This window comes from Xenopus laevis, chromosome 2S (assembly GCF_017654675.1).
Source record: "Xenopus laevis strain J_2021 chromosome 2S, Xenopus_laevis_v10.1, whole genome shotgun sequence".
Lineage (NCBI taxonomy): Eukaryota > Metazoa > Chordata > Amphibia > Anura > Pipidae > Xenopus > Xenopus laevis.
The window spans coordinates 165,284,488-165,428,666 of NC_054374.1; the positions used below are offsets into that span (position 1 = coordinate 165,284,488).

At 41.5% G+C, this 144,179-nt stretch overlaps 1 protein-coding gene and 2 long non-coding RNA genes across 7 annotated transcripts; all 3 read right to left on the bottom strand.

Moving 5' to 3' along the window:
• Positions 1 to 5,102: 5,102 nt before the first annotated feature.
• pak1.S (p21 protein (Cdc42/Rac)-activated kinase 1 S homeolog) lies at positions 5,103 to 82,169 on the bottom strand. Of its 5 annotated transcripts, XM_041583014.1 has the most exons (16): positions 81,447 to 81,619; positions 53,352 to 53,434; positions 50,109 to 50,280; positions 48,716 to 48,816; positions 47,012 to 47,159; positions 43,555 to 43,592; positions 41,249 to 41,359; positions 37,759 to 37,915; positions 30,346 to 30,409; positions 22,045 to 22,093; positions 18,222 to 18,334; positions 17,834 to 17,951; positions 16,532 to 16,631; positions 9,402 to 9,598; positions 8,042 to 8,179; positions 5,103 to 5,469 (listed from the first exon to the last, which is right to left on the bottom strand). In XM_041583014.1, the coding sequence occupies exons 3-16, from the start codon at positions 50,269 to 50,271 to the stop codon at positions 5,383 to 5,385; spliced, it is 1,584 nt and encodes a 527-aa protein (XP_041438948.1). In that variant the 5' UTR covers positions 50,272 to 50,280; positions 53,352 to 53,434; positions 81,447 to 81,619; the 3' UTR covers positions 5,103 to 5,382.
• Positions 82,170 to 103,850: 21,681 nt separating this feature from the next.
• Positions 103,851 to 105,613, bottom strand: LOC121400371. Its single transcript, XR_005965702.1, has 4 exons — positions 105,556 to 105,613; positions 104,844 to 105,277; positions 104,661 to 104,751; positions 103,851 to 104,558 (listed from the first exon to the last, which is right to left on the bottom strand). It is a non-coding gene; the product is annotated as an uncharacterized LOC121400371 (long non-coding RNA).
• A 28,913-nt stretch (positions 105,614 to 134,526) lies between these two features.
• LOC121400372 lies at positions 134,527 to 135,605 on the bottom strand. Its single transcript, XR_005965703.1, has 3 exons — positions 135,450 to 135,605; positions 135,268 to 135,358; positions 134,527 to 135,166 (listed from the first exon to the last, which is right to left on the bottom strand). It is a non-coding gene; the product is annotated as an uncharacterized LOC121400372 (long non-coding RNA).
• Positions 135,606 to 144,179: the final 8,574 nt, after the last annotated feature.

Here is a 144,179-nt window from a genome sequence, read left to right on the forward strand (position 1 = left end):
AATTTGGACCATAGCAACCAGATCGTTGAAATTGCAAACTGCTGCTTAATAAAAAGCTAAATAACTCAAAAAAAACGATTAATAAAACATGAAAACTAATTGCAAATTGCTCTCTACGCCATACTAACACTTAATTTAAAGGTAAACAACTCCTTTAAGCCAATTTTTATTTTGGGGGTTAACTTGCCCTTTAATGGAGCTGAGCCCTTACATCCCCAGGGACACGTGTGCTTTGAGCCCAGTGATTCCCATAATAAGAAGCAGTCAGAGACAAGTTAATGTTTTGTCAGTGTTTCTGTTACCTGAGATAAAACATGTAAATCCTCCTTGTGAGATAACAATATAATGAGTGTAACTACGGGTGCTTCAATAACAAGGGTGCACTCTGTACTGGGAGAATGTGCTGAACAGGCAATATATATATATATATATATATATATATACACATATACATATATATATACAGAGATACTGATCCCATCCGTGACACAGAGTAAATTTCGGTGTGATCTGACGCGCTGCATAAAAACGCAGGCATCACGTTGAATGCGACAGAAATAAGGTAATTAAGGGAAATGTCAGATGAAGTCGCATTGTTGATCCGGCGCGACATGACTGAAGGGTGCAGAAACAGCGTGCAGCGTTTGCATCCAACAGTCGTGTCGCGCCGGATCAACGCTGCAACACCATCCGACAATGCTATTACTTACCTTATTTCTGTCGCATCAGAAGTGACACTTGTTTTTGCGCAGCGCGTCAGATCACACCGAAAACGCCCATGTAGTTCTGCCCTGACTCCAGTTCCTTCCATTATGATACCCAGATACAGCCTTGTGTAATTAGGTTAATGAAGTTTATCTGTTAGGACTCTTAGGGCTCTTACTGATGAACGTTTTTACCTGCGCTCCCCTGCGTTCCGTTTTTCTGTGTTCAGCCGTAGGGGAGCGCAGGAATAGACGCATTACATTTTTTCCAATGGGGCTGTACTCACACAGGCGCGTGTAGGCGCCGAACGCAGGAAAAATGCAGCATGTTGCGTCTCAACCTGCGTTCGGTGCCTACACGCGCCTGTGTGAGTTCAGCCCCATTGGAAAAAATGTAATGCGTCTATTCCTGCGCTCCCCTGTGGCTGAACGCAGAAAAACGGAACGCAGGGGAGCGCAGGTAAAAATGCTCTTCAGTAAGAGCCCTTACACACGCCTGTTTTTGAATGCGCTCACCTGCATTGCACTTTCTTCCGTTCAGCCGCAGGGGAGCGCAGGAATAGACGCAGTCAATTATTTTGAAGGTTGCTGTACTCACAGAGATGCAGCATGTTGCATTTCACCTGCGTTCGGTGCCTACACGCGCCTGTGTGAGTTCAGCCCCATTGGAAAAAATGTAATGCGTCTATTCCTGCGCTCCCCTGTGGCTGAACGCAGAAAAACGGAACGCAGGGGAGCGCAGGTAAAAATGCTCTTCAGTAAGAGCCCTTACACACGCCTGTTTTTGAATGCGCTCACCTGCATTGCACTTTCTTCCGTTCAGCCGCAGGGGAGCGCAGGAATAGACGCAGTCAATTATTTTGAAGGTTGCTGTACTCACAGAGATGCAGCATGTTGCATTTCACCTGCGTTTGGTGCATACATGCGTCTGTGTGAGTACAGCCCCCTTCAAAATAATTGAGTGCGTCTATTCCTGCGCTCCCCTGCGGCTGAACAGAATAAAGTGCAACGCAGGGGAGCGCAGGCAAAAACAGCATGTGTAAGAGCCCTTAAGAGGCCTAATTTCATTTGAGACTTTATTGCAATTGTAAGTAAAAGTGCTGAATGCCTCTCTGTCATATATATATATATAAAAATAGTGGAAGGCACAACCAAAAGTCCAAAAAAGCCTGGGTGCCAGTCCGTATTTAAACAGCATGTATATCCACAAGTGACAGCACTCCAAGGAATGGAATAACAAAAATAACAAATAGGATAAACTAAATCAGGTTTATTAAATCCAGCGTTGCAGTTCTAAATTACAACCTTCGTTCTTTCCCTGATGAAGGTTCTAATATACTGTAGAACCGAAACGTTGGATTTAATAAACCTGATTCCGTTTATCCTATTTGTTGCTTTTGTTATTCCATTCATTGGAGTGCTGTCACTTGTGGATATATATATATATATATACATATAAATATATATATATATATACCAAGTCCAAAGGTGCACACCGTTGACTCCGTAACAGCCTGGGTGCCAGCAAAAAGATAATAGATATTCGCAAGAACAGCGACACTCACAGGATTTTCTTTGCGGAAGAAAGTATGTTTATTCCACTCAACGTTTCGATCCCTCATAGGGATCTTCGTCAGGAGATTACAAACAAAAATCTCCTGTAATCTCCTGACGAAGATATTTATAAATATATATTATAGTGGTGCTCAATGGAACGCATAACCAAAAGTCCAGTAAATGCCTGGGTGCCAGTCTGATTTAAAGCAATATAAAGATCCAATAGTGACAGCACTCCAAGAATAGTCAAAAATGATAAAAAAGAGTGAATTAAAGCAGGTTTATTATATCCAACATTTCGGTTCTACACTTGAACCTTCAGCAGGGGGGGGGGAAAAAAGTGTTATAGAACCGAAACGTTGGATATAATAAACCTGCTTTAATTCACTCTTTTTATCATTTTTGATTACTATCCTTGGAGTGCTGTCACTATTGGATCTTTATCCAAATATATATTATGATACGCATGCAGATGAGGTATATGCATGCAGAGTAAGTATGAAAGAATTCATATAATTCACAGACTTCCCGAGATCTGCTCCCCAGTTAATTATTTACAGGGTATTTATGTTGAGGGGCATTGGTTAAGTATTCTGTATCTATTGGATTTAAGCTGCCGGGAGTTAGTGGTTCTGAACCAATTATGGGTTGATAGTTGGAGTTGCTACTCTCTCCGTCACATCACTGCTGATTGGTTAGTTGTAAATGATTCATGTAATTCAGAATGACCAATTCTTAAGCCCCCCCCTCCATCAGCCATGCACGGGCCGATATAAGCTGCCAGTTGACCCATTCAGATGAGTGACGTAACAATGGTGCACTGACCCCCCCCATCAAATATAATATTCAGAGGGGCCAAGCGTGAACCTACCCGGCCCTCTGTCCACCCCCTCACCTGCTCGTGTCCCCACTCCCCGGCCGGTTATACCACGACACACCAGTGTCCAGACACTTTGTCAGTAGAAATGGAATGTGTTGGAAGTAGAGCAGAAACCTATACGAGGTGGTGACTGGAACAATTTATTGCTACAAAGGGAAGCCAGGTGGATTAGTACCGTTAGTTTCAGATTGTTCACCAGAAATAACGACTTTTTCCAATTACTTTCTATTTTCTATATGTGACCGTTTTTCTAATATTGAAATGTAACGTTTCAGGTTTTATCTTCTAAAGCAGCTCTGAGAAGGGGGGGCACCAACTCTAAATTGATACATAGCACTCGAATTGTTTCTTTTACCGAAGTCGCCCGAAGTTTCCTCGTGAGTCAACTTCAGGTGATTTTTGAAAACAAATCGTACCGAGTGCCATCCCACTGGCGATTTACATTCTAGCCAGCGGTAAGGCAATTTGGGGAGATTAGTCGCCCTGAAGAAGAGGAGATTTGTCGCCCCGAATCTGAGTGTGTCTTTGGCCTAATGCGTTCGGACAAAAAAAGTCATAAGAAAAAGCGCCCATTGACTTTACATTTTTAAAGGGGCGGTTCACCTTTAAATAAACTTTTACTATGATGTAGATGTTGATCTTTATGTTTTATGCGTTCAGTTATGTAGCTTTTTGTTCAGCAACTCTCCAGTTTGGTGTTGCAGCGAGTCCCTGGTTTCTAGGGTCTTATTTTTTCTAGCAACTAGGCAGTGTTAAAAACACCCATTGACTTTAATGCATTGTGAGATAAAAGTCACCATAAGGAAAAACGCCCATTGAGCAAGAAAAATTGATTTGCGCGTAAAAATTGTTGATTGTAAAAACGCCCATTGACTTCAATGCTTTTCACAAAATTTTGCCGTTTTTCGAAATTTTCGCAAATTTTTCAGCAAAGTGAAAGGGGCAGATTCGCTCATCACTATCTATGGCCAGTGTTTGGGCTGCCTAGCAATATTGCCTTTATTTTGTGTTTAAGGGCTGCTTTGCTTCTTTATGCCCATAGGGGGCGCTAACACACCACAAACATTTCATGCAGAAATGAGTCTGTGGATTTCAGACAGTAATAAGCCAATCAGACACTAGGAGGCGATGAACACAAGCAAGACATTCATACAGTCAGTAACAAGTAACAATTGCATTTCGCTTTTACATGATATTTTGATGACGGAGTAAAGATGCGTCCATCCCTCCTGTGTCCCTCCCTCCCTTGTCTGTCCCTCCCTTGTCTGTCCCTCTCTCCCCTGTCTATCCCTCTCTCCCGAGTCAGTCCCTCCCCTGTCCATCCCTCCCGTCTCCCTCACCTGTCCTTCCCTCCTGTGTCCCTCCCTCCCTTCCTTCCCCCAAGGGGAAGCAGAGGGGGGTCGGGGTTAGCTGACTAGGTTGCCTATGGCGCCCGGCTGTCCTGGCCCGGCCCCGACATAAATGCCCAGTGATCTGACCAGCAGGATGTGGCCCTTACAAATATAACTTTGCACAGTGGGGTGCTCATTTATAAACAGCAGGGTAAGGTGCAAAGTGGAAATAACAGGTGCAAGCAGCCATGTTTTCCACAATTTGCACCCTGCACAGCTATGAGCACCCACAGATGGATGTTTCTGTGTCCCTTATATCTAATAAATACAGAGGTGCAGCTCTATATTCATAAGGATCGAGCTGTGAGAGGCGCTTAGGTTTCCCCCCATCACGGGACTAAGGATTCCTATGGTTACCGCCCATGGGATCTATTTTTTGTACCAGGAATTTAATGTCATAGGATCCACTTTAGATCTTTTCTGTCGGCTCTAGTGCCCATAATGTCACATCAAGGTGATACTTTATATCTGGCCATAACTGCCATTTAAAGGCTTCTGTCTCTGGCCTATCCAACCAAATATTGTTTTTCTGCCCAACTGGAGATCCCTGACATAGAGACTGACAGAAGATACATGGACAAAAAGAAGCTTTAATTTATTCTGATCAACATCGCCAAGGCTCCGAGCTGTAAAAATACATCATTAAAGAAACAATTTTGTTGCTACAAATAAACAATTTAGAGTCCTTTTTCTAAAAGTCCAGAACCAGACCCAGCAGAATTCATGAATTGAAACCAGCATTTATATTATAAGTTTTATTTGTTCAGGTGCCCAGCAGCCTGGAGATATTGGGGGGAATAAAAAGAGAGGAGGTGTAAGTGTAGTACCAGAAGTGCTCCTGTGACTTCACTCAGTGACCGCCTTTTGCTATTTGCTTTCCTGTAATTATATACGGTGTGAGGCTTGACAGAGGTTTGGCGATCTTCAGGAACGGGTGCTGTGGGGAAAATAAAAATAATTTCATTATTATCCTTTATTTATTTAGCACCAACATATTCCTCATTACTTTATAGAGATTTTATGGCATTTCCATCAGTCCCTGCCCCAGTGAGCTTACAATCGAATGTTCCTATCACATTCCCATTAGTCCCTGCCCCAGTGAGCTTACAATCGAATGTTCCTATCACATTCCCATCAGTCCCTGCCCCAGTGAGCTTACAAACTAAGGTCACAATCACATTCCCATCAGTCCCTGCCCCAGTGAGCTTACAATCGAATGTTCCTATCACATTCCCATCAGTCCCTGCCCCAGTGAGCTTACAATCTAAGGTCCCTATCACATTCCCATTAGTCCCTGCCCTAGTGAGCTTACAAACTAAGGTCACAATCACATTCCTATCAGTCCCTGCCCCAGTGAGCTTACAATCGAATGTTCCTATCACATTCCCATTAGTCCCTGCCCCAGTGAGCTTACAATCGAATGTTCCTATCACATTCCCATCAGTCCCTGCCCCAGTGAGCTTACAAACTAAGGTCACAATCACATTCCCATCAGTCCCTGCCCTAGTGAGCTTACAATCAAAGGTTCCTATCACATTCCCATCAGTCCCTGCCCCAGTGAGCTTACAATCTAAGGTCCCAATCACATTCCCATCAGTCCCTGTCCCAGTGAGCTTACAATCTAAGGTCCCTATCACATTCCCATCATCCCTGCCCCAGTGGAGTTTACAATATAAGGTCCTTGTCAAATTCCCAACAGTCCCTGTCAAAGTGGAGCTTACAATCTAATTTCCCCATCACATTCCCGTCAGTCCCTGCCCCAGTGAGCTTACAATCTAAGGTTTCTCACAGTCACACACTAGGAGCAGTTTTATCAGGAGCCAATTAACCTGTCTGTATGTATTTGGGGTGTGGGAGGAAACTGGGGTACACAGAGTAAACTCATACACACGCAGGGAGAACATATACACACACTCCTTGTATATAGTGCCCGGCTGGAAATGAACAGCGGACCCCAGGGCTGAAATGCATTGCACTTTCTAACCAGTATTTTAGAAGTAATGGCACAGCAAACATCCCTTATGAAGTTATCAATATAAAGGCACAGATCTAATGTACCACTGCCTGGGGCTGACTGAACAAAACATTAAAAAGTACTTGTACATTAATAAAGACATTCTTTGGATAGTCGGAATATTGGAAAGCTTGTTTAAAGGATAACTGCTATTAAAACAATGTTGTGCTGAGAGAGAAATCAGCGAGCAAAGGTAATATTTTCCCATGTGACTGACGACATTACAAAACAAGATTATTTTTGGGCAATAAAAGCAGAATTTGAGATCACAATGAATTATATGCCAGTCACAGTGGGCTCACTGCCATCTGCTCGGGAAAGAAAACAGTTGGTGTCAGAGAAAGCGCCTGTGATTCGTGACTTGCCCATATGGGCAGAAAGTGGGCGAGTTAGAGAAGACAAGAACTGGATGACAGCCATGTATAAAATGACAGAGGAAAGAGTCTTTCCTGCAGTGCATCGCCTGGCATTGTAACGTAGCTCCTCTGAGAGAAGCACTGGCCTTATTATAAATCCCAGTACAACAGGGTAAGTGATGGTTTCAGACTGTATCACCTCTTGCTTCTGAGAACTACATTTTATATTATACATATTCAAGGGATGATTTACTGAAATGACTTTTTATTTGCTTCTTTTTCATTTAAAGTCTGGTTTCAGTTTTTTTTTAAATTGGCCCCATTTACAGGGACAACTATTGGTCAGAGCCCCTGTTAATAAAGGATAAGTAAACCTTTAAAATAAGTGAATATAAAACTGACGAGGAAGCTATTTTAAGAACTTTTGTAATGTACCTTCATTATCTATTTATTTATTATCCCAAGATATTTTGGGATACATGTGCTGTTAATATGAATGAATTTTGTTACAACAGCGCCACCTGCTGGTCAGTTTCCCACCAGTCTGACCAGCAAGTAGTCAAGGAAGTTGTCAGGAGAAAGAAAGAGGCTGATGTTCTTCTGCTTAGGAATAAAATTAGAAACCTTTCTCACATCTTTCCTAAGCAGAAGAACATCAGCCTCTTTCTTTCTCCTGACAACTTCCTTGACTACTTGGTGGTCAGACTGGTGGGAAACTGACCAGCAGGTGGCGCTGTTGTAACAAAATTCATTCATATTAACAGCACGTGTATCTCTTAATATCTTGGAATTAAAGAAAATTGCTTAGAATATCCCCCTCATTATTTTTGCATTCACTTATTTTGTAGCCTTACTTATCCTTTAACTCATAACAAGGCTAGAGATATAAGAAAATATTGGTGTAACAGTCGTTTAGCCATGACATTTAGATTTTTCACGCCAAATCTTCCTGCAATTGACCTCCATGCTGGGCTATCAAGTGTATCCAAGACAGCGAACAGACATTTTCCCAAGATCAGACACTAACTAGTCTTGGGATGAGCGCCGTTCGTTACTGCTCCAGACCCCCACAATGGGGACCATCAACAAGATTTGGATTCACTGCCAAATAAACTGCCAGTCCCCACCAGCGCTATTACCTGTAGGAGATCCCTGGCTGAAACTCTCTTTTCAACATCCATCTCAAGGCACCGGCTCAGGAAGTCTCTAAATGCAGACGACTGCTTCTCTGGTTGCTGCAACTCTGGAGTTCCATTGGTAGCAATAAGGTACAGTGCCTGTGAATACAGTAGGACAGTTATATATCTGTTACATATCAGCAAAAATGTATATATATATATATATATATATATATATATATATATTTGTAATAAAGGAATGAATCATCCCAGGGCCAGCGTGAAAACAGTGTCTTTTGTTCAAATACACATTTTACTGCTCTTTTATATATATATATATATATATATATATATATATATATATATATATATATATATATATATATATATATATATATATATATATATGGTACCTGTTTATAAGTATGGGACCTGTTATCTAGAATGCTCGAGGGGCCTGGGGTTACTCCAGATAAGAGGTCTTTCCGTAAGTTAGATCTCCATATCTTAAGTCTACTAAAAAATAATTTCAATATTAATTAAACCCAATAAGACTGTTTTGCTTCCAATAAGGATTAATTATATCTTAGCTGGGATCAAGTAAAAGGTACTTTATCAAAGGAACAGTAACAACGAAAACTGAAAGTGTCTTAAAGGAATGACAATATAATGTACTGTTGCCCTGCACTGGTAAATATCCAACATATTAAGGGATACGTGTACTGTTAATATGAATGAATTTTGTTACAACAGCGCCACCTGCTGGTCAGTTTCCCACCAGTCTGACCAGCAAGTAGTCAGGGAAGTTGTCAGGAGAAAGAAAGAGGCTGATGTTCTTCTGCTTAGGAATAAAATTAGAAACCTTTTTCACATCTTTCCTAAGCAGAAGAACATCAGCCTCTTTCTTTCTCCTGACAACTTCCTTGACTACTTGCTGGTCAGACTGGTGGGAAACTGACCAGCAGGTGGCGCTGTTGTAACAAAATTCATTCATATTAAAAGTACATGTATCCCTTAATATCTTGGAATAAAAACAAAATAAATAATGAATGTACATGGCAAAGGTTCTTAGAATAGCCCCCTCATCAATTTTACATTCACTTATTTTAAAAGTTTACTTATCCTTTAAGTGTGAATTAACACCATGCATTGCATTGGGAATAACTGATTAAAAGAGCTTGTCAGATGTCTTTCCTACTATTTCCTCTTGGGGCAGAGAATTATATCTGAGTAAGAGCCCTGTCCATAAAATGTATCATTCCAGCATGTTGTTCAGCTGATCGATCAAATCTTAAGCCTGTGCTCTTTAGCTCTAGCAACACAAATCTGCTCTTCTTTTGAAGTGGGTTATACAAGTGGTTTTTATCAAAGCAAAACTTACCCTGAGAGGATTTTCATTCAAGTAAGGGGGTTCCCCCTCCACCATTTCAATAGCCATGATGCCCAGAGACCAAACGTCCACTTTTGGCCCATAGGCTTTACGGGTCACCACTTCAGGAGCCATCCAATATGGAGTGCCCACCATAGTACTGCGTTTACTCTGTTCTGGTGTAATCTGTGCGCAGAACCCAAAATCAGCTAGAAAGGAAAACAAAGACAGGCTTCTGAGATTATTATTTAAATAGCAGTTTAAAAAAAGCATGAAAAGTAAAAGCAATTAATTGGTGATGGAATATTTCTGACCAACATCACTCTTGTGTAGAATATATTTATTTAGAATAAAAATAACTAGTAAGCTGTAAATATATCCTTATACAGGATGCTTATTCATACCGTCATGCTTTAACACTCGGTAGTAATATCGCTTGTGTCACATGATTGTGTTAAATCATGGGTATTATAAGAAATAACCACTATCTTATAATATAAATGTATTAAAATACCCCTCATTAGCTTCTAATATCCTTATCATTTACAGTAGGGGGTACATTATCCCTTATAATACATGAGTGATACTCAGAGTTCCCTGTATAACTCAGCCTGCAGCCTTGTGCCTTTATATGGTCACAGAACAACCCCTCAGTGACTTCTAATATCCTTATCATTTACAGTAGGGGGTACATTATCCCTTATAATACATGAGTGATACTCAGAGTTCCCTGTATAACTCAGCCTGCAGCCTTGTGCCTTTATATGGTCACAGAACAACCCCTCAGTGACTTCTAATATCCTTATCATTTACAGTAGGGGGTACATTATCCCTTATAATACATGAGTGATACTCAGAGTTCCCTGTATAACTCAGCCTGCAGCCTTGTGCCTTTATATGGTCACAGAACAACCCCTCAGTGACTTCTAATATCCTTATCATTTACAGTAGGGGGTACATTATCCCTTATAATACATGAGTGATACTCAGAGTTCCCTGTATAACTCAGCCTGCAGCCTTGTGCCTTTATATGGTCACAGAACAACCCCTCAGTGACTTCTAATATCCTTATCATTTACAGTAGGGGGTACATTATCCCTTATAATACATGAGTGATACTCAGAGTTCCCTGTATAACTCAGCCTGCAGCCTTGTGTCTTTATTTGGTCACAGAACAACCCCTCAGTGACTTCTAATATCCTTATCATTTACAGTAGGGGGTACATTATCGCTTATAATACATGAGTGATACTCAGAGTTCCCTGTATAACTCAGCCTGCAGCCTTGTGCCTTTATATGGTCACAGAACAACCCCTCAGTGACTTAATATCCTTATCATTATCCATTATACACTATCATATTTATATTTTGCCTTCATAGCTCCCCCAAGTATCTAGCCAATAACATCTCACGTGCCCCAAAGGAAATGTTATTCAATATACATTGTATTTAGTCACAACTGACTGTACTGACGTTTTTAAGTTTATGGTCCAAATAAAAAGACTTTTGTTACATTTATGGGTCTACTCAGCGAATGTTATCATATGCAGCAGAAACATAAGATACAGCTGAATCAGTCAGTGTTGCTAATAACTACGTATCCAGGAAGAGAAATAAGAACATGTTGAGGTTGCAAAGGAGCCATAAAGGAAATGAGTTATTGGTGAGCCAGGGCACACTGGGCAAACGTGCAAACAAATCTGGAACAGAGGCAGCTGTTCTGTTTAAAGGAGAACTAAAGCTTAATGAAAGAAGTAGGTAGAAATGTTGTACATGATGTTTTGTGCTTCTGTACCAGCCCAAGGCAACCACAGCCCTTTAGCAGTAAAGATCTGTGTCTCCAAAGATGCCCCAGTAGCTCCCCATCTTCTTTTCTGCTGATTCACTGCACATGCTCTGTGCTGCTGTCACTTACTGAGCTTAGGGAGCCACTCACAATATACAGTACACATAGAATAGAAATGTCACAATATAAGGCTGATTAGTAATTAATACACATAATTACTACATGGCAGCACAGAAACCAGTGCAATTAGCATCAGAATTGAATAATCAGCAAACCTGTAGCATCAGCTTATATTACAACCAGGGAAGCTCATTTTCTGCTGGATAATTAGTGACAAGCCCTAAGCTTAGCTTCTCAACAGCCAATCAGAGCCCACTGAGCATGTGAGTGTCACAGACATTTCCAAGATGGTGACCCCCTGTGACAAGTTTGAAGTCCTGGATCATTGCTGCTATTGACAAGCTCAAACTTTAGTCTCCTGCAATAAGTTCACTATATAAAATAGGGCATTTTTAGCCACATTCATTTTTAAGGTTTAGTTCTCCATTAAAGGGTCTGCTACTGAAAGCTGCAGCTGCCTGGCTGTTTATATTTTCTGCACTACTGGTTGTGACTCCTGAGAATGTATCAGATGCCCGCTAATTAACAAGTCTAATGGAGAACTGACTTCTGCAACACTGTTTCAAGAGTAGGAACAAGAGAACAGAAAGAGATAAACAAATATTGCTTTCAATCGCAATTACATTTACAAAAGTTTAAACCACTGAACAGAGAGATCCCATAAAACTATGGCAGCATAGGTATTCCCTGTACTAAGCACAATTCAGCAGGAACAGTCCCCTAAGTTTGCTCATAGTCTGTACAGAGAGATCCCATAAAACTATGGCAGCATAGGTATTCCCTGTACTAAGCACAATTCAGCAGGAACAGTCCCTAAGTTTGCTCATAGTCTGTACAGAGAGATCCCATAAAACTATGGCAGCATAGGTATTCCCTGTACTAAGCACAATTCAGCAGGAACAGTCCCCTAAGTTTGCTCATAGTCTGTAGAGAGAGATCCCATAAAACTATAGCAGCATAGGTATTCCTCTGTACTAAGCACAATTCAGCAGGAACAGCCCCCTAAGTTTGCTCATAGTCTGTACAGAGAGATCCCATAAAACTATGGCAGCATAGGTATTCCCCTGTACTAAGCACAATTCAGCAGGAACAGCCCCCTAAGTTTGCTCATAGTCTGTACAGAGAGATCCCATAAAACTATGGCAGCATAGGTATTCCCTGTACTAAGCACAATTCAGCAGGATCAGTCCCTAAGTTTGCTCATAGTCTGTACAGAGAGATCCCATAAAACTATGGCAGCATAGGTATTCCCTGTACTAAGCACAATTCAGCAGGAACAGTCCCCTAAGTTTGCTCATAGTCTGTACAGAGAGATCCCATAAAACTATGGCAGCATAGGTATTCCCTGTACTAAGCACAATTCAGCAGGATCAGTCCCTAAGTTTGCTCATAGTCTGTACAGAGAGTTCCCATAAAACTATGACAGCATAAGTATTCCCTGTACTAAGCACAATTCAGCAGGAACAGTCCCCTAAGTTTGCTCATAGTCTGTACAGAGAGATCCCATAAAACTATGGCAGCATAGGTATTCCCTGTACTAAGCACAATTCAGCAGGAACAGCCCCTAAATTTGCTCATAGTCTGTAGAGAGAGATCCCATAAAACTATAGCAGCATAGGTATTCCTCTGTACTAAGCACAATTCAGCAGGAACAGTCCCCTAAGTTTGCTCATAGTCTGTACAGAGAGATCCCATAAAACTATGGCAGCATAGGTATTCCCCTGTACTAAGCACAATTCAGCAGGAACAGTCCCCTAAGTTTGCTCATAGTCTGTACAGAGAGATCCCATAAAACTATGGCAGCATAGGTATTCCCTGTACTAAGCACAATTCAGCAGGAACAGCCCCTAAATTTGCTCATAGTCTGTAGAGAGAGATCCCATAAAACTATAGCAGCATAGGTATTCCTCTGTACTAAGCACAATTCAGCAGGAACAGTCCCCTAAGTTTGCTCATAGTCTGTACAGAGAGATCCCATAAAACTATGGCAGCATAGGTATTCCCCTGTACTAAGCACAATTCAGCAGGAACAGCCCCCTAAGTTTGCTCATAGTCTGTACAGAGAGATCCCATAAAACTATGGCAGCATAGGTATTCCCTGTACTAAGCACAATTCAGCAGGAACATTCCCCTAAATTTGCTCATAGTCTGTATAGAGAGATATACCAAAAATCTATGCCACTATAGGGATTAACCTGTGCTAAGCACAATTCAGACACAACATTAAAATCACCCATCTGACAGTATTGCTGAAAGTGTTTCTCTAAGGCTGCAGAGCAGTGCATTATATAATGGAGTTACGCCTCTCTACTTACACAAAACAGCAATTAATGAGTCACTTTTACATAGGGTTTAACCACCCACTTACTGATCTCCCCTATCATATGACTGCACAATGGTGCCAGGGATATTATGGGCTCTGCACACATCTGATTATGGGGCAAATTTATTAAAGGGCAAAGTGACTAATGCTGGCGAAAATTCGCCAGTGTGACGTCATTTTGGTACTTTGCTGATTTACTAACGGGCGCAGGCGTAACTTCGCTAGCGAAAGAGACTGACGCTGGTACTCATTCGCACTCAATCGCCAGGTGAAGTTGTGCTCTGGTGAAGGGACCTAACTGCGCAAATTCACTAAGATGCGGATTTTACTGAACGTTAGCTCTTGCGCCAGACTTGCCTTCGCCACCTCAGACCAGGCGAAGTGCAATAGAGTAAATAGGGGTTCCTAAAAAAATAGTTGAACATTTTTCTAAGTCCCAAAAAATGCTGGTGTCTTTTCCTTTTTTCAGGGTGATAGGCTAAAAAAGAGCGTAAGATTTTTTTGGGGTAACCGGCTTCCCCCCCCCACATTTCCTAACATATGGCACATAAACTATACACTGGGCTCATGTGTAGAGTAATAAAATAATGATAATAAAATTATATTTTATTAAGGTTTCCCTGGGCTTGTGTAGTGTAAAGTATTTGCAGCAACATATACGTCCATTCAACTTTAACTTCCCGCCGTATGCCAATTAGTCAACGCTAGCGCAACTTCACTCTGTTTGCCGAATTAACGATAGTGCAACTTTGCTCTGCTTGAAGAATTAATGCTAACGCAACTTCGCCAGCGTTTGGTGCCCTGGACGCAACTTCCCATGTTAGTAAATTAGTGTTGTCTGAGCGAATTTTCGCCACTTAGTAAATTTGCCCCTATGTCTAGGTGTGCTTTTGTTGAATAAGGAACATCACAAGTGAGATCTCAATGTAATCAATCAGTTTCTGACAAATTAAGAGACTTTATCAGCTCAAAGTTGAAAATAAATTTAGTTTTATCTCCAGTTTATGCTCTTTTAAACATTGCCCCCCCCTTCTTTTACATTGATTAAACATCGTAAATCTAACCCCAATATGATTTCGAATTTAATTTCCACTTTATGACGGCTACTAAAAAGGCCCTATTTCTGTTTTGGATTTTAGAGTTTCCAGGGAAATTGTGTGACATTTTGTCACGAAATAAGGCTGAACCGAATCCTAATTTGCATATGTAAATTATGCTTGGGTAGGGAAATTACATGACTTTTCGTCACAAAGGAAGATTTTTTTCCACTTTTTACATTCTTGCCCCTAATTTGCATATACAAATCAGGATTCGGTTCGGTATTCGGACAAATCTTTTACCAAGGATTCGGCCTAATCCCAAATAGTGGATTCGGTGCATCCCTACTGATAATTGGTCTCTTTATTTCGATCAAGTAGACTCTGGGCACAAATCTAAAATTTTGGAGCTTTTACAGATATTTTAATTTTTGGACAACATTAGTGACTCAGTGTCACCATAAAACTTTTTGATGTTGTTAATCCACCATGCGAGGTTTGTTTTTAATATTGGTCTGGTTATTTAATATTACTTAATGGGTTTATTGGCTCATTATCCTTATATAATGTAGTTATCGTGCTTATATTTATAATTATTATATACTCTTGTGTTGTAAACTGCACGCCATATGCACTTATGTAATTTTATCATACTTAAAGTAATACTGACACTAAAAAACAATTTTTTAAAATATGAAATTATATTAAAAGTGACCTCATGTTGATTGTTTTTTGCAGAGAGGTTTGTTTTTGTAAGTAATTGTTAGTTGAAGTTCCTAAACCACCCTGTCAGTTACAGTTTCTAACGGACTCCTGCTGCACAAATATGGCAGCCCCCTCATACAGGAACATGGGGCATCAGACAGGTAATGTCAAAGAATTGTGCAAATACTTTATGGCAAATTTATAAGTATCTTTCAAAGGCTATATTATGATAGATATAAAAAAAGTTTAAAATGATGAAATAGTCACATAGTCATGTAGCAGGATGTCTGACTTTCTACTTAGTAGTGGTATGTGGCCTGGCCAAAAACACCAGGCAAGTTTATGCCGACATCTTTACTATGGGAGGAGGTTGAAAACGGGCTACGGACCAAACAAGAAACTTCCCTCCTCTGCTTCCTCAACCCTTTCCGGTAACTTTAACTATCCATACACACAGAGATCTACTTATTTGGTGAGGTTGCCAAACGAGTGGATCCCTCCCCGATATTCCCACCTTGAGGTGGGAGATATCTGGCTAATCCAATAAGGGTGTTCGGTTCCAGGACCACATCAACGAACCGTTGCAGTCCTCAATTCACATGAATTCGAAATTCGACCTTAGATAAATGGGCCTCTAAGGGGCAGATTTATTAAGGTTCGAATGGTAAATTAGAATTTTCAAAAAAATTTTTTAGTCAAAACTCACAAATTCAAATTTTAAATCCCCAACTCCAATTTGAATTTGAATGGGAGATATATCCCACCTTGACCCTGGAAACAATTCTAATTTGAATATTCGCCACCTAAAACCTGCCGAGTTCATGTACAAGTCAATGGCTGAGGTCCGTTGAAACATCTGAAGATGTTAATAGCCTTCCTGACATTCGAGTTTTTTTTTCAGAGGATAAAATCGATTTCGAACTCAATTCGAATTTTCAGGGCATTCGTTTTCAATCGAATATAAGCCGTTCGAGTTTTTTCATAAATGACCTACCATTCGAGTTTTGAGAAAATTTGAATTTAAAAAAAAAAATCACATAACTTGGATATTTGACCTTTGATAAATCTGCCCCTAAAATGTGGGTTGCAGTTTATATAGGCCGTGTATGAGATGCTTAAGCCAACATAAATGGTGTCCTGTTTATCTTATTCAAATGAGGCATCAGCTTACTCAGTTTCACAGCGCCGTCCATCCCCAGGAGAATATTGTCGCTCTTAATATCCCGATGTATCACTTGGTTTGAATGTAGAAATTCCAGAGCCTGAAGACACTGGGGGTGGGAGAAGAAAAAGCGCTGGTTACATTCAGGCACGTGACTGAAGGGAAAGATCATCAAAAAGCCTAAACTTTCCAACTACTGAAAACTCCACAACCTCTCAAACAAGATTCATTTGTTCATCAGGCACAGGGAATGGATCAGAGCTGAAAAGCTACAAAAGTACCTAAAAGATAGACTATTTCTTATTGACTCTCATTGTGTGTGCCATACTCTGCCTTCCCTATGCTCCCTGTGTGTGTGTGCCATACTCTGTCTGTCCTATGCTCCCTGTGTGTGTCATACTCTGCCTTCCCTATGCTGCCTGTGTGTGCCATACTCTGTCTGTCCTGTTTGTGCCATACTCTGCCTTCCCTATGCTCCCTGCGTGTGTGTTGTACTCTGCCTGCCCTATTCTCTCTGTGTGTGCCATACTCTGCCTTCCCTATGCTCCCTATGTGTGTGCCAATCTCTGCCTGCCCTATGCTCCCTGTGTGTGCCAATCTCTGCCTGCCCTATGCTCCCTGTGTGTGTGCCATACTCTGCCTGCCCTATGCTCCCTGTGTGTGCCATTCTCTGCCTGCACTATGCTCCCTGTGTGTGCCATACTCTGCCTTCCCTATACTCCCTGTGTGTGTGTCGTACTCTGCCTTCCCTATGCTCCCTGTGTGTGTGTGTGTGTCGTACTCTGCCTGCCCTATGCTCCCTGTGTGCCATACTCTGCCTGCCCTATGCTCCCTGTGTGTGCCACACTCTGCCTGTGTGTGCCCTGCTCTGCCTGTGGAACATAAGCCTGGTATTTGTTCTGAGGGTTTGTTAGCATTTGAAAATAAATTATTGTTAGGGGCCCCTAAGGTGTTCAATCATGTGCTGGAGGTGCTGTGTTATCCACAGGGGAGGAGGAGGAGGCATATGACTTAATATGACTTAACTTTTTTTCACATATGAGTGACATCCCTGCAGTGAGCACCAACCACTTGTTTTTTTTAGTGTGCTATTAATGTGGACATGATTTGGTGGTAACATGGGTGTGGTTTAAAGTGGGTGTGGTCTAAAAACAGGGAGTGGCTAACACTGGCTTCCATTATCAGCCCTCCACCATGTAGACCAGAAAAATTCCGGCCCTCGGTAACATAGAAGTTGGACAGCACTGGTCTAGATGATAATTGTGTATCATGTGCTACACATACATAAGACTTAGAAGGTTTGGACGTTACCTCTCTGCACACTGCTGCAATCTCGCCCTCTTGCAAACAGGTCTCTGTGACAACATCAGTGAGAGATCCACCTGCTAGATATTCCATCACCACCCACAGCTCTTCCCCAACCAAGTAACTGAAAGGGAAAAATTACTTTCAGGTAAACAAAAACAAGTCAGGGAGCGCTGCACCCGGCATTAGATCTAAATTCAGTACAGCGTGTGCAGCGCTAGCAGGTAGTAAGTACACAGGTGTCCCTTAGTACTATAGCACTTGTATGTGGGGGGCACAGCAAATTACACCTCTAGTATCTTTGTGCAGTGTGTGTCTGACAAAAAGCAGAAATGAAATTCCCATTATAAAATCCATTTGCCCCCTGCAAAAACACACTCCCCCTTTAACTTACCTATCCAGGTAATTCACAATGTTCGGGTGTTTGTTTTCCCTCATTACAAGGATCTCGTTGATAATTAACTCTTTCTTCGGCTGCTGCTGCAAATTCATCTGCTTGATCGCCACCTGCAAGCCATAAAAAGGGTTAAAGGATGAGTAAACCTTAAAAATAAGTGAATGTAAAATTGATGATGGGGCTATTGTAAGCACTTTTGTAATTTACATTCATTATGTATTTATTTTTAATTCCAAGATATTAAGAAATGCGTGTACTTTTAGGAGCAGATTTATCAAGGGTCGAATTTCGAATTTAAAAACTTTTAAATGAAATCAAAGATTTTTTTTGGCCGATTAGGTCTGTTTTCGATCGAATTAGAATCGTATGAAACAAAGTAATAGCGCATTCGAATCGCACGATTCGAAATTTCCACCAATTGACTCCAAATAGGTTCTAGGAGGTCCCCCATAGCCTAAAACAGCAATTCAGCAGGTTTTAGGTGGCGAGTCAAATTTTTAAAGAGACAGTACATGATAAATTTCAAAATTCTAATTTGGACTATTCCCTAGACGAAATACACAAAAATTAGCTCGAAATTCATATTTTTTTAATTTGAATTTTCACTTCGACCTTTGATAAATCTTAATAAAATATGAATGAATTTTGTTACAATTTTTCCACCAGTCTGACCACCAAGTAGTCAAGGAAGTTGTCAGGAGAAAGAAAGAGGCTGATGTTCTTCTGCTTAGGAAAGATGTGAGAAAGGTTTCTAATTTTATTCCTAATCAGAAGAACATCAGCCTCTTTCTTTCTCCTGACAACTTCCTTGACTACTTGCTGGTCAGACTGGTGGGAAACTGACCAGCAGGTGGCGCTGTTGTAACACAATTCATTCATATTAACAGTACATGTATCCCTTAATATTTTGGAATTAAAGAGAAATAAATAAATAATGAATGTACATTACAAAAGTGCTTTACATTCACTTATTTTAAAGGTTTACAGATGCAACTGAAAATCAGTTACAAAAAATGGCAAAAATGATTCCGATTCAGTTGCTGTCAGTCACAATAATAATATACAATATAATATGACAGAAGAAGAGGTAATCTTAAGCATGACAACTCCAAGCATCTTGAGATAGTTGCCTTATGTACAGTAAATAGTTTTAAAACCCAGATTCTCAGTGTAAAAGCCTAAATATGGTTATGAACATTATGCAAAATCTCACAGTAGCTCTCCAGGATCATTCCTGGGAAAACTTTCAGGGAATCACCACTATTATTAACCTTATAACTTGGTCCTGTACTGTGCCAGTGGCTTAGCTACACTAAGGGGCAGGTTTATCAAGGGACGAATAGGAAATTCGAATTTCAAATTCATATTTTTGAGTGTCAAAATTTACACATTCAAATTGTAATCCCCCTATTCGAATGTAAATTCAAATGTGAGATTTATCTCACAGCTCAACCCTGGAAACAGTCCTAATTCTAAAATTCACGCCTAACAGGGCTGGTCCTATCAAATGTGGGGCCCAATTGGGACCATGTTGGCGGGGCCCCTAGACAAAGTGTTGCTGGCTACTGACACACCAAGTATTTAGGAAAATAAGGGCATACAGGCACAAAATAGAAAGGAAAGGGGCAGACAAGGTAACATAATAGGGGCACACAGGGTAAGAGAGAGAGGGAGGAAATAGGAGAGTGGACTGGGCCAATTAGTTTGGGGCTGGGCCGATTCAGCTTGGGAGCAGGCTTGGTTGGATTGGGGGCAGGCAGGGCCTATCAAGGTTGGAGGAAAGCTGGGCCTATGAGAGTTGGGGGCAGGCTAGACCTAGGGATTTGGGGATGGGCTGGACTCTCAAAGTTGGGGGCAGGCCAGGCAGCATCATGTGCTGAGGGAAATATTATCTGTGCTGCCCTGTGGTGCGGGGCCCCCCAGAGGTGCGGGGCCCAATTGGGCCCAATTGGTCCAATTGGCCTAAGGCCGGCCCTGACGCCTAAAACCTGCCGAGTTCATGTGCAAGTCAATGGCAGAGGTCATTTGAGCCATTTGGAGAATATCCTTCCTAAAATTCAATTTATTTTCGGGAGAAAAACACGATTTGAATTTTTGGGTTGGAACCATTTGATTGTATATTCCCAGTCGAGTAGACCATTCGACTGGGAGGTTATTTAAGAAAACATTTGAATAGCTAATCCATTAAATTCTTTTCTTAAATAACGTCCCAGTCGAATTGTGAGTCTCTTCGAAATATAAAAAATTCACATGAATTCGAAATTCGACCTTAGATAAATGGGCCTTTAAGGGGCAGATTTATTAAGGTTCAAATGGTCAAAACAAACAGATTCGAATTTTAAACCACCAACTCGAATTCGAATGTGAGATATATCACACTTTGACCCTGGAAACATTTCTAATTTGAATATTTGCCACCTAAAACTTGCCGAGTTCATGTACATACGAGTCGAATTATCGGGTTGGAACCATTCGATCGAATTTGATCGTATATTCCCAGTCGAAAAGATTTACAATTCTACTGGGAGGTTATTTTAGGAAACATTTGAATGGCTAATCCATTTAAAACGATTCTTAAATATCATCCCAATCGAATTGTGAGTCTATTTGAATTTAAAAAAAAACTAGGGATGCACCGAATCCACAATTTTGGATTCTGCTGAACCCCCAAATCCTCTGCGAAAGATTCGCCAAATACCGAACCAAATCCTAATTTGCATATGGAAATTAGGGGTGGGAAGGGGAAAAAATTCTTTACTTCCTTGTTTTGCGACAAAAAGTCATTTGATTTCCCTCCCAGCCCCTAATTATTAGGGATGCACGGAATCCAGGATTCGGCCGAATCCTTCTGCCCCGCCGAACCGAATCTGAATCCTAATTTGCTTATGCAAATTAGGGGTAGGGAGGGAAATTGCATGACTTTTTGTCACAAAACAAGGAAGTAAAAAATGTTTTCCCCTTCCGACCACTTATTTGCATATGCAAATAAGGATTTGGATTCGGTTCGGTATTCGGCCGAATCTTTCACGAAGGATTCGGGGGTTCGGCTGAATCCAAAATAGTGGATTCGGTGCATTCCTACTAATTATATGCAAATTAGGATTCGGTTCGGCCAGGCAGGAGGATTCGGCGGAATCCGAATCCTGCTGAAACAGGCCGAATCCCGAACCGAATCCTGGGTTTGGTGCATCCCTAATCCCTAAAAAAAATTCACATGAATTCTCAATTCTACCTTAGATAAATGGGCCTCTAAGGGGCAGATTTATTAAGGTTTGAATGGTAAACTTGAATTTTCAAAAAAAAATATTTTTGGTCAAAATTCACAAATTCAAATTTGAAATCACCAACTCCATTTTGAATTGAATGTGAGATATATCACACCTTGACCCTGGAAATTTGAATATTCACCACCTAAAACCTGCCGAGTTCATGTACAAGTCAATGGCTGAGGTCCGTTGAACCATTTGAAGATGTTAATTGCCTTCCTGACATTCGAGATTTTCGAATTCGATTCGAATTTTCAGGGCATTCATTTTCGATCGAATATTAGCCGTTCAAGTTTTTTCATAAATAACCTACCATTACAGTTGTGAGTAAATTAAAATTTAAAAAAATTTACATAACTTGGAAATTCGACCTTTGATAAATCTGCCCCTAAAATGTGGGTTGGGGGGAGTGTTGTTCAGCTACCTTTCCTTAACTGCCAATTGTACCTATGACAGATCAGAACCAAGTACCCAGCCCTGCAGTTCCTGAACCTTGCTCACATGCCCTGCCACTCCAGTAAATCTATATATATAATAAATACATGACCCCTCACCTCTTGGCCAGTGGCCACGTCCACGGCAATATAAACAGTCCCAGACGCCCTGGACAAAAGAAAAAACAGTATAAACTTTCAAGAGCATTTTTGCACAATTGCACAATGTAAATGTATCGCATCGTAAAAAACAAAGAGGCCTATTCTGTCTTTTTGACCAAGTTGCATAATTATTGCTTCACGGTGCAACTCTGGGGCAAACACATCAGGACTTACTACTGGCAATAACATAGAGTTATGTTAAAGGATAAGTAGACCTTTAAAATAAGTGATTGTAAAATGGATGAGGGGGCAATTTTAAGCACTTTTTTTTAATTTACATTCATTATTTATTTATTTTTTATTCCAAGATATTAAGGGATACATGTGCTGTTAATATGAATGAATTTTGTTACAACAGCGCCACCTGCTGGTCAGTTTCCCACCAGTCTGACCAGCAAGTAGTCAAGGAAGTTGTCAGGAGAAAGGAAGAGGCTGATGTTCTTCTGCTTAGGAATAAAATTAGAAACCTTTCTCACATCTTTCCTAAGCAGAAGAACATCAGCCTCTTTCTTTCTCCTGACAACTTCCTTGACTACTTGCTGGTCAGACTGGTGGGAAACTGACCAGCAGGTGGCGCTGTTGTAACAAAATTCATTTATATTAAAGGGATACTGTCATGGGAAAAAAAATTTTTTTCAAAATGAATCAGTTAATAGTGCTGCTCCAGCAGAATTCTGCACTGAAATCCATTTCTCAAAAGAGCAAACAGATTTTTTTATATTCAATTTTGAAATCTGACACGGGGCTAGACATTTTGTCAATTTCCCAGCTGCCCCATGTCATGTGACTTGTGCCTGCACTTCAGCAGAGTAATGCTTTTTGGCAGGCTGCTGTTTCTCCTTCTCAATGTAACTGAAGGAGTCTCAGTGGGACATGGGTTTTTACGATTGAGTGTTGTTCTTAGATCTACCAGGCAGCTGTTATCTTGTGTTAGGGAGCTGTTATCTGGTTACCTTCCCATTGTTCTTTTGTTTGGCTGCTGGGGGGGAAAAGGGAGGGGGTGATATCACTCCAACTTGCAGTACAGCAGTAAGGAGTGATTGAAGTTTATCAGAGCACAAGTCACATGACATGGGGCAGCTGGGAAATTGACAAAATGTCTAGCCCCATGTCAGATTTCAAAATTGAATATAAAAAAATCTGTTTGCTCTTTTGAGAAATGGATTTCAGTGCAGAATTCTGCTGGAGCAGCACTATTAACTGATTCATTTTGAAAAAATTTTTTTTCCCATGACAGTATCCCTTTAACAGCACATGTATCCCTTAATATCTTGAAATAAATAAATAAATAAATAATTATATAAATAATGAATGTATGCTGCCTTGCAAAAGTATTCACCCCCTTGGTTTTTTACCTATTTTGTTACATTCCAACCTTTAATTTAAATGTTTCTTAATTGTATGTGATGGATCTGCACAAAATAGTCTAAGTTGGTGAAGTGAAATGAGAAAAAAAAAAAAATATATTGGCATGTGCATATGTATTCACCCCCTTTGCCATAAAAAATCCTGGTGCAACCAATTACCTTCAAAAGTCACATAATTAGTGTCCACCTGTGTGCAATCTATGTGTCACATGTTCTGTCAGTATAAATACACCTTTTCTGACAAGGAACCACAACAAACCTGCCAAGAGAGGGCCACCACATTCACTTATTTGAAAGGTTTACTTATCCTTTAACCAATGAATGTCAATTGGCTGGCCCAGGAATTCCTAAGGCACATATCTGGGTAGTGATGTGACCAACTGACCCCAAGGTTAGTCAACTCAATGTTACAACCTATGTGCAGGGGCAGCTCACATAGGATCTGGGGCTGAACAAGTGAATATCCCAAAATCTTTTTGGGTAGGTGCCAGTTGGTAGGGGGTCCACTCATAAAGAGACATACACATTGCAAAGCACTGATGTGCAACTACTGCATAGGACACTGACCCAATAAAGTGCTCTTTTTAGTTTTTGACTCCCACCTTTCCACCATGGCCTGACCTAGTTACACCAAGGGGACATCAAGCGTGACAGCCCATAATACATTCCCTCTTATCTGCTGCCAGGTAAATACAAGCGGAGCATTTGCTGACAGAGGCACAAAGGGAACATTCATGCGGCTAATCCACGGGCATTCTCCGGCTATGAGCAAACGCTGAATGTTCACTGGTCCATGGCACTTCACAAAGCATAATGGCAGGTGCTGCTCGCCGTTTAGTAAGGAAAAAGGCAAAGCAAGGCTGATTTTAACTACAAATGTATTTCACAGATCTTGCTTTATTTATAAGGGAATAAGGTAAGGGGTTGGTTTATACACATTCTTATTAGCTGCAGCCTGGCAGGACAACCACAAATTCAACTTTAAAGACACAGAGGTTGTACAAACCATAGACAGATCATTAGAAATGCTGCTAAATATCCCAACCCAAGTACCATTACAGGGGATAATCTTGTTGAAAAAACAAATATAATTTGCTCTTCGGTTTTTTATGAAGATATAAATGATTTATCTTTCTATTTTGTCACTATCGGCCAGGAATATAAATCTGTATGTGATCTAATATAACAATACAACAATTGGTTGTAAACATTCTTGTGTCTCTCATTAACTTTATCAGTAAGGGTCTCAGACACCAGGTTTTATTTATATATTCTAGTTTATGTATAAAGTGCAAACTTATTTATGCAGAACAACATTCCCATCAGTCCCTGCCCCAGTGGAGCTCACAATCTAAGGTCCCTATCACATTCCCATCAGTACCTGCCCCAGTGGAGCTTACAATCTAAGGTCCCTATCACATTCCCATCAGTACCTGCCCCAGTGGAGTTTACAATCTAAGGTCCCTATCACATTCCCATCAGTACCTGCCCCAGTGGAGCTTACAATCTAAGGTCCCTATCACATTCCCATCAGTACCTGCCCCAGTGAGTTTACAATCTAAGGTCCCTATCACATTCCCATCAGTCCCTGCCCCAGTGATCTTACAATCTAAGGTCCCTATCACATTCCCATCAGTCCCTGCCCCAGTGAATTTACAATCTAAGGTCCCTATCACATTCCCACCAGTACCTGTCCCAGTGAGTTTACAATCTAAGGTCCCTATCACATTCCCATCAGTACCTGTCCCAGTGATCTTACAATCTAAGGTCCCTATCACATTCCCATCAGTCCCTGCCCCAGTGAGCTTACAATCTAAGGTCCCTATCACATTCCCATCAGTACCTGCCCCAGTGGAGCTTACAATCTAAGGTCCCTATCACATTCCCATCAGTACCTGCCCCAGTGGAGCTTACGATCTAAGGTCCGTATCACATTCCCACCAGTACCTGCCCCAGTGAGCTTACAATCTAAGGTCCCTATCACATTCCCATCAGTACCTGCCCCAGTGGAGCTTACAATCTAAGGTCCCTATCACATTGCCATCAGTACCTGCCCCAGTGGAGCTTACAATCTAAGGTCCCTATCACATTCCCACCAGTACCTGCCCCAGTGAGCTTACAATCTAAGGTCCCTATCACATTCCCATCAGTCCCTGCCCCAGTGAGTTTACAATCTAAGGTCCCTATCACATTCCCATCAGTCCCAGCCCCAGTGAGTTTACAATCTAAGGACCCTATCACATTCCTATCAGTCCCTGCACTAGTGAAGTTTACAATCTAAGATCCATATCACATTCCCATCAATTTCTGTGCCAGTGGAGCTTACAATCTAAGGTCCCTATCACATTCACATTAGTTCCTGCCCCAGTGGAGTTTATAATCTAATGTCCCTATCACATTCCCATCAGTCCCTGCCCCAGTGATCTTACAATCTAATGTCCCTATCACATTCCCATCAGTCCCTGCCCCAGTGATCTTACAATCTAAGGTCCCTATCACATTCCCATCAGTACCTGCCCCAGTGGAGCTTACAATCTAAGGTCCCTATCACATTCCCACCAGTACCTGCCCCAGTGAGCTTACAATCTAAGGTCCCTATCACATTCCCATCAGTCCCTGCCCCAGTGAGTTTACAATCTAAGGTCCCTATCACATTCACATTAGTCCCTGCCCCAGTGGAGTTTATAATCTAATGTCCCTATCACATTCCCATCAGTACCTGCCCCAGTGAGCTTACAATCGAAGGTTCCTATCACATTCACATTAGTCCCTGCCCCAGTGGAGCTTACAATCTAAGGTCCCTATCACATTCAAATTAGTCAATTGCCCTAGTGGAGTTTACAATCTAAGGTCCCTATCACATTCACATTAGTCCCTGCCCCAGTGGAGCTTACAATCTAAGGTCCCTATCACATTCCCATCAATCCCTGTCCAAGTGGAGCTTACAATCTAAAGTCCCTATCACATTCATATTAGTCAATTGCTCCAGTGGAGCTTACAATCTAAGGTCCCTATCACATTCCCACCAGTACCTGCCCCAGTGAGCTTACAATCTAAGGTCCCTATCACATTCCCATCAGTCCCTGCGCCAGTGGAGTTTACAATCTAAGGTCCCTATCACATTCCCATCAGTTCCTGCTCCAGTGGAGCTTACAATCTAAGATCCCTATCACATTCCCATCAGTCCGTGCCCCAGTGGAGCTTACAATCTAAGGTCCCTATCACATTCCCAACAGTTCCTGCTCCAGTGGAGCTTACAATCTAAGATCCCTATCACATTCCCATCAGTCCGTGCCCCAGTGGAGCTTACAATCTAAGGTCCCTATCACATTCCCAACAGTTCCTGCTCCAGTGGAGGTTACCATCTAAGGTCCCTATCACATTCCCATCAGTCCGTGCCCCAGTGAGCTTACAATCTAAGGTCCCTATCACATTCCCAACAGTTCCTGCTCCAGTGGAGGTTACCATCTAAGGTCCCTATCACATTCAAATACACTAGGGTCAGTTTTATTAAAAGCCAGTTAACTTGCCTGTAGGTTTTTGGGGTGTGGTGGGAAACCGGGGTACCAGAGGAACCCAAGCAAAAACAGGGAGAACAATCGCACGCATTGAATGCAGGCAACCAACTTCTACATCACTGTGACTCAAACTTTACTGAGAAGAGAATTCTGCTGCCTCACATTCTACAGGATCAGCCTAGGGACCGTCAGGGAGACTAAAAACGGTCAGTCTGCAATCCATTGACACCAATGGGCAGTGAAAATATTGCATATTTTGAATTTGAACACGTAAAATACTCTGCTTTTTACTCAAACAATTTCACCCTCACAGGATGAAAAAAAGACAAGTGCCCACTGAGACACAGCTATTATCCACGTACCTCCCTAATGACAGGTGTAATACAAACAGGACATTCCTGAGTGAAACTCAATATACTTTCTGTTCAGCCTCTCAGAACAATTGCTGAAGGTTTCGGCTTTCCCCTCCAACAGGAAATCACAACTTTTCTATTTTTTAAAGAATTCAACACTGCGAAGCACTGGTTTTACCTGTGTTATTCCAGTAACAAGATCTTAAAGGACCAGTTCAGTGTAAAAATAAAAACTAGGTAAATAGATAGGCTGTGCAAAATAAAACATGTTTTCATTCAAACTCGCCAGGCCAATAAAAGCTGCCAATTTCTCCCTCCAGACATGTTTTACCTTAGACTTAACTAAACAAATTAAAGCTAATCTCATATACAGGTATAGGATCCCTTATCCGGAAACCCGATATCCAGAAAGCTCCGAATTACGTTCTCCCATAGACTCCATTTTATCCAAAGAATCCAAATTTTTTAAAAATGATTTCTTTTTTCTCTGTAATAATAAAACCGTAGCTTGTACTTGATCCCAACTAAGATAGAATTAATCCTTATTGAAAGCAGAACCAGCCTATTGGGTTTATTTAATGTTTAAAAGAATTTCTAGTAGACATAAGGCATGAAGACCCAAATTACGGAAAGATCCATTATCCGGAAAACCCCAGGTCCCGAGCATTCTGGATAACAGGTCCCATACCTGTACTACATTTACTCTGCCATTGGGGAAACACCTGTCACCCCTTATGTTAACTGCTACTGAAATTAATAGCAATCACCTGTCACCATTGGTGATCCAGAGGATTTTGTCCCCAAAACAATGAAATGTTAGGTCAAAAAAAAAAAAAAGATTATATATATATATATATATATATATATATATATATATATATATATATATATATATATATATATATATATATATATATATATATATATATTTAGTGTTAAAGGGGTTGTTCACCTTTGAGTTAACTTTTAGTATGATGTAGGAATGCACCGAATCCACTATTCTGGATTCAGCAAACCCTCAAATGCTTCGTGAAAGATTTGGCTGAATATCAAACCAAATCCTACTTTGCATATGCAAATTAGGGGTGGGAAGGAGAAAACATTTTTTACTTCCTTGTTTTGTGACAAAAAGTCACACGATTTCGATCCCCGGATTCATTTCAGCCGGGCAGAAGGATTCAACCGAATCTGAATCCTGCTGAAAAAGGCCTAATCCTGCCCGAACCCAGAATCCTGGATTCGGTGCATCCCTAGTATGATGTAGAGAGGTATATTCTAAAACGATTCACAATTGGGTTTCATTTTTTTTTTATTTGTGGTTTTTAATCCGGAGGTTTCTTGGCTAAAAATACTGAAATATTAGGTCAAAATAAATGTTTTTTTTTTTTAGTGTTAAAGAGGTTGTTCACCTTTGAGTTAACTTTTAGTATGATGCAGAGAGGGATATTGTGAGACAATTTGCAATTGGGTTTCATTTTATATTATTTGAGTTATTTAGCTTTTTATTCAGCAGCCTGCCAGTTTGCAATTTTTAGCAATATGGTTGCTAGGGTCCAAATTACCCTAGCAAACATGCACTGATTTGTATAAAAGACTGGAATATGAATAGGAAATGAGTAGTAAAAAAGTAGCAATACCACTAAATTTGTTGCCTTATAGAGCATTTGTTTTTCAAATGGGGTCAGCGACCCCCATTTGAAAGCTGGAAAGAATCAGTAGAAAAAGGCACATAATTCAAAAATTATAAAAAATAAAAAATGAAGACCAATTAAAAAGTTGCTTAGAATTGGCTATCCTGTAACATAATAAAAGTCGACTGAAAGGTGAACCATGCCTTTAATACTCCTGTGTTAGTTATAAAAGATTTTGATAAGCAGGGTCCTATTTTACCCTTCTTTATCGGTTCTTTATGTAGTCTATATGTTTAATTAACACACCTTTTTATTGTATACTTGAGAGGGGGGTACAGACCCATGTTTAAGCCGCCCTCCAGACTGCATCTATTCAGTCCGGCCACAATTTCCCTTAATTTCTGTTGTAGTCTGATGGCAGGAGATATATATATATATATATATATATATATATATATATATATATATATTATATATATATACAATAGCTATAGTTGACGCTTTATAAATACATAATAATGATTGACACATTACCAGACAACTTCCACCAAATCATTCGTACGTTATGCAGGAATAAGAACGTTATACAGAGAAGCACACTAACACTTATAGCTCTTCCTGCTGAGCAGAACAAGTGTACTATTCTAACTGCAAGGGTCTTTGCTCTGATAATAAACAACTGCATTATCCAGATAAGTATAGCCCCCATGCAGAATACATTATGCTTATATTCAGATGACGTCCCTAAAAAATTTGTTTTAAACTCCAATTGACTATACATAACCCACAAACAGCACAGTTGCTCCAAGTCCTGTATAAGTCAACCCTGAATTTTAAAGGGGAACTATTCGAAAATTTAATATTAGCGTAATCATACTGAAATAATACGTTTTCTAAATATAATCAATTAAAATGTCTGTACTGTTTCTAAAATAATCAAGTTATGTTTACTATTCCTCTTTTAGCATTATATTAAAATCACCAGACGTCATGTCTCTCTACATGCAGGATTTGTGCAAAAGGCAGTTATTTTGTTAGATTTTGTTTGTACTGGAATCAGTTATTTGAGTGAGCTCTAATACATCTGCTAGGAAAGGAGCCCCCCTATAAGATATATTGGATCTAACTGTCAGTGAATATCTGACACCCAACTGCTGCATGAAGAGAGAATGAAGAGAAACAGATGCTGAGAGAGGGATAGTGAACAGAAACTTGATTATTTCAGAAATGATACAGAATACTTAATTGAATGTACGGTATATAGAAAGTTTCTTATTTCAGTATGAGGGAGCTTATATTAACTGTTCATGTTTGCAATAGTTCCCATTTAAGTTTTATTGTGTACTTTATTTGTAAGCATTAAAACAAAGAAAGAGAAATATATACTTACCCCTGTCCAATCTTCTCAAATCTTGTGTATTTTTTCTTTGGGTCTCCTACACTTACTATGCTTCCTGCAAAACAGTGTCAATCGATTATAAATAATCCGCTTTCACTGTATTGTAAGGTAAGACTTGTGTGTGTGAATAAAGTACCCCCTCTTGTAAATTATAAGGATATTATAATTTACCAAGGAGTTTCATGACAGGTCATGTAACTCCGAGGTAACTTCTAATATCCTTATATTTTACAACTAGGGGTACTTTATTTATTATAATACACAAATTTTAGTGAGTCATGTGACAGAAATGACATCAGAACTTACCGTTTATAACTGGTGACATCAGAAATCACTGTTTATAAGGATATAATTTACAAGATATTCATGGCTTTTGTGTAATATATATATATATATATATATATATATATATATATATATATATATATATATATATATATATATATATATATATAATATATATATATATACACAGTCCACATGCATGGTGCACTCCAGTAGACAGTCAATTCAAGCCAGGGTGCTGTCCCATAAAGTATTGCATAAGTATTGCAAAAATGAACACACTCCTGGACTTCATAATGCACTGAAAAAATGTATTGTCAATGTCAAAGTTTAGTCATTTTTGCAATACTTGTAAAAAAATGATATATATATATATATATATATATATATATATATATATATATATATAGTTAGACAGAACACACAGATATCAACAACATGGTAGAGAGCATGTTACAAGTATTTAGTACAGGTATGAGACCTGCTATCCAGATTGCTCAGGACCTGGGGATTTCCCGATAACAGATCTTTCCATAGTTTGGATTTTCATACTTTAAATCTACTAGAAAATCATGTAAACATTAAATAAACCCAATAGGTCGATTTTTTGCTTCCAATAAGGATTAATTATATCTTAGTTTGGATCAAATACAAGCAAATCATTTTTCAAAATTTGGATTATTTCATTATAATGGAGTCTATGAGAGACATCTATTCCGTAATTTGCAGCTTTCTGGATAACGGGATTCTGGATAACAGATGCCATACCTGTAGTAAAAAAAACACAGTACTGTTAAAGGGGTTGTTAACCTTTGAGATAAGTTTTACTATGATGTAGAGAGTAATATTCTGAGACAATTTGTAATTTGTTTCCATTGTTTATAATGGGTGAGTTTTAAGTTATTTTTATTCAGCAGGTCTTTAATTTGTATGTTCAGCCATCTGGTTGCTAGGGTCAAAATTCCCCTAGCAACCATGCACTGATTTGAATAAGAGACTGGAATATGAATAGGAGAGGCCGGAATAGAAGGATCAGTAAAAGTAACAATAACAATACATTTGTAGTCTTACAGGCATTTGTTTTTTAGAAGCGACGCCCATTTGAAAACTGCAAAGGGTCAGAAAAAAAGGCAAATAACTATAAAAAAATAAATAATGAAAATCAAATGAAAAGTTGCTTAGAATTAGCGGCTCTAAAACATAATAAAAGTTACCTTAAAGGTGAACCACCTTTAAGCAAAATGGCTTAATTGAGGAAGCCAATATTGCAGCTTCTATGTAATTGCTAACATGCCAATATCACCTAACTCAGAGGCAAGCAAGTTAATAGGAAAGAAGAATATTGCACTTAAAATCGAAAATGCTGTGGGACAGAAAGATCATTTAGAACCTATAAATATTAAATGTGTTGTTTATGTGTGAGAGCAATAATCTAGAAGGTTAAAATGAAACACTGTTTGTTTCACTTGCAAAGACCAAGCCCTCCAAAAGTAAGTTAATAACAGAAAGATTCCGGTTTAAAGTGTTTTTAATTACATAATCAAATTTGCTGATTTGGGTTATTCTACTTAATATACAGTATAAAACAGAGGAGCTAGTGTTATATGACTTAAAGGAACAGTAACATTACAAAATTAAAGTGTTTTAAAGTAATAAAAATATAATGCAATGTTGCCCTGCACTGGTAAACTGGCGTGTTTGCTTCAGAAACTCTACTATAGTTTATATAAACAAGCTGCTGTGTAGCCATGGGGGCAGCCATTCAAGCACAGGATACACAGTAGATAACAGATAAGTACTACTATAGTTTATATAAACAAGCTGCTGTGTAGCCATGGGGGCAGCCATTCAAGCACAGGATACACAGTAGATAACAGATAAGTACTACTATAGTTATATACAAACAAGCTGCTGTTAGCCATGGGGGCAGCCATTCAAGCACAGGATACACAGTAGATAACAGATAAGTACTACTATAGTTTATATAAACAAGCTGCTGTGTAGCCATGGGGCAGCCATTAAGCACCCAGGATACACAGTAGATAACAGATAAGTACTACTATAGTTTTATATAAACAAGCTGCTGTGTACCCATGGGGGCAGCCATTCAAGCACAGGATACACAGTAGATAACAGATAAGTACTACTATAGTTTATATAAACAAGCTGCTGTGTAGCCATGGGGGCAGCCATTCAAGCACAGGATACACAGTAGATAACAGATAAGTACTACTATAGTTTATATAAACAAGCTGCTGTGTAGCCATGGGGGCAGCCATTCCAAGCACAGGATACACAGTAGATAACAGATAAGTACTACTATAGTTTATATAAACAAGCTGCTGTGTAGCCATGGGGGCAGCCATTCAAAGCACAGGATACACAGTAGATAACAGATAAGTACTACTATAGTTTATATACAACAAGCTGCTGTGTAGCCATGGGGGCAGCCATTCAAGCACAGGATACACAGTAGATAACAGATAGTATACTATTTAGTTTATATACACAAGCTGCTGTGTAGCCATGGGGGCAGCCATTCAAGCAAGGATACACAGTAGATAACAGATAAGTACTACTATAGTTATATACACAAGCTGCTGTGTAGCCATGGGGGCAGCCATTCAAGCACAGGATACACAGTAGATAACAGATAAGTACTACTATAGTTTATATACACAAGCTGCTGTGTAGCCATGGGGGCAGCACATTCAAGCACAGATACACAGTAGATAACAGATAAGTACTACTATAGTTTATATACACAGTGCTGTGTAGCCATGGGGCAGCCATTCAAGCACAGGATACACAGTAGATAACAGATAAGTACTACTATAGTTATATACACAAGCTGCTGTGTAGCCATGGGGGCAGCCATTCAAGCACAGGATACACAGTAGATAACAGATAATCTACTATAGTTTATATAAACAAGCTGCTGTGTAGCCATGGGTGGCAGCCATTCAAGCACAGGATACACAGTAGATAACAGATAAAGTACTACTGATAGTTTTATAAACAAGCTGCTGTTAGCCCATGGGGGCAGCCATTCAAGCACAGACACACAGTAGATAACAGATAAGTACTACTATAGTTTATATAAACAAGCTGCTGTGTAGCCATGGGGGCAGCCATTCAAGCACAGGATACACAGTAGATAACAGATAAGTACTACTATAGTTTATATAAACAAGCTGCTGTGTAGCCATGGGGCAGCCATTCAAGCACAGGACACACAGTAGATAACAGATAAGTACTACTATAGTTTATATAAACAAGCTGCTGTGTAGCCATGGGGCAGCCATCAAGCACAGGACACACAGTAGATAACAGTAAGTACTACTATAGTTTATATAAAAGCTGCTGTGTAGCCATGGGGGCAGCCATTCAAGCACAGGGACACACATTAGATAACAGATAAAGTACTACTATAGTTTATATAAACAAGCTGCTGTGTAGCCATGGGGCAGCCATTCAAGCACAGGACACACAGTAGATAACAGATAAGTACTACTATAGTTTATATAAACAAGCTGCTGTGTAGCCATGGGGCAGCCATTCAAGCACAGGACACACAGTAGATAACAGATAAGTACTACTATAGTTTATATAAACAAGCTGCTGTGTAGCCATGGGGGCAGCCATTCAAGCACAGGACACACAGTAGATAACAGATAAGTACTACTATAGTTTATATAAACAAGCTGCTGTGTAGCCATGGGGGCAGCCATTCAAGCACAGGACACACAGTAGATAACAGATAAGTACTACTATAGTTTATATAAACAAGCTGCTGTGTAGCCATGGGGGCAGCCATTCAAGCACAGGACACACAGTAGATAACAGATAAGTACTAATATAGTTTATATAAACAAGCTGCTGTGTAGCCATGGGGGCAGCCATTCAAGCACAGGACACACAGTAGATAACAGATAGTACTAATATAGTTTATATAAACAAGCTGCTGTGTAGCCATGGGGGCAGCCATTCAAGCACAGGACACACAGTAGATAACAGATAAGTACTACTATAGTTTATATAAACAAGCTGCTGTGTAGCCATGGGGCAGCCATTCAAGCACAGGATACACAGTAGATAACAGATAAGTACTACTATAGTTATATTAAACAAGCTGCTGTGTAGCCATGGGGGCAGCCATTCAAGCACAGGATACACAGTAGATAACAGATAAGTACTACTATAGTTTATATAAACAAGCTGCTGTGTAGCCATGGGGGCAGCCATTCAAGCACAGGATACACAGTAGATAACAGATAAGTACTACTATAGTTTATATAAACAAGCTGCTGTGTAGCCATGGGGGCAGCCATTCAAGCACAGGATACACAGTAGATAACAGATAAGTACTACTATAGTTTATATAAACAAGCTGCTGTGTAGCCATGGGGGCAGCATTCAAGCACAGGATACACAGTAGATAACAGATAAGTACTACTATAGTTTATATAAACAAGCTGCTGTGTAGCCATGGGGGCAGCCATTCAAGCACAGGATACACAGTAGATAACAGATAAGTACTACTATAGTTTATATACACAAGCTGCTGTGTAGCCATGGGGGCAGCCATTCAAGCACAGGATACACAGTAGATAACAGATAAGTACTACTATAGTTTATATACACAAGCTGCTGTGTAGCCATGGGGGCAGCCATTCAAGCACAGGATACACAGTAGATAACAGATAAGTACTACTATAGTTTATATACACAAGCTGCTGTGTAGCCATGGGGGCAGCCATTCAAGCACAGGATACACAGTAGATAACAGATAAGTACTACTATAGTTTATATACACAAGCTGCTGTGTAGCCATGGGGGCAGCCATTCAAGCACAGGATACACAGTAGATAACAGATAAGTACTACTATAGTTTATATACACAAGCTGCTGTGTAGCCATGGGGGCAGCCATTCAAGCACAGGATACACAGTAGATAACAGATAAGTACTACTATAGTTTATATAAACAAGCTGCTGTGTAGCCATGGGGGCAGCCATTCAAGCACAGGACACACAGTAGATAACAGATAAGTACTACTATAGTTTATATAAACAAGCTGCTGTGTAGCCATGGGGGCAGCCATTCAAGCACAGGACACACAGTAGATAACAGATAAGTACTACTATAGTTTATATAAACAAGCTGCTGTGTAGCCATGGGGGCAGCCATTCAAGCACAGGACACACAGTAGATAACAGATAAGTACTACTATAGTTTATATAAACAAGCTGCTGTGTAGCCATGGGGGCAGCCATTCAAGCACAGGACACACAGTAGATAACAGATAAGTACTACTATAGTTTATATAAACAAGCTGCTGTGTAGCCATGGGGGCAGCCATTCAAGCACAGGACACACAGTAGATAACAGATAAGTACTACTATAGTTATATAAACAAGCTGCTGTTAAGCCATGGGGGCAGCCATTCAAGGCACAGGACACACAGTAGATAACAGATAAGTACTAATATAGTTTATATAAACAAGCTGCTGTGTAGCCATGGGGGCAAGCCATTCAAGCACAGGACACACAGTAGATAACAGATAAGTACTACTATAGTTTATATAAACAAGCTGCTGTGTAGCCATGGGGGCAGCCATTCAAGCACAGGACACACAGTAGATAACAGATAAGTACTACTATAGTTTATATAAACAAGCTGCTGTGTAGCCATGGGGGCAGCCATTCAAGCACAGGACACACAGTAGATAACAGATAAAGTACTACTATAGTTTATATAAACAAGCTGCTGTGTAGCCATGGGGGGCAGCCATTCAAGCACAGGACACACAGTAGATAAACAGATAAGTACTACTATAGTTTATATAAACAAGCTGCTGTGTAGCCATGGGGGCAGCCATTCAAGCACAGGATACACAGTAGATAACAGATAAGTACTACTATAGTTTATATAAACAAGCTGCTGTGTAGCCATGGGGGCAGCCATTCAAGCACAGGACACACAGTAGATAACAGATAAGTACTACTATAGTTTATATAAACAAGCTGCTGTGTAGCCATGGGGGCAGCCATTCAAGCACAGGACACACAGTAGATAACAGATAAGTACTACTATAGTTTATATAAACAAGCTGCTGTGTAGCCATGGGGGCAGCCATTCAAAGTAGAAAAGGCTCAAATAGCAGATAAGCTCTGTAGAACATAATGGTGTTACCCACTATTTGCCATATAGCCTTTTTTCAATTTCCGCCATTGCTACACAGCAGCTTGTTTATATGAACTATAGTTGTGTTTCTGAAGCAAACAGATCAGTATGACCAGTGCAGGATAACAGTGCATTATATTTTCATTACTTTAAACTCTTTCATTTTTTGGTGTTACTGTTCCTTTAAGGGGTTATTCGCTTAACCTCTGGGCTCAAGAGTACACCCTCACTACTGATGCAGGAAGCACTTGCACCATATTTTGTTGCACTACATATCTAAAGACATTTTATTTACATTAACAGACACAATGGTATCACTGAAGCACAATATATGTATTTTTTTAGTTGTAATATTAGTGTGCAGGTGCCATCTCAAGTAATTTTGCTTGGTCATGTGCTTTCAGAAAGAGCCAGTGTTGCACTATGGAACTGCTTTCTGGCAGGCTGTTGTTTCTCCTACTCAATGTAACTGAGGGAGTTGAAGTGGGACATGGATTTTTACTATTAAGTGCTGTTCTTAGATCTACCAGGGAGCTGTTATCTGGTTACCTAACCATTGTTGATGGGCTGCTGGGGGGGAAGGGAGGGGGGTGATATCAGTCCAACTTGCAGTACAGCAGTAAAGAGTGACTGAAGTTTATCAGAGCACACGTCACATGACTGGGAGCAGCTGGGAAACTGACAATATGTCTAGCCCCATGTCAGATTTCAAAATTAAACATAAAAAAATCAGTTTGCACTTTTGAAAAACTGATTCAAGTGCAGAAGTCGGCTGGAGCAGCACTTTTAACTGATTCATTTTAAAAAAGAACATGTCATGACAGTATCCCTTGTAATTGTGCTTGTTTGTGCAGCTAGATAAGTAAATAGGGCCCACAATGTGTGTGCAAAATTCAAACAGCAAAGTCCAAAGCAAACGAAACACTACATACTCAGCTTCTCTAAGATCTCCTCGTCTGTCATCTTGGGCTTCTTCTTTGTCTTGTCTACGCTGCTTTCTGCTCCATCCGTGGCCGAAGTGCCATTTTCTGCAGATGATTTTGCTGCCAGTGGTGGGACTGGAGGCTCAATAACAGAGCGTGTGTATATCTGTTATGAAGAATACACAATACAATACATATGGTTAGGAGCTACCATGGAGTCGTTTATATTTTTCTGCCAAGACAAGCAGTTTACAAGGAAAGTATCTGGCTCAATTTAACATTCGTAAGAAAGGCTAAACATTCCCATCAGGTAAGGCCAACGTTGGGTGGACTGTGGGACTGCAAAGGCCCCCAATGTAATCCAACTCTTATATGGTCGTCTATCTAGGGTGCCAAATTGAACCCGGTCCAATCACCCATGGAAACTAGTCAATTTTGATTATCTTTTGAACTGACTGAGAAGCCCTGAAATAATAAAAGTTAACACTGTGGTAAATGAACGGCAAAACCTAACACTTCCCCGAGACTATTATCCCCACTGTTATGATTTTATCTCACAGGCAATTGCAGTTTATATTTAAGCTTTAGAGTCACACATCCCACCTAGTGTTGCACTTATCTCAGCCATATGAAAGGTCATGCAGTGGGATTTATGGTGTTTACAAAGGAGGGGGGTCCCGGGGTTCATCTATCCTTGCTGATTTAGGAGATAATGATCTGTTACCTAAGTGAAGGGCAGAGGTATGCAAACTATGACTGCTGTCATCAATAGAGAGACGCTTTGTGCAAGAGTAATGCACATCCCTGCACTTAAATTGTGAATCCAGTGAAACTATATAATTACAGCCCATGACTTATGTATGACTTGTTCATTTAACTAATTTACCCCAGGAGGGTCCTGCTTTACACTTGTACATGTTAGCAGATCATTTACTTTGCAATTCCTGTGTGTAGTGAATACTTTCCCATTTCCAATTCCTGTGTGTAGTAAATACTTTCCCATTTCCAATTCCTGTGTGTGGTAAATACTTTCCCATTTCCAATTCCTGTGTGTAGTAAATACTTTCCCATTTCCAATTCATGTGTGTGGTAAATACTTTCTCATTTCCATTTCCTGTGTGTAGTAAATACTTTCCCATTTCCAATTCCTGTGTGTGGTAAATACTTTCCCATTTCCAATTCCTGTGTGTGGTAAATACTTTCCCATTTCCAATTCCTGTGTGTGGTAAATACTTTCCCATTTCCAATTCCTGTGTGTGGTAAATACTTTCCCATTTCCTGTGTGTAGTAAATACTTTCCCATTTCCATTTCCTGTGTGTAGTAAATACTTTCCCATTTCCAATTCCTGTGTGTGGTAAATACGTTCCCATTTCCAATTCCTGTGTGTAGTAAATACCTTCCCATTTCCAATTCCTGTGTGTAGTAAATACCTTCCCATTTCCAATTCCTGTGTGTAGTAAATACTTTGCCATTTCTAATTCCTGTGTGTAGTAAATACTTTGCCATTTCCAATTCCTGTGTGTAGTAAATACTTTCCCATTTCCAATTCCTGTGTGTAGTAAATACTTTGCCATTTCCAATTCCTGTGTGTAGTAAATACTTTCCCATTTTCATTTCCTGTGTGTGGTAAATACTTTCCCATTTCTATTTCCTGTGTGTGGTAAATACTTTCCCATTTCCATTTCCTGTGTGTGGTAAATACTTTCCCAGTACCTCACAGAACACCTCCCTCCCCCCTCTTACTCCCCACTATAAATTCCTGAGGCAAAAGCTTCTCTTTTCTTTATTCACTTCTATGCTGGATTATCTTCCTGTTCCTGCTGCTTTAAGCTGGCCATAGACGCAAAGATCCGATCGTAGGAATCAAGGATTCGTACGATTTTCGGACCGTGTGTGGAGAGTCCCGTAATTTTTCTTCCGGCAGAGATCGGTCGTTTGGACGATCGGACAGGATAGAAAATTTCTGTCGGCTGCGGGTAATATCTCTGCGTGTATTGCTGATCGTACGGTTTTCAGTGGGAGACTGTCACCAGCTTTGTCTATCGTACGATTGCCGTCAGGGGCAGAATATCGGCTGATCTTTAACTCCTTTATTTGATCTGAATGGTTAGTGGCAGGTCGGGAGATGGGGAAGTCCAATCGTACGTTGATTTGTACGATTGGATCTTTGCATCTATGGCCAGCTTTACTCAAAATCAGAATCACCTCACAACAAACATAATCATCTCCTCCTGTGAAGAAAGAGGCCACTCCCACTTTTGCATCTTTCCCTTTTTCATGTTGCAGGAAAAAAACTTTATTTGGTTGAGCAAATGAGCACTTTTCGCATTGCCTGCTGTGTCTCCCCAGACCATAGTAGTAACAGAGCATTACACTCCCATAACTTTATTGCCCATCCTCATCCTTCTTCACTACTGCACCCGCCAAGAGACAGAGAGCGATGAGCAGTGGCCACAAAGACCACACACTGCCCATTTATGAAAACACCCCCCCCCCCTTTATATAGTTGGGAAGAAATTACCATAAATAAAGAAGCACTAGGTGCACAAGAATTTTATGACATACAGTGACTGCCACTATTTCATGACAAACACAGCATGACACCAGCATTTCATATCACAGTATGGCCCCCCCCCAGTATTTCATTATGGGAACAGTGTGTGACCCCCAGCATTTTATGACAGAAGCAGCGTGTGGCCCCCAGTATGTCATGACAGAAACAGTGTGTGTCCCACAGTATTCCTTGACAGAAACCGTGCGTGGTCCCCAGTATTTCATGACAGAAGCAGCTTCTGGCCCCCAGTATGTCATGACAGAAACAGTGCATGGACCCCAGCATTTTATGACAGAAACAGGTGGACCCCTGCATTTTATGACAGAAACAGGTGGCCCCAGCATTTTATGACAGAAACAGTGTGTGGCCCCCAGTATGTCATTACAGAAACAGTGCATGGACCCCAGCATTTTAGGACAGAAACCATGCGTGGTCCCCAGCATTTCATGACAGAAACAGTGCGTGGCCCCCAGTATTTCATGACAGAAGCAGCTTGTGGCACCCAGTATTTCATGACAGAAGCAATGTGTGGCCCCCAGCATTTCATGAAGGAAACCCCCATTGGTATTTATGAGAAATGTTTTCCGGGTTGTGACATCAGCAGACATGACATCAGCAGGTAGTAGCCACACACAGAATCTCTCCTGAAGCCACACTGCTCATGTGTACACCGGATTTTATTTTCAATGGAAATCAGCAGCAATTGTCGAAAATGGAGGAGGGGGGACATATGGAAAAATCTGGTAACTCCTGAGAAAATTGGGGGAGTTAACAGCTCTGCATTTCATGACGTGGCCCCCAACATTTCATGAAGGGGCAAAAGGGGACGTTTACCTGAGACTGTGGCTTCAGTGTTGAGTATAATTGCAAGTTTAGTTCAATCCCACCAGCCAGCAGATATAACCAGCCTACAATTCCTTACTCCATTGCTGCTTTTTACTTACTGATTTTGTGTGTTCAGGACGTGGGGGAAAAGCAGGGGCAACTTCACCATCTTCAGCTTCAGGCACAGGAGGGACCTCTGCTGCTTCAGACACAGGATTTGCATCCTCACCATAACAAATAATAATAACAAATATAAATAAATAGACATAGATACAGATATATTATAAGTATATGACATTTCCAAATTAGGAATAATTTACTGATTATTTAAAAGGGTTGTTTACCTTTGAGTTAACTGTTAGTACAATGTAGAGAGTGATATTCTGAGACAATTGCAATTGGTTTTTATTTTTTATTTGTGGTTTTTGAGTTATTCAGCTTTTTATTCAACAGCTCTCCAGTTTCCGCAGTCTGGTTGCTAGGGTCCAAATTCCCCTGGCAACCATGCACTGATTTGATTTGAATAAAATTTTGGAATATAAATAGGAGAGGGCCTGAATAGAAAGATGTATTGCAGCCGTACAATACATTTGTAGCTTTACAGTAGTCATGTGCGGACGAGCCCGATACCCGCTGGACCCGTGGGTCGGCCAGGTTCAGGCCGACCTCACACTCCTCTTTGCTGGTTGCGGGTTGAGCTCTCCTCCTGCTTTCAGCGCCACCACCTTCACCACCAAACAAATAATGAAGACCAATTGGAAAGTTGCTTAGAAGAAGGAGAGATTAAGGCTTTTAAGGCCCTCTAGTGCCGGGAACAGAGGAAAAGACGGTTCATTAATAATAAACGGGGCAAGTGAGGTGCTCTGAGTGCACATCATTAGTACGAGGAACTGAGAGCATGCTATTACTACTACTACTAATAGTACTAAGTAGAGATCAATGGTTCCTGTGTCCCTGAGGGTGGTGCTTGTATGAGGCTGCCCTGAGATTCTGTATAAATAATCCTGGCTCTAGAAACATTGAGTTATAGTCACTGGGTCCCCTGAGGCCTCAAGTATAGCACTAGAAAAACCATAGGACTTGGACCTTTCATACAAGCTATTGCACCTAACTGCTAGTAACCGGAAGTACTTAAAGGAGGAGTAAACCCTTGCTACTAAAATCCCCTACCCTACATAGAAAGCCTTCCTGCTCCCCCCCAGCCTAGGTGGTACCTTTGCTAAATGCCCCTCGGTGCAGATTTAGGGCATCGGAGTTCGCGGGCGCCTTCTTCTTCTCTTAGGTAATCTTCAGGAAGTAAGTGCCGTATTGGTGCATGCACAGTTGAAGCAATTTTCTGTTCCGCGACAACTGCGCATGCGTCAAAAGTCATGGAAATTGTCAAAGCGCCGGAAGAAAACCACGAAGATTACCGAAGAGAAGAAGATGGCTGCCGTGAACTCTGCGGGACAGAATCTGCACCGAGGAGTAAGCAAAGAGTTAGGGGCATTTAGCAAAGGTACCACCTAGGCTGGGGGGAGCAGGGAGGGGGTCTATGTAGGGTAGGGGATTTTAGTAGCAAGGGTTTGTTTCTCCTTTAAGAGTAGTACTAAAGCCAGTGCTTGAATGGCTGCCCCCATAGCTACACAGCAGCTTGTTTATATAAACTATAGTAGTACTTATCTGTTATCTACTGTGTATCCTGTGCTTGAATGGCTGCCCCCATGGCTACACAGCAGCTTGTTTATATAAACTATAGTAGTACTTATCTGTTATCTACTGTGTATCCTGTGCTTGAATGGCTGCCCCCATGGCTACACAGCAGCTTGTTCATATAAACTATAGTAGTACTTATCTGTTATCTACTGTGTATCCTGTGTTTGAATGGCTGCCCCCATGGCTACACAGCAGCTTGTTCATATAAACTATAGTAGTACTTATCTGTTATCTACTGTGTATCCTGTGTTTGAATGGCTGCCCCCATGGCTACACAGCAGCTTGTTCATATAAACTATAGTAGTACTTATCTGTTATCTACTGTGTATCCTGTGCTTGAATGGTTGCCCCTTTGGCTACACAGCAGCTTGTTTATATAAACTATAGTAGTACTTATCTGTTATCTACTGTGTATCCTGTGCTTGAATGGCTGCCCCCATGGCTACACAGCAGCTTGTTTATATAAACTACTGTTGCACAAATATGGCAGCCCCCTCATAGAGGAACATGGGGATCAGGTAGGTAATGTAAATGCATCGGGCAAACACTTTTATGGCAAAATTATAATTATTGTACAAAGATGGTGTTATGATAAATGTAATGTAAAGTTTAATTTCCGGTGTCAGTATCTCTTTAAAAAACATTGTTAGTACCTACTCAAACATTAAAAATTATGTATTACATTGTATAACGCTTTAATCTCTAAAATAAAATAAAAAATCTCGCTTACCAAGATGGCAATGGAATCGTACGCCTCCCTAGAGTTATCTGAGCAAAAGAAAGAAGAAAGAAATTAGCAGTCGTTTTATACAGGCAGCATCATCTTTATTGTTTTAGACTAATGATAATAAGAAAAGTGACTAATTAGTAGTGATGAGCCCATTTTGTTTTGCCGAAAAATCGTGAAACTGAGGAAAAATTTGTGAAAAGGCAAAAAATTCACAAAAAGCATTAAAGCATTAACGCATTTTTCTTATGGCGACTTTTTTCTCCAAATGCATTAGGGCAGAGACACACGGTCAGATTCGGGGAGATTAGTCATCCAGCGACATCTCCTTTTCTTCATGGCGACTAATCTTCCCGAACTGCCTTGCCGCCAGCTGGAATGTAAATCGCTGGAGGCCGAAAGGCAGTTCGGGAGGTTAGTTGCCCTGAAGTATAGGAAATTTTTCGCTGGGCGACTAATCTCCCCGAATATGAGCGTGTGTCTCTGCTTAAAGTCAATGGGCGTTTTTTCTTATGGCAAATTTTAGTCCAAACGCATTAAAGTCTTATTGGCGTTTTTTCTCAGCTAATTTTTCCATGGTGAATTTTTGCTGCAGTTTTGGGAGAGAAAAAAAAAAATCGCACATGGTGAAATGTGAAATTTTGTCGCAAACCCATGTCTGGCGAAAAAATTCGCTCATCACTACTAATTAGATTAGTACAAACCCAATACAAGAAGCATGGGCCAGGCTAGAGAGTGTTCCCCCAGAAACAATAGGGTCATTAGCAGGGCCAGTCCTGAGAGGCGAGAGCCTTGTCTCAGGCAGAAGAGAGAGGCCGGTTGCAAGGGGAGACAAAAAGCCGCCTCTTGTAACTTTACGAGCCGAATTACTGGGTTTTAACCCAGGAAATATGGCTGCGCGATTGCACTCATTGCACTAAGATGCGGCCCGCTCCGACACTGATGTTTTAAGCGCAGAGAGGGGGCGGTGGCAGCCCCAAGATCTGATTCTGTTCATTAGGGGAATCTTGTATAATGTATTTTGCATTATGTCTTGGTGGAACCACAGAAAAACAGTGTAAAATGTGTGAAAACTTATAATCAGGGTATTTAAAACCTTCTCATAGAGAGGCGCTATCCACCGATCCTTTATTCAACATGAGAAAAAAAGTAGAACTCAGGCCAAGAAACCTAAATAACTGAAAAACCACAAAGAATGAATAAAATAAAAAGTGGAAACCGATCAATTGTCTCAGAATATCAATGTCTACATCATATTAAAAGTTAAATTTAGGGCAGAGACACACGTTGGATATACGGGAGATTGAGCGAACCCAGCAACAAATTGCCTCTTCTTCGGGCGACTAATCTCCCCGCAATGCCTTCCCGTCGGCTAGAATCTAAATCGCCAGTGGGATGGCACGCGGAACGGTTCGTTTTCTGAAGTCGCCCGAAGTTGCCTCACGAGGAAACTTCGGGCAACTTCGGAAAGCGAAACGATCCGAGTGCCATCACGTCGGAGATTTAGATTCTAGCCAACGGGAAGGCATTGCGGGGAGATTAGTCGCCCGAAGAAGAGGCAATTTGTCGCTGGGCGAGTAATCTCCCCGAATCTCCAGGTATGTCTCTGTCCTTAAAGTTAATTTTATTTTCCCCTAACTACTCCCCCACCCTCTCCCTGTAATTAGTTTAAATAGAGATAACGAGCTCTGTATAAACATATCATATAAAGTATCATGATTGTCTCTTAAGCTGCAGATTTTAGCCTTCGATCCGCCGAACGATCATAAGAAACTTTGGTTCATGCGTCTATACCAGCTCTATTCAAGAGGGCTTCTCTACTGATAACAACAGTAAAATCGAATTCAGGAAGGGCTGCTCGTGGAGTCTGCCATGTATATATTGTGAGACAAATAATTCCTCTGCTTCTTCTTTCCAAGCAGTTTATATCATGGGCTGTGAGCAGAGGGGGCGAGTGTTTAGCTCTTTGCACACAAGGAATGGTGTTTAGGCCAGTCATGCAGACACTTATATACACGGCTTATATCCCCCGTGCAATTATTTAGGAGGCATCAGGGAGGAATTGGTTCCCAGTGAGCAGCTTGTATGTGGGTGATGGTGCCAGGGATACATATTGAATGCCAGGGCAGAATAAAACAAAGCCTGCAGAGCAATCACAGAGACAGGAATGGGGACAGCCGCCAATCTAAACAATAGGAACGTGTTTGAGGTTGGCCAGAGAGCAAGGCAGGGATGGATCTGTGGCAGAAGAAGGGAGGAGGTTCATGACTCATATAGGAAACAATCAGACTCTATTGCTCCCAGTCCCTTATCCCAAAGCACAAGGCAAGCAGATTAGACGAGACCATCACTAATACAAACTGCTGACAACAAGAATCCAGCGTGAAATCTGAGCATAATCAAAAGGACACTGAAAATTCCGTTTCAGAGAATATATTAAAGGGGTGGTTCACCTTTAAGTTAACTTTTAGTATGATATAAAAATAAACAATAGTAAGCGACTTCTCAATTTGTCTCCATTATTAATTATTTTTTATTTATAGTTTTTGAATTATTTGTGTTCTTCTTCTGACTCTTTCCAGCTTTCAAATGGTGGTCACTGACCCCATCTAAAAAAACAAATGCTAATTCATTGTTATTTCTACTCATCTTTGTATCCGGGCTCTTCCCTATTCAATTTGGACCCGAGCAACCAGATTGCTGAAACAGAAAACTGCAGAGCTGCTGAATAAAATTATGCAAAAACCCCAAATAATAAATTTTTTTATTAAAACCTATATTAAATTGTCTCAGAATTTCACTCTCTACATAATATTAAAAGTTAGTTTAAAAGTGAACAACCCCTTTAAAGGACCATTACTGAAACTCAGCGTGCACTCCTCTTCAGAAAGCGATTGGGCGATCCATCATGCAGCGCTCGATTTCTCTTCCCTGCCTTCCTTATAAGAGATAGCCAGAGAGGAAAAATCAAGCACCGCACAATGGATTGCCCCGGTCGCTTTCTGAAGAGGAGCGCAAGTAAGTTTTTTCTTAATAACGACTTTGCGATTTGTGAGTTTAGTTTGTCTTGGTGTAAGTAGTGATAAGTTAGCCTTTTAAAATAAGTGAATGTAAAGTTGGTGAGGGGGCTATTCTAAGCACATTTGTAATTTAAATTCATTATTTATTTTTCTTTAATTCCAAGATATTAAGGGATACACTTCCTTGACTACTTGGTGGTCAGACTGGTGGGAAACTGACCAGCAGGTGGCGCTGTTGTAACAAAATTCATTCATATTAACAGTACATCTATCCCTTAATATCTTGGAATTAAAGAGAAATAAATAAATAATGAACGTACATTACAAAAGTGCTTAGAACAGCCCCCTACTTATATCAAAACAAAATATATAAAAAGTGTCATCCCTCAGCCAGGTTCTCCACGACATTCTCAAAATGGGGTTCTGCCAAAACCTTTTACCTGTGAAGCTCATGTATTTTTGGCTCTTGGATGTCGTCTCAGAGCTGTAGAAATTCAGTACGTCCAGAACAGCCTGTGGGTTCTTCTTCTGATCAATTTTACTGATGTTTGCATGCTTCAGGAGCCGGGCCCACTGATTTGGCATTCCCTGGATGGGTATAAGAAGATCGAGGAAGAACAGCAATTAAGCATCATGAAATGGATATAACTGTCAGCTACTGGAAAACAGTGCAGCCCTGCTGAATTCTGCTTAGTACATATGCTACCATCGTTTTATGGGATCTCTCTGTACAGACTATGAGCAAACTTAGGGGACTGTTCCTGCTGAATTGTGCTTAGTACAGAGGAATGCCTATGCTGCCATAGTTTTATGGGATCTCTCTGTACAGACTATGAGCAAACTTAGGGGACTGTTCCTGCTGAATTGTGCTTAGTACAGGGGAATACTTATGCTGCCATAGTTTTATGGGATCTCTCTGTACAGACTATAAGCAAACTTAGGGGACTGTTCCTGCTGAATTGTGCTTAGTACAGGGGAATACTTATGCTGCCATAGTTTTATGGGATCTCTCTGTACAGACTATAAGCAAACTTAGGGGACTGTTCCTGCTGAATTGTGCTTAGTACAGAGGAATACCTATGCTGCCATAGTTTTATGGGATCTCTCTGTACAGACTATGAGCAAATTTAGGGACTGTTCCTGCTGAATTGTGCTTAGTACAGAGGAATACCTATGCTGCCATAGTTTTATGGGATCTCTCTGTACAGACTATGAGCAAACTTAGGGACTGTTCCTGCTGAATTGTGCTTAGTACAGGCTATACCTATGCTGCCATAGTTTTATGGGATCTCTCTGTACAGACTATGAGCAAACTTAGGGGACTGTTCCTGCTGAATTGTGCTTAGTACAGGGAATACCTATGCTGCCATAGTTTTATGGGATCTCTCTGTACAGACTATGAGCAAACTTAGGGGACTGTTCCTGCTGAATTGTGCTTAGTACAGGGGATACCTATGCTGCCATAGTTTTATGGGATCTCTCTGTACAGACTATGAGCAAACTTAGGGGACTGTTCCTGCTGAATTGTGCTTAGTACAGGGAATACCTATGCTGCCATAGTTTTATGGGATCTCTCTGTACAGACTATGAGCAAACTTAGGGGACTGTTCCTGCTGAATTGTGCTTAGTACAGGCTATACCTATGCTGCCATAGATTTATGGGATCTCTCTGTACAGACTATGAGCAAAGTTAGGGGACTGTTCCTGCTGAATTGTGCTTAGTACAGGGAATACCTATGCTGCCATAGTTTTATGGGATCTCTCTGTAAATACTAAGGCAAAGAATGTAAAATAAAACCTTGGCTCCAAGTGCAGGTATGAGATCAATTATCTGTTAAAAAAAAGGAATTATACAGAAAGCTATAAAACGCAGGAATACTGTCAGCTATTCATAGTTGATGATTTGCTTTGATCTCTTCACAATTAAGCTAACATTGCTGTAATGGCAGATTTGCTAAAGCGCTATAAACACACGTCTGTAACCAGGTTGGTCCACTGGGTCATACATCACTGGTTTAAGGTGCAGATGCACAGGCATGGCCCGGGACAAAAGGGATGATAATGTATCAGGAGAGTAGGCTCGTCATTCCAAAAATGATTTGCCAGAAAAGATGCTTCACTGCAAGAGATTCCCTGAAGCTTACAGTAAATTCTCCGGTAGCTGGGTCAATCCCCACGTGATAGATATGCTCATAGCCAAACGGACTGGATATCTCCAACCGGTCTTTTTTGTCCTTTTTGTTATCTGAGCAAAGGAAAGAAATTAAATAGTCAACAAATGATGTATAAAATGGAGTTCAACCTCAGGGGATAATAGTCTCTGGGAAGGGAGTGTGACTGTGGGATAGCAGGTATAGTAGGTAGAGATGGTGCCTATAGTAACAGTGGGTAATAGTCTCTGGGAAGGGAGTGTGACTGTGGGATAGCAGGTATAGTAGGGAGAGATGGTGCCTGTAGTAACAGTGGGATAATAGTCTCTGGGAAGGGAGTGTGACTGTGGGATAGCAGGTATAGTAGGGAGAGATGGTGCCTATAGTAACAGTGGGTAATAGTCTCTGGGAAGGGAGTGTGACTGTGGGATAGCAGGTATAGTAGGGAGAGATGTGTCTATAGTAACAGTGGATAATAGTCTCTGGGAAGGGAGTGTGACTGTGGGATAGCAGGTATAGTAGGGAGAGATGGTGTCTATAGTAACAGTGGATAATAGTCTCTGGGAAGGGAGTGTGACTGTGGGATAGCAGGTATAGTAGGGAGAGATGGTGTCTATAGTAACAGTGGGATAATAGTCTCTGGGAAGGGAGTGTGACTGTGGGATAGCAGGTATAGTAGGGAGAGATGGTGCCTATAGTAACAGTGGGTAATAGTCTCTGGGAAGGGAGTGTGACTGTGGGATAGCAGGTATAGTAGGGAGAGATGGTGCCTATAGTAACAGTGGATAATAGTCTCTGGGAAGGGAGTGTGACTGTGGGATAGCAGGTATAGTAGGGAGAGATGGTGCCTATAGTAACAGTGGATAATAGTCTCTGGGAAGGGAGTGTGACTGTGGGATAGCAGGTATAGTAGGGAGAGATGGTGCCTATAGTAACAGTGGATAATAGTCTCTGGGAAGGGAGTGTGACTGTGGGATAGCAGGTATAGTAGGGAGAGATGTGTCTATAGTAACAGTGGATAATAGTCTCTGGGAAGGGAGTGTGACTGTGGGATAGCAGGTATAGTAGGGAGAGATGGTGCCTATAGTAACAGTGGATAATAGTCTCTGGGAAGGGAGTGTGACTGTGGGATAGCAGGTATAGTAGGGAGAGATGGTGCCTATAGTAACAGTGGATAATAGTCTCTGGGAAGGGAGTGTGACTGTGGGATAGCAGGTATAGTAGGGAGAGATGGTGTCTATAGTAACAGTTGGGGTACTGTATAGGAAAAGACTAACGGTACTTGGCATGGGGAGCCCTATTTCTCTGTACATTTCAGCTTAATAATGAGGGATCTTCTGTATTGTGTTCTCTGTCAAAGTAAGAGATATCATCAAAAGACCGGTACTTTTTTGCCCCTTTTTCTTTTTCTTTTCCTTTTCTTCTTGGTTCGTAGACAGAGGTTTAGTCCCAAAATTCCAATCGTTTGTATTGCCCCCGCCTATGGTGCTGTTGATCCTCATGGGTGGAGGCGGGGGCTTGTCTTCAATCACCAAAGCATTGTTGGACATATTCAGGATCTGAGAGAGAAGAATCACCGTTACCAGTTGTTTCCTAAAAATAATAATTATGACTTTGTATTCAGAAACGTATCAGGGGAAGGAGACCATGTGACTTGGGCAGGGGGCTGGGAGGAGAGACATGGACAATTTTGGCACCCTGAGGAGAGGGGCAGATATCAGGTGTCTCTGGGGGGCCACTCATTTACATTTAGGCCCCTGAATGGGTCATTGGTTTTTGATCAAGTGCTGCCTGCTACTTTCATTGGAGCCCAATTGGTTTCCCCTTTGTGACAGTAGATTGTTACCAAATGACAACATAGAGTGGCACCATCACTGAGACAAAATGTGCCCATTCCCATTGGTCAGGCTGCTGGGGGGTGATATCATTCAAACTTGCAGTAAAGAGTGACTGAATTGTATCAGAGCACAAGTCACATGACTGTGCGCACCTGGGAAACTGTCAATATGTCTAGCCCCATGTCAGATTTCAAAACTAAATATAAAAAATTACGTTTGCTCTTTTAAAAAACAGATTTCAGTGCAGAAGTCTCCTGGAGCAGCACTATTAACTGATGCGGTTTGAACAAACTATATACCGTGACAGTATCCCTTTAACAATCTAACTGCAGCTCGAGGGACTCTCAGTATTACTTCTATTAAGACAAATCTCCCTAAAATGTGTCTCCATTGGAAATAATAAGGATATTAGAAGTCACTGAGGGGTTGTTCTGTGACCATATAAAGGCACAAGGCTGCAGGCTGAGTTATACAGGGAACTCTGAGTATCACTCATGTATTATAAGGGATAATGTACCCCCTACTGTAAATGATAAGGATATTAGAAGTCACCGAGGGGTTCTGTGACCATATAAAGGCACAAGGCGACAGGCTGAGTTATACAGGGAACTATGAATATCACTCATGTATTATAAGGGATAATGTACCCCCTACTGTAAATGATAAGGATATTAGAAGTCACAGAGGGGTTGTTCTGTGACCATATAAAGGCACAAGGCTGCAGGCTGAGTTATACAGGGAACTCTGAGTATCACTCATGTATTATAAGGGATAATGTACCCCCTACTGTAAATGATAAGGATACAAGAAGTCACTGAGGGGTTGTTCTGTGACCATATAAAGGCACAAGGCTGCAGGCTGAGTTATACAGGGAACTCTGAGTATCACTCATGTATTATAAGGGATAATGTACCCCCTACTGTAAATGATAAGGATATTAGAAGTCACTGAGGGGTTGTTCTGTGACCATATAAAGGCACAAGGCTGCAGGCTGAGTTATACAGGGAACTCTGAGTATCACTCATGTATTATAAGGGATAATGTACCCCCTACTGTAAATGATAAGGATATTAGAAGTCACCGAGGGGTTCTGTGACCATATAAAGGCACAAGGCGACAGGCTGAGTTATACAGGGAACTATGAATATCACTCATGTATTATAAGGGATAATGTACCCCCTACTGTAAATGATAAGGATATTAGAAGTCACTGAGGGGTTGTTCTGTGACCATATAAAGGCACAAGGCTGCAGGCTGAGTTATACAGGGAACTCTGAGTATCACTCATGTATTATAAGGGATAATGTACCCCCTACTGTAAATGATAAGGATACAAGAAGTCACTGAGGGGTTGTTCTGTGACCATATAAAGGCACAAGGCTGCAGGCTGAGTTATACAGGGAACTCTGAGTATCACTCATGTATTATAAGGGATAATGTACCCCCTACTGTAAATGATAAGGATATTAGAAGTCACTGAGGGGTTGTTCTGTGACCATATAAAGGCACAAGGCTGCAGGCTGAGTTATACAGGGAACTCTGAGTATCACTCATGTATTATAAGGGATAATGTACCCCCTACTGTAAATGATAAGGATATTAGAAGTCACCGAGGGGTTCTGTGACCATATAAAGGCACAAGGCGACAGGCTGAGTTATACAGGGAACTATGAATATCACTCATGTATTATAAGGGATAATGTACCCCCTACTGTAAATGATAAGGATATTAGAAGTCACTGAGGGGTTGTTCTGTGACCATATAAAGGCACAAGGCTGCAGGCTGAGTTATACAGGGAACTCTGAGTATCACTCATGTATTATAAGGGATAATGTACCCCCTACTGTAAATGATAAGGATATTAGAAGTCACTGAGGGGTTGTTCTGTGACCATATAAAGACACAAGGCTGCAGGCTGAGTTATACAGGGAACTCTGAGTATCACTCATGTATTATAAGGGATAATGTACCCCCTACTGTAAATGATAAGGATATTAGAAGTCACTGAGGGGTTGTTCTGTGACCATATAAAGGCACAAGGCTGCAGGCTGAGTTATACAGGGAACTATGAATATCACTCATGTATTATAAGGGATAATGTACCCCCTACTGTAAATGATAAGGATATTAGAAGTCACTGAGGGGTTGTTCTGTGACCATATAAAGACACAAGGCTGCAGGCTGAGTTATACAGGGAACTCTGAGTATCACTCATGTATTATAAGGGATAATGTACCCCCTACTGTAAATGACAAGGATATTAGAAGTCACTGAGGGGTTGTTCTGTGACCATAGAAAGGCACAAGGCTGCAGGCTGAGTTATACAGGGAACTCTGAGTATCACTCATGTATTATAAGGGATAATGTACCCCCTACTGTAAATGATAAGGATATGAGATGTCACCGAGGGGTTGTTCTGTGACCATATAAAAGACAAGGCTGAGTTATACAGGGAATTCTCATTATCACTCATGTATTATAATCAATGAAAAACAGCAGTAGTCCAGCAATACTATATTTGTAAAAAACAAAAAAAAAGGAGAATATATCTTTACTTTACCAGTACTGCTGTTTTTTTTTTTATTGATTTGCGTCAACCTACCCAGGCAGAGGATTAAGCATGCACCCGGGGCTGCAAAGAGCAGTTTTGCATTGTGTATCACATTTTTACTGTTACTCATGAATTATAAGAGATAATTTACCCCTATCTTGAATTATTAGGTCAATGAGGAGTTCAATGACATAGAAAAGCACAAGATCAAATGATTAAATAAAAATCAGTGAAACAAACCCAAAAAGATTGGGGGACACCGTGTATCGAGTACTATCCAGGCCCAGAACAGTCTGAATCCACCAATGGAATCAATAAATCCTCTATAAAAAGATAAAAATAAATGTTTGACCACGCCCATTAGTGACCACACCCCCTAATTACTATGTTCATTTTACAAAATTTGGCAGGTTATGTAAGTTTGAAGACATTTCGGTGGTTTTTAAGTGTTATTACAGTTTTGCAAATTAAGCTGAAAGTTACAATTTCCCCAAGAGACCTGCTTATCTTAAATTGTCACAATTACTTATTTGCTTATCTTAAATTGTTACCAAAGTATCTAAGTGTACCTGCCACGTATTCCGGGCTCTCTGCCCAAAGGAATTAAGTTTCAGAAACTTTGTATCTTTTTCTGCCTGTTTAGTGCAGGAGTTCAAAGAGAAAGTTGGGACATTTCAGTAACAATCCGGGACTGCGGGTTGAGCCGTCAAAATCGGGACTGCCCCGCAAAAAACATGACAGTTGGGAGGTATGCAAGCTGTGTATTTATATTTAGTTAAGGTATCAACATAACATTTAAACTTCTGACAGTTTGTAAGTCGTGGTAACTGGCCTGGTTTCCTATAAGATAAACACGTTCAAATTCCAGTAAAACATGAGCCGCTTATAGTTTATGTTTAAGCGTAAATGCAAATGATAAGTTAAGTAATTGCATAACATTGATTTGCAGCTGCAATGCGTTGCAAGTACCTACAGGATGGAAATGTGAGTTTATATGATGCCATCACTGCCTTACTCACTGCCCTAGAACTCCATGTGCTGATGATGTGGAATTCAGAGGAACTTTCCAATATACACTCAGTACCTGCCTCTTTCTGTTCTCTGTACTGCTGGTTCTGACTGTTGAAAACAAGCAGGAGTTGTTCACCTTTGAGATAGCTTTTAGTATGATGTAGAGCAGCGGTCTCCAACCTTTTTTGGCCAGGGGACCAGTGTAGAGCCAAATTTTTTTGCAAGGACTGGGGGGGTCAGCGTCCAATTCTGGTGGGCTGGTGTCCAATTTGGCGCCCCACGTTTATTGGTCGCTGGGCCCAGCGGCCCAGTTCAAGACTGTCCGCTGCCCGGCGGTTGGGGACCCCTAATGTAGAGAGTGATAATTTGCATCAATTTGCAAATGTCTATCATTTATTAATTGTGGTTTTTGAGTTATTTAGCTTTTTATTCAACAGCCCTTCAGTTTGCATTTCAGCAATCTGGTTGCTAGGCTCCAAACTACCTTAGCAACCATGCATTGAGGGGCCCGACTCGAAAGATGAGTAATAAAAAGTAGCAATAACAATAAATGTGTAGCTTGACAGAGAATTTGTTTTTAAGATGGGGGTCAGTGACCCCCATCTGAAAGCTGGAAAGAGTCGGAAGAAGAAGGCACACAATCCAATAACTATAAAAAAAAAGAAAAAATGAAGTCTAATTGAAGAGTTGATTAGAATTGGCTATTCCATAACATACTAAAAGTTAATATAAAGGTAACCCACCCCTTTAAATTGACCTGCTACAGTGTTTCAACAGTCAGAACCAGTACAAGTGCAGAGAACAAAAACGGATGAACAAATCAGGCTTCCAACTAGAGTCCTGTCCATTTTTTGGAACCCGTACCCGCAACCTGCAACCCGGACCCGCAACCCAAATTCTTACCCGATTTGGACCCGCAAGTACCTTATCCGCAACCTGGACCCGCTGACCATCAAGAGTCAGGAAGTGCTCTCATTGTAAGCCGGAAGTGACATCATCGGAAGGAGACATGATTAGAAAAAAAGGAGTAAAAAAACGCTATTGAGAAGACCCGCGATCCGCAGAACCGCTGACCCACGTCTATACTCGCACCCGGAACTTCTACTTGCAACCCGCTGGTACCTGACCCGCTGCAGGACTCTACTTCCAACTGCAATTGCACAATTAAATAGAACAGTTAGAACGCACTTGTCTTGTAATTGGAAAATCTCTCTCACTGTGCAAAAGAAAATGGATTTTTTTTTTGGCTAGAGATCCCCTTGAGCGTCATTGAAATCTCAGTTACCAGCCTACTGCAACTTGTCACACCAGGGTGCAGCAATTCCATCTGTATACTGTATATACACACACAACAGGCTGCGGAATCTCTCTGTACCCCGACTCTACTTGCACTGACTGATCTTTAGCAAAGAGTCACATGGAGAATGTAAATAGAATAAAAGAACACAGGGAGATAAGAAAGCCAAACACTGGCAGAGCAAGTTCTACCATACAGGCACCCCTTCCTCACCTGTCTGGAGCAAAGGCATGAGATGCACAGGTGCAATGACAGTTTAGGTACTTAAAGGAACAGCCCCCATGGCTACACAGCAGCTTGTTTATATAAACTATAGTAGTACTTATCTGTTATCTACTGTGTATCCTGTGCTTGAATGGCTGCCCCCATGGCTACACAGCAGCTTGTTTATATAAACTATAGTAGTACTTATCTGTTATCTACTGTGTATCCTGTGCTTGAATGGCTGCCCCATGGCTACACAGCAGCTTGTTTATATAAACTATAGTAGTACTTATCTGTTATCTACTGTGTATCCTGTGCTTGAATGGCTGCCCCATGGCTACACAGCAGCTTGTTTATATAAACTATAGTAGTACTTATCTGTTATCTACTGTGTATCCTGTGCTTGAATGGCTGCCCCATGGCTACACAGCAGCTTGTTTATATAAACTATAGTAGTACTTATCTGTTATCTACTGTGTATCCTGTGCTTGAATGGCTGCCCCATGGCTACACAGCAGCTTGTTTATATAAACTATAGTAGTACTTATCTGTTATCTACTGTGTATCCTGTGCTTGAATGGCTGCCCCATGGCTACACAGCAGCTTGTTTATATAAACTATAGTAGTACTTATCTGTTATCTACTGTGTATCCTGTGCTTGAATGGCTGCCCCCATGGCTACACAGCAGCTTGTTTATATAAACTATAGTAGTACTTATCTGTTATCTACTGTGTATCCTGTGCTTGAATGGCTGCCCCATGGCTACACAGCAGCTTGTTTATATAAACTATAGTAGTACTTATCTGTTATCTACTGTGTATCCTGTGCTTGAATGGCTGCCCCCATGGCTACACAGCAGCTTGTTTATATAAACTATAGTAGTACTTATCTGTTATCTACTGTGTATCCTGTGCTTGAATGGCTGCCCCCATGGCTACACAGCAGCTTGTTTCTATAAACTATAGTAGTACTTATCTGTTATCTACTGTGTATCCTGTGCTTGAATGGCTGCCCCCATGGCTACACAGCAGCTTGTTTATATAAACTATAGTAGTACTTATCTGTTATCTACTGTGTATCCTGTGCTTGAATGGCTGCCCCCATGGCTACACAGCAGCTTGTTTATATAAACTATAGTAGTACTTATCTGTTATCTACTGTGTATCCTGTGCTTGAATGGCTGCACCCATGGCTACACAGCAGCTTGTTTATATAAACTATAGTAGAGTTTCTGAAGCAAACACACCAGTTTTATAAGTGCAGGGCAACACTACATTATAATGTTCCTTTAAAACACTTTAATTTTTTTGGTGTTACTGTTCCTTTCACCCATGTGTTAGGTGCCATACCTTACTGGAAACCTTATCCATTTGGTCACACTCAAATAAATGGGTCAAGCACCAAAAGTGTTGTCTATGAATAAGACTCACTCCCTTCAGTATGTGCTTCTCCTGCCTTCACTCCATGTGGTGATTCATTGTGATGCTCTGGCAGCCATCCAGGGAGTTGTTGCACCTCTCTTACAGGCACACACATGTGCAGGAACTATTATTCACCAGCATCAGCAATCTCTGTTCACCCATGGCCGTGCCTATTCTGCCAAGGACAAGGACGTGTCGGTATTAATAACCACTGTATAATGAACTCCTCCTTATCTAAAAACCTGGGACACAGGCTGCAAGTAGGAAGGAGACTGAATCTACAGACCTCATTATCTATAAGAACACAGACTGACCAACATCCTGAGAAGTAGAGAAGGGAGAATGGTGGCGTGTTATAATGGAAGTGAGTGTGTATGTGATTCTGTGGAAAACCTTTCACCTGCACACACACAAAGCACGAGCCTGAACTTTGGAAAGCACTGCGTAATGTTAGCCAGGCTGCAGTGAAAGCTCCATATATTTCACTAATCACAGTGAGTCAATCTGGGTCAGCCACACTGGACTGTGTTCGCCAGTGATAATGAAGTTGATCAACAAGACACAACAAGTAAATGCTGAAGCTAATGAATTGCAGAGTTCTTTATTATTCAATTATGAAACATTCAGGCACATTGGATAAAAGTTGCTGGCTCGGACTCTCAAGACCAAATCAGTAGCCTATCTGGCCACCTATGGGTGTTTCCGAAAGACCTGTCTGAACGATATACTGATTTTTGAGCAGATATCTATCGGGCAGAATTGCAAATTCCACAGGTGAGTATTGCAATAGTGTGTTGGTGCATTCCACTCCTGCTGGTTCTACCTCATCCCCATTAAAATTTCATAATGATCTCATAATGTTTTAGACCACACCCATTATACACACTCCAGACGTCAATACAATCACTAAAAAAAAAAATGGATAAAGGGCATAATAACCCCAGCTGTGCCAATATAGTCACCACATAAAACATATAATCAGCATAATAACCCCAGACATGCCAGTATAATCACCAAATAAAAAAATAAAGGGCATAATAACCCTAGCCGGGTAAGTATAATCACTAAATAAAACAGGTGGAAAATTGAACCCCAGAAATATCCGTACAATCAATAAATAAAATGTTAAAAGGCATAATAATTCCAGTCATGGCAATCACTAAATAAAATGGATAAAGGAACCCCAGATGCACCAATATAATCAACAAATAAAAATGGATAACCAGCATATTGGGACCTTTTATCCAGAATGCTCGGGACCTGGGATTTTATGGATAATGGATCTTTCCGTAATTTGGATCTCCATACCTTAAGTCTACTAGAAAATCATGTAAACATTAAATAAACCCAATGACCTGGTTTTGCTTCCAATAAGGATTAATTATATCTTAGTTGGGATCAAGTACAAGCTACTGTTTTATTATTACACAGAAAAAGGAAATCATTTTCAAAAATGTGGATTATTTTATTATAATGGAGTCTATGGGAGACGGCCTTTCCGTAATTCGGGACTTTCTGGATAATTTGTTTCCGGATACCTGTATAATCACTTATATATAAAATGGGTAAAGTGCATCATAACCCCAGACGTGCCAGTATAATTACTGCAGAAAATGGATAACCAGCATATGAACCCCCGACATGCCAGTATCATCACTGCAGAAATGGCCAATGGATACTGAAATCAGCATAATACTGAACTATAAGCACTATAATTACTATAATTACTATAGGAGCTATGGGGAGCGGAGAATCCTCCCAGAGAGAGGAGAGCAAATAGGAATTATGTCCTGATTCCCCTGGGATCTAGTGTGGGAGTCTGATTTGTTCTCCTCACTGAACCCACAGCCACAACAATGGCAATAAGAAATGGCTCTGCTCAAAGCCCCCACATAGTATAGATACAGGATTTAATCACAATACTACAGATTTGCCCCAGATGTGTACGAGCAGCATTTACATGCCCTGAAGGAGTTTTTCTAGTGGGCACCTATATTCTGCTTTAATGGCAGGTATAGGATGTATGAGCTGAAATCACGATCCATAAAGCTCAGAAACATGCATCTTCCCATAGATTCCTATCACACAATATGTGGCCAGTAAATGCATGGTTTTCCCCTAAATGCAATCTTCTTTAAAGGAGAAGGAAAGGTTAAAATTAAGTAAGCCTTATCAGAAAGGTCCATCTAAATATACCAGTAAACCCTCAAAGTAATGCTGCTCTGAGTCCTTTGTCAAAAGAAACAGCACATTTCTTTCCTTCTATTGTGTACTCATGGGCTTCTGTATCAGACTTCCTGCCTTCAGCTTAAACCTCATTGCCCTGGGCAAGAGCATGCTCAGTTTGCTCCTCTTCCCCCGACCCCTCCCTTCTTTACTGTAATCTGAGCCCAGAGCAGGGAGCAAACAGAGAGTTTCTAGAGCTTTTTACTCAGGTATGGTAAAACATTCTACAGAATAAATATAGCATTCTAGCTTGCACTATTGTGGCTATTCTATTGGCAATAAAATGCCTCTGTAGCTTTCCTTCTCCTTTAAGGACTAGCCATGCTAATTAAAACTTGATCTTTGGAGCGTACTCCAGGGAACTGGCAATTGAAAGAGGCTCCAGTTGGCAATTTCATGGCATCCTCCAGCGGGGAAGGGCTGTGTTTGTGCCTCTCCCCAGATGGTGTTTGCACAAGGGGGGGTAAATAACACCGACACTGATTTGCATTTAAATTGGAGACCCAGTTTTCTTGTGGAGCGGCTGAGAAATCACCTGATCCATTGATGCCCACGAGACCCCGTGTAGGTGCATTAAATATACATGAACTACAGTAAAGCTCAAGTTCTCATTCAAACACAAAACTGCTTCAGCATTAGGTCAGCCATGCAAGGATGTATCAAAGCTCTAGTACAGTTATGGGACCTGGTATCCAGAATGCTGGATAATGGATCTTTCTGTAGTTTGGATCTTCGTACCTTAAAGGGGTGGTTCACATTCAAGTTAACGTTTAGTATGTTATAGAATGGCCAATGTTAAGTAACTTTGCAATTGGTCTTCATATTTTTTTAGCGTTTTTGAATTATTAGCCATTTTCTTCTGACTCTTTGTAGCCAAAATGACAGCACTCCAAGGAAATTTGCAAAAGATGCTGAAAAAATTAAGGTTTATTTTGGCTACTGCATTTGTATTTTTTGGACTGGCACCCAGGTCATTCAGCATAATGGATGTGCGCTCCAATACAGTGTTTACACACACACACATATACAGGTGTGGGACCTATTAACCAGAATACTCTGGACCTTGGGTTTTCTGGATAAGGGATCTCTCTTTAATTTGGATCTTCATACCTTCTTCGAAAATAAATACATTTGAACATAAATAAACTAGGGATGCACCGAATCCAGGATTCGGTTCGGGATTCAGCCAGGATTCTGCCTTTTTCAGTAGGATTTGGCCGAATCCAAATCATAATTTGCATATGCAAATTAGGGCAGGAAGGGAAATCACGAGACTTTTTGTCACAAAACAAATTAGCAAATTGGGGTTCGCATTCGGTTCAGTATTCTGCCGAATCTTCTATGAAGGATTAGGGGATTCGGCCGAATCCCAAAAAGTGGATTCGGTGCATCCCTAAAATAAACCCAATAGGATTATTTTACCCCCAATAAGAATGAATTATTTCTTAGTGTGAATAAAGGCCAAGGTACTAATTTATTATTACAGAATAAAGTAAAAAAAAAAATGTAATTTATTTAATTAAAATGGCGTCAATGAGAGATGGATGTCCCCTAATTTGGAGCTTTCTGGGTAATGTATCCCATGATCCCTGTATCTAGTACTGTTTAGGTGTAAGAGCTTTGGGTGGAAATGAGAATCGGTGTTCGCCCGTATCAAGTAGCGACTGGTTAAGTGAATAACCCACGCAGCACAGGAGTTGTTTACACAGGCCAGATACTTTGGCAGCGCTCATCCGATTGAACATTAACCACAAAATAACCACCAGGGATGAAACACCGTCACGCTGCTTGATCCCACTGATGTCTCAGAGATATGGATTCCCCACCTGACTCTGTCCTACCCGTCTTATGAAATACTGTCCTGTTATCGTGCAAATGAAAGTTTAATATAAGCTTCATCATACTGAAATAAGAAACTTTCTAAATACAATCAATTAAATGTTCTGCATTGTTTCTGAAATAATCAAGTTTGTCTTCACTATTCCTCTCTGAGCAGCAGCAGTTGGGTGTCAGATATTCACTGACAGTTAGATCCAATATATCTTATAGGGGGCTCCTTTTGCCTAGAAGATGTATTAGAGGTCACTCTATTAAACTCACCAGACATCATGGGGCATATTTATCAAGGGTCGAATTTCGAATTCAAATATAACTTCGAAATTCAAATTCAAAAAGACCAACCGAAATTAAGTCTGAGTTATTTTTGGTAGAATAGGTCCGTTTTCTAACGAATAGGTCCGTATTCGGCCAAATTCGAATCGTACGAATCAAAGGAATAGCACATTCGATCAAATTCCCCCAAAAAAACTTTTTCCACCAATTGGCTCCAAATAGGTTCTAGGAGGATCCCCATAGGCTAAACAAATGGTCAAAGTCGAATTTTTAAAGAGACAGGACATGATAGATTTCAATATTCTAATTTTTCATTTTTTTTTTCAAATTGAATTTGGACTATTCCCTAGTCGAAGTACACAAAAAAAATAGCTCGAAATTCTAATTTTTTTCATTTGAAAATTCACCTCGACCTGTGATAAATCTGCCCTCATGTCTCTCTACATGCAGGATTTGTGCAAAAGGCAGTTATTTTGTTACATTTTGTTTGTACTGGAATCAGTTATTTGAGTGAGCTCTAAGGGTAATGTCACACTGTGAGATTCGCCCGGCGACTAAATCTTCCCGAAGGTGTGACCTTACCCTAATATATCTGCTAGGAAGGAAGCCCCTATAAGATATATTGGTCGCTATTCAGTTTGGTTATCCGTGTGCAGATGGATCAATGTCAGTGTTCAGATCTCTGGAGTCATTTGGGCAGAAAGAAGCTGCAGTGTCTCCTCCGTGTACCAAGGAAGGACAATGGGAAATGACATTTATTTGGATGAATGGAACATGAGCATTAAATGGGCCCAACTGAGGTGCCAGACATGCCCAGATGGCCAGGGAGGCATTGCCAGCGTAAGGGATCATAAAGTTCATAGGGTAGAATAAAGAAAAGACTTTTTCGAATCACAAGTAAACACAGCATATGTATAGCAAATGTTTTAAAATAATATCCGGAAACCTGTTATCCAGAAAGCTCTGAATTACGGAAAGGCCGCCCCCCGTACAATAATAAAACAGTAGCTTGTACTTGATACCAACTAAGATATAATTAATCCTTATTGGAAGCCTATTGGGTTTATACATGATTTTCTAGTAGACCTAAGGTATGGAGATCCAAATTACGGAGAGATCTGTTATCCAGAAAACCCCAGGTGCTGAGTATTCCGGATAACAGCAGCAACACTGCTCTCATACTGGCAACAACGGAGAAAAATACTTCTACATATCTATATAGGCCGTAAAATGGTAATAAATGGCAACTTTCTGTTGCATACAAGAATACACTGTAGGGTTGCCACCTGTCTGGATCTCACCTGGACAGCCCGGTTTTTGGATATGTTGCCCAGGTGATTTCCAAATTAGGAAATACGGCCAGGACATTTAAGTGAATGCCAATCGCTGGTTGCCACGTCATCAGTCCCGCCCCCTATGTCACCACTCCCGCCCCCGAGGTCACCCAGTCCACCCCTTGACGTCACCTCCCTGCCCCCATCACCCGGCCCACCCCCTAATGTCATCCAATCCGGCCGGACAAAAAATGTCTGGACTCTCCACAGACGTTCTGAAAATCGTACGAATCCACGATTCGTACGATGAGATCTTTGCGTCTATGGCCAGCTTATTACAATGTAGCATTAGAAATGTAGGTGACCAAAAGTTATATTTAGGGGGTTATTTATTAAAGTCCAAAAGCTAAAACCTCAAGAATTTGAGTTTTCTTACTATAAAATACGCATTATTAGTGTAAAATAAACTAGAATCTCGGACCTGTCGAGGTTGTATAGAAGTCAATAAGAAAGGTCCCTATACTAATTGGTTTGCGTTGGGTTTAGCCTGAAAATCCAATCATTTCAGGCTTTTCGTGCAGAAACCCGAAAAAAAAAACATACGATCCAAATTCCCCTAGCAACCACAACCTGATTTGAATAAGAGACTGGAATATGAATAGGCGAGGCCTGATTAGGAAGATGAGTAATAAAAAGTAGCAATAACAATACATTTATAGCCCTATAGAGCAATTGATTTCTAGATGGGGGCAGTGACCTCAATTTGAAAGCTGGAAAGAGTCAGAAGTAAAAGGCAAATCATTCAAAAACTATAAAAAAGAAAAAAGGAAGACCAATTGAAAACTTGCTTACAACTGCCTATTCTAAAGGAAGAGACAGACGCTCAGATTAGTCGCCCATCGACAAATCTCCTCTTCTTCGGGGCGACTAATCTCCCCGAACTGCCTCCCACCGGCTAGAATGTAAATCGTTGGGGGGATGGCAATCAGTGCGCTTCGAGGAAACTTCGGAACGACTTCAGAAAACGAAGCGCTCCAAGTGCTGTCCCGCCGACGATTTACATTCTAGCCAGTGGGAGGCAGTTCGGGGAGATTAAGTCGCCCGAAGAAGAGGAGATTTGTCGCCAGGCAACTAATCTCCCCGAATCTGAGCATGTCTCTGCCCTAAAGGCGAGCCACCCCTTTAATACCATCAGCATGGATTCCTTTTGCACAATATATATATATATATATATATATAGTGATTCTTCCTTGATACCAGCTGATAAATGAACCTACTAACTTCAAGTATCTTCATTTATTTTCCAATCGGACATTCAAACAAACCAACGAGCAATGCAAAGGTCAAACTACAACTAACAGAGGAGGAAGTAATGGTATTTAAATATTTTTCGAAGGCAAGGACGAGACGAGATTTTCTTTGTAAGAACAAAAAGGTAGAAGAGGTACATATATGATCAGGTTACATGGATGAAAGCTATAACCAGAACAAAGCTGAGAGATCAGGATACCTTGGTACAGACTAAGAATTTCTACCCCACCCATCCTGGCCTGAGGGTGACAATAATATGGGGGCAGGATCTGAATTAGACAAGAGTTTACATCACCCAAGTGTAAGGGCAGAGACACACGTGAAGATTCGGGGAGATTTAGTCACCCAGCGACAAATCGCCTCTTATTCAGGCGACTAATCTCCCCGAACTGCTAGAATCTAAATTGCCAGCGGGGAGGCACTCGGAGAGATCGTTTTCCGAAGTCGCCCGAAGTTTCCTCGTGAGGCAACTTTGGAAAACGAAGCGCTCTGAGTGCCATCCCGCCGACATCTAGCTGGCGGGAAGGCAGTTAGGGGAGATTAGTCGCCCGAAGAAGAGGCGATTTGTCGCGGGGCGACTAATTCTCCCCGAATCTTCACGTGTGTCTCTGACCTAAAGAGCAGAACAGATTAGGAAACGACAGGAGTCATTCACGATGCCCCACACAGGTGCCATTTATAAACACTGGGCAAATTTGCACCTGGGCAGTAACCCATAGCAACCAGTCATTAGCTTTATTTTCAGTCACCACAGTGCCATGGGTTACTGCCCAGGTGCAAATTTGCCCAGTGTTTATAAATGGCACCTGAGTGGGGCATCGTGAATGACTCCTGTACTTTCCTAATCTGTTCTGCTCTTAACACTTAGGTGATGTCAACTCTTGTCAAATTCAGATCCTGCCCCGTCGGGGTGTAAATTTGCCCAGTGTTTGTAAATGACACCCGCAAGGATGCAAAGTCAACACCTCTGTGCTTCTGTGGAATAGGCTTTGAATGGAACATTGCCTTGCCTAAAGGTGGCCACACACGGGCAGCTAAAAACTCCCGACAGACCGAGTCAGCAGCTTATTGGCCCATGTGTGGGGCCCTCCGGCGGGTTTCCCTGATCGATATCTGGAGAAAGTCGGTCAACCGTGCAGGGTTAAAAACCTCGTAGAATCGTGGCTGCATCTGTTCATTAATGCGGTACTGCAAGCCGACCGCCAAAATTGGCTGCATTATGATTCAAATTAGGAAATACGGACAGGACATGAAGTGAATGACATGGCGATCAGCCAATCGCTGGTCACAACATCATCAGTCCCACCCCCTACATCACCCACCCCTGGCATCACCAGTCAGGCCCCCTAGGTCACCCAGTCCCGCCACCCGTCACCTCCCTGCCCCCATCACCCGGTCTCATCTAATCGTTGGGACCTTGATCGGATCAGCCCGATATCGCCCACCTCAATATCGACATATCGAGAGAGATCCGCTCATTTGGCTATGGCCACCTTTAGGCAGTGCTCCATTCAATAGGGGCAGACAAGCTAATACTTGTGCCCCGGGATCAAAAATGATCCCTCATTTCTTTTGAAATAATGGAAATCTGCCCCTGTAGCTTTGATCTTAAGTGTGCATAACGAATATCCCTGCCATAAAGCAATAAGGTGCTGCTGGTTTTGGCAGAAAGGAAATTCAGCAGTGCCATAAATATCAGATTACCTCTAACACCAACCATCCAAGCACTATTCAGGGGAAACCCAATTCTCCAAAGGGTAACGTAGGTGGTATAAGTATTCAGCGTAGGACTGGTGGTCCTCGTATGCACCAGGGCCCCCCACCCCAGACGCAAAGCGCTCTCTGGCCCTCCTATCAGAGCCGCAACCGCCCCAGCCCTCTCCAAACCACAACCGGGCCCCGCTGTGGCCCCAGTGACTACTTTCTTTTTCTTTCCGCTACGCTTGGGCCAGGGAGGGAGGAATCGGCTTCCACGAAAGGACGGATCTAACGTTATAGAATGACTCATTTATGCAACTTTTCAATTGGTTTTCATTTTTCCAACTTTCAAATTGGGGTCACTGACCTGATCTAGAAAACAAATGCTCTGTAAGGCTACAAATGTATTGTTATTGTCACTTTTTTTTTTAATACTCATCTTTCTTTTCAGGCCTCTCCTATTTATATTCCAGTCTCTTATTCACATAAGTGCATGGTTGCTAGGGGAATTTGGACCCTAACAACCATACGGCTGAAATAGCAAACTGGAAAGCTGGTGAATAATAAGCTATAATTAAAAAAAACACAAATAATAAAAAATGAAAATCAATTGCAAATTGTCTCAGAATATCACTCTCTACATCATACTAACAGTTAATTTAAACGTGAAACCCCTTTAAGTGTCTTTCTTATCTGTATAAGGGATTGGAAATACCTAAAGACTGGCATTCTCTGCTAATTCCCCATAGAAAATAGTCTGCACCTCCCGAGGAACAAGCTGAAACATTACACCCCACCGTGACTCAGCTTGCCCACTGAATTCCACATCAATTACATGTTTAGGTAAAGCCAGGGGAGAAAAGTTCTATTCACTGCTACATATATTTATATAATTTGGCAACATTATTTTTATCAGAGAATTTCTTCATCTAAAGGATTGCAGATTAAAGACTAAAGACTAAACTGGATATCCATTTGGAGACAGAAGCCTTCTTTGCACAATGTTGTGATACCTCTGCACCAGACTATACAACTTTCAGACTGCAGGCTGAGTTATACAGGGAACTCTGAGTATCACTCATGTATTATAAGGGATAATGTACCCCCTACTGTAAATGATAAGGATATTAGAAGTCACTGAGGGGTTGTTCTGTGACCATATAAAGGCACAAGGCTGCAGGCTGAGTTATACAAGGAACTCTGAGTATCACTAATGTATTATAAGGGATACTGTACCCCCTACTGTAAATGATAAGGATATTAGAAGTCACTGAGGGGTTGTTCTGTGACCATATAAAGGCACAAGGCTGCAGGCTGAGTTATACAGGGAACTCTGAGTATCACACATGTATTATAAGGGATAATGTACCCCCTACTGTAAATAATAAGGATATTAGAAGTCACTGAGGGGTTGTTCTGTGACCATATAAAGGCACAACGCTGCAGGCTGAGTTATACAGGGAACTCTGAGTATCACTCATGTATTATAAGGGATAATGTACCCCCTACTGTAAATGATAAGGATATTAGAAGTCACTGAGGGGTTGTTCTGTGACCATATAAAGGCACAAGGCTGCAGGCTGAGTTATACAGGGAACTGAGTATCACTCATGTATTATAAGGGATAATGTACCCCCTACTGTAAATGATAAGGATATTAGAAGTCACTGAGGGGTTGTTCTGTGACTATATAAAGACACAAGGCTGCAGGCTGAGTTATACAGGGAACTCTGAGTATCACTCATGTATTATAAGGGATAATGTACCCCCTACTGTAAATGATAAGGATATTACAAGTCACTGAAGGGTTGTTCTGTGACCATATAAAGGCACAAGGCTACAGGCTGAGTTATACAGGGAACTCTGAGTATCACTCATGTATTATAAGGGATAATGTACCCCCTACTGTAAATGATAAGGATATTAGAAGTCACTGAGGGGTTGTTCTGTGACCATATAAAGGCACAAGGCTGCAGGCTGAGTTATACAGGGAACTCTGAGTATCACTCATGTATTATAAGGGATAATGTACCCCCTACTGTAAATGATAAGGATATTAGAAGTCACTGAGGGGTTTGTTCTGTGACCATATAAAGGCACAAGGCTGCAGGCTGAGTTATACAGGGAACTCTGAGTATCACTCATGTATTATAAGGGATAATGTACCCCCTACTGTAAATGATAAGGATATTAGAAGTCACTGAAGGGTTGTTCTGTGACCATATAAAGGCACATGGCTGCAGGCTAAGTTATACAGGGAACTCTTGAGTATCACTCATGTATTATAAGGGATAATGTACCCCCTACTGTAAATGATAAGGATATTAGACGTCACTGAGGGGTTGTTCTGTGACCATATAGAGGCACAAGGCTGCAGGCTGAGTTATACAGGGAACTCTGAGTATCACTCATGTATTATAAGGGATAATGTACCCCCTACTGTAAATGATAAGGATATTAGAAGTCACTGAGGGGTTGTTCTGTGACCATATAAAGGCACAAGGCTGCAGGCTGAGTTATACAGGGAACTCTGAGTATCACTCATGTATTATAAGGGATAATGTACCCCCTACTGTAAATGATAAGGATATTACAAGTCACTGAAGGGTTGTTCTGTGACCATATAAAGGCACAAGGCTGCAGGCTGAGTTATACAGGGAACTCTGAGTATCACTCATGTATTATAAGGGATAATGTACCCCCTACTGTAAATGATAAGGATATTACAAGTCACTGAAGGGTTGTTCTGTGACCATATAAAGGCACAAGGCTGCAGGCTGAGTTATACAGGGAACTCTGAGTATCACTCATGTATTATAAGGGATAATGTACCCCCTACTGTAAATGATAAGGATATTAGAAGTCACTGAGGGGTTGTTCTGTGACCATATAAAGGCACAAGGCTGCAGGCTGAGTTATACAGGGAACTCTGAGTATCACTCATGTATTATAAGGGATAATGTACCCCCTACTGTAAATGATAAGGATATTAGAAGTCACTGAAGGGTTATGTGACCATATAAAGGCACATGGCTGCAGGCTAAGTTATACAGGGAACTCTTGAGTATCACTCATGTATTATAAGGGATAATGTACCCCCTACTGTAAATGATAAGGATATTAGACGTCACTGAGGGGTTGTTCTGTGACCATATAGAGGCACAAGGCTGCAGGCTGAGTTATACAGGGAACTCTGAGTATCACTCATGTATTATAAGGGATAATGTACCCCCTACTGTAAATGATAAGGATATTAGAAGTCACTGAGGGGTTGTTCTGTGACCATATAAAGGCACAAGGCTGCAGGCTGAGTTATACAGGGAACTCTGAGTATCACTCATGTATTATAAGGGATAATGTACCCCCTACTGTAAATGATAAGGATATTAGAAGTCACTGAGGGGTTGTTCTGTGACCATATAAAGGCACAAGGCTGCAGGCTGAGTTATACAGGGAACTCTGAGTATCACTCATGTATTATAAGGGATAATGTACCCCCTACTGTAAATGATAAGGATATTAGACGTCACTGAGGGTTGTTCTGTGACCATAAAGGCACAAGGCTGCAGGCTGAGTTATACAGGGAACTCTGAGTATCACTCATGTATTATAAAGGATAATGTACCCCCTACTGTAAATGATAAGGATATTAGAAGTTCCTGAGGGGTTGTTCTGTGACCATATAAAGGCACAAGGCTGCAGGCTGAGTTATACAGGGAACTCTGAGTATCACTCATGTATTATAAGGGATAATGTACCCCCTACTGTAAATGATAAGGATATTAGACGTCACTGAGGGGTTGTTCTGTGACCATATAAAGGCACAAGGCTGCAGGCTGAGTTATACAGGGAACTCTGAGTATCACTCATGTATTATAAGGGATAATGTACCCCCTACTGTAAATGATAAGGATATTAGACGTCACTGAGGGGTTGTTCTGTGACCATAAAGGCACAAGGCTGCAGGCTGAGTTATACAGGGAACTCTGAGTATCACTCATGTATTATAAAGGATAATGTACCCCCTACTGTAAATGATAAGGATATTAGAAGTTCCTGAGGGGTTGTTCTGTGACCATATAAAGGCACAAGGCTGCAGGCTGAGTTATACAGGGAACTCTGAGTATCACTCATGTATTATAAGGGATAATGTACCCCCTACTGTAAATGATAAGGATATTAGAAGTCACTGAGGGGTTGTTCTGTGACCATATAAAGGCACAAGGCTGCAGGCTGAGTTATACAGGGAACTCTGAGTATCACTCATGTATTATAAGGGCTAATGTACCCCCTACTGTAAATGATAAGGATATTAGAAGTCACTGAGGGGTTGTTCTGTGACCATATAAAGGCACAAGACTGCAGGCCAGGCCCGGACTGATAATGTATCAGTTCGGGCAAATGCCCGAGGGGCCGCTCTACCCTCCATTCTAGTGGGCTGCCCGCTGCCTAATTAGATGCGGTGCTCGCTGCACTTGTCAGCTAGTAATCACTCACACCAACGTACACGGCACGGTGGGACCAGCTAATTAACTTATCTTTCAGCCCCGCACCACGGACGGTAGGAGCTTTTACTTTCTTCCCCCCCTCCCGTTTGCAGTCCTACCAGTGCCTGTGAACGTTTAGGAACTCCCTGTCATTGCTGATCTATTCATGCTGCTGACTTCTGTTATCATGTGAAAGATAGACGCAAGCAGGCACGCAGCAGCAGAAGTCTGACCCCGTGACCTAGGAGGAAGTGATCAGCGGTGACAGAAGAATTTGAAGCCCCCCACTGACTGAACATCCATGCTGCACTGAAGCTGAGTTATAAATTATTGTAAGAGCCGGCTGTAAACTTTATGTTTATGATGAGGGGGAGTTTATGATTTTGGAATTATATTTACAGAAAAGTAGAGGCTAACAAAGAGCAAACAGTAGTAACCCCACACTATCGGATTCTTTTATTCTAAAATGAATTTAAAATTATACAGTACCCTTGAGGTGCATCAATCAGTGTTTCGTGTTTAGTGTAATCGATTCAATACTAACTTAGCGACCAATTAATTTATCGATAAAAACCTTCAATTAATTTATGAATTCATTTAATCAATTTGTAGTTCATTAATTAAAGTGCCTGTGCATCAATATACAATCAATTAACTATGAATTCATTTTAGATCATCAAACAATTAAGGTGCCAGTGCTAATAAATATCAGTTTTAAAAATGATTTTTTTTAAAATAGCTTTTAACCATTTGCAAGCAAAATAATAGAAATAAAAGAGATTGAAAAGGAAAATAGGAGAGGCTGCCAAACAGAATGCAGTGTTTAGTTTACAGACAGAGCAGGGAAATCATAAACGTAATCAATGTGGGGGCAGACAGGTGAGAAGGGACGAAAAAAAGGGAGGTGAGTGGGAGGCAAATCAAGAATAATGACAAATGCAGAGATTAAACGAAGAATGGTATTTGACCTAGTGAGTATTTATATGTTTTCTTTCATTAGTATTGCTGAACAGTAGCCTAACCTACCTAACTGCTAGTTGACCCAGAGGAAGGCAAAAAACCTTCCTTATTGACTGTGAGGTGCTGACTTAGGAAACAATCATTTCAAGCTGGCAAACCACTGGTGCTGCCTTCTACTTGTCTTCTTACCTGCTGTATTGCTCTGTGGGCTTGGTAGGGTTGGGGTGGAGATTAAGATCTTAGCAGAACAAGCAACATGTAAAAGTGGGGAAATATAAAGCATTTGGGCAAGGGTACAAAAACATGTAAAAGTGGGGAAATATAAAGCATTTGGGCAAGGGTACAAAAATACACTTATGTATTATAAGGGATCATGAACCCCCTACTGTAAATAAGGATATATATATATATATATATATATATATATATATATATATATATATATATATATATATATATTCAACCAACGTAGAGCCGGCACTCTCGAATAAAGTGTTCATTTGCCTGGGTGCACAATCAATAAATTATCTCCATATTTTATATATACATATATAAAATATATGTGTGTATGTGTAAAACACCAGCATGCATTTACATGTGGGCTGCTTTAATTTTTTTGCCTGGGCTGCTTTTTACTCCCAGTCCGGCCCTGCTGCAGGCTGAGTTATACAGGGAACTCTGAGTATCACTCGTGTATTATAAGGGATAATGTACCCCCTACTGTAAATGATAAGGATATTAGAAGTCACTGAGGGGTTGTTCTGTGACCATATAAAGGCACAAGGCTGCAGGCTGAATTATACAGGGAACTCTGAGTATCACTCATGTATTATAAGGGATAATGTACCCCCTACTGTAAATGATAAGGATATTAGAAGTCACTGAGGGGTTGTTCTGTGACCATATAAAGGCACAAGGCTGCAGGCTGAGTTATACAGGGAACTCTGAGTATCACTCGTGTATTATAAGGGATAATGTACCCCCTACTGTAAATGATAAGTATATTAGAAGTCACTGAGGGGTTGTTCTGTGACCATATAAAGGCACAAGGCTGCAGGCTGAATTATACAGGGAACTCTGAGTATCACTCATGTATTATAAGGGATAATGTACCCCCTACTGTAAATGATAAGGATATTAGAAGTCACTGAGGGGTTGTTCTGTGACCATATAAAGGCACAAGGCTGCAGGCTGAGTTATACAGGGAACTCTGAGTATCACTCATGTATTATAAGGGATAATGTACCCCCTACTGTAAATGATAAGGATATTAGAAGTCACTGAGGGGTTGTTCTGTGACCATATAAAGACACAAGGCTGCAGGCTGAGTTATACAGGGAACTCTGAGTATCACTCATGTATTATAAGGGATAATGTACCCCCTACTGTAAATGATAAGGATATTAGAAGCTCAGAGAACTCCAAGGTACCTTCTAAAATCTATTACAAAATAATATAGTAATATAGGGGGCACATTTACTAAGCTAGAGTGAAGGATTTTTTCGGGTACTACAACCATCGAAAAGGCTACTTCGACCTTCGACTACGACTCGAACGATTCGAACTAAAAATCGTTCGACTATTTGATCAATTCGACTAGTCAAAGTACTGTCTCTTTAAAAAAAAACTTTGACTACCTGCTTCGGCACTTTAAACCTACCGAGCACCAATGTTAGCCTATGGGGACCTTCCCCATAAGCTTTCTAAGCTTTTTTTCAATCGATGGATTAAAACCCTTAGAATCGTTTGAACGATTTTTCCTTCGATTGAAGTATTTGCGGTAAATTCTTCTACTTCGATATTCGAAGTCGAAGGATTTTACTTCGATGGTCGAATATCGAGGGTTAATTCAACCCTTAGTAAATGTGCCCCCTAGTGTTTGAGGTTCAAGTTCAATCCAAGTTTTGTCTGAGAGAAACCTGCCTAACTGCTATCTGATCCAGTGTAACCAATCCCAACTTGTCTTTCCCCATAACTGATCCCTTCCATTCCCTTTATCAGCTCAGTCGCTCTTCTCTGTACTTTCTCTATTTCATTACTGTCCCCCCTTATATATTTATACAAGGGGTAATCCCAATTTTCCCAGCCTTTCTATCCCATTTATTTACTCTCTCTACTTTACTAATATCGTGAAGCCCACAACTGCTCTGTATATTCTAGATGGAGCCGTTCCATCACTTTGTAAAGCAATTTATTATCCACTGGAATTACAGAACACTGCCTGCTACAACTGTACAATTATCGTCTCTATGGAGTTTATTTTTTAAAAAGTAACATATAAAGCAGTTCTAAAGTCCTCACACCTGCCTTCCTCTTCCTCCATAAATAATGTGCTGAGAATGATGATGTCAACGGCCAATAAAAGCCTATGATAAAAACAAAGTAGAAAATTCTCCAGAAAGTATCAAAAACATAATTATGAGTTCCCAGGTGATCAAGCAAAATGCCCCAGGAAGCTCCGCGCATGAGGCTTAATTAGTTGCTCGGCATTATAATATCTAGTTGGGATCAGCCAGATGTTTTTGGTCAGGCCACAAAAAGCAAAGAGTTAACTGAATCATAATACTGTAATGAATTCATACTCCTGGAATACCAGCAATATTTAGTAGCGTCTCCAAGGGATTCCTATGAGACAATGTCCTGAGGGGTCACCTCTTTTCTGTGCCCTCAACTGTACAACCAGTGAGGTATAAAGTTCTGGTGCCACCCTAGATGCCCTTCCACTTACACAAGTGATGTCACCCGTATGACGCACAACAGCACATGACATCACTTCTGGCACACGTTATCCACACAGCAGGCCCACAAATATATTCAATCATATAGGCACCCAAGGGCTGCCCTCCAAAAACTATCTCCCTAGGCATGGGCTCTTTGGTGCCTATGAATAAACATGGCCCTGTGTGCGCACTACTGATGTGCGGGTCGGGCTTTTCCAGATTTGGCCGAATCAGAATCCTGCTGAAAAAGGACGAATCCTGACCGAATCCCGAACCGAATCCTGGATTTGCTGCATCCCTAATTCATATAGACCTTTCTGAGTCTTTCGCCTTTCCTTCTCCTTTAAGCATTAGGGGGGAGAATGTATTCTCGTTTTTCCCTTGTTCCTGTCCTGAGACACTGCAGCTGGCAGTTAGTGAGAAATGGCAGCAAGTGGAGACAAGCAGGTTGTTAGTTTAGAGGCAAAAGACACAGGCAAGGAATGTACTGGATCTAAGGGCAGGTATGACTAACATGACACAGTTAGGAAGTGCATTTATTAATAGAAAAGGGAAGCATTTATTATATTCATCAGCAACAGGGGAGAATTCTGCCGAAGGCTGGAGAAAATCTGAGAACCGGGGATTGAGTTTTGGACGGGGAGAAAAACAAGGTCCCACTTTCCTTTTTGTAGGATAGGCATTAACTGTCTCTTTGCCATGCAACAAATTGTAGTGGCCAGTAGTGTGTCTGACTCAGCCTGTGTTTATAGGAATGGTTAAAAGTTTTTTACCCAGGGAGGCACATTTATCAAAGGTCAAGTTTCGAATTCATGGGAGTTTTTAAAAAACTCCCATAAATTTCAAAATTCGACCGATCGAAATTTATTAATAAAATCAAATTTCTTAGGGGCATATTTATCAAGGGTAAAATTTCGACCAACAGAAATTAAATCGAAGGTTTTTTTGGTCGAATAGGTCCGTTTTCGAATGAATAGGTCCGTATTCGGGCGAATTCGCACAAATCGAAGGAATGGCACAATCGATCGAACTTTGATTTTTCAAAGTCCACCAATTGACTCCAAATGGGTTCTAGGAGGTCCCCCATAGGCTAAAACAGCAATTCGGCAGGTTTTAAATTGCGAATGGTCGAAGTCTAATTTTTAAAGAGACAGTACATAAATTTCGATATTCTAATTTTTTTCAAATTCAAATCAAATTTGGACTATTCCCTAGTCGAAGTGCACACAAAATAGCTCGAAATTCGGATTTTTTTTTCATTTGAAAATTCACCTCGACCTTTGATAAATCTGCCCCTAAAACTAGGATGAATTGAATTGACCCGAAAACTTGAATCAATTTCGATTCAAAATTAAAAACTCGATTTGAGTCAGAATGTCAGGAAGGCTGCAAACAACTCCAAATTGATACTTGGACCTCTCCCATTGACTTTCGGCAGGTTTTAGGTGGCGAATAGTCGAATTTGAGTTCTTAAAGGGCCAGAGTATGCTAAAACGCGAAAATCTTTTTTTTTTTAAAAAAAAACTCAAATCTAATTTGAGTAACTCCCAAGTCGAATTTAACAATTTTGACCATAAAAAAAAATCGAAAATTCTAAATTTCAATTTGACCCTTGATAAATCTGCCCCTTAGTGTTTTACCCTATCAAAAGAAACAAAAAAACCACGCATTACTTTACTCTCCCTTTGTAGAAAGTGTCATTCCAGCACAAGGAAGGAAGTAGGGGCCGCCAGGTGTGTACATGAAAATACATCCCCCCTGCAATAATTCTCAGCTTCTCTGGAGGAGCTCATTTGCCACATATGTGCTGCGTGTTTGGAAAAGAAGTAGTCACACAGTGCCAGCAGGGCTCCGGGAAATAAACTGCGAGAACTTTAAACATTAAGTAGAGGAAGTGAAAATTAAACATTGAACTTAAAGGGGCGGCTCGCCTATTTTTAGCACATTTTCAGTTGGCCTTCATTTTTTATAGCTGATGAATTATTTGCCTCAAGGAGCCAAAAACCTACTGCCCTGCGAGGCTACAGTTTTATTATTTGTTACGTTTTATTCATTATCTTTCTATTTGTTCCTTATCTTTCGGTTCGTCTTCCGGTCTCTCGTTCACACCGCTGCCTGGTTACTATGATAAAGTGGACCCTAGCAACCAAACTGGAGACCCGTTAAGCCAAAAGCTGTACAAATTCTATTTAAAATGACTTCTCCATAATACTTAGGGGCAAATGCATCAAGGGTCGAATATCGAGGGTTAATTAACCCTCGATATTCGACTGGGAATTAAAATCCTTCGACTTGCGCAAATAGTTCGAACGAACGATCGAAGGAATAATCGTTCGATTAAATCCTTCGAATCGAACGATTCAAAGGATTTTAATCCAACGATCGAAGGATTATCCTTCGTCCGCAAAAAATTAGCCAAGCCTATGGGGACCTTCCCCATAGGCTAACATTGACTTCGGTAGCTTTTAGGTGGCGAACTAGGGGGTTGAAGTTTTTTCTTAAAGAGACAGTAATTAGACTATCGAATGGTCGAATAGTCGAACGATTTTTAGTTTGAATCATTCGATTCGAAGTCGTAGTCAAAGGTCGAAGTAGCCCATTCGATGGTCGAAGTAGCCAAAAAAACACTTCGAAATTTGACGTTTTTTTTCTTCTATTCCTTCACTCGAACTTAATGAATGGGCCCCTAAACGATAAATTGTATGTTGAACTTCTTCTTCAATTGCAAACTTTTTACGTTGCAGGAATATAAAAAAAAAAAAGAGTTTTGATCGATTTATTTATTTGACGAACCTTGACTTATTTGTACTGACACAACCACTTTTAATCCTTTATGACCACTGTGACCAACCTAGTGATGCATTTAATAGATTTTGACCTAAATTGTGTAATAATCTGGGCTCTGTGGATGTTTAGCACCATCAGGGGGCACAGAGAATCTGCGGGTTCTGATCATTTGGGTTTGATGCCTTGCTATTCGCAGAAGGATCCATGACAGGGGCGTAACTAAAGAGGAAGCAGACCCTGGGGGGCCCCATGAGACCCTAAATAATGAGCAATTCAATATATATTGGTAAAACAGGACAACCTCTTTATATTTTGGGGGCCCTAAAATTAATTATAATTAATTAATTCACCTTTAAGTTAACTTTTAGTATGTTATAGAATGGCTAATGCTAAGCAACTTTTCAATTGGTCTTCATTATTTAATTTTTATTGTTTTGTTTTTTTAATTATTTCCCTCACTCTTTCCAGCTTTCAAATGGTGGTCACTGACCCCATTTAGAAGTAAAGGCTCTGTAAGGCTACAGATTTATTGTCATTGACACTTTTTATTCCTCATCGTTCTATTCAGGCCTCTCCTATTCATATTCCAGTCTCTTATTCAAATCAATGAATGGTTGCTGGGGTAATCTCTACCCTAGCAACCAGATGGCTGAAACTGCAGACTGGAGAGCTGCTGAATAAAAAGCTAAATAAGTAAAAAACCACAAATAATAAAAAATGAGAACCAATTGCAAATGGTCTCAGAATATCATTCTATATATCATACTAAAATTAACAAAAAGGGGAACAACTCCTTTAAGGCACTGATCCATGATATCATTTCAGCGGGTTAGATACAAGGAAACACAATAAAAGGAGGTTCCTATTGGCTCAGGGTTCAGAGTCCTTTAATGTCCTAACCCACAGGCCACTCCTTAATTACACAAGTGTCGCACACACACCCACGGCACAAACTGGACACTGATTGCTGCTACACAAGTACATGCTGTATTATTGGTACAGGTATGGGACCTGTTATCCAGAATTCTCAGGACCTGGGGTTTTCCGGATAACAGATCTTATGTAATTTGGATCTTCATACCTTTAGTCTTTAAAATCATGTAAATATTCAATAAATCCAATAGGCTGGTGTTGCCTCCAATAAGGATTAATTATATCGTAGTTGGGATCTGTTTAATTATTACAGAGAAAAATGGAATAGTTTTTAAAGGAGGTTGTTTGAGTTAACTTCTTATATGATGCAGAGAGGGATATTCTGAGACCATTTGCGATTGGTTTTCATTTTTTTACTATTTGTGGTTTTTGAGTTATTTAGCTTTTTATTCACCAGCTCGCCAGTTTGCAGTTTCTGCAATATGGTTGCTAGGGTCCAAATTCCCCTAGCAACCATGCATTGATTTGAATAAGAGACTGGAATATGAATAGGAGAGGCCTGAATAGAAAGATGAGAAATAAAAAGTAGCAATAAAAATACATGTGTAGCCTTACAGAGCATTTGTTTTTAGATGGGGTCAGTGACCCCCATTTGAAAGCTGGAAAGAGTCTAAAGAAGAAGGTAAATAATTCAAAAATACACACAAAAATAGGAACAAAGGCACACTCACTTCAATACTTCCGCAAAAACTTCAAATACTTTTCTTTTATTTATGGTGAGATCTCAGCTTTTGCGGAAGAATGGAAGTGAGTGTGCCTTTGTTCCTATTTTTGTGTGTATTGTACAGAAGCTAACATTGAGCACCTCTCATCGTCATATATAAATTCCCTTTTTTTAAATACATAGAAGCAGAATTTTATTTTTTTTTTAAAAAAATTCAAAAACTATAAAAAATAAATAATGAAGACCAATTGAAAAGTTGCTTGGCCATTCTATAACATAAACCATAGAGAATTGCAGCCCTCCCAAGTAGTAATAAAACCGCTTTTATTTCACTTTACATCTGGCACAGCTGCAATTCTCTATGGATTTCGTATAACAGAGTGTGAAGGTGAACACATGGTTCTGCGAGCACCCCTTGAAAAGTAAGCACCTACTGCTAAAGGGAGACTGTCATGGGAAAACATTTTTTTCCCCAAAACACATCAGTTAATAGAGCTGCTCCAGCAGACTTCTGCACTGAAATCCAATTCTCAAAAGAGCAAACAGATTTTTTTTTATATTCAATTTTGACATGGGGCTAGACATGTTGTCAGTTTCCCATCTGCCCCCAGTCATGTGACTTGTGCCTGCACTTTAGGATGGAACTACTTTCTGGCAGGCTGTTATTTCTCCTACTCAATGTAACTTAATGTGTCTCAGTTGGACTTGGCTTTTACTATTAAGTGCTGTTCTTATATGTACCAGGCAGCTGTTATCTTGTGTTAGGGAGCTGCTATCTGGTTACCTTACCATTGTTCTGTTGTTAAGCTGCTGGAGGGAAAAGGGAGGGGGTGATATCACTCCAACTTGCAGTACAGCAGTAAAGAGTGACTGAAGTTTATCAGAGCACAAGTCACATGACTGGGGGCAGCTGGGAAACTCACAATATGCCCCATGTCAGAAATGAAATATAAAAAAAATCTGTTTGCTCTTTTGAGAAATGGATTTCAGTGCAGAATTCTGCTGGAGCAGCACTATTAACTGATGTGTTTTGAAGAAAAAAAACATGTCCCATGACAGTATCCCTTAAAGTGCTGGATGATTGCTTCCATTCTATAACATACTAAAAGGTAACTTTATGGTGAAGCACCCTTTTAAAAATTTAGATTATTTGATTATAATGGAGTCTATGGGAGACAGTCTTTCCATAATTCAGAGCTTTCTGGATTACAGGTTTCCGGATAACAGATCCCATACCTGTAATAAAAGGGCACAGTATTTCTGGCACTTATTGCTAGTGTAGGCACCCAAACCTTTAGCACCCATGAGAATGAATGCTATGTGGGGGTGTGGGACAGGCCTCGGGCAACAGATAACATTAGTGTTTCCTATTTTTCCACCGGTAGAAGAGGAAATAGAGTGTTTGCAGCCCCACATTAGAGTCCTGCACGGAACCGATTTCTAAGACCCCGACCCGAACTGCAACGCGCATTATTTAGCCACTTTGATCCGCTACCCGACCCGGACCTGCAACTGCCTTATCCGCAACACGCCAACCACCATCAAACAGGAAGTGGCAGTGCTGCAAACCGAAAGTGATGTCATCAAAAGTGGGCGGAGACATTTAGATGAAACCTTCAACCTGACCCGCGGGTAACTCGTGGGTACCCGACCCGCTGCAGGACTCTACCGCACATTCCTCCGTTTCAACACTATGACCTTTTCCAAACCCATAAAAAACAGCCGCTTTTTGGCACCACTTGCACAAACCTCATTTCCCAATGAAACACTAGAGAAGGGCTGTGCATTTTATTCGGCAATAAGTAAGACGTGGGGTGCCAGGGAAATATAGCGACAGGGGCTACAGCAATGCACCAAAGTGTAAAGTCCAATACAGGGATCCCCAACCTTTCTTCCTTGTGAGCCACAGTTACATGTAAGAAGACTTGGAGAGCAGCACCAGCATTTGGGGAGCCAAATAAGAGCTATGATTGGCTAATTAGTAGCCTCTATGCAGACTATCAACTTACAGGAGGCTTTGTTTGGTAGCATATCTTGTTTTTATTCAACAAATACACCAAGCCAGGAATTTAAAAAAAAGGTACTTGCTTTTGGGACACTTTGAGCAAAATCTAAGCGGTTGTTGAGCAACATGTGGGTTGGGTTGTGGCCCCCGGATCTAGCAGGGGTTGGGGGACCCCTGATTTAGCAGATGGTGAATTCTGGCAGAATGATGTATATCTTAAAGAGACAGTGCCTCTGACAGGCATCATTATGGTCACATGACCAGAGGCAGAGCAATAGCAGCTCACCCAGAAGGCTCGGAGCACCTTTGTCTCCCTTACCAATGAGAAATCAGCCAGTGAATTAATTGCAAGACACAAATGTAAGGGGAGCGGCCTGATTTATTTATGCCCACACTGGTGCCTGAATTCCATACTATATAAATAAAGGCCCCCCAAATATACACTCCATACAGACCTGTATAAGACACATATACCCCTTATATTACACAAATATAGTCTCTTTAATGTGCATATAGACCTTTATATCAGGCGCTTATACACATGCCGGCCTCACACCTGTATATCATGGGACATACACATTATGGTGCAGCTAGGACTGTGTATTATAAAAAGTGTCTATTACATACACAGCGGAGCCCTGACCTGTATATAACACACACACACTGTCTATTACAGTACAAACAGAATATAGTAGGACCCTGAGGACAGTATATTACAGTAGAAATACAGTATAATGAAGCTGTGACTGTATAGAACACACAGACTATTACAGTAAATACACAGTAGAGCCCTGACCTGTATATAACACACACACACAGACTATTACAATAGAAATACAATATAATGAAGCTGTGACTGTATATAACATACAGACTATTACAGTAAATAAACAGTAGAGCCCTGACCTGTATATAACACACACACACACAGAGACTATTACAATAGTAATACAGTATAATGAAGCTGTGACTGTATAGAACACACAGACTATTACAGTAAATACACAGTAGAGCCCTGACCTGTATATAACACACACAGAGACTATTACAATAGTAATACAGTATAATGAAGCTGTGACTGTATAGAACACACAGACTATTACAGTACACACACATCATGGGGGAGCATTAGTCGGGCAGTACCATTACAGAGAGCAGGAGGGGAGCTCACATACACACTACACTCACAACTCACACCTGACACCAAGGGCGCCGCCCCCTCACCTGGAAAAGAACAAGGTGCCGCACTCTCAGCTGAGACTTGAGCTCTCTCTGCGCCTCAAACGCTGCGACTGACTGACTGTCCCACACTATCGCTGGCCCAGTGCCGCCCGACTCCTCCTCACACACTCCTGCCCGCACCTTTCTCTGCCTCACTAACTGCTGAGAGAGGGAACACTGTACAGACACGCCTATTCTCAGCACGGACACCAATGAAAAGCCTCTGTTTTTAGCCCCGCCCCCATGCAGTATTTTAACACGCCCCTTAAAGTAAACCTGACCCTTTTGTGCTGACACTCGCAATGTCGTTAAGGCGCTACATCCAGAGTGTCGTCTGCTTTAATTACTAAAGCGCAGGAGTCCCAATACTTTACTAATGTGAGGTCTACTTTTAGTGATGTTGTCCCATTATGATCTACATCCATAAAAGCAGTGTTAGCATTCTGTTTTATTACTTAAATACTGATTTATTAATATTTCCTATTGCACAGAAGTAGAACTCAGAATCTGATCAGCAGGGAACAAGAGTCCAATCATTTCTCAGCAGCAGGGCCGGAGCCAGGGGTAGTTAAGCAGGGTAAGCACATACCTTCTCTGTTGCCTTCCCCATGTCCAGTCCCCTCTCTCCGACTGTCTTTTCTATTCAGCCATATTCAGGGCCGCCATCAGAAATCACATGGCAACGTACAACGCAATTTCCTGGGCCCCCAGTGCTGCGCCCACTGTAAGCCCCACCCACAAGTCCGCCCTCCACACCCCACAGGTCCACCCCCTACTACACAGTAAAAAAAAAAAAAAATTGGTGGCTAGGGTCCCCACATGTTAAGAAAAAATAAAAAAAATATTGGTGGTCAGGACCCCCCATAAAAAAATTGGTGGCTAGGACCCCACACAGTAAAAAAAAAATGGGGTCCAGGGCCCCCGACATTATAAAAACATTGGTGGCCAGGGCCCCTCTTAAACGTCCATGTAAAAAAAATTGGTGCCCAAGCCCCCCCCCCACACAACAGGGACCACAAAGGGTTACCTTTAGGGGGGCCCTGCCATGTTGTACTTCATTAGTGTGGCCCACCTGCTGCAAGTGAGCTGCCAACTACAGAAGGGAGGAAGGGAGCACAGGTGGCTGCATCTTCTTCCAGTGACAGCATTAACTTCTCTCATTGGTCACAGTCCTGGTAAAGCTGCATGGTGATTGGATGAGCTGGAGGAAAAGTTCAAACCTTAGCTATCCAATCCCTGAGCAGCTGAACCGTGACTTAAAGCCTATGACAGGTCTGGACTGAGAAATAAAATAGGCCCTGGCTTTTCAGGTACACAGAGGATCAGACAGCCCCCACCAGCCCACTAAATAGTGACTTTCTATGGCACCTTATAGCAGCCCCTCTGGCACTTGCCAGAACCCACAGGTTGCCAGTCCGGGCCTGGTCTATGACCAATAAGGGAAAGTAATGGACAGAAGATACCTCCCCCTGTGCTTCCACCCTGCCTTCCTGAAGTTGGAAGCTCTCAGAAAGCAGGGGGGCCTGGCTAATCAAGTAAGTGTGTCGCGTCCGGGTGCCCCATACCCCCCTGTCCCCCCCTGATGGCAGCCCTGGCCATATTTGTGCTTCAGCACATTGATTCCCGTATGCGCAAGCACATGCACGCCGTGACCGCATTTCATGCATGCACGTAGCGAGCGCCGTGATGGGCCATGTAGCCTAGGGCGCCTGACCAGCCTGGCCCGGCTCTGCTCAGCAGTATCAAACCCCCATTTTAGGAAACTGCGCTACACATGCTCCTTCTAAGGGTAGGACTACTTGGACATTTTCGGCGCGATCCAACTCACTGCGACAAATCGCATGCGACGGAAATAAGGTAAGAAAAAGAAATGTTGGCTGAAGTCGCAGGGTTGATCTGACGCCAAACGACTGTCGGATACAGACACTGCGTCTGCATCTGACAGTCACGTGGCGTCGGATCAACCCTGCGACTTCATCCGACATTTCAATTTCTTACCTTATTTCCGTCGCATGCGATTTGTCGCAGAGTGTTGGATCGTGCTGAAACCCTCCACGTAGTCTTACCCTAATTCATCTTTTCCTTTATAACTTTCAGTCTTATGTCTTCATTCCAACCTCGGCCCCACTTCAAGCGGTTATTCACCTTTAAATTAACTGTTAGTATGATGTAGAGAGGGATATTCTGAGACAATTTTGCAATTGGTTTTCATTTTTTTACTATTTGTGGTTTTTGACTTATTTAGCTTTTTATTCAGCAGCTCTCCAGTTTGCAATTTTGGCCATCTGGTTGCTAGGGTCATGGGTCAGTGCCTTAAAGAGATTGTTCACCTTTTTGTTAATTTTATTATGATGTAGAGAGTGATATTCTGAGACAATGTGCAATTGGTTTTCAGCCAGCTAGTTGCTAGGGTCCAAATTCCCCTAGTAACCATGCTTTGATTTGAATAAGAGACTGAAATATGAATAGGAGAGGCCTGAATAGAAAGACGAATAATAAAAAAAATTGAAGGCCAGTTAAAAGTTGCTTAGAATTAGACATTGTATAACATACTAAAAGCTAATGTGCAGTTGAAGCACTCCTTTCATCTTTCCACCTCCCTCCTCCAGACTCAATCCTCTGTCTCTAGTGTTTCTGACTCCTCCCTCCTCTTTCATTGCTGTCAATCTCTTGCACATTCCTAATGATGAAGACTCTGATGTGGGAAGTTCAGAGAGTTGCAGGGGGACCGGGCTGGGAGGAGGGACAGATGTAAGAAAGCTTAGAGTAAAAACTCCTCACTCGTTATTTGTACAGAACAAATAACGAGTGAATTTTCTTGTAAGCGATCAACCCAGTCAGTTTGCCCCTACCCCCCAGTCAAATGCTAAACCAAGCCCCGCCCACAGGACTCCCAACCTATCACTCCCCACCTTAAGATAAATAATTAACCAGCCACAATTCCCAGCTCCTCCTTCTGTCCTGTGTCACATGACCTGCGTATGCAAAGGGTTAATTCTACTTTATACCCGGTGTATTTAATCTGCTCAGTGCAGGAGATGCATTAAAGGAAAAGTAATATCAAAAAAATTAAAGTGTTTTAAAGTAATACACATATTATATAAAGAAGCTGCTGTGTAGCCATGGGGGCAGCCATTCAAGCACAGGATACACAGTAGATAACAGATAAGTACTACTATAGTTTATATAAACAAGCTGCTGTGTAGCCATGGGGGCAGCCATTCAAGCACAGGATACACAGTAGATAACAGATAAATACTACTATAGTTTATATAAACAAGCTGCTGTGTAGCCATGGGGACAGCCAGTCAAGCACAGGATAGACAGTAGATAACAGATAAGTACTACTATAGTTTATATAAACAAGCTGCTGTGTAGCCATGGGGGCAGCCATTCAAGCACAGGATACACAGTAGATAACAGATAAGTACTACTATAGTTTATATAAACAAGCTGCTGTGTAGCCATGGGGGCAGCCATTCAAGCACAGGATACACAGTAGATAACAGATAAGTACTACTATAGTTTATATAAACAAGCTGCTGTGTAGCCATGGGGGCAGCCATTCAAGCACAGGATACACAGTAGATAACAGATAAGTACTACTATAGTTTATATAAACAAGCTGCTGTTTAGCCATGGGGGCACCAATTCAAAGGAGAAAAAGCTCAGGTTACACAGCAAATAGCAGATAAGCTCTGTAGAAAACAATTGTGTTATCCACTATTTAACCTGTGCCATATAGACTTTTTTCAATTTCCACCATGGCTACACAGCAGCTTGTTTAGATGAACTATAGTAGTACTTATCTGTTATCTACTGTGTATCCTGTGCTTGAATGGCTGCCCCCATGGCTACACAGCAGCCTGTTTATATAAACTATAGTAGTACTTATCTGTTATCTACTGTATATCCTGTGCTTGAATGGCTGCCTCCATAGCTACACAGAAACTTATTTATATAAACTGTAGTAGTACCTATCTGCTATCTACTGTGTATCCTGTGCTTGAATGGCTGCCCCCATGGCTACACAGCAGCTTGTTTAGATGAACTATAGTAGTACTTATCTGTTATCTATTGTGTATCCTGTGCTTGAATGGCTGCCCCCATAGCTACACAGAAACTTATTTATATAAACTGTAGTAGTACCTATCTGCTATCTACTGTGTGTCCTGTGCTTGAATGGCTGCCCCCATGGCTACACAGCAGCTTGTTTAGATGAACTATAGTAGTACTTATCTGTTATCTACTGTGTATTATGTGCTTGAATGGCTGCCCCCATTTTCTCCAAATATTTAAAATTGATTTCCTTTATCTGTGTAATAATAAAACAGTCGTTTGTACTTGATCCCAACTAAGATATAATTTATCCTTATTGGAGGCAAAACCAGCCTATTGGGTTTATTTAATGTTTATATGATTTTCAAGTGGATTTAAGGTATAAAGATCCAAATTATGGAAAGATCTGTTATTCCGGAAAACCCCTTTATGGAAAACGGGTACCATAACTCTATCTTGAATGTGTAACCTGAGTGCCCCCTGCTGTTCTGCCTGGGCTAAAGGCCAGGCAGTAGTGTATTTTACTGAAGTGGAAGTAGCTCTTGACACTTTCCTGCTCAGTTCTATTATTAAATGTGACAGGAGCAATAGAGCAGAGAAGCAGCAAGAGATGATTCTTTCTACTATACCTAGGCTCAACAGGAGGACGTGCTCGGGCTTCACAGTCATAGGATTAGGGTTCTGTTTGCTCTGTGTAAGGATGCACACGAGGGCCAAACTATTGGAATTATCAAGTAGGAAACAGTGACTGGTCAGAAAGGCAGCGCCGGATTTCAATGTGGGGCGCCCCTAGGCCGCGCGGTCCGACCAGGCGGCCGCGCGGTCCTAGCGCCCACCTCACCTCCTCTTCCCAGCGCGCCGGCGAAAAAACGCCGGCGCAGCTGCAGTAATTGAATGGGGACGCACGCGTCCCCATAGTGCGGCTGGGCGGCATGCCGCCCCTATTTTTTTGCCCCCTAGGCCCGGGCCTATGCGGCCTTGCCGCAAATCCGGGCCTGCAGAAAGGCACAGGTTGCTCCCTTTCGAGCAATGAGAGATGCTCCATCTGTGCTGACAGTGATCATTCGTTTATTTACATAGCGCTGTCAAGATACGCAGTGCTTTCACTTTAACCAGTTCATGACCAGCGCTGCGGCTACAACATTACAGCACGGATTAGCCACATATTGTCTATTGAGTCATTCTTTGTGCTTCACAGCTTGGGGAATCCATGAGGCCGTTGTTAATGGGGTGCTTCACCTTCAGGTTAATTTTTAGGCCCAATTCTGAGCAACTTATCAATTGGTCTTCATTTTTTTTTTCAATAGATTTTGAATAATTTACATAAATAAGGAAAAATGGACGGCACTCTGGTGGAACATTTATTGCAGCTCCCTGCAGATAGGAAAACCTGAGGCATTTGGGGAACAACGGACTTAATCATAGGCAGTAAATTGATTTCAGGTGACTTTTATACACAAGACAACAGTGACCCCTAATGGGTTTCCATGAAAATACATCTTAAAAAATATATAATTTATTAGACAGATTAAAATCCCAATTAACAATAAAAATATTATGAATACAAAATTATCTGACCCAAGGGATTGAACAGACCCCAATTATTCCTGAATTGTCTGTGCAAAGAGGATCAACCACATCCCAAATAATAAGTGGGGGGGAGGTTTAAAGGATAACTTCTCCTTCCACCAATATCAACTTATTTTATTTTATTCTGTTAGCTTCTTTTCTTTGTATGATAGCTATAATTTCTTTAATTCCAATAACCTATTAAAATGATAAATTTACAATTTAAAGATAGTTACGTAAAGATATCCCAAATATCAATTTAGTCAATATAGGTAATTAATGTCATGTCTCAGATTTAACCCCACAGGTGCCCTAGTTTCCAGTTTTAAGATCCAAAATTAAATTTAAGGTATGAACCAAATTCCCTCCTCTAATGGGAATCTTAACCTGTTCCATTACCTTAACCATTAAATTTTCAACGCCATTCAGTGAACACAATGCAAAATGTTTCCCTATGGAAGATGTTTTGTCTTTTTTTGAAATGGCTCTAATATTCTCTCTTATCTGTTATCTACTGTGTATCCTGTGCTTGAATGGCTGCCCCCATGGCTACACAGCAGCTTGTTTATATAAACTATAGTAGTACTTATCTGTTATCTACTGTGTATCCTGTGCTTGAATGGCTGCCCCCATGGCTGCACAGCAGCTTGTTTATATAAACTATAGTAGTACTTATCTGTTATCTGCTATGTATCCTGTGCTTGAATGGCTGCCCCCATGGCTACACAGCAGCTTGTTTATATATAAACTATAGTAGTACTTATCTGTTATGTACTGTGTATCCTGTGCTTGAATGGCTGCCCCCATAGCTACACAGCAGCTTGTTTATATAAACTATAGTAGTACTTATCTGTTATCTACTGTGTATCCTGTGCTTGAATGGCTGCCCCCATGGCTACACAGCAGCTTTTATATATAAACTATAATAGTACTTATCTGTTATCTACTGTGTATCCTGTGCTTGAATGGCTGCCCCCATGGCTACACAGCAGCTTGTTTATATAAACTATAGTAGTACTTATCTGTTATCTACTGTGTATCCTGTGCTTGAATGGCTGCCCCCGTGGCTACACAGCAGCTTGTTTATATAAACTATAGTAGTACTTATCTGTTATCTACTGTGTATCCTGTGCTTGAATGGCTGGCCCCATGGCTACACAGCAGCTTTTATATATAAACTATAATAGTACTTATCTGTTATCTACTGTGTATCCTGTGCTTGAATGGCTGCCCCCATGGCTACACAGCAGCTTGTTTATATAAACTATAGTAGTACATATCTGTTATCTACTGTGTATCCTGTGCTTGAATGGCTGCCCCCATGGCTACACAGCAGCTTGTTTATATAAACTATAGTAGTACTTATCTGTTATCTACTGTGTATCCTGTGCTTGAATGGCTGCCCCCATGGCTACACAGCAGCTTGTTTATATAAACTATAGTAGTACTTATCTGTTATCTACTGTGTATCCTGTGCTTGAATGGCTGCCCCCGTGGCTACACAGCAGCTTTTATACCTACCTCCCAACATTTTGGAAGTAAAAAGAGGGACAAAAAAAAATTTCGCACGTAGCACAGCGAATTTTTTTGGAGCACACCCTTTCTCTGGCCACACCCCCTAATTACCATGTTAATTTTATAAATTCATAAAAAACTAAAAACTTGACTGCTGGGGTGAGTGACCTCCATTTTAAAGGTGAAAGAGGCAGAAGAAGCAAATAATTTAATAAATTACAAAAACAATTTATGAAGACCAGTTGCAAATTTGCTAGAAATAGAAAAATGTTTTACAAAACTATGAAACAGATACAAAAAAGTAATACGTAAAGTTGTTATTGGGCATTCTATAGAGAAAAAAAAGTAAAAAAAATTTTACATGGTAGAGTAATTATTTGCAAACAGTGTAATTTAAAAATAAAAACTACACCATAAAATCATGACAGAATCCCATAGTATGACCCAGAGAGTGATATTCTAAGACAATTTGCAATTGGTCTTCATTTTTTATTATTTGTGGCTTTTTAATTACTTAGCATTTTGTTCAACTCTCCAGTTTGCAATTTCAGCATTGATCTGGTTGCTAGGGTCTAAATTCCCTTAGTAACCAGGCATTGGTGTCAGAAGGCATATCATTCAAAAACTATACTAAATAAAAAACTGAAGACCAATCGAAATGTTGCTAAGAATTTGTCCATTCTAATAAAATGTAACTTAAAGGTATACTACCCCTTGCAAATTTTGTCTCATCCCCCATCCTGTGACACATAGAACATTGATAGAATAGGACTAGGTAACTTGCCACCTTTTGTGAAGCTTTGTTAACAATTGGAGGTTTTAGAATCAGTGCAGTTGGCAAAGTTCTCAAGTTAGCTTAGGTTACGAGGTATGTGCCAGTGCACTGTACACAGATGGGACATGGAGTTGTGGCACTGTGCTGATGCTGCTGAACTGATGTGACGATCGCACTTGCAGGGCCACGGTCAGTACCTACCACCAGTCCAGAATGGGCTCCATGATCAGTAGCCTGACAGTCAGTCGAGAGCCACACCTAATTGTGCATGCGGGCGGGGACAGCTTTACGTTGGCTGCTTACTGCCTGCCTCCTGGACCCTGCCTGTAATGTAGAATTAACGTGCAGGACGCATAGCTGGGTCACGTGACGTGCAAGACATGACGCGCAGGATCATCAGCATCTATGGGTTGAACGCGGAAGCAAATGGATGGACACAGGCAGCGGGACGTGGTGGGCCGATTTAGTGAGGCCCACCCCGCCTACTTAACCCGGACCGCACGGTACAAATATAATTATTTTATTAAGCCAGCACACGTTTTAACCAAAGTAAGGGCCCACCAAGGCCGGGGCCCACCGGGTTTTTTCCCGGTGCCCCGGCAGGCCAGTCCGACCCTGCGCGCAGCAAAGCCGACTCCAGAGGTGAGGCGGTGAGGCGGCACACCTAACATTAGTTTGCGGCACACAGGTTGAAAAACGCTGTCTTAACGGGACAGGCAGTGAAACATTCTCTTTTGGGTGCTGTATAGACTGGTGCCTCTATTAGTCTGCACACATCCCTGCCTCTGTGTCTGGGCTACTCACTGGGCTACTTCCAATTTCTTTGTAAAACATTTGATTTATTATTTTTTTTTATTGATTATTTTATTTATTTAGTACATCGATTCCTGCCAGGATATCAGCTCTGTGTTCATCCAAACAGGCCCAGGGTTCACACTGAGTGAGTATAAATATCAAAGATTATAAAATACTTTTTTCTTTGTGTTTATTTGATTCCTATTAAGGATGTTATAAATATAACCGTCATTCTTCAATGTTTAAAAAAAAGCTTATATTAACAATAGCACTTATATTGTTAATATAAGCTTTTTTTTCACATTTTCAGCTGGTGGTGTGCCGCGGGATTTTTTCAATGAAAGAAATGTGCCTTGGCTCAAAAAAGGTTGAAAAACACTGTTGTAGTGTTCTAACCCTCATACAAGGCCTTCCAGATCCACCTTTTACTCATGTCCTCTACCACAGGGAGGCATGTAAGTTTCTCATCTAGCAGATGGGGTTGTGCCAAATAGTGGCTATCCCAGTGGGTTCTGATTGTCACTTCAGCAGTTCAGGGTATAAAAGAGAAGCCAAATACAAACTAAATTGCCAGGTGAAAGTAGGTGATTTATTATTCCTTAATCATAAACCAAACAAGAAACCTACGTAGTCCAGAGCCTTACTTAGGGGCACCCCTATCGCCCTTCTCCGATATCAAGTTCCAGGGTCAAGTTTCGGCTGCGGGTTTGCCCATTTCCATACATTATCAAGTGTATAAGAATGTGCCTGTTGAGGGGGTCGGGGGCCCTCTGTTGGTGTCTCAGAATTGTGTCTAAGTCATTTAGTGTCAGGGAGCCGGGAGCTCCCTCCAGGGAGGTAGTCTGGATCAAGGAGGAAGCCCTCTTGAGGGAGCAAGGTCGCGGTATCCAAAGGGTTAAGCAGAATCAGTAGTAGTGGTCACAGGCAGGAGTTAACGAGGGCAGGCAGATCAGAATCAATATCAAGAGTTCAGGCAGGGGGTCAGAACCAAGGCAGGAGCTAGAAACAGACTGGGAGCAGGATTCAGGCTGGGAGCTGGAAACAGGCTGGAATAAGGCTGGAATCAGGAATCAGGAAATACAAACAGGAACCCAGGATTAATGGCAGCAAATCCTATTCTTGGGCGCCGTCACAGTGTTTTGGGCGCCCTTTTATGATGAGATCCCGGCACCAGTGATGACATCGTCATACAGCGACGCTGCAGCCATGTGTTCAGCATGGGCGCCGCCATCTTGGATCTTCACTGTGACCGCCGGGAATGTAAACAGCACCGTCGGATACTTCTGGGTCGGGTACGTCTGGCAGTCCTGACAGTACCCCCTCCCCCACGGGGGGCCTCTGGACCACCAGGACAAGACTTCTGGGGAAACCTGGCGTGGAAATCCCTCACAAGACGAGGAGCATGAACATCAGAGTGTCCTTCCCAGGAGCATTCTTCAGGGCCAAAGCCCTTCCACTTGATGAGGTACTGAAGAGAACCCCTGGAGATTCTGGAGTCAAGGATCTTTTCCACCTCATATTCTTGTTGACCATCCACAGAGATAGTAGGAGGGGGAGACTGGTCAATAGAAAAGCGGTTGGAGGTAGCGGGTTTCACCAAGGAGACATGAAACACGTTGGGGATTCGCATCTCAGGGGGAAGCTGAAGTCTGACAGCCACAGGATTGATAATCTCCAAGATGGGAAATGGACCCACAAACTTCGGACCCAACTTGGGAGATGGCACCTTCAGACGAATGTTTCGGGAAGAAAGCCAAACTTTATCACCAACCTTGAAGAGAGGAGAGGACCTACGTCTCCGATCCGCAAAGGTCTTGTGCACAAGAGCACTCTTCTCCAAATTAGACTTGGTTGCAGCCCAAATAGCGGACATATGGGCCGCATGGTCATCAGCGGCTGGGACATCAGTCAAAACAAAGTCTTGCGGAAAGGCTTGAGGATGTTGGCCATACACAGACATGAATGGAGATCTTCCAGTGGATGAATGACAGGCGTTATGAGCAAATTCCGCCCACGGGAGAAGGTCAGACCAATCATCTTGGCAGAGGGAGACATGATTTCTCAGGAATTGTTCTAAGGCTTGATTCACTCGCTCCGCTGCCCCATTCGTTTGGGGATGATAGGCAGAGGAGAATTGGAGAGCAATACCCAAGACCTTGCATAAGGAACACCAAAACTTCGCCGTGAACTGGGAACCTCTGTCAGAGACAATCTCCGCCGGGAAGCCATGCAGGCGGAAAATGAATTGAATAAACAACTGTGACAACTCCACTGCAGATGGAAGCTTCCGTAAAGGGATGAAGTGGGCCATCTTGCTAAAACGATCTATGACGACCCAGATCACGGTGTTCCCACTGGAGGGAGGAAGTTCGACTATGAAGTCCATTGCCAAATGCGTCCAAGGACGAGAGGGGACAGGCAAAGGCTGTAGTAACCCGCTAGGGCGAGAATGGCTAGGCTTGGAAGTGGCACAAACGGTACAAGCAGCAACAAAGTCTTTGACATCTTTACGAATAGTTGGCCACCAGACTAGACGCCGTAAAAGTTCTAGAGTCTTAGCAGGACCAGGGTGTCCTGCTTGCTTGGAGCTATGAGTCTGTTGCAGGATAGGCAGACGAAGTTCAGGAGGTACGAATGCCATTCCGATGGGAGTATCAGGAGGAGCAGAAGATCGACCAGCCAGAATTTGATCAGCAAATTGAGGGTATAAAGAAGCGATGATCTTGACGGGAGGAATAATGGGCTCTTGTCTTTCAGGAGTGCAATCCACCGGAGTGAAACTTCGAGACAGAGCATCGGCTTTCCGATTCTTGGAGCCAGGGCGATAAGTCAAGACAAAGTTAAATCGAGAGAAGAAGAGAGCCCACCTTGCTTGTCTGGGATTCAGCCTCTTGAGAGATTGAATGAACTCAAGATTCTTATGATCTGTGTAGATCGTGACTGGGATCAAGGAACCTTCAAGGAGGTGACGCCACTCTTCTAAGGCAAGCTTGACAGCCAGGAGTTCTCGATTTCCTACATCATAATTATGTTCGGCAGGAGAGAACTTCTTAGAGAAATATGCACATGGGTGCAACTTTCCATCAGAGGGATGTCTTTGGGACAAGATAGCTCCAGCTCCAACTTCAGAAGCATCCACCTCGATGAAGAAAGGTAACTCCGGATCAGGATGGCGGAGAACCAAAGCGGAAGTGAAGGCATCCTTCAGGGATTGAAAGGCTTTAATAGCAGACGGGGGCCATAAACTGGGTTTACCCCCTTTTCGGATGAGGGCCAGGATAGGAGCAATGCGAGAAGAGAACCCCTTAATGAATTGCCGGTAGTAATTGGCAAAACCAATGAATCTCTGGATTGCCTTAGTGCTCAGCGGTAGAGGCCACTCTTGGATTGCAGACACTTTCATAGGATCCATCTCGAAACCCTCTGGGGAGATGATATAGCCCAGAAATGGAATCTTGGACACTTCAAACACACATTTCTCCAGTTTGGCAAAGAGAGAGTTCTTCCTCAAACGAGAGAGTACTTCCTTCACCCGGGAGCGATGGCTTGCAAAGTCCTTGGAGAAAATCAGGATGTCATCTAGGTACACGACCACAAACTTTCCCAAGAGATCCCGGAAAATGTCGTTCACGAATTCTTGAAAGACAGCGGGGGCATTGCAGAGACCAAAGGGCATTACGAGGTACTCATAGTGCCCATCACGAGTGTTGAATGCTGTCTTCCATTCGTCACCTTCACGGATGCGGATGAGGTTATACGCCCCACGGAGATCCAACTTAGTGAAGATTTTAGCCCCCTTCAGTTGGTCAAAAAGTTCTGCGATCAGAGGCAAGGGATACTGGTTCTTAACGGTGATTTTATTAAGACCCCGGTAGTCAATACAAGGACGTAGGCCTCCATCCTTCTTCTCCACGAAGAAGAATCCAGCCCCTGCAGGAGAAGTAGAAGGGCGAATAAACCCCCGCTGGAGATTTTCTTGGATATATTCCTTCATGGCAGCGGTCTCTGCTGGGGAGAGAGGATAAGTGCGACCTCTAGGAGGCATGGTTCCAGGCAGGAGATCAACTGGACAATCGTAGTGATGATGAGGAGGGAGAAATTCTGCAAACTTTTTACAGAAGACATCAGAGAATTCCTTGTAGAAGGAGGGAAGCGTCTTCAAATCTGACGTAGAAATATTCACCCTCTGGATGGGTTCAGCAGGAAGGCAATGCTGTTGGCAGTATGGACTCCAATGGGAAACCTGCCCCGAGGACCAATCAATGATAGGGTTATGCAGGCGTAACCAGGGAAGCCCCAAGACGACTGGAACAGAAGGACAGGAAATAATCAGGAACGATAACTTTTCTTTGTGTAAAGTCCCAACCTGCACAGGCAATTCCCCAGTCGTCATAGAGATAAACTCGGATTCAAGGGGTCGGTCATCAATGGCGATTACTCGAAGTGGAGGAGTCAATGGAAACAGGGGAACATTCATATGCTTGGCAAAGAGAGCGTCCATGAAATTTCCGGCAGCTCCAGAGTCAATAAAAGCTGAGCCAACAATGGTCTTAGTGGACAGACGGATCTGTAAAGGCAGAAGAAACCTGTGAGAGTTCTCTTGTGACTTGGGAGTAACGCCCCCTACATGAGTCTTTCCAAGGTTACCTTGAAGAGAGGAACTGAGGCTTCACAGGACAGGAGTTGGCAAAGTGAGATTGACCCCCACAGTAGAGACAAAGTCCAGCCGTACGTCTCCGGAGTTTCTCCTGTTCAGAGAGACGAGCTCTTCCGACTTGCATAGGTTCCTCCGGAGGAATAACAGAAGGCTGCTGGGGGGTAAGAGGTAATAGAGGTCTTTGAAAGCGAGGAGCCAACATGGGTTGAAATTTCTTGACTAGGTCCCTATCAGCTTGATGTTCTCTCTGACGGGTGTCCACCTTGACAGACAAAGCAATGAGGTCTTCAACCTGCGTGGGTAATTCACGGGAGACCAGGTCATCTTTGAGGCGGAGAGAGAGACCATTGTAGAAGGCAGCATGATAGGCATCATTGTTCCAACAAGTCTCTGCAGCGAGAGTACAGAATTCAATGGCATATTCTGCAACACTGCGATTTCCTTGGCGGATCTGGAACAGACGAGAAGCAGCGGTCGCCACCCGACCGGGAGCATCGAACACAGTCCGGAATTCTTGAAGGAAGGCTTTGGAATCATCAATTAAAGGAGACTCCTTCTCCCAGTGCGGAGATGCCCATTCGAGCGCTTTCCCTGCCAGACGAGTGATCACGAAACCAACCTTTGCTCGCCCAGAGTTAAATTCTGCAGGTTGCAGGGCAAACCGAATCTGGCACTGATTCACAAAACCACGACAGGCTTGAGGGTCGCCACTGTAGAGAGGCGGTGCAGGAATACGTGGACCAGAAGTGGAGGACTGTGTAGCCATGTCGGCAGGAACTAGCGTGGGCGTTGTCGGCGTTGGAGCAGTCGGCGTCAGCATAGATAACTTTTCCAAAATCGCCTCCAGCGTGCGTCCGACATAATTTTGCCGAGCTTCGTACGCCTCCATGCGAGTATGCAGACCTCGAAAGGCCCTGACGAAATCTGGCTGAGCTTCCTCAGTGGGATCCATGGCCCAAGAATAATGTCAGGGAGCCGGGAGCTCCCTCCAGGGAGGTAGTCTGGATCAAGGAGGAAGCCCTCTTGAGGGAGCAAGGTCGCGGTATCCAAAGGGTTAAGCAGAATCAGTAGTAGTGGTCACAGGCAGGAGTTAACGAGGGCAGGCAGATCAGAATCAATATCAAGAGTTCAGGCAGGGGGTCAGAACCAAGGCAGGAGCTAGAAACAGACTGGGAGCAGGATTCAGGCTGGGAGCTGGAAACAGGCTGGAATAAGGCTGGAATCAGGAATCAGGAAATACAAACAGGAACCCAGGATTAATGGCAGCAAATCCTATTCTTGGGCGCCGTCACAGTGTTTTGGGCGCCCTTTTATGATGAGATCCCGGCACCAGTGATGACATCGTCATACAGCGACGCTGCAGCCATGTGTTCAGCATGGGCGCCGCCATCTTGGATCTTCACTGTGACCGCCGGGAATGTAAACAGCACCGTCGGATACTTCTGGGTCGGGTACGTCTGGCAGTCCTGACAGTACCCCCTCCCCCACGGGGGGCCTCTGGACCACCAGGACAAGACTTCTGGGGAAACCTGGCGTGGAAATCCCTCACAAGACGAGGAGCATGAACATCAGAGTGTCCTTCCCAGGAGCATTCTTCAGGGCCAAAGCCCTTCCACTTGATGAGGTACTGAAGAGAACCCCTGGAGATTCTGGAGTCAAGGATCTTTTCCACCTCATATTCTTGTTGACCATCCACAGAGATAGTAGGAGGGGGGAGACTGGTCAATAGAAAAGCGGTTGGAGGTAGCGGGTTTCACCAAGGAGACATGAAACACGTTGGGGATTCGCATCTCAGGGGGAAGCTGAAGTCTGACAGCCACAGGATTGATAATCTCCAAGATGGGAAATGGACCCACAAACTTCGGACCCAACTTGGGAGATGGCACCTTCAGACGAATGTTTCGGGAAGAAAGCCAAACTTTATCACCAACCTTGAAGAGAGGAGAGGACCTACGTCTCCGATCCGCAAAGGTCTTGTGCACAAGAGCACTCTTCTCCAAATTAGACTTGGTTGCAGCCCAAATAGCGGACATATGGGCCGCATGGTCATCAGCGGCTGGGACATCAGTCAAAACAAAGTCTTGCGGAAAGGCTTGAGGATGTTGGCCATACACAGACATGAATGGAGATCTTCCAGTGGATGAATGACAGGCGTTATGAGCAAATTCCGCCCACGGGAGAAGGTCAGACCAATCATCTTGGCAGAGGGAGACATGATTTCTCAGGAATTGTTCTAAGGCTTGATTCACTCGCTCCGCTGCCCCATTCGTTTGGGGATGATAGGCAGAGGAGAATTGGAGAGCAATACCCAAGACCTTGCATAAGGAACACCAAAACTTCGCCGTGAACTGGGAACCTCTGTCAGAGACAATCTCCGCCGGGAAGCCATGCAGGCGGAAAATGAATTGAATAAACAACTGTGACAACTCCACTGCAGATGGAAGCTTCCGTAAAGGGATGAAGTGGGCCATCTTGCTAAAACGATCTATGACGACCCAGATCACGGTGTTCCCACTGGAGGGAGGAAGTTCGACTATGAAGTCCATTGCCAAATGCGTCCAAGGACGAGAGGGGACAGGCAAAGGCTGTAGTAACCCGCTAGGGCGAGAATGGCTAGGCTTGGAAGTGGCACAAACGGTACAAGCAGCAACAAAGTCTTTGACATCTTTACGAATAGTTGGCCACCAGACTAGACGCCGTAAAAGTTCTAGAGTCTTAGCAGGACCAGGGTGTCCTGCTTGCTTGGAGCTATGAGTCTGTTGCAGGATAGGCAGACGAAGTTCAGGAGGTACGAATGCCATTCCGATGGGAGTATCAGGAGGAGCAGAAGATCGACCAGCCAGAATTTGATCAGCAAATTGAGGGTATAAAGAAGCGATGATCTTGACGGGAGGAATAATGGGCTCTTGTCTTTCAGGAGTGCAATCCACCGGAGTGAAACTTCGAGACAGAGCATCGGCTTTCCGATTCTTGGAGCCAGGGCGATAAGTCAAGACAAAGTTAAATCGAGAGAAGAAGAGAGCCCACCTTGCTTGTCTGGGATTCAGCCTCTTGAGAGATTGAATGAACTCAAGATTCTTATGATCTGTGTAGATCGTGACTGGGATCAAGGAACCTTCAAGGAGGTGACGCCACTCTTCTAAGGCAAGCTTGACAGCCAGGAGTTCTCGATTTCCTACATCATAATTATGTTCGGCAGGAGAGAACTTCTTAGAGAAATATGCACATGGGTGCAACTTTCCATCAGAGGGATGTCTTTGGGACAAGATAGCTCCAGCTCCAACTTCAGAAGCATCCACCTCGATGAAGAAAGGTAACTCCGGATCAGGATGGCGGAGAACCAAAGCGGAAGTGAAGGCATCCTTCAGGGATTGAAAGGCTTTAATAGCAGACGGGGGCCATAAACTGGGTTTACCCCCTTTTCGGATGAGGGCCAGGATAGGAGCAATGCGAGAAGAGAACCCCTTAATGAATTGCCGGTAGTAATTGGCAAAACCAATGAATCTCTGGATTGCCTTAGTGCTCAGCGGTAGAGGCCACTCTTGGATTGCAGACACTTTCATAGGATCCATCTCGAAACCCTCTGGGGAGATGATATAGCCCAGAAATGGAATCTTGGACACTTCAAACACACATTTCTCCAGTTTGGCAAAGAGAGAGTTCTTCCTCAAACGAGAGAGTACTTCCTTCACCCGGGAGCGATGGCTTGCAAAGTCCTTGGAGAAAATCAGGATGTCATCTAGGTACACGACCACAAACTTTCCCAAGAGATCCCGGAAAATGTCGTTCACGAATTCTTGAAAGACAGCGGGGGCATTGCAGAGACCAAAGGGCATTACGAGGTACTCATAGTGCCCATCACGAGTGTTGAATGCTGTCTTCCATTCGTCACCTTCACGGATGCGGATGAGGTTATACGCCCCACGGAGATCCAACTTAGTGAAGATTTTAGCCCCCTTCAGTTGGTCAAAAAGTTCTGCGATCAGAGGCAAGGGATACTGGTTCTTAACGGTGATTTTATTAAGACCCCGGTAGTCAATACAAGGACGTAGGCCTCCATCCTTCTTCTCCACGAAGAAGAATCCAGCCCCTGCAGGAGAAGTAGAAGGGCGAATAAACCCCCGCTGGAGATTTTCTTGGATATATTCCTTCATGGCAGCGGTCTCTGCTGGGGAGAGAGGATAAGTGCGACCTCTAGGAGGCATGGTTCCAGGCAGGAGATCAACTGGACAATCGTAGTGATGATGAGGAGGGAGAAATTCTGCAAACTTTTTACAGAAGACATCAGAGAATTCCTTGTAGAAGGAGGGAAGCGTCTTCAAATCTGACGTAGAAATATTCACCCTCTGGATGGGTTCAGCAGGAAGGCAATGCTGTTGGCAGTATGGACTCCAATGGGAAACCTGCACCGAGGACCAATCAATGATAGGGTTATGCAGGCGTAACCAGGGAAGCCCCAAGACGACTGGAACAGAAGGACAGGAAATAATCAGGAACGATAACTTTTCTTTGTGTAAAGTCCCAACCTGCACAGGCAATTCCCCAGTCGTCATAGAGATAAACTCGGATTCAAGGGGTCGGTCATCAATGGCGATTACTCGAAGTGGAGGAGTCAATGGAAACAGGGGAACATTCATATGCTTGGCAAAGAGAGCGTCCATGAAATTTCCGGCAGCTCCAGAGTCAATAAAAGCTGAGCCAACAATGGTCTTAGTGGACAGACGGATCTGTAAAGGCAGAAGAAACCTGTGAGAGTTCTCTTGTGACTTGGGAGTAACGCCCCCTACATGAGTCTTTCCAAGGTTACCTTGAAGAGAGGAACTGAGGCTTCACAGGACAGGAGTTGGCAAAGTGAGATTGACCCCCACAGTAGAGACAAAGTCCAGCCGTACGTCTCCGGAGTTTCTCCTGTTCAGAGAGACGAGCTCTTCCGACTTGCATAGGTTCCTCCGGAGGAATAACAGAAGGCTGCTGGGGGGTAAGAGGTAATAGAGGTCTTTGAAAGCGAGGAGCCAACATGGGTTGAAATTTCTTGACTAGGTCCCTATCAGCTTGATGTTCTCTCTGACGGGTGTCCACCTTGACAGACAAAGCAATGAGGTCTTCAACCTGCGTGGGTAATTCACGGGAGACCAGGTCATCTTTGAGGCGGAGAGAGAGACCATTGTAGAAGGCAGCATGATAGGCATCATTGTTCCAACAAGTCTCTGCAGCGAGAGTACAGAATTCAATGGCATATTCTGCAACACTGCGATTTCCTTGGCGGATCTGGAACAGACGAGAAGCAGCGGTCGCCACCCGACCGGGAGCATCGAACACAGTCCGGAATTCTTGAAGGAAGGCTTTGGAATCATCAATTAAAGGAGACTCCTTCTCCCAGTGCGGAGATGCCCATTCGAGCGCTTTCCCTGCCAGACGAGTGATCACGAAACCAACCTTTGCTCGCCCAGAGTTAAATTCTGCAGGTTGCAGGGCAAACCGAATCTGGCACTGATTCACAAAACCACGACAGGCTTGAGGGTCGCCACTGTAGAGAGGCGGTGCAGGAATACGTGGACCAGAAGTGGAGGACTGTGTAGCCATGTCGGCAGGAACTAGCGTGGGCGTTGTCGGCGTTGGAGCAGTCGGCGTCAGCATAGATAACTTTTCCAAAATCGCCTCCAGCGTGCGTCCGACATAATTTTGCCGAGCTTCGTACGCCTCCATGCGAGTATGCAGACCTCGAAAGGCCCTGACGAAATCTGGCTGAGCTTCCTCAGTGGGATCCATGGCCCAAGAATAATGTCAGGGAGCCGGGAGCTCCCTCCAGGGAGGTAGTCTGGATCAAGGAGGAAGCCCTCTTGAGGGAGCAAGGTCGCGGTATCCAAAGGGTTAAGCAGAATCAGTAGTAGTGGTCACAGGCAGGAGTTAACGAGGGCAGGCAGATCAGATGCAAATATCAAGAGTTCAGGCAGGGGGTCAGAACCAAGGTAGGAGCTAGAAACAGACTGGGAGCAGGATTCAGGCTGGGAGCTGGAAACAGGCTGGAATCAGGAATCAGGAATCAGGAAATACAAACAGGAACCCAGGATTAATGGCAGCAAATCCTATTCTTGGGCGCCGTCACAGTGTTTTGGGCGCCCTTTTATGATGAGATCCCGGCACCAGTGATGACATCGTCATACAGCGATGCTGCAGCCATGTGTTCAGCATGGGCGCCGCCATCTTGGATCTTCACTGTGACCGCCGGGAATGTAAACAGCGCCGTCGGATACTTCTGGGTCGGGTACGTCTGGCAGTCCTGACATTTAGTGGGGAGAAGAAAAGGATGAACCTACCCAAACCCTTCTGGTTTCTTTGATGGGTCGAGGACTGCTCAGGTCCGGATTTGTGGAAAGGCCACCTAGGCCCAGGCCTTGAGCGGCAGGATTTTAGGGGGTGGCATGTTGTCCAACCACACCCACATTGGTTCAAAAACACTGGGATGCGCTAGAGATACAATCATTTTTTAAATTTCCCATGTGCCAATCCCCATTCCTTCAATTTTCTCTTGACTTCCATAAAGGTATTACGTTTCTTTTGTAGACCAGACGAGTAGTCAGGGTATATTGCAATCCTGTTACCTTCATGGATTTGGTCCCGTTTGTCTCTTGCCAGGGCCAGGATGGTATTGGGTCACACCTCTCCTCTAGCCCAGATATACGTCCCTCTGCAGTGGTCACTCTTTTTCGTACCATTTGAAAGTTTGCTCTGAGTAATGAAACATCCACTTTCAGTTCTTGAATTTATGTGGAGAGAGTTGTTTTAGACTCAGCTATGGCTGCGAGTAAGATCTGAACTCTGTGGTCTTGCTGAGTGGGAGTTGGTGTTGGAGATACAGGTTCCCCTGATCCATCATCCATGTCCCTAGGTGGGGAGTCTGGCCCTTTATCTGTCTTCCTGGTATATTGTTCAAGAGTTTGGGGCCGTATTTGCCCATACTCAGATCACGGTATATAGCGCTAGGTGTCCCTCTGTATGTGCCCAGCCTGAGGTGTGTGTGCAATGCCTTGATCACTGGGTTACAGTAACATCAGTGCTTCATGTCTGCATTAATTTAGGGCCTTTCAGGACCCAGAGTGGGGGTACTCTATTAGAGAGCCAGAGCAGAGCTTCTTTGTATTGCTTTGCTGCCAGAGTATACAGCAGAGTGGTGTTTTCTATCAGAAAAAGGGATGACTGCTAATGTTAATTGCAATGGCAATTTTGCACATATGCTGTCAGGTCTCCACAAGTGGATTATCAGTCTCACAAGAAGGGGTTAATTGTGGGGCTCCTTTGCTGGAACTCTGCTTTGTCCCTGTGCCTTATACTGGCTGGGCAGGTGTGATCTGGGAGCTGTGTCTGACTTAACTCTGTATAAACAGTCTGTGTGGCTGGGTCTCCTGCATAGTTTTCTTATGTGCTTGGGGGAGAGAGTGCCCCTGGGGTCTCAGTTGTTGTACACCTTGTACAGAGGGATAAGGAGCCCCTCTTTCCCTGTACCTGGATCTCTTTTGGTGTCCGGTTAGGTGCTGGCCGGGTGAATTCACATGCAGTTTCTGGACGGGCCCGCCGCTGGATTGGCGGTTACACGAGTCCCCAACTTCTATTGTGGTACTAGGCCGCAATTTTATCTTGGCTGTCCGGAGCCCTAGAAAGCTGCTTTTTGAGGATTTATGGTCCTTTACACTATTATTTCTACAAATAATAGTGGATTTGCCCAAATACATTTTATTCTATTTATTATTTTAGAACTTTGTCTGTAATTAACTTCTCCTACTAACTAAGAAGGTCTCCCCTAAACAATTATGGACTGAATACATTTTTCTTGGAAAACAAAAAAAACTAAAACCAAATAAATCAAATGAATAATGAATAGTTTATTTGTTTCTTTTCAAACAAATAGATGTTGTTCTTTGTTGGATTCCATATTTCTTTCTTGTAGGCTGCCATCGGGGACCAAGATGTTATACTGGGGCCCAAGATGACAAATGGGCCCCTTATGCCCCCGTCCCTCCCCCCGATGGTGCCTTTGTGCTTCAGTTCTTCAGTTCTTTAGTTCTTTCACCCTTTCTGTATTTGTTTAGCGATGCTCCTCTTCACAGCCATTTCATCACGGAGCCCAGTAATAAAGGGGTGCCCGAGGAGCTCGCGTGCGGTGGGTCTTTTATTGGGATTTTTCTGCACGCACTCGCTGATAAAGAAGTAGAATTCTTCACTCCTGGAAAAAACAAAATTGAGTCAATATTATAATTGTTCATGTTATAAATATAATATTTTATGAAACAGTTCATGCCATAAAAAGACTATTAAAGGAATCAGAACCCACCAGGGCAGCCATGTGCCCTGGTGTCGCTCCGGGTCCCTCCCTATAACTTCTCCCTTGCCTATTCCCCCGTCTTTCACCCCAACTCTCTTTCTCTTTTGCACCCCCCTTACTCCCATGTGAATTTGCCCACCTCCCCCTCACTCTCTTTTCCTATTTCAGGGGAAGTCACTCACCAGTTGTTCCCCGTGAGTGTTACAGCAGGACCTTTGACAATTCTGTTGATCAGCTTGTGGCCCCTCAGATTGCCGTATGCTACAGGTTAGAAGAAAATAATGTATAAGAACATGGTGATAATGACACTATTTAGTAAAATTCATTGTTTAATTTACAAAGGATACAACATTTTTCTATGTTAGACACATTCATACTAGTGATGCACCGAATCCACTATTTTGGAGTCGGCCGAACCCCGGAATCCTTCGCAAAAGATTCGGCCGAATACCGAAACAAATCCAAATCCTAATTTGCATATGCAAATTAGTGATTGGGCGGGGAAAATGTTTTTACTTCCTTGTTTTGTGACAAAAAGTCCTGCGATTTCCCTCCCCGACCCTAATTTGCATATGCAAATTAGGATTCGGATTTGGTTCGGCCGGGCAGAAGGATTCAGCCGAATCCGAATCCAGCTGAAAAAGGCCGAATCCTTGCCGAATCCCGAACTGAATCCTGGATTCGGTGCATCCCTAATTAATACCCTCTGTCATTGTTTAGTAACAATTCTTTATGGATGATGGGACAGACACATGATAAGAGTTACTTACGGAGATAGCCCTGTGCCATTTCAATGGCGCTGACTCCCAATGACCAGATGTCGGCCTACATATCAAAATATAGGGAAAAAAACAAATATTAGACAAGAGTTTATACAGGGAACATTAAAAGCATTCCAGTAATAGATTATTCTGATAGTTCTGCTCTCAATCCACCCCCTGAAAGTGGCTCTATGTGAAACTGTGAATAACACACCCATTAGAATTATGCCACTCTGTACTGATAGAAAACATGTCATTTTCCTAAATAATGGCACTAAACAGAGCCCCAGAGAGAAGTCTGATGTTACACAGAGTTAGAAAAACCCAAAAAGAAGAAGTAGTTAAATGAGGTTGGTTTGTTCCATTCTTGTTCCCTGCACTTAGAATTTCTCTCTCTCACTTCAGATCCCCCTCTCATAGCAGGGCAAGTACTTTACAACTTTGTTTTCACTGTTATGAGAGACTTATGTGAAATGAGTGAGCAAAACATTGCATGTGCTTCACCCCATGTAGCCGATATACAGAATAAATAAAGGTAACAATACCCTGTGGTCATAGTCCAGATTGTCATTTACGAGACAGGCAAGTGCCTCGGGAGCCATATATGCAGGAGTCCCGTTGGTGCTGGAACTCCTCTTCCCAATGGTGGCAAATTCAAAATCACCTGAAATTAAATGACAAAAACATTAATTCTAATGTTGAAAATTCAGTCCAACAATAAATAATGAAAGAACCTATTTATTGTTTATCTGCAAGTGTTACTTACAGATTTTCACATCGCCGGATGATGTCAGCCTGAGGTTTTCAGGTTTCAGGTCATGATGAATGACCTGATATTTCTGAAGATGACACAGACCCTGGGAAATGAATAAAATCAAAGTGAGAAAATAAATATTTAACTATTGACATAAATCGTGAATAGAAGCAGAGAGGTTCCCGTATGACATACCTTTAAGACCTCTTTGCAAATGTACGAGGTCCACTTCTCGCCCAGTGAATTGTTTCTCCTTGTCTCCCTGAGGCCACTGACTGAGCCCTCAAAAAGTTCCAGAGAGATCTAGAAGACAAATAAAGAACATAAAGCCTATAATTGCCTACAGTTATACAATATATGACATGTAACTGGGCTGTTTTATGGTGACGTGCATTTTTACCAAACTAATCCTATTTCCATGTAAAATACAAGTTTATATTAATTCTCTTGATGGGCCAATTTGGTCCATAAAGTTTTACCTATCTGAATAAACATTTCCTTACCCATAAACCTTGGGTTTTTGACTTGTTCTTTGTGTTGTGATAGTAGGCCCCATAAAAGTCGATGATGTTTCGGTGGCCTGGAAGCTTTGGGAGAATTTCCAGTTCATCATTGAGGTATTTTTCATTCTAGTTTCAAACAAAAGAAACACAATAAAATAAAATGGATACAATTAACATTTAAAATACCCCAACCTAGTTATAAAAAATGACAAACAATTCCATCCATCAGGTTATTACTGCCATTCTATAATGCATCTGCTAAACCCAGAAGAGCATTTCACTGGCACAGACCTGGGGACATGTCAGTATTTGGTTATTATGTTCTACTTCTACTGATAATCATAACATAGGTGCAACCAGAGGCTTATTAGTATCTAATAATAGGAACAGTATGAAGTCATTACCTCCCTGTTGGGTATAATATTGATGGCCACCTCCATTTGTTTCTCACAGTGCCATCCCTGGAACAAAAGAAGAAAGAAGTTCTGTTATGAACTTAACAGATGGATAAAGCCAACAGATATTGCATGTGACTAGAGCAAGGTTTAGAGGCTAATTCAGAAACACAATAAATACAGAAAGGAAAATACTATAGAAAATAAGACCAAGTGACAGAAATAGAAAATCATCCAAAAAGACGACATTGAATGAAATATCTCACCAAATGAATTGGTCCAAGTCTGCCCTCTCCGATGGGCTCGCCCAACTTTAAAAATCTCCCGGGTTCCTAAAAGGTAAAATTGTATTTCAAAACATGATACATAATTATATTAAAATATTCATATTGAAAAAATATAATGTAGTTGGATAAATAAATAAACAGGTGGTGTAGGGAAAACTTGTAAATGGTATATTAAGGGAGAAGACAGAGGGCTGGAGTAATAAAGTAAAACCATGAAAATTGTGCTTTTAGTGTTCCACAATACAGTTTTGTAATATTTCCTTACCGGGAGCTTCTTGGAAAGAGGAGATGCATCATCCTCCTGGGGAAGAAAAAAGAACGTTTATCAGATGAGTTCAGTTAAAACTATTATTGATGGAAAGGTTAATATGCTGGGGGGGCAATACAACAGGTAGAAATGTCACTGCTTTGCACATATAATCTGTATAATGGATTCTCCTTTTTTTCTGGTATCACTTTGATACATTTTTTTCTTATATGAACTGAACTCTGAACCCTGAATGAAGGTGTATAACGGGGAAATATCTTCCCTTTCTCAATATGAGTTTCATTAAAAGGGCTTGTGTCAACTCTACTTTTCCTATAGTTTGAATTAAGACATATCTATGATTTTCATGAGCAGCTCGTTATAGAGTAAAATTAGCAAGAGGTCATACATCCTCTTTAAATGTATATTGAGAAAAAAAGGTTTTAATTAGATATTTCTGCTCAAACTTCTTTTGGGTATTTTCTTGATCTTTTTAACACCGACCTGGATCTTGGTTTTCAGTTCTCATGTTCTTCTCGGGTGTATTTGCATTTGACATTTGGTTATGGGAGAAGGGGGAGCTAAAACATTTTTGTGGCATTTAGTTGGATAAGGGGGTCTATGCATGGACCAAAAATAGGTTGAAATGGTTTAATGTTAAATAAGCTCAAACCTCAACAATTTCCTCAGCCTCATTCTCACTGAAGTGACTGTCCAGCTGTTCTTCCTCTGGGCAGTCGTTCTGGATGGTGTCAGTGCCAGTTTTTTGTATTGACTCCTGTTAAATAAAAACACGTGTCATTAATAACATGTTTTCTCACATCTATTTGGCTCTATAGGAAAGCTGCTAAAATACAGATTTGAATTTGCTGGTTATTTTCTGCTTACCTGGCAGTGGCTGGAGTTAGAGGCTGTCTCCTCCTCATCATCATCCTCCTCTTGCTCACTCAGTTGTTCTTTGAGTTCTTCCTGGCTGATAGTAGGGCCCAGGTCCTCCACTACTGGTTCTTCATCTTGGCAGCTGGTATTGCCAGTTTCAACCAGTGTCTCCTGGTAAATAGAGAGGTCATTTGTGAATCATCTATGGAGGTGCTTAAATGTGTCATTAATAACTTGTTTTATCACATCTATTTGGCTCTCTAGGAAAGCTGCTAAAATATAGCTTTATATTTGTTGCATATTTTCTGCTTACCTGGCAGTGGCTGGAGTTAGAGGATGTCTCCTCCTCATCATCATCCTCCTCCTTCTGCTCAATCAGTTGTTCTTCCTGTTGAAGACAGAAAAACATGATAAGGAACAAATATTTGCCATAAATGCAGCATTTTTCTCATAATTCTAGCATAATCATGGCTGCACTGTAGCATCTACTGCAATAGCACATGATTGGAAATATGGATTTTATTGCACTTGCATTTTGAGCACCTGTGCATTTGCAATTTAGGTATTAGGGAACAGGGGCCTATATAATCTTTTGTGGGATTTGATCAGATAGGGGCCTATGTTGGGGCCAAAATAAATTGAAAACGCTTTAATGTTGTACTGGGGGAAAATATATTTGACAGTCAAGCTCAAACCTTATTGCTCTCTTCCAGCTCTTCCTGGATGATGGTAGGGCCCAGGTCCTCCACTATTGTTTCTTCATCCTGGCAGCTGGTATTGCCAGTTTCAATCAGTGTCTCCTGGTAAATAGAGAGATCATTTGTGAATCATCTATGGAGGTGCATAAAGGGATACTGTCATGGGAAAACATGTTTTTTTCAAAACGCAGCAGTTAATAGTGCTGCTCCAGCAGAATTTTGCACTGAAATCCATCTTTCAAAAGAGCAAACAGATTGTGTTATATTCAGTTTTGAAATATGACATGGGGCTAGACATACTGTCAATTTCCCAGCTGCCTCCAGTCATGTGACTTGTGCTCTGATAAATTTCAATCACTCTTTACTGCTGTACTACAAGTTAGAGTGATGTCACCCCTCCCTTTACCCCCCAGCAGCCAAACAACAGAACAATGGGAAGGTAACCAGATAGCAGCTCCCTAACACAAGATAGCAACTGCCTGGAGGATCTAAGAACAACACTTAATAGGAAAAGCCAAGTCCCACTGAGACTGATTCAGTTTCATTAATTAGGAGAAATAACAACCTGCCAGAAAGTAATTCCATCTTAAAGTACAGGCACAAGTCACATGACTGGGGCAGCTGGGTAAACTGACAAAATGTCTAGCCCCATGTCAGATTTCAAAATTGAATATCAACAAATCTGTTTGTCTGTTGAGAAATGGATTTCAGTGCAGAATTCTGCTGGAGCAGCACTTTTAACTGATGTGTTTTGGAAAAAACATGTTTTTCCATGACACTATGCCTTTAAATGTGTCATTAATAACATCTTTTATCACATCTATTTGGCTCTCTAGAAAAGCTGATAAAATATAGATTTGCATTTGCTGGTTATTTTCTGCTTACCTGGCAGTGGCTGGAGTTAGAGGATGTCTCCTCCTCATCATCATCCTCCTCCTTCTGCTCACTCAGTTGTTTTTCCTGTTTAAGACAGAAAAATAATGATCATAAACAAAGATTTGCCATAAATGCAGCATTTCTCAATTCTAGCATAATCATGGCTACGCTCCCAGTTGTATCTACTGCAATAGCACATGATTGGATGTATGTATGTTATTGCACTTGTATTTTCAGCACCTGTGTATTTGGGAATATAGGTATTGGGGAATAGGGACCTACATAATCATTTGTGGGATTTGATTGGATGGGGCCTTTGTTAAGGCCAAAATCAATTTAAAATGGTTTAATGTTTTACTAGAAAAAAATATATTTGGTTGCCTTAGTGCTTCCACCCTATGGAAAGAGAGTTCAGCATTAGACGTGGAGTAGGAATTTGTATTATGGGGAAATATCTGCCAATTTTCCACATTAGTTCAATTAAAAGGGCTTGTGTTAAACTCTACTTTGCCTATAGTTTGAATTAAGACATATCTATAATTTTCACAAGCAGCTAATTATAGAGTAAAATTAGCAAGAGGTCATACATCCTCTTTATATGTATATTGAGAAAATAAAGGTTTAATTAGATATTTCTGCTCAAACTTCTTTGGACTATTTTCTTGATCTTCTAGGGTGATAGTTCATTTGCATTTGATTTTTGGTTATGGTAAAAGGGGGCTAAATAGTAGTTTGTGGCATTTTATTTGATAGAGGGGTTTGTGCATGGTCCAAAATAGGTTAAAATGGTTTAATATTAAATAATCTCAAACCTCATCAATCTCCTCGGCCTCAATCTGGCTGAGTTCACTGTCCAGCTGTTCTTCCTCTGGGCAGTCATTCTGGCTGGTGTCAGTGCCAGTTTCTTCTATTGACTCCTGTTAAATAAAGACACATTTTGTGGGTGAGGAGCTTAAACACGTCATTAGAAACATTTATCATCACATTCATTTGTCTCTCTAAATAACTTATTTAATTGAATATAATGTGGCTCAATGTGATGCTGAGTTGGTGGTTTTAATATTATTGTGTGTATTGTTTATAAAATAAAATCCTTTGCAGGTTACCTCACAGATCTCATTCAGAGGGTCAATAGGTTCTTGGAGGTTGTCAGTCTCTTCCAGCTCTTCCTGGCCGATGGTAGGGCCCAGGTCCTCCACTACTGGTTCTTCATCCTGGCAGCTGGTATTGCCAGTTTCAACCAGTGTCTCCTGCTAAATAGAGAGATCATTTGTGAATCATCTATGGAGGTGCTTAAATGTGTCATTAAAAATATGTTTTATCACATCTATTTGGCTCTCTAGGAAAGCTACTAAAATATAGATTTGCATTTGCTGGTTATTTTCTGCTTACCTGGCAGTGGCTGGAGTTAGAGGATGTCTCCTCCTCATCATCATCCTCCTCCATCTGCTCACTCAGTTGTTCTTCCTGTTTAAGACAGAAAAACATGATCAGTAACAAATATTTGCCATAAATGCAAAATTTTTCTCTTAATTCTTGCAAATATGAATGTTATTTATAGGGATGCACCGAATCCAGGATTCGGTTCAGGATTCGGTCTTTTTCTGTAGGATTCGGCCGAATCCTTGTGCCTGGCCGAACCGAATTTGAATCCTAATTTGCATATGTAAATTAGGGGCAGTAGGGAGATCAGGTGACTTTTTGTCACAAAAGAAGATTTTTTCCACTTTTTCCTTACCTGGCCCTAATTTGCATATGCAAATTAGGATTCAGATTCGGTTCGGTATTATCTAAACTTTCACAAAGGATTCGGGGGTTTGGCCGAATCCAAACAAGTGGATTCGGTGCATCCTTAGTTAAAATGGTTTAATATTAAATAATCTCAAACCTCATCAATCTCCTCGGCCTCAATCTGGCTGAGTTCACTGTCCAGCTGTTCTTCCTCTGGGCAGTCATTCTGGCTGGTGTCAGTGCCAGTTTTTTCTATTGACTCCTGTTAAATAAAGACACGTGTCATTAATAACATGTTTTCTCACATCTATTTGGCTCTCTAGGAAAGCTGATAAAATATAGATTTGTATTTGCTGGTTATTTTCTGCTTACCTGGCAGTGGCTGGAGTTAGAGGATGTCTCCTCCTCATCATCATCCTCCTCCATCTGCTCACTCAGTTGTTCTTCCTGTTTAAGACAGAAAAACATGATCAGTAACAAATATTTGCCATAAATGCAGAATTTTTCTCTTAATTCTTGCATATATGGATGTTATTGATAGGGATGCACCGAATCCAGGATTCGGTTTGGGATTCAGCCTTTTTCGGTAGGATTTGGATTAGACCGAATCCTTGTGCCTGGCCGAACCGAATTCGAATCCTAATTTGCATATGTAAATTAGGGGCAGTAGGGAAATCAGGGGACTTTTTGTCACAAAAGAAGATTTTTTCCACATTTTGCCTTTCCTGACCCTAATTTGCATGTGCAAATTAGGATTCAGATTCGGTTCGGTATTATTTAATCTTTCATGAGGGATTATGGGGTTTGGCCGAATCCAAAAAAGTGGATTCAGTGCATCCTTAGTTAAAATGGTTTAATATTAAATAATCTCAAACCTCAACAATCTTCTCGGCCTCAATCTGGCTGAGTTCACTGTCCAGCTGTTCTTCCTCTGGGCAGTCATTCTGGCTGGTGTCAGTGCCAGTTTCTTCTATTGACTCCTGTTAAATAAAGACACATTTTGTGGGTGAAGAGCTTAAACACGTCATTAGAAACATTTATCATCACATTCATTTGTCTCTCTAAATAACTTGTTTAATTGAATATAATGTGGCTCAATGTGATGCTGAGTTGGTGGTTTTAATATTATTGTGTGTATTGTTTATAAAATAAAATCCTTTGCAGGTTACCTCACAGATCTCATTCAGAGGGTCAATAGGTTCTTGGAGGTTGTCAGTCTCTTCCAGCTCTTCCTGGCCGATGGTAGGGCCCAGGTCCTCCACTACTGGTTCTTCATCCTGGCAGCTGGTATTGCCAGTTTCAACCAGTGTCTCCTGCTAAATAGAGAGATCATTTGTGAATCATCTATGGAGGTGCTTACATGTGTCATTAAAAATATGTCTGCCTCAATTCCATGGCTTTGTGTCACTTTTTCCATTGTGAGTTTTGGTTAAAAAAAGAAACACAGCCTTTTACGTCTATATATAAATTGTCTAACTGTCAGTTGATCCAGAGGAAGGCAAAAAAAACCCTTCTGAAGCCTCTCCAATTTGCCTCAGAGGGGGAAAATTCCTTTCTGACTCCAAAATGGCAATGGGACCAGTCCCTGGATCAACTTGTACTATGAGCTATCTCCCATATCCCTGTATTCCCTCACTTGCTAAACACCATCCAACCCCTTCTATCCTGATGTTCCAATGAGAGAGCAATGAGCTATTAATACTTATATTAAATAGGGGTTCAACTAAAGGAATCTCATCTAACAACCCCTTGTGCCATTGCTTAAGTTTGGTAGTAATAATGGAATAATAATAATAAGAATGATAACTACAGTCAGGGTCTGTGTAGGGATTAAGTCTGATATGAATCAAAAGCCAAGAATGGAAAGGAAAAGAGATTTTTCTCATGAATAAAGTCAAGTCTATGAAGTGATACAGCTGCTACTGGATGATTCTGAATTTCAATATTAGATGGTTTAAGCTGTGCTTGTGGTTATTGATGCAATGATATTATTCAAAGGAGAAATAATGGGGAAATGTGGGGCAAGTCTATGAATGAAGTGACTAAACCCTCAGTATAGTAGTATAGTATAGTAGTATAATAGTACAGTTTTCTCTGCTTACCACAATAAATTCAGCTTGATCCGTAGATTTGTTCTGATTTTTGTCTTTTTTCTATTGAAGAATGAAAAAAAAGTTTTTATCACAAAAAGAAATATACAAATAGGCAAAGATATAATTTGAAATAAAAGCTTTAGTTAAAGGATAAGCAAACCTTTAAAATAAGTGAATGTAAAATTGATGAGGGGGCTATTCTAAGCACTTTTGCAATGTACATGTACAGAAGGCTGATGTTCTTCTGCTTAGGAATAACATTAGAAACTTTTTCACATCTTTCCTAAGCAGAAGAACATCAGAGCAGCCTTTCTAACAGCACATGTATCCCTTAATATATTGGAAAAAAAACAAAATAAATAATGAATGTACATTATAAAAGTGCTTAGAATAGCCCCCTCATCAATTTTACATTCACTTATTTTAAAGGTTTACTTATCCTTTAAGAAAAAATTCCTATATATATATATATATATATATATATATGAAATTTCAAATGTCCTGTATTATATTACAATGCAAGTAGGATAAACTTTACATTCAAATTGCAATGAATTCATATTTTCTGAACAGAAGAATCTGTGCCCTTAAATGTTAGTGGTTTATCTATTTAAATTAAAATTGGTGTCAACCGTGAGTGTGGCTTAACTCTAGAGGAATCAGAGGCTGCCTCCCCAGGGAACACAAGTCTCCTTCCTCTATAGTTACATGGAATTCTCCCTCCCCAGTCACTCTCCTAATTGAGAGCTGGGGGGCATTGACAAAAGATTCCTGGCAGGTGGGTGGGGTGTAGTGATGTGGGGTCGGTCTGATACCCGAGGGACCCGTGGGATTTAGCTGTGGGTCAGGTGGGTTTGTACATCTCTTGTGGCCTTACACTGCCGGTTCTGACTTCAAGCTTTAGGTTTTATAGATGTGTCCTGCCCCGCCCCTTTTGTGACATCATTGGTGGGGCAGGTCAGTGCTGGTCTATAAAAGGAGGAGGAGTCAGATGCGGGTGGGCACGGGTTGGGGGGTGTGGGTAGGGGCCGGGTATGGGTTGAGTTTTTTTCATCACTATCACATCACTAGTGGGGGGGCTGTGTGAGTTGGGCCCCTCTTTAGAGTTATTTATGAGGGGGCCCACCAGCACTTGAACCTCGACTAAATTCACATTCCATAAATACACACATATATATATCATTATCATTGTAAAATCACATTTCAGCTTGTTTGCAGCACAATACACAGTTAGACTGGGGAGCTAGCAATCTTTTGACTCATGTTCAGTATCACTGGGAACTAGGGTTGCCATTAGTTATGGGCAAATGTATTCATGAGCCATGGATTTGTGGTGAAATGTAAAATTTGCGAAACTGCAATGAAAATTTGTCACGGAAAAATTCACAGCAAAAGAATGCTCATAAGAAAAAACACCAATAGACTAATGCGTAAGGACAATAAAGTCGCCATAAGAAAAAACGCCCATTGACTAATGCGTAAGGACAAAAATGTCGCCATAAGAAAAAACACCCATTGACTTTAATGAATTAGGACAAAAAATTCCCCATTAGAAAAAACGCCGATTGACTTTAATGCATTAGGACAAAAAAGTCGTCATAAGAAAAAACTCCCATTGACTTTAATGTGTTTTGTGAATTTGGCTGTTTTGATAATCTTTTCGCAATTTCATAAATTTTTCAGCAAAGGGAAATGGGAGAGATTGACTAGTTTTAATGATATGATTGAAAATGAGGTAGAAAAGCAAGTAGAACATAGTGTATCCCCTGTACTAAAGGCAAATCCTATAAGATGTATGAATGGAAAGTGCACTAGTGACTTCTGCACAATACACAGATATATTGAGGCCCAGTGAGTGTGAGCTGTGAGCAATCTGTCTCCTCATGTTCACTATCAGCAACTGTCAGTGGGTCACAAACAGAACAAATGTTCAGAGATGATCCAGTAACAGAGTCTGAGGACAAGTTTCTCCTCCATCAAGTTACTCACTAAATGAAATGTCCTGTTACAGTAGAGCCACGTCCTTACCTTGCGAAAGCAAAAGCATTTGCGCAATAATCTCAACATTTTCTGCTTTTCTTCTTTTCTGATCTTTCTTTTCTAGTTTTGTTCTTTTCTGATCGTTCTTTTGTAGTTTTTTGATAGTTTTTTAGTAGTTTTGTGTTTGTAGTTTAGTAGTTTTGTTCTCTTTGGTCGTAGAATCTTCTCTCTGTAGAGACAAAAAGACTTTAGTAATGCCAATATGTGTGTGTGTGTGTGCATGTATACATAGATATACAACTATGGGCTCTGTTATCCACAAACCTGTTCTGCACAAAACTCCATATTACACAAAGGCCGTCTCCCATAGACGCCATTAATTCAAATGTTTAATAATCATTTCCTTTTTCTGTGTAATAAGAAAACAAAACCTTTTACTGGATCCCAACTAAAATAGAATAAATCCTTATTTGAGGCAAAACAATCCTATAGGGTTTAGTTCATGATTAAATGGTGTTTTTGCAGATTAAAGGGCTGGAGATCCAATTTACACAAACCCAGTAGAAAAATAAAATTGTGAGTAAGTCCAGACAGTGTAACCTACTTATGATACTGTTAGCAGTCTGTAATCCCACATGGGACCAGTAGAAAATGATTCTTTTTAATCACATTTGCTCCCAAATATACAGAGATCTACTCACCTCAGTCTCCTGATCAAGAATGAGAAATCTCGGGGCTGCAGCCGGACACCTGGACTTTTTCCATTATGACATCACCGTGATGTTTTTTCCATGATGACATCACAAAGACTCAGAGCATTATGACATCACAAAGACTCAGAGCATTATGACATCACACGTGCAGCTGAAGGCAGGACAGTTCTATTAGCAAGTTACATAACGGTCACTGAGTTCAGTTCATTTCAAATAAGTTGTGGAGTAAAATGCAGTGGGTTTTGTTGCCATGACGAGAGTGTGTTTATTCAGTATCCATTCTCAGTATAGGGAATGACAGCCCTGCAGCATGTATAATTATATGTATAAGGAATGGTACAATGAATAGAATACACACACTGCCCCATTATTATATGTCATGTATATGAGAATAGGGAACACAGTGTTGGCTTGTACCTGACATACACTCACTTGGACTCACAGTCTCACACAATTTGCAATTGGTCCTCGTTTTTTTATTTTTTATGACTTTTGAGTTATTTAGCTTTTTATTCAGCAGCTCTACAGTTTGCAATTTCAGTAATCCTGTTGCTAGGGTCCACATTTTCATAGCAACCATGCACTGATGAATATGGGGTTTACTCATTAGTACAGGTGTGGGATCTGTTATCCAGAAATATCCAAATTATGGGAAAACATAGCAGCAGAGAATGTGGATGGTGAGAGAATGAGAGTGTTTTACACAGACAGGGGACCAGCAATAAATATAAATTGTGGGTTTTACTTATTAGTACAGGTGTGGGATCTGTTATCCAGAAAGATCCAAAATATGGGAAGGAACACAGCAGCAGCAGAGAATGTGGATGGAGAGGGAATGAGAGTGTTTTACACAGACAGGGGACCAGCAATAAATATAAAATGTGGGTTTCACTCATTAGTACAGGTGTGGGATCTGTTATCCAGAAAGATCCAAAATATGGGAAGGAACACAGCAGCAGTAGAGAATGTGGATGGAGAGAGAATGAGAGTGTTTTACACAGACAGGGACCAGCGATAAACTGTAAAATGTGGGTTTTACTCATTATTACAGGTATGGGATCTGTTATCCAGAAAGATCCAAATTATGGGAAGGAACACAGCAGCAGCAGCAGAGAATGTAGATGGAGAGAGAATGAGAGTGTTTTACACAGACATGGACCAACGATAAACTGTAAAATGTGGGTTTTACTCATTAGTACAGGTATGGGATCTGTTATCCAGAAAGCTCCAAATTATGGGAAGTAACACAGCAGCAGAGAATGTGGATGGAGAGAGAATGAGAGTGTTTTACACAGACAGGGGACAAGCGATAAACGTAAAATGTGGGTTTTACTCATTAGTACAGGTATGGGATCTGTTATCCAGAAAGATCCAAATTATGGGAAGGAACACAGCAGCAGCAGCAGAGAATGTGGATGGAGAGGAATGAGATTGTTTTACACAGACATGGACCAACGATAAACTGTAAAATGTGGGTTTTACTCATTAGTACAGGTATGGGATCTGTTATCCAGAAAGATCCAAATTATGGGAAAAAACAGCAGCAGCAGAGAATGTGGATGGAGAGAGACTGAGATTGTTTTACACAGACAGGGGACCAACGATAAACTGTGAAATGTGGGTTTTACTCATTAGTACAGGTATGGGATCTGTTATCCAGAAAGATCCAAATTATGGGAAGGAACACAGCAGCAGCAGCAGAGAATGTAGATGGAGAGAGAATGAGAGTGTTTTACACAGACATGGACCAACGATAAACTGTGAAATGTGGGTTTTACTCATTAGTACAGGTATGGGATCTGTTATCCAGAAAGATCCAAATTATGGGAAGGAACATCGCAGCAGCAGCAGAGAATATAGATGGAGAGAGAATGAGAGTGTTTTACACAGACAGGGGACCAACAATAAACTGTAAAATGTGGGTTTTACTCATTAGTACAGGTATGGGATCTGTTATCCAGAAAGCTCCAAATTATGGGAAAACACAGCAGAAGCAGAGAATGTGGATGGAGAGAGTATGAGATTGTTTTACACAGACCGGGGACCAACGATAAACTGTAAAATGTTGGCTTATTCATTAGTACATGTATGGGATCTGTTATCCAGAAAGCTCCAAATTATGGGAAGTAACACAGCAGCAGCCGCAGCAGCAGCAGAGAATGTAGATGGAGAGAGAATGAGAGTGTTTTACACAGACAGGGGACCAACGATAAACTGTAAAATGTGGGTTTTACTCATTAGTACAGGTATGGGATCTGTTATCCAGAAAGATCTAAATTATGGGAAAAAACAGCAGCAGCAGAGAATGTGGATGGAGAGAGAATGAGAGTGTTTTACACAGACGGGACCAGCAATGAATGTAAAATGTGGGTTTTAATCATTAGTACAGGTGTAGGATCTGTTATCCAGAAAGATCCCAATTATGGGAAGGAACACAGCAGTAGCAGAGAATGTGGATGGAGAGAGCATGAGAGTGTTTTACAAAGACAGGGGACCAGCAATAAATATAAATTGTGGGTTTTACGCATTAGTACAGGTATGGGATCTGATATCCAGATTGATCCAAATTATGGGAAGGAACACAGCAGCATCAGAGAATGTGGATGGAGAGAAAATGAGATTGTTTTACACTGACAGGGGACCAGCGATGAACTGTAAAATGTGGGGTTTACTCATTAGTACAGGTGTGGGATCTGTTATCCAGAAAGATCCAAATTATGTGAAGGAACACAGCAGCAGTAGCAGAGAATGTGGATGGAGAGAGAATGAGATTGTTTTACACAGACAGGAGACCAAAGATAAACTGTAAAATGTGGGTTTTACTCATTAGTATAGGTATGGGATCTGTTATCCAGAACGCTCCAAATTATGGGAAAACACAGCAGCAGAGAATGTGGATGGAGGGAGAATGAGAATGTTTTACACAGACAGGGACCAGCAATGAATGTAAAATGTGGGTTTTAATCATTAGTACAGGTATTGGATCTGTTATCCAGAAAGATCCAAATTATGGGAAGGAACACAGCAGCAGTAGCAGAGAATGTGGATGGAGAGAGAATGAGATTATTTTACACAGACAGGGGACAAACGATAAACTGTAAAATGTTGGTTTATTCATTAGTACAGGTATGGGATCTGTTATCCAGAAAGATCCAAATTATGGGAAGGAACACAGCAGCATCTGATTATGTGGATGGAGAGAGAATGAGAGTGTTTTACACAGACAGGGGACCAGCAATGAATGTAAAATGTGGGGTTTACTCATTAGTACAGGTGTGGGATCTGTTATCCAGAAAGATCCCAATTATGGGAAGGAACACAGCAGCAGCAGAGAATGTGGCGGGAGAGAGAATGAGATTGTTTTACAAAGACAGGGGACCAGCAATAAATATAAAATGTGGGTTTTACGCATTAGTACAGGTATGGGATCTGATATCCAGATTGATCCAAATTATGGGAAGGAACACAGCAGCATCAGAGAATGTGGATGGAGAGAGAATGAGAGTGTTTTACACAGACAGGGGACCAGCAATAAATACACTGCCTTTAGCTTAGCGTTGCAGTTAAGTAGTGTTTTATGTTGAAAGACATAACCAATTTGGATTCGTCAGAATGTGTATTTTTTAAAAAATATTTGATTTTTTTAAGAATAAACAACCAATTGCAATATATTTAGGAGATTTTCATGAATTTCCTAATATCCGCTGCCTTTATCGTAGCGTTGCAGTTGAGTAGTTTGAAGTAAAAAGACATAACCATTTTGGTTTGTCAGAATTTCTACTTTTGAAAATTATTTGTTTTTTTAAAAAAAAAAACACGACCATTTGCAATATTTTTGATTTTCATGAATGTCATTAAAACATAACCATTTTGTATTCACCAGAATGTGAACTTTCCAAAAATCTAGGGAGTGAAGTGAATTGAGGAAGATGGAGGTGAGAGGACTTACCTGCACCATCAGGTTCCACTGAGGCCCAAGTAAGGGCAGATGAGAAGAAGAAGAAGAATAGATCCAATATCCAGGTCACTCTCTGAACATGACGTGAGAAGGACAAAGTTGCTTTATGGTTGCCAGGAAATACATTTGGCTCCGTTGGCTAGCACTAAGCTGAAGCCACAAGTCCACACTGATAATAACAAATGTGGCCCAATGGATCAGTCATTGTGGTGCCACAGAGAAGCTTATGGTTTATACAGATGGAAGTCCCAGAATGGAATATACGTTATTAATGCAGAAGGGAAAGCATTTGGCAATACAAAGGGCAGGACATGGAGATACTTGGTAAGTCCATCAGGGATGAGCTGCAGCATTGGCCCATTGGCTTCTGCTTCTATTATAAGAGCTCTAGTAGCATGAGCTGCTAATGATGGGCTCACCTCTCCCTGACAGACATTGATCTATTGTTTACATGATCCTTGGGGTATCTGCTAGACGGACACAGCATCACCCCCAAGGATATCATTGCTGCCATTACAAGGGGAAGCTCCACTCCATGCTCAGAAGAAGCTTCTCTGATACTCAATACTCAGCGTCAGAGCAGCACGTTGCATCATAGCTCTGCCTATTACTCAGGAGTACACAGGACTTGCAGTGATGGAGAATGGGAATGGTGAATCCAAGGAACTGACACCAGGTAGAACCTGTACAAGGAGCACCAATTCCTGTCCAAGTCACATCATCTGAACCAACCCAAGTGGATTGATCCAAACCTGACAATACTAACTAGCTGCTTCCTATCTCTACTTGCTTTACTTCTTCCTCCTGTGCTGAGACAAGCTCCTCCTTCCCAAAGGGATGGGACACTGGATCCTGGCTTTTTGGTGAATGAAAGCCACTCCATGAGGTCATTGCAAGTATAATTAAAGGGGAAGTAAAGTGTAAAATAGAATAAGGCTAGACATGCTGTATTTTGTATATAAACATAAACATGAACTTACTGCACCACAAGCCTAATCAAACAAATGATTTATGCTTTCAAAGTTGGCCACAGGGGGTCACCATCTTGTAACTTTTTTTTTTTTAAAGAATGCTTTTTATTGATTTTCAACAACAAAAAAATTATAGAAAAGGAAAAGAAAGGAAAGAAAACAATAGACAGCAATAAGGTGGCTGGAGGAATAAGAGACAATTATAACGATGTTGCGAGAGATTCAGTCCATGGAGACCAGACGTCCTCGAATTTCCCTGGACATCCTCTTGCCACATAAGTAAGTTTGTAAAGTTCCAGTTGAGAGTTAACAAGAGCAATCCAGTTCCGCAAAGTTGGGGGTGATGGTCCCATCCAGTGTAGAGTTATAGTCTTTTTCCCGTAGAACAAGAGCAGTCTCATTAAGTGCCTGGTTCGAACTCTGGGTACCATGGAATCTACTAATCGCAGCAAACATGTGGCAGGGTTGAGTACCTGCGGGAAGGCTAGTTCCGTTCTTATAAATTGAGTGACCTGTTGCCAGAACCTTTGCACAATGGGGCAGTTCCACATCATATGAATAAAGTCGGCTAGCTGTTCACTACATCTCGGACAATGTGCTAAATCACGCTTACCCATGACATGCAATTTATGTGGGGTAAGGTATGTCTGATGCATAATTTTAAACTGAATAAGTTTATCCCTAGTGCTGACAAGAGGTTTGTACAAAGATTCAATAATTTCTTCCCAGTCATCCTGATCGAGCTGAATCCCACTGGCTTCCCACTTATATTTAACCCTAGGTCGTGGGTCGTATTTCCTAGTCAGTAGCAGTTTGTATGTTTTTGAGAGGAGCTTAGTCCTAACCGGGCGAGATATCAGGTTCTCTATGTCAGGACTCTGCACAAGTGGGGGTGTGGGGAATTGGGTAGAACATAAATGTGCTATCTGCAGGTACCGAAACTCAGACAGTTTGGGGTGGGAGGTGACCTGTTGTAGGAGTGGAAGAGTATGCAAAGCATTGTTGGTGTACAGGTGTTTAATACATTTTACCCCAAGTTTAGCCCATGTCCCTGCCTCCGTAAATGTAGAAAAATGCAATAGATTGCTATTGCCCCACAATGGCATATCCGGAGAAATGAACCCTGTCTTATCTGTTAAGTGTAACATGGCATCCCAAGCTCTCAAGTATCGGTGGTAGAGGGCTTACATCTTTCCTGCTCCTATATAAGGCATTCTTAAGACTTTCTATGGAGGTGAGGTAAAGTGCTTCCAGAGTTGATGCAGGATTTTCAGTGTCAAAGCACCACCAGTTGGCTGCGTGAATGCTCTGTGAAGCTAAGTAATATAACTCATAGTTAGGGGTTGCTAGGCCTAGATGTTCCGGCGAGGCATTCAAAGTAGCACGGGAGAGTGTCGGGGTTTTGTTACCCCATATGAATGCGGATTGGATACGGTCAGTATCCAGTAAAGTTTTTTTTGGAATATGGCATGGTGTGTTGCTTAGAATATACAAAAATTTCGGCAGGAAAACCATTTTGCAGATATTAATTCTACCGATGAGAGTGAGAGGTAGGTTCGTCCAATAATCTAAGGTCAATTTAAATTTGTTTAAAAGTGGCTGGAGATTGTGTAAGAGAAATGTGGACGGATTTCTATGAATGTGTAAGCCTAAGTATTTGAAAGAGTTGACAATTTTCAGTTTACATTGAGGGTCTAGCATATCTGGGGTCAGATCATCTAAAGGAAAAATTACAGATTTGTCCCAATTAATTTGGAGGCCTGAAAAATTCCCAAACCGTTTGACAATACCCAGTGATGACTGAAAAGAGGTGCGGTGGTCTGCAAGTTAGAGTAGTGTATCATCCGCATGCATTAAAATTTTTTCCTCATCTGTTTTGTAGAGAAGTCCTCTCACTAAGGGAGAATGCCGAATCTCAATGGCCATAGGCTCAATGGCCAGGGCAAAAAGGAGCGGGGAAAGCGGACAGCCCTGCCGGGTGCCCCATGACAGTTGAAAAGTGGGAGAAATAATCCCATTAACCTTAATGGCTGCTTTGGGTTCACTGTACAGTAACTGGACCCATTTAATAAATGTAGGGCCAAATCCCATTCTAATCAAAACTTCCCAGAGATAGGGCCATTCAATAGAATCAAAGGCTTTGACCGTATCAAGTGAAACCACCAATCTGGATCCTGCATTCTCATGAGACAATTGTAAATTGAGGAATAGCCTTCTAAGGTTAAACGAGGTGGATTTGGCAGGCATGAATCCAGATTGGTCGGGTTCCACCAAAGTCGAGACTACCCTGTACAACCTTTTAGCTAATACTTTGGCTAGGATTTTAACCTCCATATTTAGTAATGAGATTGGGCGATAGGAGGAGCATAGTAATTCATCTTTCCCCGGTTTTGGAATAAGCACTATCGTCGCTTCTGCAAATGATTTAGGAAGGGAGAATTCTTGAAAGGCATATGAGAGCGTGTCATGTAGGATGGGGACAAGTTCTTTGACATGAATCTTGTACCAGACTATAGGAAAACCGTCCGGTCCTGGGGCCTTTCCTGAAGGGAAAGATAAAATGGCTTCTGCTAATTCTAGTTGGGAGATGGGGGAATCTACGAATTTAGCTTGGGCCTGAGAAAGTTTTGGTATGCGTATGGTATTAAGATAGTCGTGTAGTTCCGCATTGGAATATTGGGCGGTAGAAGCATACAAAGCCTTGTAGAACTTGCTAAATGCCAAGGAAATAGCCTTAGGGGAGGTGAGGATTTCACCAGTGCCCAACCTAATTTTGGGAATGGCTGTGGAATTCTCCTGAGATTTAGCTAGAAATGCCAAGGGTTTACCATTTTTATCTCCAAAGGCAAACATAGTGCTTGTAGCATGGAGCATCTTCTTTTTGGTTAGTTCTATCCTATAGAGATTAAGGCATCTAAGAGCCGCTGCAAATTCGGTATGGTTCTCCAAGGAGGGCTCAAGTATGTAAGCAGATTCAGTGTCCCTCACAGCCATTTCCAAAGACCTTAAATTATCTTTACCATGTGCTCTCATCGTTGCTATAGACGCTATTAAGTTACCTCTCATAACAGCCTTGAAGGCATCCCACGTTATTTGGGGGGAAGCAGACTGACGGTTTTCCTGCCAGTAATGTTTAATGGCAGTTGCAGAATTGGATACGACAGTCTCATTCTTTAACCAGAAGGGACCAAGTCTCCATTGTCTAGAGGAGGGTTTGGAAGTAATTCCAGGGAGAGTAATAAGGGAGCATGGTCAGAGATTGCTCTGGGTAGATATTTGACCTCACGCACTTTAGGTAAAAGGTCGGAGGAGAGTAATGCTAGGTCTATTCTGGACAAAGAATGATGAGTGGCAGAATAGCAGGAGAATTCCTGCGTCTCGGGAAACTTCCACCGCCATACATCAGTCAAGCTATAAGCCATCGCCCACTCGGCAAATTTCGAAGTGGCTGGTGCAGCTGTGGATAGTCTATCTATAGCAGGATTAAAGCACGCGTTAAAGTCTCCCATAATGCAAATGGGGGCAGGGGGTAATTGTACTATACCCTGATATATTTCCTGGAGCACCACATCAGTGAAAGGGGGAGGAATATATACATTCACCAACAAAAGAGGATTTCCAGCTATGGCGCATGCCAATATCTGGTATCGACCCAACCTGTCAGAGCGAATATCAAGGAAGTCTAATGGTAAGCCCTTACGAATTATAAGAGACGTGCCCCTAGCATAGGAAGAGAACGTTGAGTGGTATATATGGGAAGCCCAGGGTCTGCGTAATGCAAGAACCTTATTCCCGGTCAAATGGGTTTCTTGAAGCAGGAGAATGTGAGGGTTGTACGACTTAAGATAATTAAAAACTAACGCACGTTTAACCTTGTCGTTCAAACCCCTCACATTCCAAGACACCATAGTCACTATAGACATTCTACTGCATAGAGACAATATATACTCACAATCCCCAACACGACTCCATGGTACCCAGGTGACACCCAGATCCTCTGGTCAAAGTGAGAGCGGTTCTTCCAGCCAAAAAAAAAAAGGAATAAGACAGAAGGACAGAGAGAAAAGAAGAGGAAAAAACATAACATAAACCCATAAATCCCCAAATATTGCCCCCCACCCTACCCAGTCCTGAAAGTCTGGCAGGCTTAATAACCCAAACATCATAGAAATCGGAGAAAGTGGTTGCCCATAGCTCAGTCGCAACCAGCTGAGAGATCTGTGAAATTGTGCCGTGGGCTGTAAGACAGTAGGACCAAAATGCAGCGTCTTAACAAAATATTGTAGGACATCCAGACAAGTTAGGTAAGTAGCCACGATAAAGACAGGTAACGTAAGGAGTCACCAAACTGTAGAGCAATCATGGACGGAGAGTGACTAGTGCTCGTGACGAGGAGACAGCACCATAGTACTTCACAGTAGGCTTGCTCCAATGTTGGCCCCAGTGCGGGTGTCCATGGAGGACAGGAACGAGACAACAATCGACAGTGCAGGCCGTGTATCGGGTTTAGGGTAATCCCTTAGGTAACACTTTAGTGGCAAACGTACAAAATATCCAGTCTCTGGCATAATTCGGTGCATACAACCACGATCATCAGCACAAAGTGGGGAGAACCCAGCAGAGATTGAAGCGTCCAAGGTACATAAGCGTAGGCCAGGTATAGTCGCCCATAAACAAGGAACAGTAACAGAAAACTGGGGATGGCCAACAATCACACATAATATGAACCTGCATAGCGTCCGTGTGAGAGGTAAGAGAAAAAAGCCAACGGTATAATAGCCAGTAAATGACACAACATATAAGTACCTTTAGGCTAACAGTAGCCATGTCGATCTCGGGCGGCAGATCCAAATCATTGGAGTAAGGCCGCCGTGAAACAGTAGCAGCCCGGTACGGATCCAAGTAAGCAAGGGTCCGTGAAACAGCATTGCGGGTCACGGTCTGGGGCTTCTCCTGGGCCTTGCTTCTAGCCATTCCAGGGCATCTTCCGGAACGGTAAAGAAGTGAGCTTTGTTGCCCTCTACGACTTTAAGCCGCGCAGGATACAACATGGAATAGATGAGATTCCGGTCACACAGTCTTTTCTTTACTTCTGCGAAAGTGCTGCGCAGTTTCTGTAAATGTGTCAAATAATCAGGGTACAGGGAGATCGTAGCGCCATTAAACTCGAGTTTCCCCATTGACCGAGCTGCAGTTAGTGCAGTGTCCCTGTCCCAAAAATGTAGTAGTCGGATAAGGAACAGGCTTGGTGGGGCCCCTGGTGGTCTAGGCCTCCCTGGAACACGGTGCGCTCTCTCCACTGTGAAGTGCGTTGTGAAGGTTGCCTGTGGCTAAAGGTTCTTAAGCGTGCTCACCTTCCGAGCCTTCTGGGAGATCCACCACTCGAACATTATTCCTCCGCTGACGATTTTCATAATCGTCAAGTTGTGCAGCTTGTTGTTTGAGTTGGTATTGTAGGTCTTCCATTCGCTCCGGGAGCGGAGTACAGGAGTCTTCCAGGTTGCTTACTCTGATCTCAACTGCCATCGTACGTTCCCTTATATTCTGTAGGTCGACCTTAATGAGAGATAAATCAATCTTTACCTCCTCGATCCGGGCTGTTAAAGTTGCCTGACAGGCTGCAATTGCGGCCAAAACTGGAGCTATAGTTGTCTCAGGCATCGGCTCCTCTGACGACACAGGTGTTGAAGGGCCTGCGGCACCATCTTGGGCGGGTCATCTCTCGTATTGATCCATCTTTTGCGACGTATCAGTAGGTTTTTTTGGACCTTTGGAGCCACCCATGATTGCCAAGCGTGGCAAAGTGACAAATAAGTGTGAAGTCACAAAAAATTATTCAGTCAGGGTAGATTCAGGATCAATGTGCCCACGGAGCTCACCGCTGTGCGACCTGTTACTTCGGCATTCGGCCACGCCCCCACCATCTTGTAACTTTGTTATAGATCTTTGCAAGACCAAGACTGTGCACATGCTCAGTGTGGTCTGGGCTACTTAGGGGTCGTCATAAATTATCAAAACAGCACAAGTCAAATAATATCTGCCAGAAGCCGATACAGCAAGACTGATTAATAATCACAATACACAGACTGCACTGGGCCCTGTGTTGTCATGTAATCTAATGTGGATTTTATAGTTTTTGTTTTGTTTAATACAAACTTTCTCCAACTCTGCAGAACCAGTGGCTGCAGCAAAATAATCCTCCAAATATAATCCCAGTTCTTCTGTGTAAATCTGGCTCCATGATCTTTGTCCCTGCAGTTGGAGTTGGAAACAGTAAAGGGGATGTAAAGGCAAAAATAAAATCCAAAACAAATCTCGACAAAGTCGCCGACTGCTCTACAGGGAAACAAACAAAGCTGCTTGAGTTCTGCATGGCTGGGAAGTAAGGCGGGGCTCCCCCTGCTGTTCATAAGTATGATTGTTTCCCTGCAGAGCAGTTAGGGACTGTCTGACAATTTCTATCCACAGAAGTAAATGAAGGGAGAATTTCACTGCATACAGTCAGGGTTCTTATAAAAACATTTTTAATTAAAGTATATTGGACATAGGTTTCTTTTTCAATAAAGAAAGTAAAAATTTGCAAATCAAAACTACCGAACTTTGCACAATGTTTATGAAATATGTTTGGATGTTGCTGTTTTGGGGCCAAAAGCCGCCTTCCCATACACTAATTACAAGACCAGTGTCGGACTGTCCCACTGGGATTCCAGGAAAACTCCCGGTGGGCCCAGGTGTCAGTGGCCCCTCATGCTGCTCAATGTTGGCCTATTTCATGGCCATTCTATGAGAACAAAGAGCCTAAATAGATGGAATAATAGATTATGGTATGTAAACAAAAGAGACTAGGAGACTGGAGGTTGAGGGAGGAGAGGAAGAATATAGTACAGAGAGTGGGCCCCTGGTCTAAGGTATTTGGGTGGGCCCCTGGTGTTCCAGTTCGACACTGTACAAGACGCTGATTGTTCACAAGAGTGACGCCCCCCAGAAAGCTTCTCTCATTACTATTGATAACTTTATAGTTATGGCTGACAAACTTACTTTATCTTGAAACACCCGGTGTCTCAATGATAAAATCAAAAAATCCATAATGATAGGCCAACTGAGAAAGTCAGGGGCAGATCTTATTAGGGCAGATCTTACTAGAGACCCACCTAGTAGGGCAGAGAGTGGTTGCCTTAATGGAACTGGGTGTCTATCACACTGAATTCTCTACATACAGTGGCAATCTTAGTTAGAAGATCCATACTGTTCACTTGAATGCCTAATCTCTGACGGGGTTGGTAGATACTTAATTCTGAAGTTGACCGTGCACAACCCATTATACATAATATTTAATGTTTATCTCCCCCCTCCAGCTGACTTGCAAGTCCTCAATGAGATTCTACACAAAGGGGCACCCTTGGGTGCATTCCCGACCCTTTGGGTAGAAGATTTTAATATGGGCTCTGTCCAGTAGCCTATGACTCAGTAGCCATCACCAATTGGCTGGAAACAACCAGCCTCACAGATGTATGGAGGGGGAAACACCCGCATCTCAAACAATACTCATGGTATACTATTGGCACCTCAGATTTGTCTAGGGTAGATTTAATATTAGCCACCACTGAGATACTCTCGGGGTAGATAAAGTATACGTCTCTGCCCGGGTCTGCTCAGATCATACTCCATTACCCCATTAGTTTGGACGGTAGCGGGGGATTGAATCCACTGGTACCTAATGGAGCGCTGCCAGCTGAGGTGAGTTTCTCAACTGACTTTACTAATGCGAGGTCTACTTTTATTGATGTTGTCCCATTATGATATACTAATAAGAAAAGAGATAGTCGGAGAGCACGTGATTCTATAGTTAAAAAGTCATCTCTTTATTCGCAGACATTTACTGCACAACATGTTTCGGCTACAAAGTCCTTCATTGGGTGCATAAAATCAACTGACACAGCAAGCTATTTAACCCCTCACCTCACCAACAACTGCATTCCCGCTCCACAGTGTGGCCAGGTTGATACAAACATATCAGAAATAATAGTACTGCCATCTTGTGGCCTACTAGTAAATAGCACCAACAAAGAGTTGCAATTGTATTGTAGCGATGGTAATACATATTGTTGCAATGTATACAAATGTTTATAACAGTAACAAGGTATTGTCCTACCAGTGCCAAGTCATTTTCAGTATTATATATACGTGTATGTTATTCCAAAGTATATCTGAAAGAAAAGAATGGAATTCCAATTATACACAACCATTATAGAAAGCATTTATAGCTCATAGCTTCGTTCATTCCCCTAGGTTCGACTGTATTCATTCTATCTATCCATCTTGCCTCAGTTGGCAGAATTAAGCATTTTCTATCTCCCCCTATTTGGGGTAACTGAACCTTCTCTAAAACCAGACACTTTAATGTTGCAGGATTGTGCTTATGTAAATAAAAATGTTTGCCGACAGGTGTATGAGTTTTTTTTGTTCTCTGGGTCGTAGTTGGAAATAGAGTATTTATGTTCCCTGATCCTGATTTTTATCTGTCTCGATGTTTGCCCAATGTACATTTTCCCACAGGGGCATTTAAGGGCATAGATCACTGAGTCAGTTTATGTCTGCGAATAAAGAGATGACTTTTAACTAAAGAATCACCTGCTCTCCGGCTCTCTCTTTTCTTATTAGTAACCTTTTGCACTCCAGCACAGGGATTGCAGCGCGTTGAGAAGCACATTCACACGGATGAATTCATAAAGGACTTTTTCTATTTATACTTGGATACCATTATGATATACATCCATAAAAGGATTGTTAGCATTCTGTTCCATGGAAAACAAAACTCTAATACAGATTTTTGGGAACATTTATATTGCTATACAGGTATTGGAGCCATTATCAGGAAACCCGTTATCCAGAAAATATAGAATTATGGAAAGACTATCTCCCATAGACTCTTCAAAAAGAATCTTTAAAAATGATTTCCTTTTTCTGTGTAACAATAAAACAATTCCTTGTACATGATACAAACTAAAATATAATTAATCCTTATTGGAAGCAAAACCAGCATATTGGGTTTATTTAGGGGCCCATTCACCAAGCTCGAGTGAAGGATTCAAAGTAAAAAAACTTCGAATTTCGAAGTGTTTTTTGGGCTACTTTAACCATTGAATGGGCTACTTCATCCTTCGACTACGACTTCGAATTGAAGGATTCTAACTAAAAATCATTCGACTATTCAACTATTCGATAGTCGAAGTACTGTCTCTTTAAGAAAAAACTTCGACCCCCTAGTTTGCCACCTAAAAGCTACCGAGCCCAATGTTAGCCTATGGGTAAGGTCCCCATAGGCTTGGCTAAGTTTTTTTGGTCGAAGGATAATCCTTCGATCGTTGGATTAAAATTTCTTCCTGGGTCTCCCATCCACCAATAGTTATGCCATGATGTCACATTAGTGCCAAATTTGAATGTAAAAGATTATTTCCTTCTATGTTCCTTGCCCAATCTGTCTCTGTTTGCTACAGTTCCTGCCTAAGCTTTGAACCTGGTTTTTGATCTCCTGGGTTATTAACTCCTTGCCTCTTCCTGACTCTGTTCACTACCTGCCCTAATTCCTTACTCCATATGTAATACAATGTGCAACACCCAGGTGCAGTAACTCAGGGAAACCAATGACGGAGACACAATTATTTGGTAAATAACTACTTAGAAATCAAGGGGCCCCACACAACAGAACTTTATGGGGCCCCCTCACCAATCCTCCCTCACCCATCCATATGAAGGCCACACAAGACACAAGCGTTAAAACACTAAGTGCCTCCTACAAGTTAAAAAAAGTACTTTGGTGCCCAGGGCTCCCTTACAAGTTTTGGTGGTCAGGGCCCCCACAAGTTAAATAAAAAAAAACATTGGTGGCCAAGGACCCCCTGTGATAAAACAAACTATTATTTGGGAGGGAAAAATGGCAACTGTTATGTTATGGCCTAGTTGCTCCTAACTGCTTCAACAAATGGTATGTGTATGATAACCTTTGCTCCTTTCCCTATGTGGTTTTTGATGTTGGATAGCCAGACCTGCATTCCTGGGTAAGTGACCCCTCTGTAACTCAATACACATAGATGACCCCAAGAGCTGTGTACTGTCTGGATCCTACATTCAGACTAAACTGGGCATGCTCACCAAATGGCACCCCCATTGGCCAAACAGTATTAGCTGTGATTGGCACCATTATAATTCATGGTCGGATTGGTCCTTATAATGGCATGCCTGGCCTATCATGTGATTGGCTCTTGTGGAAGCTGCCTTTGTGGTTGGTAGAAGGACTCAAACCCTGTTCTGCATTTACAACAGGGGCTGTTCCCTTTCTGGCTTACAAAGATGGCTGTTAAGAATTCCAATTTGTTGGTCTTTTTATACAAATGGAAGATCACAGAGACTGCCCAGCTGTAAACCATCACATCTGTACCCACATGTTCCAGTGACCAGCAGTAGCAGTGCCCAACCCTGGCATTATCCTCATGCAGACTCATTGAATGCAGGCTGGCTACCATAGACTCTGAGAAAAACCTGTTACGTGAAGTTGCCATAATAAATAAAGAGCTCATTCCCTAAAAGGAGTTGTGTTTGTGAGTCCTACCCTATGCCCACGTCCTCTCCCAGCTTAGTGCTGTAACACCCCCTACTAGTTTTTAAAAAAAACATATGTGGCCAGGGCCTCTTACAAGTTATTGAAAAAAAAAGCATTAGTGGTCAGGGCCCCTACGAGTTATTAAAAAAAACATTTGGTCAGGGCCCCTACAAGTTATTAAAAAAAAGATTTGGCTAGGGCCCCTACACTTGGTCCACCACGCCACTAGGGTGAGATTGGCAGGATAGTGTTGTGCAGGCCATGGCCTTGGGGGAGGTGGAGGGGGGTAAAATTAAGAAAATACAACATGCATGTAATAGTAATAACGTTGCATAGTAACATTAACAGTCCCAAAACCCACCCTGGCCAACCTTGTAACTACCCTGAACTGTAACTGTAGCATGGAGACCTCTCACAAAAAGGAACTCATGAACCAAGTAAACGGTGTATCAATGGCATTGCCATCAGGAGTTGTCGCCTCTACCCTATATATATGTTTGCCAATTGTTATAGCTTGGCCCTCCTACCCCATCTCATTAGAGTGACAGGATATCTTACTGTCCCTGAATAATAAAGAGTTCTGAAACATAGTCCAGAGCCTTACCTAAGGGCACCCCTATTGCCCTTCTCTGATGTCAAGTTCCGGGGTCAAGTTTGAGTTTTGCCATTTCCATACATTATCAAGTGTATAAGAATGTGCCTGTTGAGGGGGTCGGGGGCCCTCTGTCAATGTCTCAGAATTGTGTCTAAGTTATTCAGTGGGAGAAGAAAATTAAGAACCTACCCAAACCCTTCTGGTTTCTTTGATGGGTCGAGGACTTCTCAGGCCCGGATTTGTGGAAAGGCCACCTAGGCCCAGGCCTTGGGCAGCAGGATTTTAGGGGGTGGCATGTTGTCCAACCACACCCACATTGGTTCAAAAACACTGGGGATGCGCTAGAGATACAATCATTTTTTAAATTTCCCGTGTGCCAATCCCCATTCCCTCAATTTTCTCTTGACTTCCATAAAGGTATTATGTTTCTTTTGTAGACCAGACGAGTAGTCAGGGTATATTGCAATCCTGTTACCTTCATGGATTAGGTCCCATTTGTCTCTTGCCAGTGCCAGGATGGTATTTCCATCTCTATAGTTCAGTAAGCGCAGCAGGAAGGGTCTAGGGGGTGTCCCAGGAATAGGGGGCCTCCCTGGGACTCGGTGAGCCCACTCCACTACAAAACAGATTGTTCACTCCAGGGTGTCTTTTATCCAGCTCTCTATGAATGCCTCTGGGTTGTTACCCTCAGATCTTTCAGGGAGGCTGATTATCTCTGGTTGTTCTCTGTTGGCGATTCTCATAGTCCTCCAGGAGATCTGCCTGGGTGCGTATCTGTTGGGTAAGTTGTTGTATCTGATTGAGTAGTGGGTCACACCTCTCCTCTAGCCCAGATATACGTCTCTTGCAGTGGTCACTCTTTTTCGTACCATTTGCAAGTTTGCTCTTAGTAATGAAACATTCACTTTCAGTTCTTCAATTTTTTATGAAGAGGGTTATTTTAGACTCAGCTATGGCTGCGAGTAAGATCTGCACTCTGTGGTCTTGCTGAGTGGGAGTTGGTGTTGGAGATTCAGGTTCCCCTGATCCATCATCCATGTCCCTAGGTGGGAGTCTGGCCCTTTATCTGTCTTCCTGGTATATTGTTCAAGAGTTTTCTGTCTGGGGCCGTATTTGCCCATACTCAGATCACGGTATATAGCGCTAGATGTCCCTCTGTATGTGCCCAGCCTGAGGTGTGTGTGCAATGCCTTGATCACCGGGTTACAGTAACATCAGTGCTTCATGTCTGCATTAATTTAGGGCCTTTCAGGACCCAGAGTGGGGGTACTCTATTAGCAGAGCCAGAGCAGAGCTTCTTTGAATTGGCTTTGCTGCCAGAGTATACAGCGGAGTAGTGTTTTCTATCAGAAAAAGGGATGACTGCTAATGTTAATTGCAATGGCAATTTTGCACATATGCTGTCAGGTCTCCACAAGTGGATTATCAGTCTCACAAGAAGGGGTTAATTGTGGGGCTCCTTTGCTGGAACTCTGCTTTGTCCCTGTGCCTTATACTGGCTGGGCAGGTGTGATCTGGGAGCTGTTGTCTGACTTAACTCTGTATAAACAGTCTGTGTGGCTGGGTCTCCTGCATAGTTTTCTTATGTGCTTGGGGGAGAGAGTGCCCCTGGGGTCTCAGTTGTTGTACACCTTGTACAGAGGGATAAGGAGCCCCTCTTTCCCTGTACCTGGATCTCTTTTGGTGTCCGGTTAGGTGCTGGCCGGGTGAATTCACATGCAGTTTCTGGACGGGCCCGCCGCTGGATTGGCGGTTACACAAGTCCCCAACTTCCATCGTGGTACTAGGCCGCAATTTTATCTTGGCCGTCCGGAGCCCTAGAAAGCTGCTTTTTGAGGATTTATGGTCCTCTACACTATTATTCTACAAATAATAGTGGATTTGCCCAAATACATTTTATTCTATTTATTATTTTAGAACTTTGTCTGTAAATAACTTGTCCTACTCACTAAGAAGGTCTCCCCTTGTGTCAGTATACAAGAAACTAAACAATTATGGACTGAAAAAAAAATAAAACCAAATAAATCAAATGAATAATGAATAGTTTATTTGTTTCTTTTCAATCAAATAGATGTTGTTCTTTGTTGGATTCCATATTTCTTTCTTGTAGGCTGCCATCGGGGACCAAGATGTTATAACTGGGGCCCAAGATGACAAATGGGCCCCTTATGCCCCCGTCCCTCCCCCCGATGGTGCCTTTGTGCTTCAGTTCTTCAGTTCTTTAGTTCTTTCACCCTTTCTGTAGTTGTTTAGCGATGCTCCTCTTCACACCCATTTCATCACGGAGCCCAGTAATAAAGGGGTGCCCGAGGAGCTCGCGTGCGGTGGGTCTTTTATTGGGATTTTTCTGCACGCACTCGCTGATAAAGAAGTAGAATTCTTCACTCCTGGGAAAAAAACACAATTGGAGTCAATATTATAATTGTTCATGTTATAAATAGAATATTTTATGAAACAGTTCATGCCATAAAAAGACTATTAAAAGGAATCAGAACCCACCAGGCAGGCCATGTGCTCTGAATATCCCATAACCCTCCCTGTTTTTAAGGAACTCACTGACACCAATTAATCATTAATCACCAATCAGTAAGTCTTGATGGTGTCGCTCCCGATCCCTCCCTATAACTTCTCCCTTGCCTATTCCCCCCTCTTTCACCCCAACTCTCTTTCTCTTTTGTACCCCCCTTACCCCATGTGAATTTGCCCACCTCCCCCTCACTCTCTTTTCCTATTTCAGGGAAGTCACTCACCAGTTGTTCCCGTGAGTGTTACAGCAGGACCTTTGACAATTCTGTTGATCAGCTTGTGGCCCCTCAGATTGCCGTATGCTACAGGTTAGAAGAAAATAATGTATAAGAACATGGTGATAATGACACTATTTAGTAAAATTCATTGCTTAATTTACAAAGGATACAACATTTTTCTATGTAAGACACATTAATACTAGTGATGCACCGAATCCTCTATTTTGGATTCAGCCGAACCCCCGAATCCTTCGCAAAAGATTCAGCCAAATACCGAACCGAATCCAAATCCTAATTTGCATATGCAAATTAGGGGTTGGACGGGGAAAATGTTTTTACTTCCTTGTTTTGTGACAAAAAGTCCTGCGATTTCCCTCCCCAACCCTAATTTGCATATGCAAATTAGGATTCGGATTCGGTTCGGCCGGGCAGAAGGATTCAGCCGAATCTGAATCCGGCTGAAAAAGGCCGAATCCTTGCCGAATCCCGAACTGAATCCTGGATTCGGTGCATCCCTAATTAATACCCTCTGTCATTGTTTAGTAACAATTCTTTATGGATGATGGGACAGACACATGATAAGAGTTACTTACGGATATAGCCCTGTGCCATTTCAATGGCGCTGACTCCCAATGACCAGATGTCGGCCTACATATCAAAATATAGGGAAAAAAACAAATATTAGACAAGAGTTTATACAGGGAACATTAAAAGCATTCCAGTAATAGATTATTCTGATAGTTCTGCTCTCAATCCACCCCCTGAAAGTGGCTCTATGTGAAACTGTGAATAACACACCCATTAGAATTATGCCACTCTGTACTGATAGAAAACATGTCATTTTCCTAAATAATGGCACTAAACAGAGCCCCAGAGAGAAGTCTGATGTTACACAGAGTTAGAAAAACCCAAAAAGAAGAAGTAGTTAAATGAGGTTGGTTTGTTCCATTCTTGTTCCCTGCACTTAGAATTTCTCTCTCTCACTTCAGATCCCCCTCTCATAGCAGGGCAAGTACTTTACAACTTTGTTTTCACTGTTATGAGAGACTTATGTGAAATGAGTGAGCAAAACATTGCATGTGCTTCACCCCATGTAGCCGATATACAGAATAAATAAAGGTAACAATACCCTGTGGTCATAGTCCAGATTGTCATTTACGAGACAGGCAAGTGCCTCGGGAGCCATATATGCAGGAGTCCCGTTGGTGCTGGAACTCCTCTTCCCAATGGTGGCAAATTCAAAATCACCTGAAATTAAATGACAAAACATTAATTCTAATGTTGAAAATTCAGTCCAACAATAAATAATGAAAGAACCTATTTATTGTTTATCTGCAAGTGTTACTTACAGATTTTCACATCGCCGGATGATGTCAGCCTGAGGTTTTCAGGTTTCAGGTCATGATGAATGACCTGATATTTCTGAAGATGACACAGACCCTGGGAAATGAATAAAATCAAAGTGAGAAATAAATATTTAACTATTGACATAAATCGTGAATAGAAGCAGAGAGGTTCCCGTATGACATACCTTTAAGACCTCTTTGCAAATGTACGAGGTCCACTTCTCGCCCAGTGAATTGTTTCTCCTTGTCTCCCTGAGGCCACTGACTGAGCCCTCAAAAAGTTCCAGAGAGATCTAGAAGACAAATAAAGAACATAAAGCCTATAATTGCCTACAGTTATACAATATATGACATGTAACTGGGCTGTTATATGGTGACGTGCATTTTTACCAAACTAATCCTATTTCCATGTAAAATACAAGTTTATATTAATTCTCTTGATGGGCCAATTTGGTCCATAAAGTTTTACCTATCTGAATAAACATTTCCTTACCCATAAACCTTGGGATTTTGACTTGTTCTTTGTGTTGTGATAGTAGGCCCATAAAAGTCGATGATGTTTCGGTGGCCTGGAAGCTTTGGGAGAATTTCCAGTTCATCATTGAGGTATTTTTCATTCTAGTTTCAAACAAAAGAAACACAATAAAATAAAATGGATACAATTAACATTTAAAATACCCCAACCTAGTTATAAAAAATGACAAACAATTCCATCCATCAGGTTATTACTGCCATTCTATAATGCATCTGCTAAACCCAGAAGAGCATTTCACTGGCACAGACCTGGGGACATGTCAGTATTTGGTTATTATGTTCTACTTCTACTGATAATCATAACATAGGTGCAACCAGAGGCTTATTAGTATCTAATAATAGGAACAGTATGAAGTCATTACCTCCCTGTTGGGTATAATATTGATGGCCACCTCCATTTGTTTCTCACAGTGCCATCCCTGGAACAAAAGAAGAAAGAAGTTCTGTTATGAACTTAACAGATGGATAAAGCCAACAGATATTGCATGTGACTAGAGCAAGGTTTAGAGGCTAATTCAGAAACACAATAAATACAGAAAGGAAAATACTATAGAAAATAAGACCAAGTGACAGAAATAGAAAATCATCCAAAAAGACGACATTGAATGAAATATCTCACCAAATGAATTGGTCCAAGTCTGCCCTCTCCGATGGGCTCGCCCAACTTTAAAAATCTCCCGGGTTCCTAAAAGGTAAAATTGTATTTCAAAACATGATACATAATTATATTAAAATATTCATATTGAAAAAATATAATGTAGTTGGATAAATAAATAAACAGGTGGTGTAGGGAAAACTTGTAAATGGTATATTAAGGGAGAAGACAGAGGGCTGGAGTAATAAAGTAAAACCATGAAAATTGTGCTTTTAGTGTTCCACAATACAGTTTTGTAATATTTCCTTACCGGGAGCTTCTTGGAAAGAGGAGATGCATCATCCTCCTGGGGAAGAAAAAAGAACGTTTATCAGATGAGTTCAGTTAAAACTATTATTGATGGAAAGGTTAATATGCTGGGGGGCAATACAACAGGTAGAAATGTCACTGCTTTGCACATATAATCTGTATAATGGATTCTCCTTTTTTTCTGGTATCACTTTGATACATTTTTTTCTTATATGAACTGAACTCTGAACCCTGAATGAAGGTGTATAACGGGGAAATATCTTCCCTTTCTCAATATGAGTTTCATTAAAAGGGCTTGTGTCAACTCTACTTTTCCTATAGTTTGAATTAAGACATATCTATGATTTTCATGAGCAGCTCGTTATAGAGTAAAATTAGCAAGAGGTCATACATCCTCTTTAAATGTATATTGAGAAAAAAAGGTTTTAATTAGATATTTCTGCTCAAACTTCTTTTGGGTGTTTTCTTGATCTTTTTAACACCGACCTTGATCTTGGTTTTCAGTTCTCATGTTCTTCTCGGGTGTATTTGCATTTGACATTTGGTTATGGGAGAAGGGGGAGCTAAAACATTTTTGTGGCATTTAGTTGGATAAGGGGTCTATGCATGGACCAAAAATAGGTTGAAATGGTTTAATGTTAAATAAGCTCAAACCTCAACAATTTCCTCAGCCTCATTCTCACTGAAGTGACTGTCCAGCTGTTCTTCCTCTGGGCAGTCGTTCTGGATGGTGTCAGTGCCAGTTTTTTGTATTGACTCCTGTTAAATAAAAACACGTGTCATTAATAACATGTTTTCTCACATCTATTTGGCTCTATAGGAAAGCTGCTAAAATACAGATTTGAATTTGCTGGTTATTTTCTGCTTACCTGGCAGTGGCTGGAGTTAGAGGCTGTCTCCTCCTCATCATCATCCTCCTCTTGCTCACTCAGTTGTTCTTTGAGTTCTTCCTGGCTGATAGTAGGGCCCAGGTCCTCCACTACTGGTTCTTCATCTTGGCAGCTGGTATTGCCAGTTTCAACCAGTGTCTCCTGGTAAATAGAGAGGTCATTTGTGAATCATCTATGGAGGTGCTTAAATGTGTCATTAATAACTTGTTTTATCACATCTATTTGGCTCTCTAGGAAAGCTGCTAAAATATAGCTTTATATTTGTTGCATATTTTCTGCTTACCTGGCAGTGGCTGGAGTTAGAGGATGTCTCCTCCTCATCATCATCCTCCTCCTTCTGCTCAATCAGTTGTTCTTCCTGTTGAAGACAGAAAAACATGATAAGGAACAAATATTTGCCATAAATGCAGCATTTTTCTCATAATTCTAGCATAATCATGGCTGCACTGTAGCATCTACTGCAATAGCACATGATTGGAAATATGGATTTTATTGCACTTGCATTTTGAGCACCTGTGCATTTGCAATTTAGGTATTAGGGAACAGGGGCCTATATAATCTTTTGTGGGATTTGATCAGATAGGGGCCTATGTTGGGGCCAAAATAAATTGAAAACGCTTTAATGTTGTACTGGGGGAAAATATATTTGACAGTCAAGCTCAAACCTTATTGCTCTCTTCCAGCTCTTCCTGGATGATGGTAGGGCCCAGGTCCTCCACTATTGTTTCTTCATCCTGGCAGCTGGTATTGCCAGTTTCAATCAGTGTCTCCTGGTAAATAGAGAGATCATTTGTGAATCATCTATGGAGGTGCATAAAGGGATACTGTCATGGGAAAACATGTTTTTTTCAAAACGCAGCAGTTAATAGTGCTGCTCCAGCAGAATTTTGCACTGAAAATCCATCTTTCAAAAGAGCAAACAGATTGTGTTATATTCAGTTTTGAAATATGACATGGGGCTAGACATACTGTCAATTTCCCAGCTGCCTCCAGTCATGTGACTTGTGCTCTGATAAATTTCAATCACTCTTTACTGCTGTACTACAAGTTAGAGTGATGTCACCCCTCCCTTTACCCCCCAGCAGCCAAACAACAGAACAATGGGAAGGTAACCAGATAGCAGCTCCCTAACACAAGATAGCAACTGCCTGGAGGATCTAAGAACAACACTTAATAGGAAAAGCCAAGTCCCACTGAGACTGATTCAGTTTCATTAAGTAGGAGAAATAACAACCTGCCAGAAAGTAATTCCATCTTAAAGTACAGGCACAAGTCACATGACTGGGGCAGCTGGGTAAACTGACAAAATGTCTAGCCCCATGTCAGATTTCAAAATTGAATATCAACAAATCTGTTTGTCTGTTGAGAAATGGATTTCAGTGCAGAATTCTGCTGGAGCAGCACTTTTAACTGATGTGTTTTGGAAAAAACATGTTTTTCCATGACACTATGCCTTTAAATGTGTCATTAATAACATCTTTTATCACATCTATTTGGCTCTCTAGAAAAGCTGATAAAATATAGATTTGCATTTGCTGGTTATTTTCTGCTTACCTGGCAGTGGCTGGAGTTAGAGGATGTCTCCTCCTCATCATCATCCTCCTCCTTCTGCTCACTCAGTTGTTTTTCCTGTTTAAGACAGAAAAATAATGATCATAAACAAAGATTTGCCATAAATGCAGCATTTCTCAATTCTAGCATAATCATGGCTACGCTCCCAGTTGTATCTACTGCAATAGCACATGATTGGATGTATGTATGTTATTGCACTTGTATTTTCAGCACCTGTGTATTTGGGAATATAGGTATTGGGGAATAGGGACCTACATAATCATTTGTGGGATTTGATTGGATGGGGCCTTTGTTAAGGCCAAAATCAATTTAAAATGGTTTAATGTTTTACTAGAAAAAAATATATTTGGTTGCCTTAGTGCTTCCACCCTATGGAAAGAGAGTTCAGCATTAGACGTGGAGAAGAATTTGTATTATGGGGAAATATCTGCCAATTTTCCACATTAGTTCAATTAAAAGGGCTTGTGTTAAACTCTACTTTGCCTATAGTTTGAATTAAGACATATCTATAATTTTCACAAGCAGCTAATTATAGAGTAAAATTAGCAAGAGGTCATACATCCTCTTTATATGTATATGAGAAAATAAAGGTTTAATTAGATATTTCTGCTCAAACTTCTTTGGACTATTTTCTTGATCTTCTAGGGTGATAGTTCATTTCATTTATTTGTATATGGTAAAAGCGCTAATTAGTAGTTTGCATTTATGATAGAGGTTTGTGCATGGTCCAAAATAGGTTAAAATGGTTTAATTATTAAATAATCTCAAACCTCATCAATCTCCTCGCCTCAATCTGCTAGTTCACTGTCCAGCTTTCTTCCTCTGGCAGTTATCTGGCTGTGTCCCGCTCCCCTCTCCCAGTGCCAGTTTTCTATTACTCCTGTTAAATAAAGACACATTTTTGGTGAAGCTTAAACACATCATTAGAAACATTTATCATCACATTCATTTGTCTCTCTAATAGCTTGTTTAATTGAATATAATGCTCAATTGATTGCCATGTTTTAAAATCTTATTGTATGTATTGTGATAAATAAAATCCCTGCATTACCTCACAGATCTCATTCAGAGTCATAGTTCTTGGAGTTTCAGCCTCTTCCAACTTTCCTGCCGATTGTAGGCCCAGTACCTCCACTACTAGGTTCTCATCCTGGCAGCTTATTGCCAGTTTCAACATGTCTCCTGCTAAATAAAATCATTGTAATCATCTAGGAGGCTTAAAAGTTCATTAAAAAACCTTTTATCACATCTATTTCTCTGGAGGAAACGGCTAAAATACAGATTGCATTTGCTGGTATTTTCGCTTACCTTGGCATCTATTAGAATGTCCCTCCTCATCACATCCTCCCCCACTGTCACTCAGTTTTCTTCTGTTTAAGACAGAAAAAATATCCAGTAACAAATATTTCCATAAATGCAAAATTTTTCTCTTAATTCTGCAAAAATTATGAATTTATTTATAGGATGCCACTGAATCCAGATTCGTTTCAATATTCGTCTTTCTGTTAGATTCGCCACGAATCCTGTGCCTGGCCGAACAATTTGAATCCAATTTGCATATGTAAATTCGGCATAGGGAATCATGGTGACTTTTGTCACAAAAGAAATTTTTCCACTTTCCACCTGGGCCCTAATGCAATGCAATAGATCAGATCGAGTTCGTTTATCTAAACTTCACAAAAGGATTCGGGTTTGCCACCAAACAATGGATTCGTGCATCCTAGTTAAAATGTTTAATATTAACTAATCTCAACCTCATCAATCTCCTCGGCCTCAATCTGGCCTGATTCACGTCACTGTTCTTCCTCTGGCATCATCTGGCTGGTCATTCAGTGCCAGTTTTTTCAGATCCTTAAATACCAGACTGTCCATAATTAACATGTTTTCTCACATCTATTGCTCTCTAGAAAGCTATAAAAATCAATAATTTGCAATTTGTGTATTTTCTTTACCTGGGGGACATCTTGGAGTTAGAGATGTTTCCTCCTCATCATCATCCTCCTCCATCTGCTCATCAGTTGTTCTTCCTTTTAAGACAGAAAAACCAATATCAGTAACAAAATTGCCATAAATGCAAATTTTTCTCTTAATTCTTCATTATATGAGTTATGACTATGATGCCATCGAATTCCAGAATTCCGGTTGGATTTAGCCTTTTCTAAGATTTTGATTCGACCAATCCGTGCCTGCCAACCGAATTCGAATCCTAATTCAATGTAAATTAGCAGTAGGGAAACAGACTTTTGTCACAAAGAAGATTTTTTCCACATTTGCCTTTCCGACCCTAATTTTGCATGTGCAAATTAGGATTCAGATCGTCGCGTATATCCACAATCTTCATAGGATTATGGTTCCGAATTCCAAAAAATGATTCAGTGCATCCTTAGTTAAAAGGTTATAATATTAAATAATCTCAAACCTCATCAATCTCCTCGGCCTCAATCTGGCTGATTCACTGTCCAGCTTTCTTCCTCTGGGCAGTCATTCTGTCTGGTCAGTCCAGTTTTTTTCTATTGACTCCTGTAAAATAAAGACACATTTGTGGGATGAGCTTAAACACTATTAAAACATTATCATCACATTCATTTGTCTCTCTAAAAAATTGGTTTAAAATTAATATTATGTGCTCACTTAATGCTGATTTGTGCGTTTTAATATTATCTGTGTGATTGTTTAAAATCAAATCCTTCAGTTACCCACAGAATCTCATCAGGGATCAATAGTCTGAGGTGTCCATCTCTTCCACTCTTTCCTCGATGTACCCAGGTCCTCGCACTACTGTTCTTCATCCTGCACTGGTATTGCCAGTTTCAACCAGTGTCTCCTGCTAAAATAGAGAATCATTGTGAATCATCTAGAGTGCTTACCATTTCATTAAAAAAATGTCCCGCCTCAATCCATGCTTTGGGTGCACTTTTCCATCGTAGTTTGTTAAAAAAAACACAGCCTTTTTACATCTATATATAAATTCCTCCCTAACGCCACGTTATCCACTTTAGCGCAGACCTAAATTAAAATACCCGCCCTTCTGAAGACTGGATCAGAGGTAATTTTAAATTCAAAATTCACTATTGTATACATGACATCCCACAATATCGTAATGATATATTGGATCTCTATGTGCCCTCCGAACAAACAGTTATATATAACACTATACTATCAACTAGGGAAAATCCAAGCTGTTATTAATACCCATCTATCCCTCCCTAAAAAGCACCATGTGTACCACACTTCTAGCCACTAAATAAACATAATCCACAAATACATATCCCGTAACAAGCGATCACCATATTTAATGGCTTATATAAGTAGCTAGAGTAGTATTTAAAACATTAGCTTTAACTATATAGTGTACACGGAAATACTACACTATCACCCACACACTATGTATTTGTTGTCAAACATAAGATCTTTCTGATATATAATACAAATCTAATAGAGGATCTCTCCAAAAGAAATACACTATGATAACAGATAATGTATACATTCCACTAAACAGTCATCATGTCGGACTGTCCTACGGAGTAAGAGCTACCGAGTAGTAATCACAAAACCAAACCTGGCATGCCACTGAGCTTACTTTCATATACGCCACACACCAATGAACCTTAAAAATTGCGGCATAGCTTTATCCATATATAGGCGAGCCACTTACTATACCTCCGCAAGTATAGAGTCCCTATAGTATAGTAGTATAATAGTACAGTTTCTCGCTTACCACAAATAAATTCAGCTTATCCGTAATTGTTTCTATTTGTCTTTTTCTATTGAAAAGAAAGAAAAAGTTTCAACCAACAAAGAAAGGAAATATACAATAGGAAAAATATAATATTTTAAAATCACGAAAAGCTTTTTATTATACACAGGCACTAAGTAAACCTTTTAAAATAATAATTTAAAACTGATAGGGGCTATCATACACCACTTAAGTCAGAGCATATCTATTGCGATATTTATCTTTTTGCGGCATCCAATATGTCACATATATATATATCATGTACTTTAATAGAATGAATTTTTAACAACCAGCCCCTAGTGCTCCTGCTGTCAGTTCCCCCAGATCCGACCGCAGCAATAGCACGAACGTTTACACCCAATTGTCGAGCACCGACACGACATAAGATGAAAGATGATCACCCCGTCGTCGTCGCTGTAGAAATAAATTGCCTTCTTCATGTTGGATCTCCCAAATAATTTCTTTATGTAGGCTGCCATGCGGGACCAAGATGGTATACTGAGCCCAAAGATGACTAAATGGCCCTTAATGCCCGTCCCTCCCCGATGGTGTCCTTTTGTGCTTCAGTTTTTCCTTCAGTTCTTTAGTTCTTCCCCTTTCTCGTAGTTAGTTTACGGATTGCTCCCTCTTCACACCCATCTTCACACGGAGTGCCCATAATAAAAGGGTGCCGAGAAAGACGCTCCGCCCAGTAGGAGGTGGCGTCTTTAGTTGGGAGTTTTCTCTGCACGCCACTCGCTGCCCATAAAGAAGTAAGAAATTCTTCATCCTGGAAAAAGGCAACAATAATGAGATCAATATTTATAATTGTTCATGTTATAAATGAGAATATTTATGAACAGGCATGCCATAAAAAGACTATTAAAAAGGCAATCAGAACCACCGGACAGCCATGTGCTACTTGAAATATCCCATAACCCCTCCCTGTTGTAAGAAACTCACTTACACCCATTAATCTTAACACCATCGTAATCTTGATGGTATCCACACATCTGCTGTCGCTCCGATCCCTGCCCTATAACTTATCTCCCTTGTCCTATTCCCCCTCTTTCACCCAACTCTCGTTCTCTTTGGTACCCCCCTTACCCCATGTGAATGCCCACCCCTTCACTCTCTTTTCCATTTCAGAGGAAAGTCACTCGACCAGTTGTTTCCCAAGTGAGTTTTACAGCAGACCTTTGACCAATTCTGTTGATCAGTCTTGATGCGCCCCTCAGATTGCCGATTCTAACCAGACGTTAGACAGAAATAATTATCAAGAACCATGTGATAATGACAC

Excerpts from the sequence above, each read along its gene's own strand:
- pak1.S (XM_041583012.1), bottom strand. The coding sequence starts at position 82,053 with ATGGGGAAGGCAACAGAGAAG. Across the intron at positions 30,410-37,758 it reads GGAGATCTTAGAGAAGCTGA|GAAGCATAGTAAGTGTAGGA; the intron begins GTATGTAGTGTT and ends ACTGTTTTGCAG. Across the intron at positions 8,180-9,401 it reads TGAATGAAAATCCTCTCAGG|GCACTGTACCTTATTGCTAC; the intron begins GTAAGTTTTGCT and ends CTGTATTCACAG.